The 144,179-nt window shown below is 46.6% G+C and overlaps 1 protein-coding gene, 1 long non-coding RNA gene, 1 other non-coding gene and 1 pseudogene across 3 annotated transcripts; all 4 read right to left on the bottom strand.

The window, feature by feature from the left end:
* Positions 1 to 8,026: 8,026 nt before the first annotated feature.
* On the bottom strand, positions 8,027 to 8,099 carry Trnas-gcu (transfer RNA serine (anticodon GCU)). Its single transcript has one exon. It is a non-coding gene; the product is annotated as a tRNA-Ser (tRNA).
* Positions 8,100 to 30,994: 22,895 nt separating this feature from the next.
* Positions 30,995 to 116,643, bottom strand: LOC119382833 (uncharacterized; annotated as a pseudogene).
* LOC125756861 (uncharacterized) lies at positions 75,919 to 114,316 on the bottom strand. Its single transcript, XR_007414815.1, has 2 exons — positions 114,033 to 114,316; positions 75,919 to 76,032 (listed from the first exon to the last, which is right to left on the bottom strand). It is a non-coding gene; the product is annotated as an uncharacterized LOC125756861 (long non-coding RNA).
* Positions 116,644 to 128,100: 11,457 nt separating the features above from the next.
* On the bottom strand, positions 128,101 to 130,795 carry LOC119378960 (natterin-4). Its single transcript, XM_037648074.2, has 3 exons — positions 130,480 to 130,795; positions 129,665 to 129,879; positions 128,101 to 129,132 (listed from the first exon to the last, which is right to left on the bottom strand). Exons 1-3 carry the CDS (start codon positions 130,493 to 130,495, stop codon positions 128,884 to 128,886), a joined length of 480 nt encoding a protein of 159 aa, XP_037504002.1. The 5' UTR covers positions 130,496 to 130,795; the 3' UTR covers positions 128,101 to 128,883.
* Positions 130,796 to 144,179: the final 13,384 nt, after the last annotated feature.

The following is a 144,179-nucleotide window of genomic DNA, read 5'->3' as shown; positions in this document are numbered from 1 at the left end:
TCGAGCTTATAGCAGCGCGACATCTTGACCAGTTACCACAGCGGGTACGGATTTGGACTGCATTGTACTCTGCTGTGGGAAAGCGATAAACCTGTCCCGAATGCAGGTAACCTTCATTTGTATTTAGAAAAATGGTTGACGAGTACGGAGTACTCTGTTAGTGGACAGCTGTGTGCAGCTGTCCCTGTTTAGACGATTTACAGAAACCATACAGTTTAGAAGAAATTTATTTACACTATGTACAGAGCATACATCCTGCGTGACATATCAGTGTTCAGGGACACATTCACATTTTCACAATTGTACATCACAAAAGCTAACACTTTCACATAGGGCGAACAGCAGAATATAACACCGAACACAAAGTGAATACTTAGAAAAGTTTCGTATATCCGAGGCCTGCTCTCATACTTGGGAATTCCACAAGCAATAGTTTTGATGGTGTGCAGGTCGCTATGCAACGGCGGCTAACGTTGGAGCGGTGGCCCCTCGCTGTCACGCGCCCGCACGTGACATTACTGGTGGATCGCGAGTCGCACACCATCAGGGACGTTGACAGAGAAAAACGGCTCGCGGAAGGAAGGAAGGAAAACTTTATTGGGCGAGTGAGTTTGGGCCCTTTACGGGCCCTGGACCACCGCACGGCCATCACATTGCGCCTATGTGTCCAGACCACGCAGGGCCAGGACACTGGCACCCCGGTTCACACAGCGCAGCTGTGCATCCAGATCCTACGACGCAAGGAGGGCCTCCCATTCCTCCCATGTACTGATGGCGGGCTGCTCCTGCGGGGGAGGATCGGCAGTTCGCGCTGGCTTGCGATTTATTGTGTTGGCTCGATATTACGAGCGTTACACATACGCGCTTAAGTGCTCCGTCTGACGCGAAATCCAGAACGTACTTGACGCGCCTACTTTATCCCACTCTACATTATGCACATTGTACCAACCTGGCGAGTGCCGCGGACAGATGTTTCCCACGTCTTGTGGAGGTGTCCCGAACCCCTGGCGGTAGACCCCATTCACAACCTTTCCCTTTCCGAGACCGCTCTTCGAGCCACCAGCTCGGATGATACGCTCTGGCTGGTTTACACGACCTACATAGAGATGTCGGCCAGGTGGTTCTTAGACGCTTAGGGACTGAACCATATTTAAATATATTAAATATAGTTTCAACCACCGCTGCACATACAAAAAAAATTTTTAGGCGACCTTAATGTTCAATATAAGTGGCTTTATTGACACTAGCCTCTGAGCGTTTGGCAGAACTTTGGTTCACTTGAGCAGAGTTTATAGGGAACCCAAGCTCAAGTTTGCGGCGCGACGACAGCGCCGCGCCAGCCGCGCTGCGGCTCTGTCGGAAAACACTGAACCGTCGCGCGGCCGACTCAGCCCCTTTCACGGCGGCGGTAGCGCACGTGCGCTCGCGTTCTTCTCTCGGTGCGGGTAACTGTGGGGCCGTCAGCTCGGCACGTTGAACCGAGAGGCTTGCTGTGCGAAGCTGCGCATTTCCACGATGGCAGAAGCGACCCCGCGGAAGCGCAAGCGTGGTCCGAAGTATTGCGGTTTAGTGGCCAGCCACAACAGTGCAGACAAGGCACACGATTCACGTGTTAAACTGTATCGGTTCCCGGGCGTGTCGCACGAGAAATAAAGGCGGCAAGCGTGGATAGCTGACAGCGCTGTCTCGCCTTCTATTTTGGCTGTCTGAGTTCATCGCTTTCGCTCGTTCCGACTACCTGAATCGGTAAGTAACGGGGCGCATGCACGCAGCGACTACAGTAATGATTACTCGCTGTCTTCTCGCATTGTTAAAGTCCAGTTACGGTTGTAGGTGAAGCAACCCTGTGTTTTGATTCCCCGTGCTCGTGAGACCTACCCGTCGTTGTTGAACGTTCACATTCGCGTTATACTGTTAGCGTTGCGCGGTTGGTTGAATTCAACTGAACTCCGCACATTGTCAGAAGTTCGGCGCCTGCATTTCACGCGTCGGGAAGGCTGCTTTATCACGCCGGAACGGACGTCTGTGCATTTTCAGCAAGCTTTGACATCGTTCTGCAGGTTTGCTTTGTTTTTGTCACTTTATTGGGGTGATATATATTTAAGCCGCTAAATATAACTGGCACTTAATACATGCTTTGCAATTGCAACCTTGAAGTAACCACCTTCTGACTTTGTGCGATTTTCTAGCCGCGTTCACGCAACAGGTTTTATACGCCTGTCAAGTCGATATCATAAAAGAGACTGCAAGCATGACGCGAGAGCCGAAAAAACGAGGCGAGCAGTTCATCTTGCTTCACAGTGGTTGATGCTCAGCTAGCTGCCTCGCGTCTTAATCGGCGGGTGATTCTCCAGCGGCACGGAGGACTTGACTCTAACCTTCTCAGGAAGCAGTGCCATGGCCGTATAATCTTTTTTTTCGCACGCCGCAAACGTTTGTTCACGAAAGTACACGGCTGCTACTGTAAGCATGCCATATCAAAACAACAATCATATGATTCGTAGTCCACGCCGCAGAACACCGATAGCGTGCACGGCTTCATTTCGGAGTGCATGTGGACCATTATTCATCTTTAACGTGACAGAATGAGACTTACCTCGAGGTATACGTCCTACACGGTGTAATCGCGACTTGGGAAATGCATTTCGCTTTGAGTCGGGCGTGGTTGTCGTCGATCGTCTGCTCTTCACCGTTTACGTGATTGACGAGCTTTCCTTATTTTATCAAGTTCGCTTTGCGGAAGTGCCAGTCAAGCTTGAAGATCCTTTTGAAGCCGCACTGCACGCGGTACATTGTGAGACGCCGGACGTGCACCGCGAGAGCTCTGCACGTGCACGGAAGTTAGCGGCAACGCGGTGGCGAGAAGGGAAAGCGCTCGCTGATCACGCCCCATTTTCTCTTTTTCTGCCAGAGATGGCGCTGCCTGTCAAGAGCAGCAGCGCCGCTAAGCGTTGCTTGGGAAGCCTATAGGCTAACTTTTGGTCATCAACTTGCATAGCTTCAGTGCACACACACAGTCCACTGGAACCGGGCTTGTTCGCCGTCGTTCACTTCAGTGAGTCAACTAATGAGTGAAAGAAGAATGTTCTGGAGCGGGTATGTTCCATCTTAGCGACCCACAACCACAAGAAAAAAAAAGTCACACAGTGCCCTAGGCGAAATGCATCGTCATCTTCTGCTTCATTCCTTACGTGCATAAGCGAGGGAAAGAGAGAAACGAAACACTGAAACGTAGTTTTCACTCAACAGCATTGGAAAAATTTTGTTCTTTGATCCTATCAAGAGATTGGTCACGTGTATGCGAAAAGGAAGACCCCAGTGTAGCATACGAATTGTTCTTTAACAAAATGATCATCTGTTACGACCAAGCCTTCCCGTTAAATCCACGCCATCAAATGAACAGCAAGATACGCAAACCTTGGATAAATGCGCAATTGCTACAAATGATAACAAGAAAGAACAAAATCTATCACCTGTTTATAAAATGCAGGAGTGCTGAACTGTTTATTTACTTCGAAAAATTTAGAAATGAGCTCAACGCTGAACTAAAGCAGGCAAATATTAAGTACTACGAACACTTATTTGATAAAATAAAGAACGACCCTAGGAAGGTTTGGAATGAAGTAAGAGCCCTCACAACTATGAAAAAACAGAGCGCTGACATGAACATAAAGACAACCACTGGCGTGTTGACAGGTACAGCAGCAGCAGCTGCCTTGAATGAATATTTTGTTTCCAGTGCCTAGTATCCTGATAAGGAGGAACACATTACCACACCTATTGCGAACGATTTCAGCTTCTCTAACTCAGTGATACTTACACCTGTTACCATGGGCGTAGGCAGGGGGGTGCAAAAGGGGCACTTGCCCCCCTCAAGCCACACTGGCACTTGCCCCCCACCCAAGCTATGCCAGCTCTCTCTCTCTCTCTCTCTCTCCCCCCCCCCTCCCCCAGCCGCGATGTAACACGGGCTTGCACCCCCCAAGGCAAAATCCTGCCGACGCCCATGCCTGTTACCCCTGCCAGCACCTCCTCTATTTTTTCAGTGCCTGGGCGAACGCTCTCCTCGGGCCGTCGAGCGCGCGCTCCGCCTCCGCTCGCCCTGCCGCGTGGTGGCTCTGTGCGAGTAGACTACGATAGGCTGGCACTGAACGACCGCGCGTATTGCGAAGCTCACGAATTCGTGTTTGCATCTGAATTTAATTGCATTCGTGCTTCTATGAGGCTTTCGCGGGTACAGGGGGATGGAAAGAAACACGAACATACTGGCGCGCTGTTTTCATCACGCTCTGACCGTGGTGGCAATAAAAGATGCTAGATGGTTTTGATTGTATCATGGATGGCTCCGTCTTTTCATCAATAATCCAGGCTACAACTACTTGAAAATAAATTCGAAACAGCAAGAAATGTAGATGCCACATGTTCGCGTTTCTTTCCATCCCCACTGTACGTATTCCGAAGATACACTTGTTATTGCCTTGGCGATTCTGACAATGAAATGTCAGGTTTTGATAATGACAGCCATGGCAGCTGTGAAATCGATTGGCCTAACGAATCTATTCTAGTGACAAAAGGCGATGCTTTTCTTGTCAGTTTTAGAAAAAAGAATTGACGTTCATTATATCGGTGGAGTCAAGAGGAGGAATAACCTGTCAGCGTCAGTGGGCACTTCCTGCGGAATAAGGAAAAGAGCTCAAAGTTTTACTGTCCTCCTAAGAAAGATATGGGGACTTTTCCAATTATGGACATCGTGATGAAGATTTGTCAGTGTCAAAAACTATAGGGGTGGCAATGTTTGTGCGACCCTGTTTAATGTTTGGTGTTGAACTATGAGCTTATAACGGTCGCTGAAGACGTTTGGACCACTTTGTTACATATGTCCCACTCCTCCCAAGTGACGTCCCAACCCACCAACACAAGAGGGTGGAATGGGACAGATTTTAGCTATTGCAAACTATTTTTTTACAGCCGAACCTGGACTGGTAGTAACTAGTGCGTCTCAGAAGTTTTACAGCTTGTTAGACATGTATTATAATACATCAAACATCGTTCTGCGTTCAAGCTCAACAAAGCTAAAAACATAATTGTGAAAAGTGTCCCAATCCTCCCGACTCTCCCTTACTCTACTGTGGTAGAGCGATGAACCTGTCCCGAATGCAGGTAATCTTTCTTTGTGTTTAGAAAAAATGGTTGACTATTTGGAGTACTCTGTTAGAGGACAGCTGTGTGCAGCTGTCCCTGTTTAGACGATCTACATCAACTGTACTGTTTAGAAAAAGTTTATTTACACTATGTACATATACTAGAACCCGACGACATTCTGTTAATCGGGGTTACATACACATCGGCGCAGTTTCGCGCCACGTCAAACGTCACTATCGTGTGATGAACGCATCATTACTGTAATATACTTGACAGACGTGACATGAAGTACAAAGGAAAAATAAATGCGTTCTACACCGAACACAAGATGAATACTTAGAAAAGTTTCGCGTATCCGAGGCCGGCTCTCACATTTTGGGGATTTCCTCAAGCAATAGTTTTGATGGTGTGCAGGTCGCTATGCCGCGGCGGCTAACGTTGGAGCGGTGGCCCCTGTCACGCGCCCGCACGTGACATTGCTGGTGGATCGCGAGTCGCACACCATCAGGGACGTTGGCAGAGAAAAAAGCCACTCGGAAGCTCGCGCTGGCTTGCGATTGATTCTGTTGGCTCGAGATTACCAGCGCTACACATACGCGCTTAAGTGCTCCGTCTGACGCCAAATCCATACCGTACTTGACGCGCCTTTTATCCCAGTGCCCCGGACAGATGTTTTCCACGTTTTGTGGGGATGTCCCGAACCCCTGGTGGCAGACCCCATTCACAACCTTTCCCTTTCCGCGTAGGAGACCGCTCTTCGAGCCACCAGCTCTGATGATCCGCTCTGGCTGGTTTACCCGACCTACATAGAGATGTCGGCCAGGTGGCTCTCGGACACTTAGGGACTCAACCATATTTAAATATATTTAATATAGCTTTAACCACCACTGCGCATACAAAAAAAAATAATCTTTAGGCGACCTTAATGTTCAATATAAATGGCTTTAATGACACTAGTCTCTGAGCGTTTGGCGGAACTTTGGTTCACTTGAGCAGAGTTTATAGGCCAACTTTTGGTCATCAACTTGCATAGCTTCGGTGCACACACACAGTACACTAGAACCGGGCTTGTTCGCCGTCGTTCACTTCAGTGAGTCAACTAATGAGTGAAGGAAGAATGTTCTGGAGCGGGTATGTTCCATCTTGATGACCCACACCCACAAGAAAAAAAAAAGAAGTCAGACAGTGCCCCAGGCGAAACGTATCGTCATCTTTATCGCCTTCTTCTTTTGCTTCTCAGTCAATATTTTTGGACCCCCCTCCATTCCCCCGAAAGCTTCGTGCACCTCACGGGAAGCGGCATGTACTTTCACGTGGTTTTTTTCCTATTTATTTATAGATAATGTACACCGACGGTTTCACTGTGGACAGGTCATTCAAGCATTTATATTCGGAATCCGCTGTTACGGTGTAGATTTTGTCAATCCCTGCTTTAGTTTATCGCTGTTTCTACGTTGTGTGTTTTTCTAAAAACAACTCTACCTGAGTTCATGAAGGTTTATAGTTTTGAACATGTCATTGCTCTATAGCGACAATGTTAACTCTAGATCGCAATCGCGAATCTATAATTTAGGATTTACTTTCAGCATTCATTGTTTGATTCGACTGGTAATGTTGTGAATATGTACTGTCATGTCCACAATGGATATTTTTCACATTAATAATAATAATAATAATAATAATAATAATAATAATAATAATAATAATAATAATAATAATAATAATAATAATAATAATCAATCATTTATTTAACGTGCCCAGGAACAACCGTGAGGTCTTTGTGCAGGCGCACGCAAAAACAAAAACAATAAAAATAAACAATACAATACAGACAGTATTCAGAAATAAAAAGAGCAAAAACACGTAGACAAAGAAAAATGAACACACAAGGGGAGGAGAAAAATAAGACAATATGAGAAATATTAAAGGGGAATAAAAAATTAGATTGCACATATACAACTATGCGGAAAGACGGAGAAGGGAAGACTTTGTACATTGTGCCATACTATGTCAAAACAGTGCAAAGCTCGGATAAAAACAATGATTGTGGACTATGAAAAACGTCAAGATCAGAAAATTAATATTATAAAGACTTTGTATTCTGTGAGCGGTAGAGTGTTGGAAGAAGCAGGCAATAATAATAATAATAATAATAATAATAATAATAATAATAATAATAATAATAATAATAATAATAATAATAATAATAATAATAATAATAATAATAGTAAAAGTCACCGTTTCACTGCAACAAACTGTAGTGTTACACGCAGTGAGCCTGGCAGCTAACTGTTTTGTATCCGATCTCGCGTAACTACAAAACGCTGGTGTAAGAGAATACGGCCGCTCCAGGGAGCGATGCTCGCCGCATAGCCACTTCGCGTTGAAGCGCAGCACGTAGAAGGGTATACGAGCCGCCCGCTGTGATTGCTTTCGAGAGAGCGCGCGCGCCAGCGATCGCGACCACGCCCCTAGATTCAAGGTTTAAAGTGGCTGCTTGCGCGACAACCCCCCCGTCCGCCCCCCACCTCGTGTCTTTTCATGGTCGTTAAAGACGAGCGGGGCGTTTCCTGTCTGCTTTGACGGCAGGCCTCCCGAGCGGGGTGATGTTATCGCATGCACCCTCCGAGCGACGGAAATGGGCCGGCTCGTTTGACCTCCGCTTCGGCCGCGTTCGTCGCCCCTGCTCGCGCGCTTTTACCCGCGGTAGAACATACAATAATAATAATAATCTTTGGGGTTTAACGTCCCAAAACCAAGATGTGATTATGAGAGACGCCGTAGTGGAGGGCTCCGGTAATTTCGACCACCTGGGGTTCTTTAACGTGCACCTAAATCTAAGTAAACGGGCCTCAAACATTTTCGCCTCCATCGAAAATGCAGCCGCCGCGGCCGGGATTCGATCCCGCGACCTTCCGGTCAGCAGCCGAGCGCCATTACCACTAGACCACCGTGGCGGGGCACGGTAGAACATACAATGCGCGGGGGATCTTATCAAATTGGACTTCATATCGGAAGGACATGACGGCGACGGCAAAAGCCCATCGAGACTGTCCATATAATTGCTATCGCAATAATAATAATAAATACCAGCCGACCCAGAAAAGGAGACGATCCAAGGTAACCGTGCGATGCCCCCAGTGTAGTTTATGGCTGTACAGGCAGAGTTCTGCCGCAAAAGATGTTAACTTTAAAAATATGCGCTCCCATGAAGTGAAGCGACGGTTTTCTGCTCAATTGTAGTGTCAATAACAGTGGCACTGTTCTGGGAGTGCTGAGAAGAGAAGTGTGGTTCGAGGTGTGCATCTTCAAGGCTGGGATCCCGTACTTCATAACTACACGTACAAAAAAAAAAGCAAATGATGTCCACCGTAGTATCACTACCTAATTCGACTAGAGGCTCGCTCGAGTCCCGGTGCTTGAAGAGATCTTTGAACAGGTAATGTCGCTGTGCCCGAGCGGCAATCCCTGTTCAAGAATTTTTTTTCCCTCTACTATGAGTGGCGGCACACAAAACTTAGCGTCCTTTGGTACTGTGCTGTCCCATATAAACGACATTCCCACTGTGAGACGCTCGTGACTACTGGGAATATGGCAGTGGTCCAATCGGCCACTTCATTCGGTCTTCTAAGATTCTTTAAAGCCATGTTCATGCAATCAAAATGCCCTTCGCGCGTACATAAATATACGCCGCGAACAAGGAGGTGTCACGTGAAGAAGTTGGATACATACAAGCATTCCCACATCAGAACGGAACATGAGGTTTAACGTCGCAAAGCGGCACAGGCTGTGAAAGACGCCGTATTGGAGGGCTTCGAATCATTTCAACCACCTGGGCTTATTAAACCCGCGCTAAAATCGCACAGTATACACGGGCCTCTAGCATTAGACTCCATCGAAATGTGACCGCTCGGCCGGGATCGAACCCGAGCCTTTTGGGTCAGTAGCCGAGCAGGCAAATAGTGATGACACCCGGGGCGAGATGTTTAGGTGATTGTGTGGCATTTTACCATCGAAATGACAAGAATAGCTATAAACATTTTCCCGGTATTGTCAATAAATATCTAATGTCTTGTGAAGCAACTGCAATTAAATAATAGCGTGCCCGCAGGCATTGTGGCTAGCTTAGAAGGACATGCACATGACGTAATCAGCGTAAGAACTGATATCAGGAACACGGCAAAAGTGACGGCCCGCTCCTTCTTTCTTTCTGTCTACCTTTCTATGCGTGCACCTGAATCTAAGCACACTTGCGTTTCGCCTCCATGGGAATGTGGCCGCCGTGGCTGGGAATGGAAACCGCGCCCTGGAGCTTACAGCAGCGCGACATCTTGACCAGTTACCACAGCGCGTACGGATTTAGACTGCAATGTACTCTACTGTTGGAGAGCAATAAACCTGTCCGCAATGCAGGCAATCTTCATTTGTGTTTAGAAAAATGGTTGGTTGACGTCTCTGTTAGAGGAGAGCTGTGGACAGCTGTGTGCAGCTGTCCCTGTGTAGACGATCTACCGTACAACACCGAACACAAGGTGAATACTTAGAAAAGTTCCGTATATCTGAGGTCGGCTCTCATATTTGGGGATTTCCACACGCGATAGTTTTGATGGTGTGCAGGTCGCTATGCCACGGCGGCTAACGTTGGAGCGGTGGCCCCTGTCACGCGCAGGCACGTGATATTGCTGGTGGATCGCGAGTCGCACACCGTCAGGGACATTGACAGAGAAAAAATCACAGCATATCCACGAAGTGAATGATGATGAAGGAGCTTGCTCCAGAGGTTAAATCCGGTAAACCGTGAATCCTCTGTACATCTGCTCAATCATCATCATATAAAAAAGTGACACGAGAGTTGTGGTGTGATTGTATATGCACATTATATACACAATGTTTGTAATTTACATATCGATGCACTATACACACAAATTTACATGTTGATGCAGTATATACATTTTGTTGAAGAGCTTATTTACGGATCACATAATCTCGGGGGAACGTTTTCCTTTCAGTATAATGGCTTGTTCTGCTTCGCGGGCTCTCAGCTCGGGGTCCGCTTGTGTTTGCGCCCGCTTCGCTTCGGCCTCGCGGGCCCTGGGTCCGCTTGTCGACGAGCCCATTTAGCTTCGGCATCGTGAGGCCGAAGAGAGACGCCAGCGCCGACAGCAAGCACAAGCCACTACCAGCACCGAGGCGGCGGCAGCAGCGAGGTCTTGCGATGCTAGTGTTCATGATGAGGAGCGGTAGTGAAGTGCACTGAGTGATGTCCGGCGAAATAGAAAGGAAGCGCGCCAAGAGCGAGCGCTATCTAAGGCGAGACCCTCTAGCGCTCTACTATCAAACTAGAGATTTTTTTGTTTGTGCTTTTTTTTTCTTTTTTTAAGTGCACGATTCAAGGGCGCGTGCTCCGCCGAGAGCGCAGCGCGCGCCCTCGAATCAGCGGAGGGCACAGCTGCGTCTCTAGCGGGAGCAATGAGATCTAGGGTACACGGCAGGAGGGACAAGAGACAACCCCCCAGCAATAGGAGCAAGCTCCTAAAAAGCCACTTGGAAGCTCGCGTTGGCTTGCGATTTGTTGTGTTGGCTTGAGATTACCTGCGCTACACATAATAGGGCTATTAATGAGAACTAACAGACAATAATGCCAAGGAAAATATAGGGAGTGTTATTTGTTGTATTTAGAATATAAATGTGAAGAAAGTAAAGTGGACGAAAAGATAACTTGCCGCCGGCAGGGACTGAACCTGCCACCTTCGAATAACGCGTCCGATGCTCTACCACTGAGCTACGGCGGCGGCCCTCCGTCCACTTTATAGGGTGGCGTCACGCAACAGGCAGAAAAAGAGTGTTCTATCACTCGCCGCCTTGGCTGCGATCGGCGCTGACTAACACTCCTAGGTTTAAATGCACATATATATCCCATAAAGTGGACGGGAGGATGACCGCCGCCGTAGCTCAGTGGCAGAGCATCGGACGCGTTAATCGAAGGTCGCAGGTTCGGTCCCTGCCGGCGGCAATTTATCTTCTCGTCCACTTTACTTTCTTCACATTTATATTCTAATTACAACAAATAACACCCCCTATACTTTCCTTGGTATTATAGTCTGTTAGTTCTCATTAATATTGTGTCTAACAAAGAAAAAACGAGCCCTTAAAAGTAATCTTTTCTTCATTCACAGCGCTACACATACGCGCTTAAGTGCTCCGTCTGACGCCAAATCCAGACCGTACTTGACGCGCCTACTTTATCCCACTCTACAATGACCACATTGTACCAACCTACCGAGCGCCCCGGGCAGATATTTTCCGCATCTTGGGGAGCTGTCCCAATTAAATCCCTGGCGGTAGACCTTAGATACACATCACCACTAGAGCTTTCCCTAATTTCATCTCGATTTTTTTTTCTTGGAAGCTCACATAAAGATTGCAAAAATTCATCTGAAATCCTGGTTACTTTCTGTCATACATTTCGCATTAATATGTGCTCAAGACTTGAAGGGTGCGTTTGCCAAAAGGTCATTTGATCATCATACGTTCCAGATTATTAACATCTCAAAATTTCTATACAGGACAGATGACCTGTGAGAAGGCATGTTTTTATAAAACAAAAAACAAGAGACAAAAAAAAGATGATTTAAGCGAAAAATTACACCATCTCCCGCTAAAGGGGACCATGAGGCGATGCGAAGCCGGAGCACTTGCACGATCGCGTTTCGTTGGCGTTCGTTGGGCATGCTACCGACCTCGCGTCGTGGAACGCGAAGAGGGACGCTACGCGCGTCATATCTTCCGTCTAGCCTGGCCATTAATTCTCACAGGGCAAGCGGGGAACGCGGTCGACAGGCGGGCGAAAGGAGGACAGCGTAGGAGTGGAGAGAGAAGGGGAGGGGACGCGCATGCGCTCGAGCTCATCGCGGCGTTGCGCAGGAGAGAATTTCGGCATGTCTAGCCCGCGTTTCAGAGGACGAGTGGAATGGGGAAGGGGAGAGGGGAAGTGGAGAGGGTATGCGCATGCGCAGTAAGGGTGGTCACGCCGCACATCACCACCACCGGATTGAGCTCCCCCTTAAGATACTTCGCATCTAAAAAAATAATTGCGTGTGTTTCACGTGCCAAAACCACGGTATGATATGAGGCACGCCGTAGTGGCGAGCGCCGCCGCTGTGGTCCCGTGCTCGGCTGCGGACCAAAAACCCGCGGGTTCGATCTCGGTCGCGCGGCGGTCGCATTTCGGTGGAGGCGAAATGCCAAAGGCCCGTGTACTGCGCGACTTAGTGCACATTAAACAACCCGAGGTGGTCGAAGTCTTCAGGAGCGCTCCACTGTGGCCTGTCTCGATCATAGCCCGAGTCGCTGTGGGACGTTATACCGCGGAAAGCAATCAACCAGCGGCTGGTAGCCATGAAGAAAAACGGCGCATGAAGACAAGGGACAGGTTGAGAAGAAAACAGTACGTTTGTACTGTTTTAAATGCGAAGCATTTCTTAGCGAACATTTGGCACTTTGAGCGTTTATATCTATCTATCTATCTATCTATCTATCTATCTATCTATCTATCTATCTATCTATCTATCTATCTATCTATCTATCTATCTATCTATCTATCTATCTATCTATCTATCTATCTATCTATCTATCTATCCGCCTACGTCTGAGTGCTCTCATGATCGCCTCCTTAACTTGGTGTAGATCAAAATTGGTATGTGATGGTAAGAGATTTTGACGAACATGACTGTCGCGTCAAGACATGAATAACGTGAAAATACTGCCGAGTACGTCGTCAAGCCCTTTCCTCAAGACACGTGTGGCACATACCCCTTTACCATGCGCCGCGGTGTACGGGTATGCGCCACAGGTGATTGACAGTTCATATCTACCGAGGAACGGCGAGAACAGACATTGGTAGTTTAAAGGCAAACTCCGGCGATTTTTTGGCCATGTCAAAGTAATGGTGCTTTTACGTTCCTGAGACGCTCCTGTTACGGGCCCGATAGCAGAAATACTCGGCAAATTGGAGAATAATAAATAACACCGAAACCGAAACCAAACCGAGTGTACTGTCTACGTATGACGTAGACGTTGTTACGAACGAACCGGAAGTCGTGCAAGGCATGCCGGTCACGCCGGCGCGGAGTATGAAAACTGTGACAGCCGGGACGACCAGCGAAGCGCCGGCCAAACCAACGCTGTCTGTCGCCGTGTGCACAGCAGACGCTCGCTGTAGCGGCCTAAGCGCCGAAGTTAGCGGTGCCCTCGGCTGCGTCACTTCCGCCGCCTTGCCAAAACTGACGTCACAGACGCAATGTTGCCAATAATTGTGGGAAGCCAGGAGGGCGTTTGCAGACAATCTTATAATTAATTTGCAAACAATCTGCGCATGTCTCAATCATGTAATTTGGCATAAATGACGGAAACGTGCAAAGGAACGTACCCAGCGAATTTCACTGATATCCATCGACCTCGAAAAATCGCCGGAGTTGGCCTTTAAATGCGAGAGCGTTAAGAAAAACCGGACATGGGCAGCGTTGACCCGACGAATGGAAAGAATAAAAATTAGGATCCCAGCAGGAATCGAACCCAAGCATTCCGCGTGGCAATTGGGTATTCTACCAGAGCCACGCCAGGTCTATAAAATGGTTTGGAAAAACAGCCTATGCAGGCGTAATGTCGGTGCAAGGTCAATTGTGGTTGTGGTGCTGGCTATCTAATTTTACAAGAAAGGAATAAACACTACATATGTACTCCTACGGTACAAGCGTCATATATATATATATAAAATTAATGTCTGTGGTTCCAGTGTTGGCTCCGCTTTTACAGAAGTCTAATAAACCTTGCATTTGTACTCCTATGATTCAGCAAGCTATTATATTGAAGCATTGCTCGGCCACGGAGCAATACGTTAACGAAAGCTACGTATGATAATCACATGATTGCATCACAATGTGGACTTAGTTTTGATAATACTGACGTATGTACTCTAATGTGAGGGCTGACATTACCTCGCACCATAAGTTACCATTTAAACGCCAATGTTGTCGACGCGCCTGGTAAGCCCATGATGTGCGCACAGCTACTACGCTTACAAAAACACGCCGGTCCACCTCATAACGATTGGCTCAATGCCATCAAATACAGCATAGAAGTACTCGCTGACTGCTTCGCATGAAACCGATACCCACAGGCGGTGGAATCTGCCGAATTTTCTTTTTTTTTTTACACCGGATTAATTTCGACCACATCGGGTTCTTAACGTGTGCGCCTGAATCTAAGCACAACGGTGTGCCCTCGAGCTCATCAGCGCGACACCGTTTTCAGCTGCCACAGCGCACACGGTTTTACTACGATGTACTTTGTCCTGAATGCCAGTAATCGTCATCTGTGTTAAGAAAAATGGTTGACGATTTAGAGTACTAAGTAATCTATTAGAGGAGAGCTGTGTGCAGCTGTCCCTATTAAGACGCTGTACAAAGACCTTTTGGTTACCATACAAGATGTGACAATACTTAGGAAGATTGACTGCCTCTGCGACATGCTCTCATACTTGGGGATTTTTTCAAGCAATACTTCTGATGGTCTGCAGGTCGCTATGCCACGGCGGCTAACGTTGGAGCGGTGACACCCGTCAAGAGCCGGCACGTGACATTGCTGGTGGATCGCGAGTCGCACACCATCAGGGACGTTGACAGAGAAAAAAAATCGCAGCATGTCCACGAAGTGAATGATGAAGAAGGAGCTTGCTCCAGAGGTTAAATCCGGTAAACCGTGAATCTTCTGAACATCTGCTCAATCATCATCATATAAAAAAGTGACACGAGAGTTGTTGTGGTGTGATTGTATATGCACAATGTTTATAGCACAATGTTATATAACGCAATGTTATATACACAATGTTATATACCCAATGTTTATAATTTACATATCGATGCACTATATACATAAATTTACATATTGATGCAATATATACACTTTGTTCAAAAGCTTATTTACGGATCAGATAAGCTCTGGGGAACGTTTTCCTTTTCGTATAGTGGTTTCTTCTGCTTCGCTGGCTCTCAGCTCGGGGTCCTCTTGTCTTTGCGCCCGCTTCGCTGCCGCCTCGCGGGCCCGTGCCGCCTCCAGGTCCGCTTGTCGACTATCTTCGGCATCGCGAGGCCTCGCTGCTGCCGCCGCCTCGGTGCTGGTAGTGGCTCGTGCCCTTGAATCGTGCACTTGATCGCGTGCTCCACTCTCGGCAATGAGAACTAGCGTACACGGCAGGAGGGACAAGAGACAACCCCCCAGCAAAAGGAGCAAGAACCTAAAACGGAACTCGGAAGTTCGCACTGGCTAGCGATTGATTGTGTTGGCTTGCGTTGGCTTGAGATTACCAGCGCTACACATACGCGCACGAGTGCCCTGTCTGGCGCCAAATGAGACCGTACTTGGCGCGCCTATTTTGTCCCACTCGGCATTATCCATTTTGTACCAACCTGGCGAGCGCCCCGGGCAGATATTTTCCACGTTTTGGGTAGCTGTCCCAAGCCCTTGGCGGTAGACCCTGTTTTCAACATTTCCCTTTCTGCGTGCAAGACGGCTATTCGGGCCACCGGCTCGGATGACCAGCTCTGGCTTTTGGACCGGACCTGCTTAGAGATATCGGCCAAGGGGGTCTCGGAAGTCTATTTGCTCAACTACATTTAAATACATGTATAACACATAACGTTTCAACCACCACCAGCCCCACCGCACATTAAAAAAAAGATCTTTAGGCGACCTTAATGTTCCAATTAAGTGGTTTGACTGGCGCTAGCCTCTAGCGTTTGGTCAACTTTTGGTTCACTTGGGTGGACTTCAAGTTAACTTTCGGTCGACAACCTGCTTAGCTTCAGTGTACATACACAATCTACTGGAACCGGCTTGTTCACTGTCGTCCACTTGATTGGTTAAACTGATGAGCGAATGAAGGCTTCTGTAGTGTGTATATGCCATCTTGATGGCAGATAAGCACAAGAAAAAAAAGTACGCTGTCCTTTTCGCATTAGGTGAAAGCCATCGTAATCGTCTTTTTCGCCTTGTTTTTTTCCTCAGTCGATTGGATTGATCCTCCCTCCCCACTCCACCTGGAAGCCTTCTGCACCTCACGTGGTTTTCCACTGCATCCAGGATCGGCCAATCTGTGACCGAGCGACGTTGTAGTGTGTTGAAATCTTTACGTGACGTCATGTGACACTGATGCCATGTTACTTTCAGTACGCCGTCGGCACACCTACGTTTACTTGTGTATCGCGTGAATTTTCGCCGACTTTTTTTTTTACTTTTCTTCGTTTTGCATCATTCGCGTGGACGCCGCCGCCGACAATGTCTCGCGACGTACCGTGTGGTCTCGTCAAATCTCAAAAATCTCTTCACTCATGAGACACACTAGAAGGCTTTCGCCTTAACAGCCTTCAATGAACCCATTCAGTTCAATGAAAGAAGGCTGTTCTGTTGTGGGTGTTCGTCTTGATGGCACATGCCTACAAGATAACAGTTTGCTCTCTCAATGAGCTCGTTCACTTAATTTTCATTAATTATCCCCACAGTTGATCGGCCTTTGTCTATACTAAACTTATGCTCCGGTATCATATGTATCCTATGCAACGCTTCTCTTTAACCACTACATCCTTCTTATGTGAGCTTTTATTTTTTATTGGGGTTTCATAACATTCGAGCCGACGCTCAACTTCCGGCTTCCTGGGGGCGAATTCCGGTGTGCTCCGTGAGAAACATAATGCCGCTAAGGGTTAGCGCCATTTATATATTGTGAGACAACGTTCAGGCCACAAGACTCTTCTTTATTGCCCTCGAGCCTGAGCCCCACTACTCAGACCCAAGCGGTGATGATGAGTATATACAGGTGAGAAGATGGCAAGTATGAAGAATGCTCACACTAATTTCCCCGTGCGCCGAAGCGGCCAGCCTGGCCGCGACTTAGACTGGGTAGAGACGTCGAACGAAGGGCTTCAGACGGGAAACGTGGACTGTCTCTGAACCACGGCAGCGACGGTCGGAAGAAGCCTCAACTGGGGTGACACGATAGTTTACAGGGGATGTTTGTTCATTAATTATGTAGGGTCCAATGAATCGCGAATGGAACTTTTCACACAATCCGGGAACACGTGTAGGCGTCCAAAGGAGCACTTCGTCGCCAGGACGGAAAGAGACGTCACGATGGGAGCTGTCGTACCGCTGTTTGCGATCGTGTTGACTGGCTTCTGTGCTGAGCCGAGCAAGTTGCCGACATTTTTGAAGCCTCGAAACGAACTGCTCGGTTAGGGTTGTAGAAATGTCGCTTGGAGTGCGTAAGAATGAAGCGTCAATGGTGAATGTCGCCGAACGGCCATAAACGAGGTAGAACGGTGAATACCCAGTAGTGCGTTGGACGGCGGTATTGTGAGCAAACGTCACAAATGGCAATATCGTGTCCCAGTTGTCGTGAGCTGGGCTGATATACATGGATATCATATCAATTAGCGTGCGGTGGAATCGCTCGGTGATGCCATTGGTTTGAGGGTGGTATGCTGATGTTGTCTTGTGAACTGTGCCACAAGTTTTAAGCATCTCTTGTATAACTGTGGATAGAAAACTCTTGCCGCGATCGCTTAATAGGACGCGGGGCGCACCATGACGCAAGACGATGGCTTCGAGAAAGAAGGTGGCCACGTCAGAGGCAGAACTAGAGCGCAGAGGAGCGGTCTCTGCGTACCGTGTGAGATGGTCAACCGCTGTCACGATCCAGCGATATCCTGCAGACGTTACAGGAAGAGGTCCGACTAGATCCATTCCAACAATGGCAAAAGGTTCCTCGGGACATGGGATTGGTTGTAGCAAGCCAGCAGGAGCGGAAGTCGGCCGCTTGCGCCGTTGACATAGGGTGCAAGAAGAGACGTACTTGGCAACAGAAGTGGAGAGGCCAGGCCAGAAGAAGCGGCTCCTAAGGCGGCTGTATGTTTTGCAGAATCCCAAGTGGCCAGCAGATGGGTCGTCGTGAAAGGCCTCAAGGACCTGCGCACGAAGCGAACGTGGAAGAACGGGAACCCAACGGTGTCCATCATCATTGTAAACGTATCGGTGCAGCACGTCGTTTTCAAGCTTGAATTGCCTGAGTTGTCGGCGCAACCTGGCATTAGGTGGTGGAGACTTTCCGCAGAGGCGTTGAACAATGCGAAGGCAGTATGGATCATGCTGTTGACAGGAGACCAACTGAGCGTAGCGATTGGAAGACAGAGTGCCAGCAGCCGCTAGTGCCGACAACGTAAGCGGATGCGTAGCCTCATCATCATGGGACGAGCAATGAAGAGGCATGCTCAGAGAAGATGGTAATGGGAGGGGGCAACGAGAGAGGGCGTCGGCATCTTGGTGTTTTTTCCCTGATTTATAAAGAACGTCAAATGTGTACTCTTGAAGCCGGAGCACCCAGCGGCCGAGGCGACCGGACAAATTCTTTAGCGATGACAACCAGCATAAAGCGTGGTGGTCTGTAATTACGCTAAAATGGCGTCCGTAAAGATATGGGCGGAATTTTTGTACGGCCCAAATTACAGCCAAGCATTCCTGTTCCGTGATCGAGTAGTTTTGTTCAGCAGTCGTGAGTGCACGGCTGGCGTAGGCGACAACTCGCTCTCGACCTGCTTCATCACGCTGTAGGAGGACGGCACCGATGCCATGGCCGCTAGCGTCGGTGTGGAGACAAGTAGGGGCATGCTCATCGAAGTGACAGAGGACGGGGTCAGATGTCAGCGCCTCCTTGAGCGTGTCGAAAGCGATGTCGCAATCGTTCGTCCAAGTGAAGGCTGTGCCCGACGTCAGTAGCTTGTGCAGTGGCGACGCGATGGACGCGAAGTCGCGGATAAAGCGGCGAAAATAAGACGCTAGGCCCAGAAAACTGCGTAATTGCTTGTGATTTTCGGGGCGAGGAAAACGTGTCACAGCAGTCACTTTGTCAGGATCCGGTCGAACGCCATCTTTACTAACAAGGTGGCCCAACACTATGATGTTCTTTCTGGCGAAATGACATTTTTTAGTATTAAGTTGAAGCCCAGCGTTAGAAATGCACGTCAAAACTTCGTCCAGCCGCTCAAGATGCTGACGGAAAGTGGAAGAAAAAATGACAATGTCATCCAGATAACATAAACAGGTTTTCCACTTAAGGCCACGAAGAACTGTGTCTATCATACGCTCAAACGTTGCCGGAGCGTTGCATAAACCGAAGGGCATTACATTAAACTCATAGAGGCCATCGGGCGTTGCAAAGGCCGTCTTGTCCTTGTCCGCTTCGTGCATAGGTATTTGCCAGTACCCTGACCGGAGATCAAGACTTGAGAAATATTCAGCGCCCTGGAGGGAGTCGAGGGCATCATCAATTCGCGGCATCGGATATACGTCTTTGCGCGTGATCTTATTAAGTGCCCGATAATCGACACAAAATCGTACCGAGCCGTCCTTCTTCCGGACCAGGACAACAGGCGACGACCAAGAACTGGACGATGGGTGAATGATGTCGCGTTTCAGCATGTCAGTGACGTTGTCCTCGATGATCTTGCGCTCTGCGGAAGACACGCGGTATGGTCGGCGGCGTACGATCGAATTGCCCTCGGTTTCGATGCGGTGCACTGCGACGGAAGTGCGCCCCAGAAACTTGGAGTGGACATCGAAAGAAGCACTGTGTTTTCGAAGCAGTGCGAAGAGATCTTCCTTCTGCGCCGCAGGGAGATCAGGATTGATGGTGGCAGTTAAGGCTGTGGTCGTCGCATGGTCATCATTAGCAGCAGGCGAGAGTGGTGGTTCTGCGTGAAGAGGCGTCAGGGCAAGAGGTTCAGTGTCAACAAAGCAGGCCACAACGGTACCTTGGGACAGAAGAAATGGCCGAGATGTAGTGTTGCGTGCTGTGACCAACGCTCGGCTGTCATGAAACCTGACCAAGCTAGGCGCAATTACAATGCCACCAGATATCCAGCGATCGCATGGAGCGAGAAACACGTCACCATTAAGGATGGTATCAGACGTCAATGTCACAACATTCTCATTGCCAGGTGAAATGGAGCAATCGGCCGCCGTGACCAAACGCAGTTTTCGAGCATTGTCATCAGATGAAAATTCCGTGTCCGTCATATGAACTACTCGCTGATGACAAGATATTACGGCCGACGCTGAAGAAAGAAAGTCCCATCCTAAGATAAGTTCGTGGGTACATGACGACAGCACGAGAAACTGAATGTGATGAAGTATGCCATCGATGAAAACTCGCGCTGTGCACACACCAACGGGCTGAACAAGAACTTCATTGGCACACCGAAGGGGAGGTCCAGTATACGGCGTCTTTACTTTTCGCAAGCGTGAACACAGTTCAATACTAATGACGGAAAGCGCTGCACCCGTGTCTACCAATGCCTGAGTCCATACACCTTCAACACATACCAACAGTACATTTGAGGGCCGCTGCGGAGGAGTTTCACATAGCCCGAATGATGCAGCTTTCCCTCCCGAAGCTGCACTATTTAGTTTTCCGGGCGATGGCCCGGGGACGAATTAGCTGGTCGAAGGGGAGAAGACGAGCGGCGCATCGGTGACGGAGAGCGGCGATGGGGGAAACGAGAAGCACCGGCACCGTCGAGGCTCTGCGGAGATGGTGAGCGACGTTCATACCCAGCACCTCCACCACTTGTGAGACAACGTTCAGGCCACAAGACTCTTCTTTATTGCCCTCGAGCCTGAGCCCCACTACTCAGACCCAAGCGGTGATGATGAGTATATACAGGTGAGAAGATGGCAAGTATGAAGAATGCTCACACTATATATATATATATATATATATATATATATATATATATATATATATATATATATATATATATATATATATATATATATATATATATATTGTGATGACGAAGAGCGGCAACGTGGGGCGCATGAGGAAGAGAAGGACGAAGGCCAGAGAATAGAACAGCCGGCCCACGTACAGTGTGGCCAATCCCCCTTGTGGGTATGAGCCAAGATCTAGGCGACAAGACAAGACAAGAACGGGCGTTGTCACCTGTTTCTCTCTTTACAATGGCGCAGTCGCGAAACACAGAGCCATCAGAAGACGTTAATCCGCCTGCCTCTATCACCCTTCGAAGCGGGCGACTGCTTTCGGACTCGCAGCCACTACATTCCGGGGAAGGCGTCCAGGCCTCCACGGCGGCTCAACCACAGGGTGGCGACTCCGAAATGACCCGTTTCTTGGACGTGTTGACGGAACGCCTCACCAACATGGCAAGCAGTTCCACTACCGCCATTGGATGCGCCGCACCTGGGCCGCTACCTGAGACTGCTATTCCAGAATTTCACGGGTTTCAGCACGATCCGACCACCTGGGTCTCGACCGTCGACTCTGTCGCCACGAAATACTCTTGGCCAGAGTCTACGAAGAAATCCGTCGTGGAAGGGCGCATTCGAGGAGCTGCACAAGCCTGGCATCGTCTTCAGGGAAGCAAGTATGCCTTATGGACTACTTGGTGTGCGGCCCTCACGTCCACATTTGCACCGCTTCCGGGCGCCTATGACACTCGCTTCATGGAGATGCGGTCGCGCCGGCAAGCCCGAACTGAAGACATTGCCGCATACATCTGCGACAAATTATGCCTCCTGCAAGCTTGCGATATTGCCTGGCCCTCTCCGGCAGCCAGACAGTATGTCATCGATGGCATATACGATTCGACGCATGCGGCCATACTGTAGCGTATTGAAGAGGGGAAACACAAACACTCGTTTATTGTTGCGAACTTGTGCCCAGATAACTAGGTGCAAAATCAAGGAGTCCGCTATAGCGTGCCACACATAAAAAGTGTCCGTTCGACGAACGCACTTCTTCTTCTCGCCCGCTGGTCAACTCACAGTCTCGTGACCGTGCGCGAGAGGCATGCGTTGCGCGGCCACATGAAGCACGAGCAGGCGCGAGACGTTGCGGACGCTAACCCAGCGGCCCGCTGGCTTCTTGGTAGGGAAAACTTATTGTCGGTAGTCTCTGCGGCATTAGCCCCCTCCGGAATACGCATCGTCCCGATGCGCGATGGGGGGAAGTAGACAAGAAGGGAGCGTTTTCACTGTCTCTCGTAATAGGGCTTCATGCGCACTACGTGTACGACCTCCGCAGTGTTTTGCAGTTTTGAGCGCTCGTGTCCATCGGGGATGACTTGGTAGTTTAGGTCACTAAGTCGTCGGAGAACCTTATATGGACCAAAGTACCGACGGAGGAGCTTTTCTGAGAGCCCGCGGCGTCTTATTGGTGTCCATATCCACACTTTATCGCCTGGATGGTACTGAACTTCTCGGCGGCGCAGGTTGTAGTGGCTTGCGTCCTTGCGTTGTTGTTGAATTATTCGGTGTCGTGCCAGCTGGCGCGCTTCTTCAGCTCTTTGTAGAAAGTCGTCAACTTCAGATGGCTCGTAATTGTCGTTGTCTACTGGTAACATCGCGTCGAGTGTCGTGGTGACAGTGCGGCCGTAGACCAGCTGAAATGGGGGGACGCGGGTAGTTTCCTGTAGGGCCGTATTGTAGGCGAAAGTTGCGTATGGCAGGATTTCGTCCCACGTCTTATGCTCAATGTCCACATACATCGATAGCATGTCAGCAATGGTTCGGTTTAGGCGTTCCGTCAACCCGTTCGTTTGTGGGTGGTATGCAGTGCTTTTTCTATGACTGGTATTAGTCATCGTCATCAAGGACTGCATCAACGCAGATGTGAAGGCTGCTCCTCGATCGGTAATGACGACCATTGGGGCACCATGTCGAAGAACTATGTTTTGAACGAAAAACTTGGCAACTTCAGTTGCCGTTCCTCGCTCAAGGCAGCCGGTTTCAGCGTACCGTGTCAAATAGTCCGTCGCGACGACGATCCACCTTTTCCCTGATGACGACATTGGAAACGGTCCGAGAAGGTCCATTCCCACTTGTTGAAATGGAGTCTTAGGAGGGTCTATGGGCTGGAGAAGGCCGGCCATCTTGAGGGGTGGTGCTTTGCGCCTTTGGCATTCGCGACATGTCTTCACGTAATGCCGCACAGACGCAAACAACTTGGGCCAGTAATATTTTTGGTGAATTCTGGCGAATGTTCGACTGACGCCCAAGTGGCCCGCCGACGGTTCATCGTGACAAGCTTCTAAGATTTCAGGCCTCATGGCTGACGGTACAACGAGTAGGAACTTCTCCTTGTTGTGCTCAAAGTTCCTCTTGTAGAGTGCATTAGCTCGGAGACAGAATGAGGATAATCCTCTCTTAAATGCGCGTGGAACTTGGACGTCAAACCCTTCGAGATGCTTTATCAATTGGAGCAGTTCTGTGTCAGCCCGTTGATGCTCGGCAATTTTTGAGGTTTCCATTACACAAAAGAATGGGAAGTCCTCTTCTTCTGAAGGAGTAGAGTCGAGTGGCGAGCGTGACAAGCAATCAGCATCGTTGTGTTTTCTGCCAGACCTATATACAACGGTAATGTCGTATTCTTGGAGCCTGAGGCTCCATCTCGCAAGTCGTCCCGACGGGTCTTTTAAGCTTGCCAGCCAACAAAGTGAGTGGTGGTCGCTGACGGCACGGAACGGCCTGCCGTACAGGTATGGCCTGAATTTGCTGATAGCCCATATGACTGCCAAGCATTCTTTTTCTGTCGCGGAGTAATTTCTTTCAGGTTTTGAAAGGGTGCGGCTCGCATACGCTATCACTTTCTCTGCTCCATTTTGCCGCTGAACGAGGACCGCGCCGAGGCCGAGATTGCTTGCATCTGTATGGACTTCCGTGTCAGCGGTCTCGTCGAAGTGGGCGAGGATAGGCGGGGCTTGCAAACGTTGCTTCAATTCACTAAAAGCCATCTCTTGCTCAGCATGCCAAACGAACGGTATCTCCTCCTTCGTGAGTCTTGTTAGAGGTTCGGCAATTTTTGAGAAATTTTCCACAAATCGCCTATAGTAAGCGCATAAACCCAAAAATCGACGCACCTCTTTCTTGTCTCTTGGCTTTGGGAATCGTGCGACGGCCGCAGTCTTGTCGGGGTCCGGGCCAACACCTTCAGCGCTGATCACATGACCCAGGAATCGAAGCTTCTCAAATCCAAACTGGCACTTTTCCGGTTTAATCGTCAAGCCAGCGGACTCAATAGCCTGAAGTACTAAACGTAGTCTCTCTATGTGCTGGTCAAACGTTGCCGAAAAAACCACTACGTCGTCCAGGTAGACTAAACAAGACTGCCATTTGAGGCCCGAGAGGACACTGTCCATCATGCGCTGGAATGTCGCTGGCGCACAACAGAGGCCGAATGGGAGTGTTTTAAATTCATACAGGCCGTCCGGAGTTACGAAAGCAGTCTTTTCACGGTCTCTTTCATCCACTTCAATTTGCCAATACCCGCTTTTTAAATCCAATGAAGAAAAATATCTTGCGTTCCGGAGCCGATCCAATGTATCATCGATTCGAGGCAAGGGGTATACATCCCGCTTGGTCACGCTGTTCAGTTTGCGGTAGTCGACACAGAATCTCAACGTATTGTCCTTCTTCCTCACAAGAACTACCGGCGATGCCCATGGGCTTTTGGACGGCTGAATGACATCGTCCTCCAACATTTCTTGCACTTGACCCTTTATGATCTCTCGTTCTTTCGGCGATACTCGATACGGATGTTGGTATACTGGCCTTGTTGTTTCGTCTGTTATTATTCTGTGTTTAACAATCTGGGTGCGCCGAACTTTTGACGAGGTGGAGAAACATCCTGCAAAATCTCTTATCAGGTCTTGTATGATTTTCTTCTCGGCTGGCGACAGATTTTGGCTGATTGCAACTGTCCCTCCGACATCATGCACATTTTCTGAGGCAGGTGGTCCTGACGCCAGGCTACTTAAATCTGTCACAGCTGCAAAGCTGTGTAGAAAGGCAATGGCAGTGTTTCTTGCAACATGCTGAATTTCATTTCCGAAATTCGTGAGCAATACATTGGCACACCCACCACGTAACTGAATAATGCCCCGAGCTATGCAAATGCCTTTCTTCAGCAGCAACTCGACGTTGGCATCCGCTATGCCTTCATAGTCGACGAATGCGTCATTCCTTACGCCAACCAGCACGCTGCATCGTGGTGGCACCGTTACGTCATCGTCGATAACACGCAATGCAGGACACTCCGGCTCCTTCGTGTCTATGGCCAGCTTAGTCGAGAAAGAAACGCTAGAATTCTGCAGGTTGATTATAGCCCCGTTCGCCAACAGAAAATCCATCCCAAGTATTACGTCCCTCGAGCATTCTGGAAGTACGACGAAATCAGCGACGTAAATAGAACCTTGAATTCCGATTCTTGCGGTACATCTTCCCAGAGGTGTAATGAGATGGCCCCCAGCAGTACGTATTTGTGGTCCACTCCAAGGCGTCAAAACTTTCTTTAAGTCCTTTGCGATAGCATAGCTTACGACTGAATAATCGGCACCTGTGTCGACTAAAACGTTCAATTCACACCCGTCTACGGTAACGCGCCTGGCCCTCTCCGGCAGCCAGACAGTATGTCATCGATGGCATATACGATTCGACGCATGCGGCCATACTGTCTGTGCAGACAGTCCAACAAAGCATCGATGCTTTTATCCGACAGGCAGCAGAGTTGCAGGAAACTGCAAGACGCCGCGCTCCAGCAGTCTCCCCACAGGAACCCGCTACAACGCGGCGCGGATGCTTTTCCTGCGGCCGCTTGGGGCATGGATACAAGGACTGCCCACAAACGCCACGCCAAGCCATCCAGTTCCAAGCGCGGCCACTTCCGACTGTTCGGGTCCGCGTCGATGGCATCGGTGAACTCATGGCACTCGTGGATACTGGTGCCCAGCGAACGGCGCTGCTTCGCCGACACGCCCCAGTCACCCTCCAGCCTTGGACCGAGCCGCCCCTACGGGGCCTCGGCGGCAGCGTACTCCCTGTAGGTGCGATGGACCTGCAGCTACACACCGAAGCCGGGAGCAAGTTACTTTGCGCCGTTCCCGTCTTCGATGACCTACCCGCTGACATGGTTCTGGGAGCGGTCTACATCATGTCAGGTCAAGTGCAGCTCACCATAGATGGCGACGGCGTCCACATCCGTGGATTGACCCCGAGTACTTCTCCGGATAATAGCTCCCAAGGTGAGCCAGCAACGCTGCACTCAATCTCAGCCGTGCTCGAAAGGCACACATCACTTTTTGCTGATAGTACTGCGCAGCTCCCTGCCACTAGCTTATTAGAACATCGTATACCGACTGACAATCATCCGCCGGTGTCTGTGCCGTTACGGCGATATGCAGAAAGAGAGCGGGCCGTCATTGCCGAACAAATAGAAGAAATGCTAGCCGCTAATGTAATCAGGCCGTCTTCTAGTCCATGGGCTGCGCCTGTCGTTTTAGTCCGCAAAAAGAACGGTAGCCTACGATTCTGCGTGGACTATAGGGAGCTAAATAAGCACACCATACCCGACTCATACCCGCTGCCGCGTATTGACGACGCTATTGACACCATACGAAATTCAAGATTCTTTTCATCTCTGGATTTGAAAGCGGGGTATTGGCAAATCAACGTCGCCGAAGAGGATAAGTGCAAGACGGCTTTCCGTACGCCTTCTGGCTTGCACGAGTTTAACCGTATGCCTTTCGGGTTGCGAACCGCCCCAAGCACGTTCCAGCGGGCTATGAATACAGTACTGGGTTCGCTGAAAGACCAAGCCTGCGTTGTGTACCTCGACGACATCCTCGTTATCGGTGTAACTGAAGAAGAGCATATACGAAATCTCGACGAAGTTCTGAAGAGGCTGCATGACGCTGGATTCCGCCTTAACCGGGAGAAATGTCAGTTTGGCATGACGACAATATCCTATCTCGGGTATACCATATCTCAGGACCGCGTGCAGCCCCTTCCTGAAAGAATTCAAGCTGTGACCGACTATCCCGTGCCAACCTGTATTAAACAGCTGCAGGTATTCCTGGGAATCGCGTCGTACTTGCGCAAGTTTGTCCCCAACTTTGCGTCAACAGCTGCACCGCTCACGGACCTGTTAAGGAAGGGAACACAATTTCAGTGGGGACCATCGCAGGACGACGCTTTCCGGACCCTTAAACATCACTTGACCCATAGCCCTGTTCTGTGCCACTTCAATGAAGAATGGACTACAGAGGTACACACCGATGCAAGTCAAACTGGTATAGGGGCCGTTCTTATACAGCGTGACCCGCACGGACGTGAGCACGTCGTCGCGTACGCCAACCGCAAATTGTCTGACGCGGAGCGCCATTACCACTCCAATGAACTAGAGTGCCTGGCTGTCGTCTGGAGCGTTGACGAGAAGTTCCGGCACTACCTGTTTGGCCGACAATTCACTATTGTAACGGATAACTCCGCTGTGGCGTGGATGTTCGCTAAACAGCACCTCAAACACAAGTTTGCGCGGTGGATAGTTCGGCTGCAAGATTACACTTACAACATCCGTCACCGCGCAGGAGCACAAAACCAGGTTGCGGATGCCTTATCGCGAAACCCAACCGAGGAACGCTCCCTGCAAGACCGCGAAGACTGGATAATGTTCTCCCAGGAAGAAGTTTCGAATGCCCAACGCATCGACAAAGATTTAGACACCATTATGAATTCCCTATCAGACACGGGCCGCAACGCCAAATTTGCTTTACGCGACGGCACGCTGTATCGTCGTCGTTGGGTCGAGAAGCAAGACAAACGCCACCTTTTGGTCATTCCTACCTCCTTACGTTCGGGTATTCTGCGTGCCATCCACGACACACCCGAAGGAGGCCACATAGGCTACCGAGCAATATTGCGCAAAGCACAAGAGCGCTTTTGGTGGCCGAGAATGGACAGGAGCGTGCGTTCGTACGTTGCAAGCTGTAAAGTGTGCCAACAACACAAACAGCGTCCGGGCTGTCAACCTGGATTACTAACACCGATTACGCCTCCGGAGACAATTTTTCACACTGTGGGAATAGACCACATCGGGCCTTTTCCAACGTCGGCAGCAGGCAACAGATATATTATAGTCGCGGTGGAGTACTTGTCAAGGATTATAGAGATCGCTGCCGTGCCTTGCCGCCAGTTGCGTCATAAACTTTCTGCGGGACCACTTCGAATGGAGACACGGCCTCCCTAAGAAACTCATCTCCGACAGGTCGACCATTTTCCGCAGTCGTGACCTCCGTACCTACCTCCGGCAAGCGGGGGTTGAGCATCACTTCGCGGCAGCCTACCATCCACAAGCGAACGGCCTGACAGAGAGGTCGAACCAGACGCTACAAGCTCGACTGGCACCGTATTGTACGAGCAACAAGCCCGGTGAGGCCGACTGGGACGAGCATCTCAAAGCAGCTGCATACGCAGTTAACACGGCGTTGCAAAGTTCAGCCGGAACCTCTCCCTACGAAATTGTCTACGGTCAACTACCAAAACTTGGCGCTACACTCTCCTTGGACACGCCTGTACAACCTGGACGTTCTGCTGCACGAGGGACACTTTGCCGCAAAATACGAACCGAGGCGCGCAAGAAGATAATGCATGCCCAACAGGAGCAAAAGCGACATTACGACCGTCGCCACCGTCGCGCACCGCCATACCGTATCGCCGATGAGGTGTGGGTGCAACGAGGTACACCGTCCCCTGCGAAGAAACTATGCGCGAAGTTTGAAGGGCCCTTTATTATTACGCAACAACTGGGCGAGAACACTTGGCGAGTGCGGTCCTCGGATTCTGACTCGCGCGCAGACAAAAGGAGGCGCAACAATTTTGCCGTGCATGTGTCGCGTATTAAGAATTGTGTCCGTAGAGACGTCTGAAGTGCCGAAATCTGCTTTTCTTTCAGAGGTGCACCTTTCGCAGCGTGGCCGAGTGTGATGACGAAGAGCGGCAACGTGCTGGGGCGCATGCTCGGGTTGCGCGAAGAGAGAAGGACGAAGGCCAGAGAATAGAACAGCCGGCCCACGGACGGGCGTTGTCACCTGTTTCTCTCTTTACAATATATATATATATATATATCTTGGCCACGGCTTCAAACGCTTCAGCCGTGATACGCAAGGGTTCATCAAGTGATACGACATGCATACGCACGACCGTGCTTCAATAAAACGCTTTCAGAAAGAATGTTACGTAATTTGCGGTAACCTTAGAATGGCGTCAATCGAAGCAGAGTGCCAAGACTAACTGCCCTAGTTTTATCACAGTCATTGTTTTTATGTATAAAAAAAATAAAACGAGTGAGGACTTTCGTTTTTCCATACGCTCCCATTGTAGGAATATTTAATAGCTGTGGAAACAAAACTGGAGCTTTCCACAACATGACTGCTGCCGTCGTCTCGTGCGCTTTGTTTCCTAGAAGCTCCCTGTGGTCTGCGTTTTTAAACATTCCTCCTGTACGCTTAATTATTCGCGTAAATCAGGTTCGTTCCATTAAAAACGAGCTAGCTTCGCGCCGTGGCCGCATGAGGCTGTAATTGCGTGTGTTCTGGAAAGCTGAATATGTTAAGCACGTTCAATCTCAACATTAATTAATTAATACCCGTAGAAACATTTTGCTGTAGAAACATTTGGCTGTTCCAAATCCGGGGAACAATAGCCTCAATTCATCGCCATGCTGACTCGGAGGGTCCTGACTTCTACTGGCGCCCCACAATAAGACATGGCGACAGGACAAGTGTAGCAACGAAACATATGAATGTAGATTAATCGTATAGACATAAATTAAGGCCGACACTCCGTGTAGCGCAGGTGCGAAGTAAGTTAGAACTGAACCAGGGGCACAAAGGCACCTTTGTGCCTTTCAAAGTGAACGAAAAAGCACCCTTTCCATCACTGGGATCTGAAACACAACTTCGAATTACGCGTTAGATGATCTACCAAGGGAGCTACAACGCAGGTCGGCTTCTCGGAAACGATCGCTCTAAACGGAATCTCATGCTTGTGCGTCTTTGCGGCGAAAAACACCTGCATCAGCGCCCCCTTGCTCTTCCGCACTTCACTTGCTGGCTTTGAAGCGAGAACATGTGCAGTAGGCCAATGGCACGGGCTCTCACCTTCGCTGGCTTCTGAATATGTTAAGCACGTTAAATCTCAACATTAATTAATTAATACCCGTAGAAACATGTACCGTGGACAGATATTACCAACGACTTGCGACATCTTGAGCTGCTCAGTATATTAAAGCGAATCTCTTTTACCCTCCTTCCAGAAATTTTCTTAATTTTCTTAAATTGAACCATTTAGGTTGCATAGATACTGACATTTTGAAACCCACTAGATCGCCTCAACGGGTCGTGGTGCGTGTTATTTGTATGACAAAAACTAATAAAACAAGGTAATGTAATAAAAACGTGAACGTTGTTTTATTGACATCCATGCTGAAAACGAACACGAGAGTTTTTATATATTACGCTAATGACTGAACAAGTTCGATGAATCTGCAATGCGCAACGTACACAACTGTTAAATATAACAAACATTGATTGCCAGCTTAATTGCTGATGTTGATTTTTATTGCTTTTGTCTCTTCAGTACACATTTTTCTTGTCAAAGTATTTTCTTCATGTTACATGCTGTTCGCTTCCCATACTGTCATGTACGACTTCATATATATCGCTACCCACTCTGCAACAACTTCCGCTGAAGTCAGCAGTATTATCAAACGACAAACAAAGCTTTCCAATCAGGGCACACTTATAAAACAAGCTATATATTTACTTCTAAATATATTAGCTGTCGCAGTAATTCTGCCTGTCTAAAAAATAAATACAACACTGACTATTCGTTCGCGGTTTTCTTATACAATAGTATAATTGTATGCAGGACTTTGATATCGCATCGTACGCTTTTCAGAAGTTGATTGTCTTGCAAACCAACACTTCGTAGTCGGTGTAGCGGTGTTCGTCACCACCATACGGTATATACAGGCAATTGTGTGATGGGTGCACTTTGCCAATGGTCAGCGTTCCGTTGTGGAAGGTGCGGCCGATGTACGTACAACGGCTCTCCTGTGCTGGACGTGCCGCCCTGTATGGCTCCATTTGGCACCGAGCCGTGGGAAGCTGGCACCCACGCCATCGGAGGACCATCAGAGATGAGCACCTGACAGGATAGACAGGAATAAAACGTGATAGCGTGTGTGATCGCTTTCCAATGACCTTGTGAACGGGGATCTTGCGAATGTTCATCTCGGTATATATCACTGGCCTAGCCATTCGTCATTGTCTAGTTCTGCGTATTGCTGGCGTTCGTCTTATACGAACCATCGGCATGTGTAAAATGTGGTAGGACTCGCTTTTAAGTTGGTTCGTGCATAGACGTCATCTCGGGAAGATCTAAATCAGGATCACAAGCACCCAGTTCCAGTTTAAGTGTAAGAGAATGTCTTACTGTGCGGCAATGCCAATGCGTGCATGTTAACTTTGAAATTGAGTGTGTTATTCTCCGGTGAAGTCACAGGCCAGAGCAACTTATAGCTAGCTTCAGCCGGCTTCTTTGCCTTCTACAAATAAACTTTTCTCTCTCTTTCTTGAGTGTGATTATCGCCAAGTGTACTCCGATAATTTAGGTGCCTTTGTGTCCCTGGTTCAGTTTTAACGGAGTTCTCACCCGCGCAACACGGAGTGTCGGCCTTAATTTATGTCTACACTATTAATCTACATTCATATGTTTCGTTGCTATACTTGTCCTGCCGCCATGTCTTATTGTGGGGCGCCAGTAGAAGTCATGGCCCTCCGAGCCAACATGGCGATGAATTGTGGCTATTGTTCCCCGGATTTGGAACAGCCAAATGTTTATAAGTGTGCCGTATACGTTTCTGAACGGAAGGTCCGCCATATGGGCAGTGACTTCGAAATTACGGACAAAGGCTGTACAGCTGCCAGGACGCATGACCCGAAGCTGGGCTCTCAGAAATGTTTTTATCATCTCCTGATACGACTGTCTTACTCTGAATTCGCGAAGGAGAGAAGATGACTTTTAAGGGCTAGTTTTTCTTTGTTAGACACAATATTAACGAGAACTAACAGACAATAATGCCAAGGAAGGTATAGGGGATGTTTTTTGTAGCAATTAGCATATAAATGTGAAGAAAGTAAATTGGACGAAAAGATAACTTGGCATTATTGTCTGTTAGTTCTCATTAATATTCTGAATTTGCGAAGCATCTGCATGGGTTGGCCGTCAAGACGTGTGCGTGGTGCTTTGCAGTTTTAGTTGCCAGACCCCTTTTGCAAACTACATCACCCATTCAACCAATCAGAAAGCCGTGCAGCTGCAACGGTATAACCTGTCAACAGAGCAACGCTCGCTGAAACGCAATTTGTCTCAACCCTACTCTCTCCTTCGTCAGTCACAGGGGATCAGAGGAAAAGAAATGCGCCAGGAAATAAATCGGTACAAAACTCAGCTCCCGCTCTCGGTAAAAGTAACCTACTTGATGGTGAATAATTGTGTAACCTGCCAGCTTATGTAGTCCGATTTCATATTTTTTCGTTCACTTTTTCTTCAGTAACGGTATCCTCAGGGCCGGTATTCACAAAATTTCTTTCGCGTAAGTGCCGTCCGCGATCAGCCATCGACAGAGTGGTCGTCACACCAATCGCTATCGTGTGTTCATGGAGCCGGAGTGCTGGCCAGTGCTCTTACGCAAAGAAGCTTTGTGAGGGGCCCATGCACAAGATGAAGCTTTACGCACTTGATAGTCCCTGTGGCTGTGCTCGGCGCCAGCGTAGGAGACGTAGCAGCAGCTGTGCGAAGGCAACACTTTGCCCGGGATGACGTCACCGTCGTGCACCGCGCGTCCGATGAAGGTGGTCTCCCCGCCGTCTTCACCGCCGGGCACCGCGTTAACCGGTATGTGACTGCCGTGGCACATTACCCACTGGCAGACAGGCTTGTGGCAGTATGCTGCGAGACAATGCGAGCAACGTGTACATTAACCTGGTCGCGATTTGCCCCAATTTATAGAAACTCTCAGCTTTTGCGCTACTGGAAACACCGGGCGTGATTCATGAGGTTGCAGACACTAGGTTTGGAGGAATCAGTGAGAGGGAGAGAGAAGGCTATTTAATAAAACGTAAGCCAATCTAATGAACGACAAGATAATAATTGTTGGGGTTTTACGTCCCAAACCCACGATATGATAATGAAGGACGCCGTAGTGGAGGGCGCTGGAAGTTTCGACCACCTGGGGTTCTCTAACGTGCACCTAAATCTAAGTTCACGGGTAGGAAGAACAAGCCAGACTTTAACTAGGAGGCCTACTCTATTCATAGCTTCGCTGTTGTACGCGCGTTGGATAACACGACATGCACATAATGCGTTCCTCCTCATCAGTTAATGCCTTCGCGGGAGATGTGCGTACGGCGAGTGTCTGTCGGTGCGAACTAGACCTCGAACGCGTTACCTTAAAGGGCCCCTCACCAGGTTTGACAATTTTGAGCTAACGAGCGCAATGCATACACTGGGCGTTCACGATCACGTCTGCCAAAATTTGCAACGCTACGCGCCGCGGAAATGGGTCAAATTTCAAGGTGAACGCTGCTTGCCCTTCCTCTCGCGGGCGCGCGCTTTAGAGAATGAGGGGATGACGTACATGGGAAAATGGCCCTACATAGATGGTAGAGCTGTGACGTCGCTCCTCTACGTAGACGGCTGTGCTCTGACGTCGCCAACAGTAGCACGTGACACTGCGATAATTATTTGACACGACATGTGTAGTTTGTGTAATTTGTTGCTTGAATAGATTAATAAAACTTGAGAGAAATAATGAGACACACAAAGGGAATGTGCGCGTCTTTTTCTTTTTTTTTTGTGAATTGAAGCGAGATGCGGGGCTAATGCGCCACCGTTTCCCATGCGTTCGTGTCCCCGCGGTTAGAGCATCGAGCAGACGCCAGCCCTGGAAACAAAAGTAATGTTCTGGCGCGTTCGAGCACTCATTATGCTCATTTATTCTACCGCGTCCAAGTAAACGTTAAGGCGGCACTGGCTCATGATACCGCCACTCGTGCCCGTACAAATGTCGCAAATGTTATGCCCGTCCCGCAGAAACAGGCAGTACACCACAGAGAACGCCGACACAACGCCCACGGCCGCTACATAAAAAAAATTGGCCGCGTATCTGCGTGCTTCCCTGCAAATGTCGTCTAAAGACGATAGAAGAGGCGCTGCGTGAGATATGGACGCCATCTGGCAATACGTCGGGAAACATGAGTGCTGTGTTGCGGGCTGATAGTCCTGGTGCAGCGGCAGGCGAAGACCGGCGGTGACCAACGCGACCGGTGGGGACGCCGGCCAGCCCGAACACGCTGTTTGGCGCGATGCGCCGAAGGAGAAGAAACGTCCGCACTCAACGAGTACTCTCCACAAACTCTCTTACTTACACGTCGCCTGGGTAAAACAGGAATGCCAGAGCGGCGCCCCCTGTCATTCGTACAATGCAATACTGAACCGAAACCGAAACACAACATGAGCTTGTGCAGAGGGCACGGAGGAAGACAAGTTTCAGCGCTGTCGCATTTTCAGCGCACCTTAAGAAACTAGGGTTGTAACATTGTAGGGCGTGTAGGGCCAGAAGGATCGTCACGACGAAAACCTGCCTCCTCAGTCGTATTCGCCTGGAACGTTGGTGTGGCTTCGCGTTCCCTCCTCCGCTCCTGGCCTTTCCAATAAGCTACTGCCTAAGTACGAAGGCCCCTACCGCGTCCTACGTCAAGCATCCCCAGTTAACTATATGACTGAGCCTGTTCAATCATCTACGGACCGCCGTCGTCGCGGCCGCGAGACTGTTCACGTCGATCGACCGAAGCCGCATTATGACCCACCAGTTGTACCTGTTCCTTAGGTCGCCAGGATGGCTCGTTTTCCGTGGGGGAGTGATTTGTAACATGGTAGGGCGCAGACAAGAACGCCCGCGAAAGAAGAAGACGAAGACGGTTGTTGTTGGCGCTCGCGCTTGCTCGGCTTGGACCGCTGATCGCTTCAGCTGTGGCAATCTTTTAATAAACGCGTTACTGTCTCAATGTTAAACGCATACCATCAAGGTCTTTAAAATTGCGTATCTATGTAATTTCTATTAGAGGAACACACCACCTAATACTTACCTAATGATGTTACGCCTCAGATATGCGTAATATTTACTTTTTGATCGACAACGTTCACAAGTATGAACAGCCGTACCAGTTCAAGATGGGTGGGCGGTAAGCAAGTGGTTCAACTTTGGCCGGTTGGCCGAATCGGGTGACGTGCCGACAAACAGAAAGACAGAAAGACAGACCAAAATTTCTGCGTTTAAGTTCCCCAAGAAAGACTATCGTCTTTAAAAAAAGGTAGCGGCCGTAAACGTTAATGCCTTCGCCACTGCAAAACGCCACTCGCGTGCTCGGGCTGGCTCGGCACGTCATGCGCACGTGACCACGCATGCGCATGACGTGTCCATGCGTATGTGTCAAGTGAAGAGGGCAGGGAAGAGATTTGGCTTGCGAAGGCTACACGGGGCGAGTGGCAAGGGTTTGAAACTCGCCTCCTCGCATCATGGTTTCGCGCCGCTACAAATTATTGTTTTTCTCAGCTCGTAATGAACCGATTTGAAAAATTCTTGCGGCATACTGCTCTTCATTCGGCACACAACAACTTCCAGCGTCTAACTAAAATTTGCTATGTGGCCTGGTGAGGGGCCCTTTAATTCCGTATGTTGTGTGCTTCGCTTATGTCGCACATGCATGTGGTGCGCGCTGCGCGCATCATTTCATTGTAATTCTTTTGAGGTGCCAGTAGCACGCTGCTTCATAAAACATATGTCCAGTAATCATCCGTCAGTATTTAGGATCAAAGTAAAATTGTTTTCTAATACGATTACGTTTCGAACATAAATGTATACCATAAGTGCGATAGCTAGGGGGTTAATTGAGAAATTATTGCTACTTCTATTTTTTATTACACTAACTGTTCGCAAAATTTGTGTCCAAAGTGCGCGAAGCGTCTGTGCAAGCGCATTTGTATTAAAATCACTGTTAGACTCTGGATATAGTCCGAGAATACCTAAGAATGCAGCGCCAACTACACCGCTAGCCGTCAGTTTGTATGGACGTGCCTGCCCATCACGTTCACTCAATACCATTACATCTATGTAATGACGAAGTTTTCCGATAATGTCTGTTTTGGGGACGATATTCGCGCACGCGGAGCCGCAGGAGGCAGGTTCAGTGCAGTATTGGGGGCGTTGCTTGTTCGAAGTACTTAGGTTGCCCCCCCCCCCCCTCCTTTCTTTTCCCTTCAAAAAGCGCAGAAGGCGATACATTATCGAAAATGACAAACTACATTTTGGGCCGGCATAACTGAAAAATTTCTTGAGCTCAATCTGTTTCTTTCGCACCACCTACCGCTCACGAATCCCTGGCAGGCCCTAGTGGTAGGCAAAGGCGATGCCCCGTTCGGACCAGCGACGAAACGCGAGAAAAACACACTGACTAGAAACGTCACATGATACCGGCCCTGATGACGTAGAGCGCACACGCAGCTACTCTTCACATGTTAAGCATGCTGTGCAAACAGCGAGGATGTTGACCGCGGCCTTGTAATTGCAGCTTGACAGGAAGCAGAGCCGACGAGCGTATCCGCTGGCCGGGGGTCGATGGGTGTAAAACTAGAGATGCTCTAGCGAGCATTGTTTCTTTCTTTCTTTCTTTCTTTCTTTCTTTCTTTCTTTCTTTCTAGCCTCCACGGTGGTCTATAGTGGTTATGGCGCTTGACTGCTGACCCGAAGGTCGCGGGATCGAATCCCGGCCGCGACGGCCGCATTTCGATGGAGGTGAAATGCTAGAGGCCTATACGTACTTAGATTTACTGCACGTTTTTTAAAAAAACCCCAGGGGATCGAAATTTCCGAAACTCTCCACTACGGTGTCCCTCATGATCATATTGTGGTTTCGGGACGTAAAACCCCAACAATTTTTATTTATTCTTTCTTTTTTTCTTTCTTCAGGGTGTTGGGTACATTTTTCACGCACCGTTATGTTCTGCGGCTCAAGTTGCATCTTCGTGTTCGTTCCCCTTTCTGAGGCAATATGCGTATATTGTATAATATTTCATTGCTTATGCATTAACAATAAACATGTAACGGGCTATCGAAGAAAGAAGTATGTGAGTAGCAGTGGTTAATGGCAACCCTGTATTGGTCGCCAGCCTGTCAGTATGTGGTCCGGAAGCTAGCACATCACAACCCGCCGGCAGGAAGCGCCTTGCAACACGCAGGCTTTTACGCTTTGTCGTCAATATAACTTAATTACTGCGTGCTGACCACTTTACAGGCTCTGCACTAGTAAATGTGAGTATGAAACTAGTAACTGATTAGCTAATTGTTTTTGTCTTTTCTCGACATACTTCTGCTGTCCAACCGTGCACGAGTACGATGAAAATTGGAGCAAATGGTCATTTCTTTCGTTCATTGAAATTTCGTTTCATGCTTTACAATGCGAATATTGAATTTGAACTTGTGTGCAAGCAAACTTTATTTCGAACACGCGACTTTTCAAGCGATGTGAAAGGGGATGCAACATTATTTGATGTCTTGCTTTTGTGAGCGACAAAAAAAAACGAAAAAAAAAAAGAAAACGAAAATGTTCGCACGTGCGTGTTCTTCCGAAAGTACGCAAGAAACTCGCTGTGCTCGCGCTTGCATTGTACACCTGCTCCATCGCCTTATGCACTGCAGTTCGTGGCTACCGCAGTTGAAAACGCAGTGATTCCACTCCTGCGCCAACTGCGATAAAGTGCGCCAAATTGTATTTACTGCGCCATCCTGATAATATCGACGAAAATTGCGCCAAACTGCGCCAAAGTCTTAGGTTTGGGGGCGTCTATAACCGGCAATCGCACGGACGGCGCGTCAGAACATATGCAGCTTGATCTTGGGGCTGCCAAAGTCGCAACCATGGACCAAGAATGATTCCGCTGAATAAATAGCGCTCGCGCGTGCGTCCCGCATAAGCCACGATGCCAAGCACGGTGCCGACGCAGCTTCTGTTCTGCAAGTCGGCTCGACAGCAAAACGCGCTCTCCGCAGAGACTCGTGACGTCTAGGCCTCTCGGTAGCGAGAAAGTGCGACGGCGATTCATTGGCGGACGTCGTCTGTTCCAGAAACGCTGCTGATAGCTCGTTTCAAGCGTCGCACGGCACGTAAGGAAAGCAATGTTCAGTAATAACTACATGTGTGCTGCTAAAATGTCTGTCACTTCTGTTTCCGGACATCGCGGAATGAAATCTGGGATCGCTAGCAGTATATATATGGAACAATATCGAATTTTCCTTGCTTCGCGTTTATGGAAGAGCACGCGAACGGTGGAAACACGTTCACACTTTTCCTAGGATATACTTTATCCATGGATCTTCATTAGGAAGAGCTTTTTCGTAATTGCTCATACGAGCACGTCCGAGTTTAATCACGCTGTGGTGAATACCCCCTAAAAGGCCCTGCCCTTTCGAGCTCACGTGCTAGGGTTCCAATTCGAATTTGTTGCTTGCTTTTTAAAAATGTCATCTCATTAATAAAAGCATATATCCTGGTCGGAGCAGCCGCAAATACGCAGCTGTCAGTAGCGGGCCCGTCACTGACGGCCCGCAGTGAAGCGGCTACCCCATGTTAGACGTCCGCCCCTCGCTTTCGGGGGTCAATAGCTGGCGGGTAAAAAACTCAGTTTCGCTTAAGGGCGAAACAATGAATGCGATACCAACAAATTGTATTGTTAAACGAAGTAAGGCTAGCAGCTAACTCTCTTGGATTCGATCTCGCGTAACTCAACAAAACACTAGTTTAAGGGAATATGGCCGCTCCAGGAACCGAAGCGTTTTCTTGCTCTGAGTTCTCTAAACACGAAGTAAGCGTTGAGAGCACAGCAAGTTTACGAGCCGTCTCTTGATGCCTCGAGATGGCGCGCGCGCAAGCGACTGCGCCCTTTGAACGATGCGGTCCCCCCCCCCCCCCGCGCTCCTCTGGCGTCCTTTCATGCTCCTTACGAAAGACGGGCGGGGCGTTTCCTCTCTGTTTGATGAGCAATCGACGGCAGGCCCGCACGCGGGAAGATGTTATCTCATGCGCTGTCCGTGCGACGGAGACAGACGGCCGGCTAGCTTAATCTCCGCTTCAGCCGCGTTCGTCGCCAGCGCTCGCGAGCTGTTACCCGCGGCTAGAATGCGCGCGGTGATGTTATTAATTTGGTCTTTGTACAGAAAATTACGGCAATGGCGACGACAAAAATCCGCGGAGAGCGTCCATATAATTGTTATCACAATAAACATTTTAAAAAAGTTGAGCCATTTCACTCAGTGAAGTGGATGATAAGCGAAGCTGTTTCGCGCATGACAAGGAGGTGACATGGTGGAGGGCAGTTTGGTATGTAAGTCCAGGTTGTTAACGTTCAATACGCAATATTAATGCGAAAGCATCAGATGCTTTATCAAACACGAAAGTTGACCGTCGGCGGCGTCAATCGATCGATGCAAAATAATCATATGATGACGCCATCACGACGTCATAGATCGTCGAAACTTGTGACGTCATCATGGCGTCATATATCGTGATGTCACGTGATGACGCCATCACGACATCGTCGCTTTACACTGCTTCCGTAATCGGTGCGCCGATCATGGAGCTAGCGCAAAACCAGGTGAGGTGCAGAAAGCTTGCAGAGAAGGAGGGGGAGGATCAACCCGTCGATCGAGAAGAAAAAGTACCTGGCTTTCGCCTTGGAGTTTTTTTAGGGGAATGCATTAGGGACAGTGTGGCTCTTTGGCATTGAGGCACTGCTGTACGTCACGGCGTTTGCCTACAATGTCTGCTGATAACCACATAGATGTATTTAGAGTGTTATTTCTTGAAGTGCAATTTTATTGATCTGGTATTCTGCTTATTTGCTAGTGTCGAAAATAATCGCCGAAGAGGTTAATTCAGAACACTCAACTGCATGAGCCCTTATTTTTTCATTAGCGAGTGAAGTATGGTGTTCTCCTGAGATGATTTTTTCCATGAGATTTGCAATGAATCGAAATATTTCTAGCCTTCATAAGAGCCCCATAGTAATATTCCGGTGCTTGAATTTATTGCAATATGCTTCTGTAGTGCACTCCAGGATGTAAAATTTGCTGCTCCAGAGTGCTCCCAGATGCAAACTTATCTGCTCCAAAGTGCTCCAAGATGAAAATTTTGCTGCTCCAAAGTGCTCCAAAACGGAAATTTTGCTGCTCCAAAAATTGCTCCATATCAGAAGTCCTCGGTAGCATCACTGAAAACGCGAATGAATAGAACATTAATTAAACTACGCCTGCGCAGCCCCTATTGCACCAACCCAGCTCGGCAGGCAAGCATGTTGAACGCTGTCTCTCTATGCGACTGCTCCGACGCAGTGGAGACGAGAGCATGCATGTCAGCATTTCTCAAAGTTTCGTCTGAGCCCTGGAACCTGGACCACGAGCTAAAGCGTTGCACTCCAGCTCTGCCGTGCCAACATTTCGTAATGTCACCTTAAAATGACGGCCATTAGTGCCACGACATTTTGTGACGTGACAAATACAACTTTCGTCCGCTTCGTCGAGATTCAGGTAGTTTTGCAACGTGATAAGCAATCGCTTTTATCGTTAAACGACATGCGATGCTTGGAGTTGTGGGTCTTTATTTCTCCGCCGCAATTGTCAGTAATGCTATCAGGAATTCGGCTCAGCGGATGATATTATATAGCTATCTAATGGCTGCTAGAGGCGGTCATGGTACTCAGCTTAAATGTATCGCGGCAGTTCCGAAAGGTAAAGCCTTACATTTGTCATTTTTAAACTGATATAAATATAGTGAAATGGAGATTAAATTTCAGCTTTTTACGACTGGAGCAGAGGAAGGTACGGTGTTTACCGCGTCCGACCTTGTCTGTTGACAATGGCCACACTCATTAGACCAAAAACGTCAAAATCATGTACGGTTACGTAGAATGAACATTAACTTGTAATACACAACTGTGAATTATGCTCCTTTGTGTCATGGCATACAGCCCAGCGACACTTGCTAAGGCACGAACTTAGCTGTCTTTACGTTGATGAAGCATCGCTCATACCATTTGTCTCACTATTATGACACGCACGACTTCATTCACCGGCTTGGTGGATTACCACCTTGTTCCGCATTTGGTATACTGCGGTTTCATAATTTGTTGAGTTAACTTGTAAAGCAGTCTTTCGTATTAACGTCTACAGACTTTTACTACGACTTACTAGCAGATTGTTCTTGGGCAAAATATAACAGAAATGATCAGGAGCGCGTAAGGTCGTACTCACCTCCGTAGCAGTCCATGATTACGGCCTCTTCGCTGTGGGCGCAGGGATGCTGAGTACTGGAGTGAGGCTCGCAGATATATATTAGCTGCTGAGCTGTCGAGACGTGGCGAGAGTGTGAACAGATAGAGAGTAAACTCGGCTCATGCAAAAGCGGAAGCGGAGTCAGCGCGCACTCGAACCACCCACCCCCGATGTTTACATTGACTGTCGGTGTCATATTGCCTTTTTACGCGTATAGCTCAGTGACGGGATGAAGCTTGCACTGTGTTTCAAGCAATGCCGCAATTTTTGCTCTCCGTTTATCGCGCTACTGGTTTCATCGACTTCAGTGGATATTTATTTGTGTTTTTTATTAGTCTATCAGTGACCGTCGGTAAAGATGTCAGCCAAAAAGTGCATGTCCTGAAATATTTATTTATTTAGTTTCATTACTGCAAATACCCCACTGAAGGAGTTATCACATCGGGGGTTAGCAGTAACCTATAGCATACGTACGACGGTTACTGCAAAAAATGTGGACTTCTTGCTAGCAGCGTACACGTGTGAGTCTTGAAAGTAACGAATGCTGTACATTATGTCCGTATAGCCAAGTTCGGGTGGATGTCCTTAATTTGTGGACCTGTTTATTGGGTGTACGTGTGATTTTTATGTATGTATGTATGTATGTATGTATGTATGTATGTATGTATGTATGTATGTATGTATGTATGTATGTATGTATGTATGTATGTATGTATGTATGTATGTACTGTTGCCGCGCTCAAGAACGCGGGTGCGATTGCCTACTTTGACCGTAACTACTCCATGGATAGCGCGGATTCGACACAGCACAAAGGAAGAACACAGTGCGTGGTGTGCCTGCGCGTGCTCACGCCTAGGGCAACTTTTCTGAATAAGTCCGTTGCGACTAGCGCTTGTCCTGTGCATCTGTGTTCTTTGTTTGTCCTGTGTGGAATTCACACTATCCGGTATTTAAGATTATGAACCAACTAAGCCAGCAACGAATGTATGTAATACTCGATATATTGTTCCGGAGCTCTCAAAACCCAGAGATCGGAGTTGGTGTATGCAGTGGTGAAAACTGGATATATCCCCTTGCAATGCATGACACGGTGAGTATACGATATTGACACATTGACACACACGTTTATTCCGTGTAGGAATGCGCGCGTTCCTTTTACATGATCGCATCTTCGCGAGTAATTTTCGTTGGCTCTGTTAAAGCGAACTACTCCTCGGGTTCACGCTTGATTATTCGTTCAGGAGGAAGTCAGGCTTCTTTTCGTTTCGCGCAATTCAACAGATAAGGCCCAACTGTATCTGCTCTTTCAAGGGATAGTGAAATGTCTGCTGCAGCGCGTGATACGCCGGCAACTTAGATAGCGCGAGCCTTTCGGTCTCGCGCTATCCGCGCCGTGGGCTCTGAGCCATAACTTTTACCGTGTACCATCGGCCTATGTATGCTGTATCCAATGGCGCCTACATGCAGGAAGACAGCGGCAGATTTATTGCCTCCACGTTTTTCTCTCCATAGGCTTTGTAATATGGCATACATCGGCTCACTTGTGTGACGTTTCGCCGGCAGGCGCTCAAGCCTTAGGTCCATTCATTTCGCGACACGTTCTGAACCATGGTATAGGAATCATGGAACAACAAACCGCCAAAAACAAGGACAGACGGAAAAGAGTGGACACTCTGTCCCTGTTTTTGGCGCTTTGAAGTTGTTCCTTGATGTCTTACAAAATCGCCCAATTCTTCCGGGCTTATAAGCTTAAAGTATAGGAATCGCTGCACCTCAGTGGTTCGTTTTGATAGTGCGGCATGGTGGCGTCTTTACGTGGCCATTCGAGACGCACGGTGCAATTTCAACGTTTGATGTGTCGCTTCAGAAGAAATTACGCACTTTCTGCTAGAAATACAGGCTTCGCTCTTTGCACAAGCACGAAATAGCTCTGAAATGGCGCTGAACCGGGTGTGGATGAGTTCACAAACATCTGGGTAAATCAAACGGTTCACCAGTGCAGCTACGAGGTGTTGCGTGTGTGCCAGAATGCACAGTGTGCCATATGCAACAAAATGTAGCGTTTTTTTCTTTTTTTGCAAGAAAGGGTTAATTCAATCAATTGCAAAAGAACTTCTGATTTTATCTTCAACCACGCAAACGAAATTATTTACACCCAGTTTTTTCTTAGAAGCCTTTCGAAGGACTGAATTGCAGGAATGTGCAGATGCGAATTCTTAGCGGTCTTCGCTGAAAACAGCTCTTGTTCTTACTCGATGTGTATCTTTCTGTAAAGGAAATTTTGGCGCTGTTATTGTCATCTTCATTCGAAAAGGGATATGACTTGCGTTGTTGCTGTTTCTTGTAGTCGTCGTCGTTGTTGTTATTGTCGTTGTTGCTAATGTTGTCGAGCCGCTGGTCACACTCGATGACAGAATGGGTATTATGACCGCCAGTGAGACTTACTTAATAGTAGCATATAGGATGGCGGATGGGAAAAGAGAAGGAAAAAAAATACATCAATCTTCCTGTCCCACTACTCTCGTACAGCCCCATGATTTTGCCAGAATACGCTTCCGTGCGTATGCAGCGCACCTACGTCACGGAAAATCTCCTGGCTACACAGTTGTCCAGAACCAACAATATGGAGCTTAGGGGGACCTCATTGTGCAACAAAGGCAGCATAATTACCTCGCACCAATGTGTGAGCACACGGGCCCTTCGTATTTCACTCTCCCGCAGAGGCATGTACAGCTCCCACATCTCTAAAGCGGAAGCTTCGAAACAGAAAAAACATTCGTACCGCGGGTTAACCGTCGTGGGCGAAAACGATGGAGGTAACGCCGCGTGTAGCGAATGCTTCCACCTTCCGAAAATACGAGAGACTCTATGTATAAATAATTTAATTTGCATGCAGCTCATTACGCAATGGCCCGCCTAGAATTCTAAATTGCGGCGAATATTGCACCGGAACCGAGCAGGAAAATTAGGTCTTACATCGATTGCGCTTATGCATTTATCATTTCATGATTTATCGTCACACGGATATTGCACTGATAAGGAACAATAGCGGTCACCGTGGAATATTCGAGTTCCGAATTCGCGTTGCCAAGGCGCCCATACTGCCGGTGAAGCAGCACAGAGCTTGAAGGTGACGAGGCCGGCCAACCAGCGATTCTTCACCAGCATTCATAAAAAATGGAGTGTTTCACTATGAGCCCCTGGAAAAGACGCTCGATGGCAGGCGCCATTTCCCAATGAAAAGCGAACGAATGCATGTCAGTCGTTGTCGAAGTGTTGCCTGCCACAGCAAGGCAAGGCAAGGCTCTTCTGCGGTCGCTGCAACGTGCTGTCCTGAGCGCTTCCAGTCCTTCCACAGCGCATAAGCGGAATCTGCAAGACCGATCGTCAGCATTTCAATTTCAATTGTAATTGCTTCTTTCACTGTTCTAGTATGAATGCTGAATAATTTTCAGAGTAAGATATAATTTATGTGTACTGAAACCAAGGGCTAATGTCGGCTTACAGCATGTTGTCCTCATATGGGGACACATCGAAAATGTGATACAGAGGTTCTTGATTACTTGAAATAATATTTTTTTCATGCTCTTCGCGTCCCCTAGTAGCACAATTAGGCCAAAAATATTTTTTATCCTCTGGATTTATTTCATGCATAAGAGGGTTAACAGTTCCAGCGAAATTAACATAAACATATAGGCGTCTTTTGCGACTCTTGCAGTTCTCACTGATGGCACTATTTCTAGGGTTTTATGCTGCCATACGAGATGCTCGCAAAAAGTTCTCTTCGCATATTCCGATTATTTCTTTCTTGCTTCCACGGCGGTTTCCTCTGGTGTGTGTGAATTACCTCCTCAAGGGTGGGCAAGCCCGATACGCAAACCTTGGATAAATGCGCAATTGCTACAAATGATAACAAGAAAGAACAAAATCTATCACCTGTTTATAAAATGCAGGAGTGCTGAACTGTTTATTTACTTCGAAAAATTTAGAAATAAGCTCAACGGTGAACTAAAGCAGGCAAATATTAAGTACTACGAACACTTATTTGATAAAAATAAAGAACGACCCTAGGAAGGTTTGGAATGAAGTAAGAGCCCTCACTACTATGAAAAGACAGAGCGCTGACATGAACATAAAGACAACCACTGGCGTGTTGACAGGTACAGCAGCAGCAGCAGCTGCCTTGAAGGAATATGTTGTTTCCAGTGCCTAGTATCCTGATAAGGAGGAACACATTACCACACCTATTGCGAACGATTTCAGCTTCTCTAACTTAGTGATACTTACACCTGTTACCATGGGCGTAGGCAGGGGGGTGCAAAAGGGGCACTTGCCCCCCTCAAGCCACACTGGCACTTGCCCCCCACCCAAGCTATGCCAGCTCTCTCTCTCTCCCCCCCCCTCCCCCAGCCGCGATGTAACACGGGCTTGCACCCCCCCAAGGCAAAATCCTGCCGACGCCCATGCCTGTTACCCCTGCCAGCGCCTCCTCTATTTTTTCAGTGCCTGGGCGAACGCTCTCCTCGGGCCGTCGAGCGCGCGCTCCGCCTCCGCTCGCCCCTGCCGCGTGGTGGCTCTGTGCGAGTAGACTACGATAGGCTGGCACTGAACGACCGCGCGTATTACGAAGCTCACGAATTCGTGTTTGCATCCGAATTTAATTGCATTCGTGCTTCTCTGAGGCTTTCGCGGGTACAGGGGGATGGAAAGAAACACGAACATACTGGCGCGCTGTTTTCATCACGCTTTGACCGTGGTGGCAATAAAAAGATGCTAGATGGTTTTGATTGTATCATGGATGGCTCCGTCTTTTCATCAATAATCCAGGCTACAACTACTTGAAAATAAATTCGAAACAGGAAGAAATGTAGATGCCACATGTTCGCGTTTCTTTACATCCCCACTGTACGTATTCCGAAGATACACTTGTTATTGCCTTGGCGATTCTGACAATGAAATGTCAGGTTTTGATAATGACAGCCATGGCAGCTGTGAAATCAATTGGCCTAACGAATCTTTTCTAGTGACAAAAGGCGATGTTTTTCTTGTCAGTTTTAGAAAAAAGAATTGACGTTCATTATATCGGTGGAGTCAAGAGGAGGAATAACCTGTCAGCGTCAGTGGGCACTTCCTGCGGAATAAGGAAAAGAGCTTAAAGTTTTACTGTCCTCCTAAGAAAGATATGGGGACTTTTCCAATTATGGACATCGTGATGAAGATTTGTCAGTGTCAAAAACTATCGGGGTGGCAATGTTTGTGCGACCCTGTTAATGTTTGGTGTTGAACTATGAGCTTATAACGGTCGCTGAAGACGTTTGGACCACTATGTTACATATGTCCCAATCCTCCCAAGTGACGTCCCAACCCACCAAAACAAGAGGGTGGAATGGGACAGATTTTAGCTATTGCAAACTATTTTTTTACAGCCGAACCTGGACTGGTAGTAACTAGTGCGTCTCAGAAGTTTTACAGCTTGTTTAGACATGTATTATAATACATCAAACATCGTTCTGCGTTCAAGCTCAACAAAGCTAAAAATATAATTGTGAAAAGTGTCACAATCCTCCCGACTCTCCCCTACTCTACTGTGGTAGAGCGATCAACCTGTCCCGAATGCAGGTAATGTTTCTTTGTGTTTAGAAAAATGGTTGACTATTTGGAGTACTCTGTTAGAGGACAGCTGTGTCCAGCCAGGGTGTCGGAACGAAATGTTTTTCGTTTCGGTTTTGGTTTCGTTCAACCGCAAAAAGTTTCGTTCCGTTTATGTTCCGAAACGAAAAAAGTAAACGTTCCGTAACGGTTCGTAACGTTTTTTTTTTTTAATGCAAAAATTTGAATTTAAAGTACTCATAAAAGCATGGGATTTGTTATATAGTTACTTGCCCTCCGCTTAATTAAGAAAGTGGGAGAGAGGTAAAACACGTTCTTTCCACGTTCTTCAGAGGAGTGGAAGAAACTCTACCACGAATTCCTACCAACTAGCACAAACTAGTACTATACCCTTCAAAGTCATAATATTTATTTTCTCAAAAGTCAATTACGGCTTTTTTTAGCGGGCTCAATGCTTTGTGTCAAGGGAGCGAGCACGATCTCAAAAGCAGCATGTCATTGAGTGCACTCTCTGTGCGAGACCGCTGATTTGAATAAAAAAATTCGCCAAGACTGCGCGGAACACGCAGCACAGTCACAGCGTAAGCTGGAACAACAGCCTTTCTAGAGCCCGTTCTATACTTTCTTGGGGAAACTAATACAAGTAGACATGCAAAGTACCCACTACGCCATAAATCATAATTTTTCTGTAGTAGCGAAGCACCCACTATGCCATTTTTCTTCATTCTTCGGAGAATCGTAGTACCTGCTACACATCTGTGAGGCACTATGTGCACTCTGTGCTGTGGCTAATGACGATGAAGAATTATGGCTGAGCCCTTTGTAACGGGTTAAAAGCATTCAACGACTGACTCCTTGAGCAATTCGCATTGTGTGACGTCAGGTTGCTATTTTACTCTTCTGCCACGCTATATAACATATGTTAGCACGATTCCTTGGCCGTCATGATTCCTGTGTAGAGTATTTTTGCGGAGAAGTTACAAGCAGCAGCGTGACAATGTGGTGGGATACTCGACTGCCACGCACAGGGCGCGGGTTAAAATCCATTCGGATTCTAGAAATTTGTTTCTCATTTCATTTTTTTTTCTTATTTCACGCGATAGCGGTTACGAACACCAGCGGATGGTGCCAAGATCGGCTGTTCTGATGTCATAACAGCTTTCGCTGTAACAAACTTCGGTGCCGACTATGCCCTCTCCACGCTGGCCTGCGTGACAGGCGCGCAAAAGTCCACTTGCGTTAATATAAACATATCTGGTTGCCACTGTTTTCGTTTTTCGCACAATTTCAACATATCTTTCCTTTGGAATTCTGCCTGAGGTACGCGCTAATACTGTACTCTGAGATGTGCATAATCGCTCACGTTGCATGACCTCAGTTCGGGATTGCCAAGTTTTCTCGTGAACCGAAAAACGATTGAAAAAATTTCGGTTTCACTCCGGAACGAAATAATAGATAAAGTTTCGGTTACGTTTCCGTTCCGGTCAAAAATATCGTTTTTTTCGTTTTTCGTTTTTGGTTTTCGTTCCGTTCCGACACCCTGTGTGCAGCTGTCCCTGTTTAGACGATCTACATCAACTGTACTGTTTAGAAAAAGTTTATTTACACTATGTACATATACTAGAACCCGACGACATTCTCTTAATCAGGGTTACATACACATCGGCACAGTTTCGCGCCACGTCAAACATCACTATCGTGTGATGAACGCATCATTACTGTAATATACTTGACAGACGTGACATGAAGTACAAAGGAAAATAAATGCGTTCTGTTTAGAAAAAATTTATTTACACTATGTACAGAGTATACATCCTGCGTGACATATCAGTGTTGAAGGGACACATTCACATTTTCACAATTGTACATCACAAAAACTAACACTTTCACATAGGGCGAACAGCAGAAGTCTGATCAACATAACAACAAACGAACATAGCTCACAATTGACACAATAGGGAATAGGGTTCTACACCGAACACAAGATGAATACTTAGAAAAGTTTCGCGTATCCGAGGCCGGCTCTCACATTTGGGGATTTCCTCAAGCAATAGTTTTGATGGTGTGCAGGTCGCTATGCCGCGGCGGCTAACGTTGGAGCGGTGGCCCCTGTCACGCGCCCGCACGTGACATTGCTGGTGGATCGCGAGTCGCACACCATCAGGGACGTTGACAGAGAGAAAAGCCACTCGGAAGCTCGCGCTGGCTTGCGATTGATTCTGTTGGCTCGAGATTACCAGCGCTACACATACGCGCTTAAGTGCTCCGTCTGACGCCAAATCCATACCGTACTTGACGCGCCTTTTATCCCAGTGCCCCGGACAGATGTTTTCCACGTTTTGTGGGGATGTCCCGAACCCCTGGTGGCAGACCCCATTCACAACCTTTCCCTTTCCGCGTAGGAGACCGCTCTTCGAGCCACCAGCTCTGATGATCCGCTCTGGCTGGTTTACCCGACCTACATAGAGATGTCGGCCAGGTGGCTCTCGGACACTTAGGGACTCAACCATGTTTAAATATATTTAATATAGCTTTAACCACCACTGCGCATACAAAAAAAATAATCTTTAGGCGACCTTAATGTTCAATATAAATGGCTTTAATGACACTAGTCTCTGAGCGTTTGGCGGAACTTTGGTTCACTTGAGCAGAGTTTATAGGCCAACTTTTGGTCATCAACTTGCATAGCTTCGGTGCACACACACAGTACACTAGAACCGGGCTTGTTCGCCGTCGTTCACTTCAGTGAGTCAACTAATGAGTGAAAGAAGAATGTTCTGGAGCGGGTATGTTCCATCTTGATGACCCACACCCACAAGAAAAAAAAAAAGAAGTCAGACAGTGCCCCAGGCGAAACGTATCGTCATCTTTATCGCCTTCTTCTTTTGCTTCTCAGTCAATATTTTTGGACCCCCCTCCATTCCCCCGAAAGCTTCGTGCACCTCACGGGAAGCGGCATGTACTTTCACGTGGTTTTTTTCCTATTTATTTATAGATAATGTACACCGACGCTTTCACTGTGGACAGGTCATTCAAGCATTTATATTCGGAATCCGCTGTTACGGTGTAGATTTTGTCAATCCCTGCTTTAGTTTATCGCTGTTTCTACGTTGTGTGTTTTTCTAAAAACAACTCTACCTGAGTTCATGAAGGTTTATAGTTTTGAACATGTCATTGCTCTATAGCGACAATGTTAACTCCAGATCGCAATCGCGAATCTATAATTTAGGATTTACTTTCAGCATTCATTGTTTGATTCGACTGGTAATGTTGTGACTATGTACTGTCATGTCCACAATGGATATACTGTGAGAACTTTTCGTCTGGTGTTCTCTTTCTTGTTTACCACGGATATTTTTCACAACAACAACAATAATAATAATAATAATAATAATAATAATAATAATAATAATAATAATAATAATAATAATAATAATAATACTAATCAATCAATCATTTATTTAACGTGCCCAGGAACAACCGTGAGGTCTTTGTGCAGGCGCACGCAGAAAAAACAATAAAAATAAACAATACAATACAGACAGTATTCAGAAATAAAAAGAGCAAAAACACGTAGACAAAGAAAAATGAACACAAAAGGGGAGGAGAAAATAAAGACAATATGAGAAATATTAAAGGGGAGATTGCACATATACAACTATGCGGAAAGATGGAGAAGGGAAGACTTTGTACATTGTGCCATACTATGTCAAAACAGTGCAAAGCTCGGATAAAAACAATGATTGTGGACTATGAAAAACGTCAAGATCAAGAAAATTAATATTATAAAGACTTTGTATTCTGTGAACGGTAGAGTGTTGGAAGAAGGAGGCAATAATAATAATAATAATAATAATAATAATAATAATAATAATAATAATAATAATAATAATAATAATAATCAATCAATCAATCAATCAATGATTTATTTAACGTGCCCAGGAACAACCGTAAGGTCCTTGTGCTGGCGCACGCAAAAAAGAAACAATAAAAATAAACAATACAATACAGACAGTATTCAGAAATAAAAAGAGCAAAAACACGTAGACAAAGAGAAATGAACACAAAAGGGGAGGAGTAAAATAAGACAACACGAGAAATATTGACGGGGCATAAAAAATTAGATTGCATATATACAACTATGTGGAAAGACTGAGAAGGGAAGACTTTGTACATTGTGCCACACTATGTCGAAACAGTGCAAAGCTCGGATAAAAACAATGATTGTGGGCGATGAAAAACGTCAAGATCAAGAAAATTAACATTATAGAGACTTTGTATTCTGTGAACGGTAGAGTGTTGGAAGAAGCAGGCGGGTACATGAAACGGTCTGTTCTCTCTGGTTAACTTACGCGGAATTCGAAAATTTACACAATTGAGAAGTACAGGGCAGGATATGATACCGTGGACTAGCTTGTAAAGAAATAAGAGATCAGAGCGATTTCGTCGGCAGTGAAGTGATGGCAGTGATAATAATTCAGCAGCACTTGAACGAGATCCATAGTCATTTTTAGCAAAGCGATGGTTATATATGCTGAGGAATTTTTTCTGGACTCGTTCAATGGTGTTACCGCTGGATTGAGCAATGCCATTCCATATCACGGACGCATACTCAAGTTGCGGAAGACATATTGCCGTGTACAATTTGTGTAGGGCCATGGGCGACCTGAATTCTCGAGATATTCTACAAACACATCCGAGAGAACGAAGGCCCCGCATAGCAGCACGCTTAACGTGAGAAGAAAAGTTTAACGCGCTGTCAACAACAACACCAAGATCACTGATTTCATAAACCTTGCATAACGGCACAGAATTGACAGAGTATTGAAATGACACGCTAGATGTTTTGCGAGTGATAGACATGAATTTTGCCTTCGAGGTATTCAGAGAAAGGGTATTACCGTCGCACCATTCGGAAAAAGAGCGCAAGTCTGACTGCAGCAAGCGACAGTCGTTAACTGAATGAATTTCCTTAAAAATCTTGATGTCATCGGCGTACAAGAGGAAAGAAGAATTACGAATGGCAAAAGAAACATCATTAACGTAAATTAAAAATAGGAGTGGGCCTAATACCGACCCTTGAGGGACCCCACTAGTCACTTTATACAAAGAAGACGTTTGGCCATTTGCGGCAACATAACAATATCTATTGAGCAGATAGCTCTGCAGGAGATTCACAACTGACAAGTCAACATCAAAGTGCGCAAGTTTAACCATAATCAGCGTGTGGCTGACTACGTCAAAAGCCTTGCTCAGGTCACAGTAAATTACGTCAACCTGTCCTCTATGAGAAATAGGTGTGAAGATCTGCGTCATGAAACTAGCAAGATTTGTGGTACACTGTAAACCACTTTACACCCATATGGGTGTAACTTGGTGTCTATAACTCACACCCCTACACCCCAAAAAATAGGTGTACCAGCAGGATTACACCTATACAATGGGTGTAATTTCAAACTTTCACCCAATGGGTGTGCTTGGGTGTAAAAGCATATTACACCCAAATGAAAAAAAGGGTGTAGGGTGTAAAAGCACGTTACACCCAAACGAGAAAAATGGCGTTAGGGTGTTTATGCACAATTACACCCAAACATCCAGGCAAAAATTTCCATAATTCGAGTGGTTCCCCCCTCCAAGTTGGCTTCCATTGAAACGGTAGAAAGCTTACCCTTTAGCCAGTCCTTTCAAGGGCGCATGACCTATTATAGTGGCTCCTGCCACAGAAGGAAAATGCTGGCAGCAGCACTGATTTTATGGTGCATATGAAGCACGGCATATATGGCCCTTACATATACAGTGCAATCGTTACTGAATACAAAGTCATTACCTAAAATGTGTTGACACACATTGCAAGATGTTCACACAATTATCCAATAGCACAAAATAAAGCCAAGCTTTTATAAACACAAAGCTCGTACATCCGAGACAAATTCTACGGTATTCAATGACCTTTATCGAGTGTGTGGAGCGGCATCGCGTATGTCGCCAAACAAGGAGCACAAATGACATGGAGCACAAATGACCAAGGCGTTTGTGTCAAAATATGACGCAAGGGCGTTATTTCCACTTCATAATGAGGAATTCAATTTAACATGCTTCATTGTAACACAGCCGTATAGTGCAGTATGGGTCTTAGAACAAGCTACACCCGTGCGAGTGGGGTGTAATAGATGAAACCGCCCTCGAAAAGGTAGCAGTTACAGGGAGAAGCACAAATGAACCTTCTTCCCTGTCAGCCCCCTTGGGGCACTACAGACACCTGATCCCTTCGGGCGCACCCCAGCATGAATTTTCCCGCTGTAGTTGCCCTTCCTAAGAAGGGTAATATTGGTGCCACTTATACCTGCACTTATGCAGTTGATAAAATAAGGTGCCATCGTCTTAAATGGGCTGCATAACATCAGTGTATGTGTTTGAAATCAACAGGAACACACAAGGTACGGTCTGGTCGTTCTTCTGTTAAAGAGATAGTTCAGAAATGTGCAATTCCTTGATGAGAAAGTGGATTGATAAAGTTTCAAAATTCCAGCAGTGCCCACACCATTGTGCCTGTTGTCGACTTTCTTAGTAGGGTAAACACTGTCATCACACAGCTGTAGCTGATACACGAGCAGGGTATCAATGCTCCGTGACAACTCACGCAACATTTTAAGGACTCAGAATGTCGTTTTCCACAGCAGGCCTCCATATTATCTCTTTTCTGGGAAAGTACATGAGTGAAGTAGAAAACTGTGCACATTGCTTGAATTATGAAATATTTGCCACTTTCTCAAAAGCAATGGATTGTGGCTCCAACACAAAAAAGTGAGCAATCGGGCCATGACGCGCACGTCGCAGCGCATGCTGAATGCGGTAATATGCAGGAAATGCATGGGAATAGAGACGTTATGACCACGACAGCCCTGCAGAAGCATTACCTACATAACAACAGTTCAATCAAATTTTACACGGGCATGTTCAGAGAAATTTAAAGATTATCCCTTTCCAAGCAAAGACAACAGAATCATTGGTAATTGAATAAAACGAGTATTTATTTCCTTTAAAAATATTGACAAAACTTAAAGCTTGTCATATAGCTCAAAAATAAATTTTAAAACAATATTCGATGCAATGATTTCACTGACCAAGTACTGGCAGTTTTGTTAAGCAAAAGTTTCAATAGCAAAAGAACTCAATTATTAAAACTACTGCAAAAAAGTCACAAACTCCTTTGAATATAAAACCTAAGCCAATAACCACAAAGTGGAATGACCTGTGAGAACATGTTGAAATCGGCAGAGACAATATGGCTTGTATTAAAATGTCACAAGAAAATGAGCAAGAAATTGAAATGAAATACTAGTACCCGCCATAGTATTCGTTTCTGTATAATGTAAAACAAATAACTACTCGTTACCATATGAAAATATAACTTTATGGCTTAAGCTCGAGTTAATCACAGGTGGCGACATACTTTAAGCAGAAGCTAAGGCCTATTTTCTAGGCTTTCTTGAAAATGTTCAGGAGCTTTACTACTTGTGTCCTCGGAGTCATTACCCACTGGCCAAGAAGGAGCCATTCAAGAGCGACGAGAACGTTGAACGCCTTGTGATGGCAGTCGATATTTAACAGCCAATGTGCTGCCATGAGTGCAGCTACTCATTCTTCGGCATTGGAGCCACTGAAGAGCAGTTCTTTGTCCACATGGAGGAAAAGCTTGCTTGCATAGGGAAGATCGGGGCCATCGTACACAATGCAAGGTGTTATTGGAACGCTCGCTCCCTGCATGATAAAAAATAAAAAGATCGTTGTCTGGAAAGCGCTACGCAGACTTCAATTATTTGTTTCAGTAAATAAGTTTCTGTACCGTGTACTATCGTGAGTAATATGAGCTCGAACATGAGAGCACGTGGAAAATAGCCTTAAAACTGAGATAGGGTGATACGTGGATGGCGCTGCCGAAACTGGAGGGGAGAGGGGGGGCGCTGTTCTGCTGACTGTTGGTACTCCCGCCTCGCTAGCGTTGCTGCGAGATGTCGGCTGATTGCGTGCCAATGACCGCTAGCAATGATAACAAAATAAATAAATGAGGCTCAGCAAAATCCTCAGCCGACACCATCGAGATACCGATGCGCAAGCATGGCCTGCGCATCGTGGCAGTCTACGTCACAGCCGATATCTCAGCAGCTACCTAGTCTGATGTGGCTGTTCGCGTTGATGGGAATTCATATCACCGCTAGCGGCCACTGACACACTCTAAGATGCCGTTTCGCATCAACAATATCGAAGCGGGAGGGTCAACAGCTAGTGGAAGCGCGGCGCCCTTTCCGCTTTGTTTCCGACAGCCGCCGCTGCTAGAGTTACTGTATATGCTACCTGTAGGTAGCAGAGTTGCGCATCTGTCTTCCAAACGCCGCTAGCAACCACGCATTGCGGAGAAGCTGGCGCTCGGGCCAATTTTTGTATTTCTCGACGCCGCCGCTGCAGCGAAATGAATTAACACTATCCATCGACAGCCAATGTTTATCGCCGATCTTCGACACGCGAGACATGTTAATCGCCGACATGGTAGGCATGTCGCCTGCACAAACGGAGTGCGACTTCACCGCATAGCGTTGGTTGCTAGCCGGACCTATGCGCAACTCTGCTACCTAAAGGTAGCATATACAGTGACTCTAGCCGTTGCGAATCAGCCGACGTAAGGTTGAAGGCTGTTCGGCACGCGCTTGCGTGTTCGAGCTCATATTGTTCACGATAGTACCATCCAAAAATGAAGCTCATAACATGGCCCATATGGAACTGGAGAGAATTAACAGCTTTTCTACGTGCAATTAGCTTGTTTGGGAAAGAGAAAGTACTATTTGACAAATATCATCCGCATTTTTAAAGAAAAAGGAGCATTCTTTAGTGGCATGAAGGATTCCTGCACAGCGATAAAAAGCATATAAAACAAAACTCTGCACAAGGACTTCTCTTCAAGGCTGCAAGTTGCAGCCTTGAATGTCTTATAAATCTTATAATCAAATGTCTTATAAATCATTAGGCTTGTCTTTTACCAAATAATATCATTGGAGGTGGTCGTACAAACTGCGTTTTTTAATGTTTGTACATGTAAAAGTATTTAGCGAAGTTACAACGCCAAAGCGAGGCGAGGCGCATATAACTCTTAATAACCACAACAAAATAATGAAAGCTATACATAATGGAAACAAATAGAATAAAATAAATTGTGCTCGAACGCGGGCACTCAGGCGTACGCAAGAAGGGGGGGGGGGGCGCACCCCCCTAGTCAATTCAGACAGAGGGGGGGGGGGGCGAAGTCTGCCCCCTACTTTGACTTTGTAGTAAAGCGGGGGGAGGGGGGCAGCGATTAACCTTCCTACTTCCCTCCCCCCTGATGGGGAACCCTGCGCACGTCTACGTGCACACTGATGCTCGAACTAGCGCTTGCACAGTTCAGGTAGTTAAGGCGATTCGGCCACTGTTGCGACCGGCCTTTGGAGGCACCAGAGACTCCGGAGGAAGAGGCAGGAGGAAGGCAAACTTAACAGAGGGTTTTATTTACATGGGCGAGCAGTTTGTTTCTACATGACGATTTCGTCCTACAGGACGAGGATTTCGTGTCTACATGACGACGATTGCGCGTCGAATGAGCCCGCGGGGCTCGTTTTAAAGGGTCTCTTTCCCCAGATCCCTAGATGGGGGAATTTCTGCAAGTTGGGACGATCCAATCGCGTCCCACACAACACTAATGAGGGTGCCACCCACACTCGCCCAGGTCAGCGTCGTCAACTGGGGCGTGGCCACCGCACTCTGCTGCTGTTGCACCAAAGGGTGCAACCTGTGGTCCCCGCCATGTGAAGGCCGTAGGGCCATGGGTCCCACGCTCGGACACAAAAGGTCTGCAGCTCCGACGCACCTTGTCGATCAAATAGGGGCTGGTTGTCATCCGCGCGGTCGCCGCTGTCTCGTCAAGGTAGATTTGGCGACAGGAAACCATTACGGTCGTCTCGCCGTACCAGGATGGGCCAGACCGCACGGCGCCTCACGTCCCATCTCGGGAGGAGAATTCACGCGCTTGAGCCATGTCCAGGCAAGCAGCGCTTCGGCGCCCGGTTCGAAGAACAGGGGACGCCGCTTTCTTTTCGGTGCAGGGGCCGATCGTAACACCACACACAGACATGAAAAATTCATTCGAACACAAGTCAAGTTTAACGAACGGCTCCCCGTGCACGGGTGCCGGCATTATCAGGAAACCTATGTTACGGATGAATTAAAACGTCGGTACGAATTTAACGAAACGGAATGTATTTGCACTTAGGCGAGCTTCGCGCGGCGTACCTAAAACGAAGCAACATGCTGCGTTAAAATGACCCACACGCATCAACCCGAGCATCACGGTAGTTTTAGCGCACAAAACGAACACGGACGGAAAAGAACGACGCGGACACCACGTCGTTGTTTTCTGTCCTGTTTTTTTTTTTTTTTTCTTGTGCGAAAAAAATGCACTTCAATTACCAACAGGCCGAAGCATACGCGCCTTAGACACGCTTGACGCTTAGAGGTAACAGGCGCCGTCACAACCCAACTATTCTTAAATCAAAATAGTGGTTCATCGAGAGCGGGGCCCCCTTCCAACACCACCGCCGACAGGAGGGCACCGCCACAACTGCGTTCAAATCTCCCACCGAATCACAGCCGCGCATGCGCACACTGCTTTCAACACCAAACAAAGCAAAGCTTGCCCGCGCCTAATGTCACACAACTTTGCCTTCATCCCGATGAAACAGTACACTCACATATGCTCGCTACGTTAACAAATGCTCACCGATCGTCAACCAGTTAAGAAAAGCTTAGTTAACGGCGTTAGATCGCGCTCTCGGAGTTAACAAAGCGCTGGCCGTAGCAACGTGATAGTGGTACATACCGTTTCAGTTCGAGTGCTCCACGATATGAAGCTGCAGGTCTCCCTTTGAGTATAGTGCATCTTCGTAATAAGCAGCACTGGCAGAAGGTAAAGGACGAGCACACAGCGCACGCACACTTCAAACAACCGAAACACACCGATTGCAAAACTCGACCGATCGGGAGGCGATGCACAACACACGCAGAAAACGATGGAGTCCGGCGGCGTGTCTGAGCGCGTTGCTTAGGTCACGTGGTGATAGAGCTGTTCCGCGCGCTGCGCACGCGCGGCGGCTGCGCCGGCAGAGGAGGTGGCGCCCCGGCCGTTGTTGGGTCGCGTGGGCGCAGCTTTCTTTCTGCGGCAGTGTTATGTTTTGTTATGCTTTACACAGTGTATTCCAGGGGGGTAGCGAGAAATTTTTTTCGGGGGGGGTTCAACCATACTTTATGTATGTTCGTGCGTGTGTTTGTATGTGCACGTGTATATATACGCAAGCAAAACTCAAAAATTTCGGGGGGGGGGGGGGGGGGGGGGTTTGAACCCCCCCCAATCGCAGTAAGCATTGCGACGACACGGTAAGGGCTGCTTGACTACAAGCAGGGCTTAAAGTCTCCCTTCACTGGAGGGGAGGCCCTCACAAAGCGGCAATATATACGTAATATATAATCTCAAAGAAAAGATCGCCCAGCAGCGATCTTTTCGCCGCTAAACTGGTACTGCTGTGGTCTCAGCGGCTCTGCTACGCGCAGATCGTGGCTTGTTGGAACGCGGTGCGAGCTGTCATAGCGAAGAATAAACGCATGATTTCTCGATATATCTTTCAAGATCCACTTTCGCGGTCGTATTATCCAGTTTTGGCAAAAATGTGATGGTATTAAACTCATGAAAATGCATTATTTTCAAGGGATGTTGGCAGGAAATAAAAACGAAAACGTATTAGGCTAAAAAACGTATTATGCAGAATCGTGTCAACGAGATTTCACTGTATATGTATGCTATAGATTAAGCGTTAGGAGAGGTGTTTGCGATGATCACAGAGCAGTGAAGCCAACTGTCTCTAAACTGAACAAATGCTTATGAATGCTAAACAAATACATATATTATTCCGAATGTATTTCGGGCATTCATTCAACGTGTCAATCGAATCAAGCAATAAATGAAATTATTTTGGAAATGATTTCTCAAAAATAAATCTGGATGTAAAGGCTTAAATATATGTGAGCTCAAAATAAGTAACATCAGTTGACTCACTGCATTCAGAACCTCAGGCACGACAATGCTATATTTTATTTTCACAACCACTTGCCTAATAAAGTAGGCAAAATACGTGCGTCTTTGCAATTACAGCAGACTTGTGATGCACAACTAAAAGAATGAAAATTGAGTGGCAAGCTTAGCAGACCAAGGTGAACCATTACTGATTCACGAGCAGGTAGCTTCACACTCAGGTGCCTCGTGAAACAGTATCCTGTGCCAAGACGCTCTGTCGAACAGGGTGGTGACCCGTGGTTTCAGGAGGCGTTGCCCGTGGTGTTCAATGTCTCAGTTAATTGCATTCAGCAGTACAACGATACCTGTTTACACCTACGGGTTAATTCACTGCGTGAATTGACCCATAGGTGTAAAATACAAAGAACACCCATGGGTGTTTAACAGAACATACACCCATTGTACACCCAAAAATGAAAAAAGGGTGTGCGAAGGGTGTGCAAAGAAGACATTACACCCTTTCGGATAATATTGACAGAAAAAAAGGGTGTACGATAGGTGTATTATCGCAAATACACCTATAAGGGTGTGAAACGGTTTGCAGTGTAGTTGAGCGGCCAGCGAGAAAACTATGTTGATTAGGAATCATTGAGTTTTTCACACTAAAAGACAATATGTCGTGAAGAGCCAGCTCGAAGATCTTTGATGTGGCACATAGTAGAGAAATCGGGCGATAATTAGAAGCATCTGTTTTAGAGCCCGACTTAAATACTGGAAAAACACGAGCAGTTTTCCACATGCTTGGAAATGTGGAAGTGTCCAGGCAGTTATTAAATATCGTAGTTAGTACTGGGACAAATATACTACCATAAGCTTTTAGTATGGTGGAGGGGATGCCATCTGGCCCACATGATAAGGATGGTTTTAAGCGCTTAATGCATTCGCAGATAAGATTTTCATCCAGCGACAAAGCACTGGATGAGCTAACCGCCTTGGGCTGTTGTTTGATATCAGTGCTAGAGTCTGAGGCCTTATAAACGGATGGGAAATGCGTGGCAAAACAGTCAGCGACGGCATGCACTTCTACCCCATTTGAGTCCAGTAGTCTGAAGGACTCTCCGCTTTTGCTGGACCGTTTACGTACTACATACTTCCAAAACTCAGCCGGCCTGTCAGAGGCGCTTTTTTCTAAGAATTCAATATACGAACTATGATCCCGTTTATATAGGCGTTTAGAGAGAGTTCGAAGGAAGCTGAACTCTTCCTTCTACTCGCTGGATGGAGAACATTTAGATTTTCTGTGTGCGTGATCTTTATGCTTCAGTGCACTGATAAGTTCAGATGAGAACCAGTGGGGATATTTACGTTGTTTAGGTGTATATTGGGGAATAAAATTACGCATGCTGCTCAGTACAAGCTCCGTAAACCGATCAACCTGCTCATCAACATTTGGTTTGTCAGTAACCTGTGACCACTCAACGGTAGACAAGTGATGATAGAGGCCCGTGTAATCACCTCGCTTGAAGGAAAATCTCGGAGATTTGTTTACGTAACTGCTGAAGCTCGTTGTTTCGGCTGATGCGGATAATCTTACGTTAAGTGGTGGGTGGAATTTGTCCGGACGTACAAGAGAGATGTCGGAGCGGGAAACTTCTAGGGGTTGATCGTTTGACACACACAGGTCTAAGACGTTGCCACTGGAATTGACGACTGAGTTATGTTGCAGTAGGGAATTAAACGCCAGAAAGTCCAAGAGCAGGCTGCACTTTTTCTCTATGAAATGATTGTAATGAGAAAAAGTAAGCGTGCTCCAGTCAATTCCAGGTGCATTGAAATCCCCAAGAACAATAATTCTGTGCCCACTATGAGAAGATACCACAAGTTCAATGGAAGACATGACATCATGAAACGAGGCAGGGGACATGCTGGGCGGTAAATAGAAACATCCAATCAACAATTTTTCACTGCGCTCAAGGTTGGTTTCTAGCCAAATGGATTCTTCGATAGTTTCTAGGTCTTTCCGTCTAACGGATTTCAGTGAATTGTCAATGGCAATCAGCACGCCACCGCCTTTCTGCTTGGTTTCACTGAAATCTCGGTCACTGCGGAAGGTGGTGTAGGTCGGGGGAAAAAAGTCAGATGAGGGAATTTCAGCGCCTAGCCAGGTTTCAGAAATAGCAATAATAGGAAAAGAAGACGAAAGAACATTAGAGAAAAACTCTCGTGTCTTGGTACGTAGACCACGAGCATTTTGGTAGAATATGTCTACGTTACACGGCACTTTCGATTCCTGTCACTTGCTCAGAGGGATGAAGCATGTCATCGCGCAGCTCCCCACGAAATGGCTTGAAGAGGCATCCGAGGGGCCACATCGAAGGGTCATTCAGGCGTTGTAGTGTTTCCTTGTCGACTTCGATGTAGAACGAAGAATAGGACTGAAATTTGGTTTGAAGTCGCCGGCAGGAGATGGGAGACAGATCGAATGAAGCAATATGTTTTTTGATGTCAGCAACAGTGGTGTCCGGGCTCAGCTTCGTAACAAAAATGGCCTTTGGCCGTTGTGGCCGTTGTGGCCGTTGAGCTACAGATATATTCGATGTTGTCATAGCTCCAAAAGAGGCGGGTTTAATAATAATAATAATAATGATGGTAAAAGTCACCGTTTCACTGCAACAAACTGTAGTGTTACACGCAGTGAGCCTGGCAGCTAACTGTTTTGTATCCGATCTCGCGTAACTACAAAACGCTGGTGTAAGAGAATACGGCCGCTCCAGGGAGCGATGCTCGCCGCATAGCCACTTCGCGTTGAAGCGCAGCACGTAGAAGGGTATACGAGCCGCCCGCTGTGATTGCTTTCGAGATAGCGTGCGCGCCAGCGATCGCGACCACGCCCCTAGATTCAAAGTTTAAAGTGGCTGCTTGCGCGACAACCCCCCGTCCGCCCCCCACCTCGTGTCTTTTCATGGTCGTTAAAGACGAGCGGGGCGTTTCCTGTCTGCTTTGACGGCAGGCCTCCCGAGCGGGGTGATGTTATCGCATGCACCCTCCGAGCGACGGAAATGGGCCGGCTCGTTTGACCTCCGCTTCGGCCGCGTTCGTCGCCCCTGCTCGCGCGCTTTTACCCGCGGTAGAACATACAATAATAATAATAATAATAATAATAATAATAATAATAATAATAATAATAATAATAATCTTTGGGGTTTAACGTGCCAAAACGAAGATGTGATTATGAGAGACGCCGTAGTGGAGGGCTCCGGTAATTTCGACCACCTGGGGTTCTTTAACGTGCACCTAAATCTAAGTACACGGGCCTCAAACATTTTCGCCTCCATGGAAAATGCAGCCGCCGCGGCCGGGATTCGATCCCGCGACCTTCGGGTCAGCAGCCGAGCGCCATAACCACTAGACCACCGTGGCGGGGCACAGTAGAACATACAATGCGCGGGGGATCTTATCAAATTGGACTTCATATCGGAAGGACATGACGGCGACGGCAAAAGCCCATCGAGACTGTCCATATAATTGCTATCGCAATAATAATAATAAATACCAGCCGACCCAGAAAAGGAGACGATCCAAGGTAACCGTGCGATGCCCCCAGTGTAGTTTATGGCTGTACAGGCAGAGTTCTGCCGCAAAAGATGTTAACTTTAAAAATATGCGCTCCCATGAAGTGAAGCGACGGTTTTCTGCTCAATTGTAGTGTCAATAACAGGGGCACTGTTCTGGGAGTGCTGAGAAGAGAAGGGTGGTTCGAGGTGTACATCTTCAAGGCTGGGATCCCGTACTTCATAACTACACGTACAAAAAAAAAACAAATGAAGTCCACCGTAGTATCACTACCTAATTCGACTAGAGGCTCGCTCGAGTCCCGGTGCTTGAAGAGATCATTGAACAGGTAATGTCGCTGTGCCCCAGCGGCAATCCCTGTTCAAGAATTTTTTTTTCCCTCTATTATGAGTGGCGGCCCACAAAACTTAGCGTCCTTTGGTACTGTGCTGTCCCATATAAACGACATTCCCACTGTGACACGCTCGTGGCTACTGGGAATATGGCAGTGGTCCAATCGGCCACTTTATTCGGTCTTCTAAGATTCTTTAAAGCCATGTTCATGCAATCAAAATGCCCTTCGCGCGTACATAAATATACGCCGCGAACAAGGAGGTGTCACGTGAAGAAGTTGGATACATACAAGCATTCCCAAATCAGAACGGAACATGAGGTTTAACGTCGCAAAGCGACACAGGCTGTGAAAGACGCCGTATTGGAGGGCTTCGAATCATTTCAACCACCTGGGCTTATTTAACCCGCGCTAAAATCGCACAGTATACACGGGCCTCTAGCATTAGACTCCATCGAAATGTGACCGCTCGGCCGGGATCGAACCCGAGCCTTTTGGGTCAGTAGCCGAGCAGGCAAATAGTGATGACACTCGGGGCGAGATGTTTAGGTGATTGTGTGGCATTTTACCATCGAAATGACAAGAATAGCTATAAACATTTTCCCGGCATTGTCAATAAATATCTAATGTCTTGTGAAGCAACTGCAATTAAATAATAGCGTGCCCGCAGGCATTGTGGCTAGCTTAGAAGGACATGCACATGACGTAATCAGCGTAAGAACTGATATCAGGAACACGGCAAAAGTGACGGCCCGCTCCTTCTTTCTTTCTGTCTACCTTTCTATGCGTGCACCTGAATCTAAGCACACTTGCGTTTCGCCTCCATGGGAATGTGGCCGCCGTGGCTGGGAATGGAAACCGAGCCCTGGAGCTTACAGCAGCGCGACATCTTGACCAGTTAACACAGCGGGTACGGATTTAGACTGCAATGTACTCTACTGTTGGAGAGCAATAAACGTGTCCGCAATGCAGGCAATCTTCATTTGTGTTTAGAAAAATGGTTGACGATTTGGTCGACGACTCTGTTAGAGGAGAGCTGTGGACAGCTGTCCCTGTGTAGACGATCTACCGTACAACACCGAACACAAGGTGAATACTTAGAAAAGTTCCGTATATCTGAGACCGGCTCTCATATTTGGGGATTTCCACACGCGATAGTTTTGATGGTGTGCAGGTCGCTATGCCACGGCGGCTAACGTTGGAGCGGTGGCCCCTGTCACGCGCAGGCACGTGACATTGCTGGTGGATCGCGAGTCGCACACCGTCAGGGACATTGACAGAGAAAACATCACAGCATATCCACGAAGTGAATGATGATGAAGGAGCTTGCTCCAGAGGTCAAATCCGGTAAACCGTGAATCCTCTGTACATCTGCTCAATCATCATCATATAAAAAAGTGACACGAGAGTTGTGGTGTGATTGTATATACACATTATATACACAATGTTTGTAATTTACATATCGATGCACTATACACACAAATTTACATGTTGATGCAGTATATACATTTTGTTGAAGAGCTTATTTACGGATCACATAAGCTCGGGGGAACGTTTTCCTTTCAGTATAATGGCTTCTTCTGCTTCGCGGGCTCTCAGCTCGGGGTCCGCTTGTGTTTGCGCCCGCTTCGCTTCGGCATCGCGAGGCCGAAGAGAGACGCCAGCGCCGACAGCAAGCACAAGCCACTACCAGCACCGAGGCGGCGGCAGCAGCGAGGTCTTGCGATGCTAGTGTTCATGATGAGGAGCGGTAGTGAAGTGCACTGAGTGATGTCCGGCGAAATAGAAAGGAAGCGCGCCAAGAGCGAGCGCTATCTAAGGCGAGACCCTCTAGCGGTCTACTATCAAACTAGAGATTTTTTTTTGTTTGTGGTTTTCTTTTCTTTTTTTTTAAGTGCACGATTCAAGGGCGCGTGCTCCGCCGAGAGCGCAGCACGCGCCCTCGAATCAGCGGAGGGCACAGCTGCGTCTCTAGCGGGAGCAATGAGATCTAGGGTACACGGCAGGAGGGACAAGAGACAACCCCCCAGCAATAGGAGCAAGCCCCTAAAAAGCCACTTTGGTAGAGCATCGGGGCGTTAATCGAAGGTCGCAGGTTCGGTCCCTGCCGGCGGCAAGTTATCTTCTCGTCCACTTTACTTTCTTCACATTTATATTCTAATTACAACAAATAACACCCCCTATACTTTCCTTGGTATTATAGTCTGGTAGTTCTCATTAATATTGTGTCTAACAAAGAAAAAACGAGCCCTTAAAAGTAATCTTTTCTTCATTCACAGCGCTACACATACGCGCTTAAGTGCTCCGTCTGACGCCAAATCCAGACCGTACTTGACGCGCCTACTTTATCCCACTCTACAATGACCACATTGTACCAACCTGCCGAGCGCCCCGGGCAGATATTTTCCGCATCTTGGGGAGCTGTCCCAATTAAATCCCTGGCGGTAGACCTTAGATACACATAACCACTAGAGCTTTCCCTAATTTCATCTCGATTTTTTTTTCTTGGAAGCTCACATAAGATTGCAAAAATTCATCTGAAATCCTGGTTACTTTCTGTCATACATTTCGCGTTATTATGTGCTCAAGACTTGAAGGGTGCGTTTGCCAAAAGATCATTTGATCTCATACGTTCCAGATTATTAAAATCTCAATATTTCTATACAAGACAGATGACCTGTGAGAAGGCATGTTTTTATAAAACAAAAAGCAAGAGAAAAAAAAGATGATTTAAGCCAAAAATTACACCATCTCCCGCTAAAGGGGACCATGAGGCGATGCGAAGCCGGAGCACTTGCACGATCGCGTTTCGTTGGCGTTCGTTGGGCATGCTACCGACCTCGCGTCGTGGAACGCGAAGAGGGACGCTACGCGCGTCATATCTTCCATCTAGCCTGGCCATTAATTCTCACAGGGCAAGCGGGGAACGCGGTCGACAGACGGGCGAGAGAGCGGGACAGCGTAGGAGTGGAGAGAGAAGGGGAGGGGACGCGCATGCGCTCGAGCTCATCGCGGCGTTGCGCAGGAGAGAATTTCGGCATGTCTAGCCCGCGTTTCAGAGGACGAGTGGAAAGGGGGAGAGGGGAAGTGGAGAGGGGTATGGGAGAGGGGGAGAGGGAAAGTGGAGAGGGGAAGTGGAGAGGAGGTGTGTGGAGAGGGTATGCGCATGCGCAGTAAGGGTGGTCACGCCGCACACCACCACCACCGGATTGAGCTCCGCCTTAAGATACTTCGCATCTAAAAAAATAATTGCGTGTGTTTCACGTGCCAAAACCACGGTATGATATGAGGCACGCCGTAGTGGCGAGCGCCGCCGCTGTGGTCCCGTGCTCGGCTGCGGACCAAAAACCCGCGGGTTCGATCTCGGCCGCGCGGCGGTCGCATTTCGGTGGAGGCGAAATGCCAAAGGCCCGTGTACTGCGCGACTTCAGTACACATTAAACAACCCGAGGTGGTCGAAGTCTTCAGGAGCCCTCCACTGTGGCCTGTCTCGATCATAGCCCGAGTCGCTGTGGGACGTTATACCGCGGAAAGCAATCAACCAGCGGCTGGTAGCCATGAAGAAAAACGGCGCATGAAGACAAGGGACAGGTTGAGAAGAAAACAGTACGTTTGTACTGTTTTAAATGCGAAGCATTTCTTAGCGAACATTTGGCACTTTGAGCGTTTATATCTATCTATCTATCTATCTATCTATCTATCTATCTATCTATCTATCTATCTATCTATCTATCTATCTATCTATCTATCTATCTATCTATCTATCTATCTATCTATCTATCTATCTATCTATCTATCTGTCCGCCTACGTCTGAGTGCTCTCATGATCGCCTCCTTAACTTGGTGTAGATCAATATTGGTATGTGATGGTAAGAGAATTTGACGAACATGACTGTTTCGTCAAGACATGCATAACGTGAAAATACTGTCGAGTACGTCGTCAAACCCTTTCCTCAAGACACGTGTGGCACATACCCCTTTACCATGCGCCGCGGTGTACGGGTATGCGCCACAGGTGATTGACAGTTTATATCTACCGAGGAACGGCGAGAACAGACATCGGTAGTTTAAATGCGAGAGCGTTAAGAAAAACCGGACATGGGCAGCGTTGATCCGACGAATGGAAAGAATAAAAATTAGGATCCCAGCAGGAATCGAACCCAAGCATTCCGCGTGGCAATTGGGTATTCTACCAGAGCCACGCCAGGTCTATAAAATGGTTTGGAAAAACAGCCTATGCAGGCGTAATGTCGGTGCAAGATCAATTGTGGTTGTGGTGCTGGCTATCTAATTTTACAAGAAAGGAATAAACACTACATATGTACTCCTACGGTACAAGCGTCATATAAGATTAATGTCTGTGGTTCCAGTGTTGCCTCCGCTTTTACAGAAGTCTAATAAACCTTGCATTTGTACTCCTATGATTCAGCAAGCTATATTGAAGCATTGCTCGGCCACGGAGCAATACGTTAACGAAAGCTACGTATGATAATCACATGATTGCACCACAATGTGGACTTAGTTTCGATAACACTGACGTATGTACTCTAACGTGAGGGCTGACATTACCTCGCACCATAAGTTACCATTTAAACGCCAATGTTGTCGACGCGCCTGGTAAGCCCATCATGTGCGCACAGCTATACTACGCTTACAAAAACACGCCGGTCCACCTCACAACGATTGGCTCAATGCCATCAAATACAGCATAGAAGTACTCGCTGACTGCTTCGCATGAAACCGATACCCACAGGCGGTGGAATCTGCCGAATTTTCTTTTTTTTACACCGGATTAATTTCGACCACCTCGGGTTCTTAACGTGTGCGCCTGAATCTAAGCACAACGGTGTGCCCTCGAGCTCATCAGCGCGACACCGTTTTCAGCTGCCACAGCGCGCACGGTTTTACTACGATGTACTTTGTCCTGAATGCCAGTAATCGTCATCTGTGTTAAGAAAAATGGTTGACGATTTAGAGTACTAAGTAATCTATTAGAGGAGAGGTGTGTGCAGCTGTTTCTATTAAGACGCTGTACAAAGACCTTTTGTTTACCATACAAGATGTGACAATACTTAGGAAGATTGACTGCCTCTGCGACATGCTCTCATACTTGGGGATTTTTTCAAGCAATACTTCTGATGGTGTGCAGGTCGCTATGCCACGGCGGCTAACGTTGGAGCGGTGACACCCGTCAAGAGCCGGCCCGTGACATTGCTGGTGGATCGCGAGTCGCACACCATCAGGGACGTTGACAGAGAAAAAAAATCGCAGCATGTCCACGAAGTGAATGATGAAGAAGGAGCTTGCTCCAGAGGTTAAATCCGGTAAACCGTGAATCTTCTGAACATCTGCTCAGTCATCATCATATAAAGAAGTGACACGAGAGTTCTTGTGGTGTTGATTGTATATGCACAATGTTTATAGCACAAGGTTATATAACGCAATGTTATACAGGGTGTTTCAAGAAATGTGTCCAACCTTCTCAAAAAATCAGGAAAATTCGATACTTGGTTGCTGCCTTCAGAATTTGTTTGTCTGTAGTGGCAAGAATTTTAAGATGGTTAAAGAAATTATTTGGGACTGTAATTAAAAAATTCAAATAATTAACTTTTTAATTAGTGGAGTCAGGTGGTTTTGTCAAATAGGAGAATTGAAGCTCTTCATGCCAGAAACCCAACCCAACTTTGAGATTTCGAAAAAGTGTCCTCTAGTAATAATTACGAAGTTATGAAATTCAACCAAATTCAATGGCGAAACCTAAACAGAAACAAGGAAGAACGCAACTGCCATATTCTTCTGAGACGTCCAAGATGAGTGAATGACTTTTTCTGTAGCGCTAGGCATCCTAAGATGGTTAGAGACATGACTTGAGACAGTAATTAAGAAAGTTAAATTAATTAACTTTTTAATTACTGGAATTAGGTGACTGTGTCAAATTGGGGAATTGAAGTTCTTCGTGCCAGAAACACATCCCAACATTGAGATTTCGAAAAAGCGGCCTCTAGTAATAATTAAGAAGTAATGAAATTCAACCAAATTCGATGGCTTTCCCTATTGACAGCCATTGCATTTCACTGAATTTCATTACGCCACAACAATTACTAGAGGACGCTTTTTCAAAATCTCAAAGCTCAGATGGGTTCCTCGCATGAAGAACTTCAATTTTCCCATTTGACACAATCACCTAACTCCACTAATTAAAAAGTTAATTAATGTAACTTTCTTAATTACTCTCCTAAATGATGTCCTTAACTACCTTGAGATTCCTGCCGCTACACAAAAAGCAATTCTGAAAGCCCCGAGCAAATATCGCATTTTCCTGATTTTCTGAGAAGGTTGGACACATTTCTTGAAATATATACACAATGTTATATACCCAATGTTTATAATTTACATATCGATGCACTATATACATAAATTTACATATTGATGCAATATATACACTTTGTTCAAGAGCTTATTTACGGATCAGATAAGCTCGGGGGAACGTTTTCCTTTTAGTATAGTGGTTTCTTCTGCTTCGCTGGCTCTCAGCTCGGGGTCCGCTTGTCTTTGCGCCCGCTTCGCTGCCGCCTCGCGGGCCCGTGCCGCCTCCAGGTCCGCTTGTCGACTATCTTCGGCATCGCGAGGCCTCGCTGCTGCCGCCGCCTCGGTGCTGGTAGTGGCTTGTGCCCTTGAATCGTGCACTTGATCGCGTGCTCCGCTCTCGGCAATGAGAACTAGCGTACACGGCAGGAGGGACAAGAGACAACCCCCCAGCAAAAGGAGCAAGAACCTAAAACGGAACTCGGAAGTTCGCGCTGGCTAGCGATTGATTGTGTTGGCTTGCGTTGGCTTGAGATTACCAGCGCTACACATACGCGCACGAGTGCCCTGTCTGGCGCCAAATCAGACCGTACTTGACGCGCCTATTTTGTCCCACTCGGCATTATCCATTTTGTACCAACCTGGCGAGCGCCCCGGGCAGATATTTTCCACGTTTTGGGTAGCTGTCCCAAGCCCTTGGCGGTAGACCCTGTTTTCAACCTTTCCCTTTCTGCGTGCAAGACGGCTATTCGGGCCACCGGCTCGGATGACCAGCTCTGGCTTTAGGACCGGACCTGCTTAGAGATATCGGCCAAGGGAGTCTCGGAAGTCTATTTGCTCAACTACATTTAAATACATGTATATCACATAACGTTTCAACCACCACCAGCACCACCGCACATTAAAAAAAAAGATCTTTAGGCGACCTTAATGTTCCAATTAAGTGGTTTGACTGGCGCTAGCCTCTAGCGTTTGGTCAACTTTTGGTTCACTTGGGTAGACTTCAAGTTAACTTTCGGTCGACAACCTGCTTAGCTTCAGTGTACATACACAATCTACTGGAACCGGCTTGTTCATTGTCGTCCACTTCATTGGTTAAACTGATGAGCGAATGAAGGCTTCTGTAGTGTGTATATATGCCATCTTGATGGCAGATAAGCACAAGAAAGAAATGTACGCTGTCCTTTTCGCATTAGGTGAAAGCCATCGTAATCGTCTTTTTCGCCTTGTTTTTCTCCTCAGTCGATTGGATTGATCCTCCCTCCCCACTCCACCTGGAAGCCTTCTGCACCTCACGTGGTTTTCCACTGCATCCAGGATCGGCCAATCTGTGACCGAGCGACGTTGTAGTGTGTTGAAATCTTTACGTGACGTCATGTGACACTGATGCCATGTGACTTTCAGTACGCCGTCGGCACACCTACGTTTACTTGAGTATCGCGTGAATTTTCGCCGACTTTTTTTTTTTTACTTTTCTCCGTTTTGCATCATTCGCGTGGACGCCGCCGCCGACAATGTCTCGCGACGTACCGTGTGGTCTCGTCAAATCTCAAAAATCTCTTCACTCATGAGACACACTAGAAGGCTTTCGCCTTAACAGCCTTCAATGAACCCATTCAGTTCAATGAAAGAAGGCTGTTCTGTTGTGGGTGTTCGTCTTGATGACACATGCCTACAAGATAACAGTTTGCTCTCTCAATGAGCTCGTTCACTTAATTTTCATTAATTATCCCCACAGTTGATCGGCCTTTGTCTATACTAAACTTATGCTCCGGTATCATATGTATCCTATGCAACGCTTCTCTGTAACCACTACATCCTTCTTATGTGAGCTTTTATTTTTTATTGGGGTTTCATAACATTCGAGCCGACGCTCAACTTCCGGCTTCCTGGGGGCGAATTCTGGTGTGCTCCGTGAGAAACATAATGCCGCTAAGGGTTAGCGCCATATATATATATATATATATATATATATATATATATATATATATATATATATATATATATATATATATATATATATATATATATTATATATATATATATATATATATATATATATATATATATAAACATTTGGCTGTTCCAAATCCGGGGAACAATAGCCTCAATTCATCGCCATGCTGGCTCGGAGGGTCCTGACTTCTACTGGCGCCCCACAATAAGACATGGCGACAGGACAAGTGTAGCAGCGAAACATATCAATGTAGATTAATCGTATAGACATAAATTAAGGCCGACACTCCGTGTAGCGCAGGTGAGAAGTAAGTTAGAACTGAACCAGGGGCACAAAGGCACCTTTGTGCCTTTTAAAGTGAACGAAAAAGCACCCTTTCCATCACTGGGATCTGAAACACAACTTCGAATTACGCGTTAGATGATCTACCAAGGGAGCTACAACGCAGGTCGGCTTCTCGGAAACGATCGCTCTAAACGGAATCTCATGCTTGTGCGTCTTTGCGGCGAAAAACACATGCATCAGCGCCCCCTTGCTCTTCCGAACTTCACTTGCTGGCTTTGAAGCGAGAACATGTGCAGTAGGCCAATGGCACGGGCTCTCACCTTCGCTGGCTTCTGAATATGTTAAGCACGTTAAATCTCAACATTAATTAATTAATACCCGTAGAAACATGTACCGTGGACAGATATTACCAACGACTTGCGACATCTTGAGCTGCTCAGTATATTAAAGCGAATCTCTTTTACCCTCCTTCCAGAAATTTTCTTAATTTTCTTAAATTGAACCATTTAGGTTGCATAGATACTCACATTTTGAAACCCACTAGATCGCCTCAACGGGGCGTGGTGCGTGTTATTTGTATGACCAAAACTAAAAAAAAAGGTAATGTAATAAAAACGTGAACGTTGTTTTATTGACATCCATGCTGAAAACGAACACGAGAGTTTTTATATATTACGCTAATGACTGAACAAGTTCGATGAATCTGCAATGCGCAACGTACACAACTGTTAAATATAACAAACGTTGATTCCCAGCTTAATTGCTGATGTTGATTTTTATTGCTTTTGTCTCTTCAATACACATTTTTCTTGTCAAAGTATTTTCTTCATGTTACATGCTGTTCGCTTCCCATACTGTCATGTACGACTTCATATATATCGCTACCCACTCTGCAACAACTTCCGCTGGAGTCAGCAGTATTATCAAACGACAAACAAAGCTTTCCAATCAGGGCACACTTATAAAACAAGCTATATATTTACTTCTAAATATATTAGCTGTCGCAGCAATTCTGCCTGTCTAAAAAATAAATACAACACTGACTATTCGTTCGCGGTTTTCTGATACAATAGTATAATTGTGTGCAGGACTTTGATCTCGCATCGTACGCTTTTCAGAAGTTGATTGTCTTGCGAACCAACACTTCGTAGTCGGTGTAGCGGTGTTCGTCACCACCATACGGTATATACAGACACTTGTGTGATGGGTGCACTTTGCCAATGGTCAGCGTTCCGTTGTGGAAGGTGCGGCCGATGTACAGCGGTTCTCCTTTACTGGTCCTGCCGCCCTGTATGGCTGCATTTGGCACCGAGCCCTGGGAAGTTGGCACCCACGCCATCGGAGGACCACCAGAGATGAGCACCTGACAGGATAGACAGGAATAAAACGTGATAGCGTGTGTGATCGCTTTCCAATGACCTTGTGAACGGGGATCTTGCGAATGTTTATCTCGGTATATATCACTGGCCTAGCCATTCGTCATTGTCTAGTTCTGCGTATTGCCGGCGTTCGTCTTATACGTACCATAGGCATGTGTAAAATGTGGTAGGACTCGCTTTTGAGTTGGTTCGTGCATAGACGTCATCTCGGGAAGATCTAAATCAGGATCACATGTGATCTAAATCAGGATCACAAGCACCCAGTTCCAGTTTAACAGTAAAAGAATGTCTTACTGTGCGGCAATGCCAATGCGTGCATGTTAACTTTGAAATTGAGTGTGTTATTCTCCGGTGAAGTCACAGGCCAGAGCAACTTATAGCTAGCTTCAGCCGGCTTCTCTGCCTTCTACAAATAAACTTTTCTCTCTCTTTCTTGAGTGTGATTATCGCCAAGCGTACTCCGATAATTTAGGTGCCTTTGTGTCCCTGGTTCAGTTTTAACGGAGTTCTCACCTGCGCTGCACGGAGTGTCGGCCTTAATTTATGTCTATACTATTAATCTACATTCATATGTTTCGTTGCTATGCTTGTCCTGCCGCCATGTCTTATTGTGGGGTGCCAGTAGAAGTCATGGCCCTCCGAGCCAACATGGCGATGAATTGTGGCTATTGTTCCCCAGATTTGGAACAGCCAAATGTTTATAAGTGTGCCGTATAGGTTTCTGAACGGAAGGTCCGCCATATGGGCAGTGACTTCGAAATTACGGACAAAGGCTGTACAGCTGCCAGGACGCATGGCCCGAAGCTGGGCTCTCAGAAATGTTTTTATCATCTCCTGATACGACTATCTTACTCTGAGTTCGCGAAGGAGAGAAGATGACTTTTAAGGGCTAGTTTTTCTTTGTTAGACACAATATTAACGAGAACTAACAGACAATAATGCCAAGGAAGGTATAGGGGATGTTATTTGTAGTAATTAGCATATAAATGTCAAGAAAGTAAAGTGGACGAAAAGATAACTTGGCATTATTGTCTATTAGTTCTCATTAATATTCTGAATTTGCGAAGCATCTGCATGGGTTGGCCGTCAAGACGTGTGCGTGGTGCTTTGCATTTTTAGTTGCCAGACCCCTTTTGCAAACTACATCACCCATTCAACCAATCAGAAAGCCGTGCAGATGCAACGGTATAACCTGTCAACAGAGCAACGCTCGCTGAAACGCAATTTGTCTCAACCCTACTCTCTCCTTCGTCAGTCACAGGGGATCAAAGGAAAAAAAATGCACCAGGAAATAAATCGGTACAAAACTCAGCTCCCCCTCTCGGTAAAAGTAACCTACTTGATGGTGAATAATTGTGTAACCTGCCAGCTTATGTAGTCCGATTTCATATTTTTTCGTTCACTTTTTCTTCAGTAAAGGTATCCTCAGGGCCGGTATTCACAAAATTTCTTTCGCGTAAGTGCCGTCTACGATCAGCCATCGACAGAGTGGTCGTCACACCAATCGCTATCGTGTCTTCATGGAGCCGGAGTGCTGGCCAGTGCTCTTACGCTAAGAAGCTTTGTGAGGGGCCCATGCACAAGATGAAGCTTTACGCACTTGATAGTCCCTGTGGCTGTGCTCGGCGCCAGCGTAGGAGACGTAGCAGCAGCTGTGCGAAGGCAACACTTTGCCCGGGATGACGTCACCGTCGTGCACCGCACGTCCGATGAAGATGGTCTCCCCGCCGTCTTCACCGCCGGGCACCGCGTTAACCGGTATGTGACTGCCGTGGCACAATACCCACTGGCAGACAGGCTTGTGGCAGTATGCTGCGAGACAATGCGAGCAACGTGTACATTAACCTGGTCGAGATTTGCCCCAATTTATAGAAACTCTCAGCTTTTGCGCTACTGGAAACACCGGGCGTGATTCATGAGGTTGCAGACACTAGGTTTGGAGGAATCAGTGAGAGGGAGAGAGAAGGCTATTTAATAAAACGTAAGCCAATCTAATGAACGACAAGATAATAATTGTTGGGGTTTTACGACCCAAAACCACGATATGATACTGAAGGACGCCGTAGTGGAGGGCGCTTGAAGGTTCGACCACCTGGGGTTTTCTAACGTGCACCTAAATCTAAGTTCACGGTTAGGAAGAACAAGCCAGACTTTAACTAGGAGGCCTACTCTATTCATAGCTTCGCTGTTGTACGCTCGTTGGATAACACGACATGTACATAATGCGTTCCTCCTCATCAGTTAATGCCTTCGTGGGAGATGTGCGTACGGCGAGTGTCTGTCGGTGCGAACTAGACCTCGAACGCGTTACCTTAATTCCGTATGTTGTGTGCTTCGCTTATGTCGCACATGCATGTGGTGCGCGCTGTGCGCATCATTTCATTGTAATTCTTTTGAGGTGCCAGTAGCACGCTGCTTTATAAAACATATGTCCAGTAATCATCCGTCAGTATTTAGGATCAAAGTAAAATTGTTTTCTAATACGATTACGTTTCGAACATAAATGTATACCATAAGTGCGATAGCTAGGGGGTTAATTGAGAAATTATTGCTACTTCTATTTTTTATTACACTAACTGTTCGCAAAATTTGTGTCCAAAGTGCGCGAAGCGCCTGTGCAAGCGCATTTGTATTAAAATCACTGTTAGACTCTGGATATAGTCCGAGAATACCTAAGAATGCAGCGCCAACTACACCGCTAGCCGTCAGTTTGTATGGACGTGCCTGCCCATCACGTTCACTCAATGCCATTACATCTATGTAATGACGAAGTTTTCCGATAATGTCTGTTTTGGGGACGATATTCGCGCACGCGGAGCTGCAGGAGGCAGGTTCAGTGCTGTATTGGGGGCGTTACTTGTTCGAAGTACTTAGGTTGCCCCCCGCCTCCTTTCTTTTCCCTTGAAAAAGCGCAGAAGGCGATACATTATCGAAAGGGACAAATTACATTTTGGGCCGGCATAACTGAAAAATTTCTTGAGCTCAATCTGTTTCTTTCGCACCACCTACCGCTCACGAATCCCTGGCAGGCCCTGGTTGTAGGCAAAGCGATGCCCCGTTCGGACCAGCGACGAAACGCGAGGAAAACACACTGACTAGAAAAGTCACATGATACCGGCCCTGATGACGTAGAGCGCACACGCAGCTACTCTTCACATGTTAAGCATGCTGTGCAAACAGCGAGGATGTTGACCGCGGCCTTGTAATTGCAGCTTGACAGGAAGCAGAGCCGACGAGCGTATCCGCTGGCCGGGGGTCGATGGGTGTAAAACTAGAGATGCTCTAGCGAGCACTGTTTCCATTTCTCTTTCTTTCTTTCTTTCTTTCTTTCTTTCTTTCTTTCTTTCTTTCTTTCTTTCTTTCTTTCTTTCTTTCTTTCTTTCTTTCTTTCTTTCTTTCTTTCTTTCTTTCTTTCTTTCTAGCCTCCACGGTGGTCTATAGTGGTTATGGTGCTTGACTGCTGACCCGAAGGTCGCGGAATCGAATCCCGGCCGCGACGGCCGCATTTCGATGGAGGTGAAATGCTAGAGGCCTATACGTACTTAGATTTACTGCACGTTTTTTAAAAAAACCCCAGGAGATCGAAATTTCCGAAACTCTCCACTACGGTGTCCCTCATGATCATATCGTGGTTTCGGGACGTAAAACCCCAACAATTTTTATTTATTCTTTCTTTTTTTCTTTCTTCAGGGTAATTGGTACATTTTTCACGCACCGTTATGTTCTGCGGCTCAAATTGCATCTTCGTGTTCGTTCCCCTTTCTGAGGCAATATGCGTATATTGTATAATATTTCATTGCTTATGCACTGACAATAAACATGTAACGGGCTATCGAAGAAAGAAGTATGTGAGCAGCAGTGGTTAATGGCAACCCTGTATTGGTCGCCAGCCTGTCAGTATGTGGTCCGGAAGCTAGCACATCACAACCCGCCGGCAGGAAGCGCCTTGCAACACGCAGGCTTTTACGCTTTGTCGTCAATATAACTTAATTACTGCGTGCTGACCACTTTACAGGCTCTGCACTAGTAAATGTGAGTATGAAACTAGTAACTGATTAGCTAATTGTTTTTTTGGTCTTTTCTCGACATACTTCTGCTGTCCAACCGTGCACGAGTACGATGAAAATTGGAGCAAATGGTCATTTCTTTCGTTGATTGAAATTTCGTTTCATGCTTTACAATGCGAATATTGAATTTGAACTTGTGTGCAAGCAAACTTTATTTCGAACACGCGACTTTTCAAGCGATGTGAAAGGGGATGCAACATTATTTGATGTCTTGCTTTTGTGAGCGACAAAAAAAAACGAAAAAGAAGAAAACGAAAATGTTCGCACGTGCGTGTTCTTCCGAAAGTACGCAAGAAACTCGCTGTGCTCGCGCTTGCATTGTACACCTGCTCCATCGCCTTATTCACTGCAGTTCGTGGCTACCGCAGTTGAAAACGCGAATGAATAGAACATTAATTAAACGACGCCTGCGCAGTCCCTATTGCACCAACCCAGCTAGGCAGGCAAGCATGTTGAACGCTGTCTCTCTATGCGACTGCTCCGACGCAGTGGAGACGAGAGCATGCATGTCAGCATTTCTCAAAGTTTCGTCTGAGCCCTGGAACCTGGACCACGAGCTAAAGCGTTGCACTCCAGCTCTGCCGTGCCAACATTTCGTAATGTCACCTTAAAATGACGGCCATTAGTGCCACGACATTTTGTGACGTGACAAATACAACTTTCGTCCGCTTCGTCGAGATTCAGGTAGTTTTGCAACGTGATAAGCAATCGCTTTTATCGTTAAACGACATGCGATGCTTGGAGTTGTGGGTCTTTATTTCTCCGTCGCAATGGTCAGTAGTGCTATCAGGAATTCGACTCAGCGGATGATATTATATAGCTATCTAATGGCTGCTAGAGGCGGTCATGGTACTCAGCTTAAATGTATCGCAGCAGTTTCGAAAGGTAAAGCCTTACATTTGTCATTTTTAAACTGATATAAATATAGTGAAATGGAGATTAAATTTCAGCTTTTTACGACTAGAGCAGAGGAAGGTACGGTGTTTACCGCGTCCGACCTTGTCTGTTGACAATGGCCACACTCATTAGACCAATAACGTCAAAATCATGTACGGTTACGTAGAATGAACATTAACTTGTAATACGCAACTGTGAATTATGCTCCTTTGTGTCATGGCATACAGCCCAGCGACACTTGCTAAGGCACGAACTTAGCTGTCTTTACGTTGATGAAGCATCGCTCATACCATTTGGCTCACTATTATGACACGCACGACTTCTGTCACCGGCTTCGTGGATTACCACCTTGTTCCGCATTTGGTATACTGCGGTTTCATAATTTGTTGAGTTAACTTGTAAAGCAGTGTTTCGTATTAACGTCTACAGACTTTTACTACGACTTACTAGCATATTTTTTTTGGGCAAAATATAACAGGAATGATCATGAGCGCGTAAGGTGGTACTCACCTCCGTAGCAGTCCATGATTGCGGCCTCTTCGCTGTGGGCGCAGGGATGCTGAGTACTGGAGTGAGGCTCGCAGATATATATTAGCTGCTGAGCTGTCGAGACGTGGCGAGAGTATGAACAGATAACTCGACTCATGCAAAAGCGGAAGCGGCGGCAGCGCGCACTCGAACCACCCACCCCCGATGTTTACATTGACTGTCGGTGTCATATTGCCTTTTTACGCGTATAGCTCAGTGACGGGATGAAGCTTGCACTGTGTTTCAAGCAATGCCGCAATTTTTGCTCTCCGTTTATCGCGCTACTGGTTTCATCGACTTAAGTGGATATTTTTTGTGTTTTTTATTAGTCTATAAGTGACCGTCGGTAAAGATGTCAGCCAAAAAGTGCATGTCCTGAAATGTTTATTTATTTATTTATTTATTTATTTATTTATTTATTTATTTATTTATTATTTATTTACTTTCATTACTGCAAATACCCCACTGAAGGAGTTATCACATCGGGGGTTAGCAGTAACCTATAACATACGTACGAAGGTTACTGCAAAAAATGTGGACTTCTTGCTAGCAGCGTACACGTGTGAGTCTTGAAAGTAACGAATGCTGTACATTATGTCCGTATAGCCAAGTTCGGGTGGATGTCCTTAATTTGTGGACATGTTTATTAGGTGTAGCTGTGATTTTTATGTATGTATGTATGTATGTATGTATGTATGTATGTATGTATGTATGTATGTATGTATGTATGTATGTATGTATGTATGTATGTATGTATGTATGTATGTATGTATGTATGTATGTATGTATGTATGTATGTATGTATGTATGTATGTATGTACTGTTGCCGCGCTCGAGGACGCGGGTGCGATTGCCTACTTTGACCGTAACTACTCCATGGATAGCGCGGATTCGACACAGCACAAAGGAAGAACACAGTGCGCGGTGTGCCTGCGCGTGCTCACGCCTAGGGCAACTTTTCTGAATAAGTCCGTTGCGACTAGCGCTTGTCCTGTGCATCTGTGTTCTTTCTTTGTCCTGTGTAGAATTCACACTATCCAGTATTTAAGATTATGAACCAACTAAGCCAGCAACGAATGTATGTAATACTCGATATATTGTTCCGGAGCTCTCGAAACCCAGAGATCGGAGTTGGTGTATGCAGTGGTGAAAACTGGATATATCCCCTTGCAATGCATGACACGGTGACTATACGATATTGACACATTGACACACACGTTTATTCCTTGTAGTAATGCGCGCGTTCCTTTTACATGATCGCATCTTCGCGAGTAATTTTCGTTGGCTCTGTTAAAGCGAACTACTCCTCGGGTTCACGCTTGATTATTCGTTCAGGAGGAAGTCAGGCTTCTTTTCGTTTCGCGCAATTCAACAGATAAGGCCCAACTGTATCTGCTCTTTCAAGGGATAGTGAAATGTCTGCTGCAGCGCGTGATACGCCGGCAACTTAGATAGCGCGAGGCTTTTGGTCTCGCGCTATCCGCGCCGTGGGCTCTGAGCCATAACTTTTACCGTGGACCATCGGCTGTATCCAATGGCGCCTACACTCTAAAAAATACCATGGTTAATGTCACGCTAAACTGTAAATTTAAGCGTGATGCACCTGTAAATGAGCCGTGGATGACGTTTCAAGCCCCACGTGACCAAAAGTAAGCGTGCGGTTCCTTCAGGTCAGCGTGAGGGCAAGGCTGCGTGCCGTGATTCTCTCATGTGCAGGCGTGGGCCAGCCGTGTACGCGTGTGCAACGGATATCACACGCTTACAATCCCGCGGCGGACACGCGTAAACATTTGCCGTCACGCATATAGAAATCCTAATATGGGAGCCGCGATAAGCGGCGCCGTCTGCCCGAAGGGCGAGCGTTCTCAACGATGAACATGACGAGGCGCATTCGCCTCGCCTTCTTCCCGCGCCTGTTGCGTCGAATACGGGACTTTACTTCGGAAGGCTCTCGAAGGGCGCGCTTCTGAAATGCTGCGTTTGTTGCGGGTACTTTGGGTTGTAACACCGTTCAGGCACTTCAAGGCAGAGATTTCTGCCATGTTTACTTCCGTAGACATTCTTGGCGTGCAACGCGGGCGTTGCAAGCACACGGATTGTGATTGTGCCGAGTTCATGCGAGAAAACCCGCCACGGTCTAATGGTTCTGGGGCAGCCATTCCCCACGGATGGTGTGTATACTGCGGCCACTCAGTGGCGATTCACGGACGGTTGGAGTATATAGGTAAGAACGTTAGTTATCTTTCTGTCGTACTCAATGACAGCAAACATTAAGGATTTGCAACGGTTTCTTGTGTCAGCTTATCACATGGGTTGTGCGAAATGTACATTTTTTGTTTAATGCCTATCTGCCAAAATGTGCCTATTTTGTTTAGCGGGGGGCGAGAACTTTCTATGGGAGCAATAACTGTGTTAGAAACAAAAATTATAATCGTCATCATGCTTTTGTAAACAGTTTCAAGGCGGAACCAGTGAATTCCTCAGAGGTGTGTTTGTTGTGGTCAAGTACCGAACGGAAAAGTAAGAAAACAGCGCGTTAAGGCACTTTATTTCCGAAAACGTGTGCTTTTTTTTCTTTGTGTCAGTATTGTGTTGCGCACATGTCACTTGCCTCCTCGCTCATTGATATCTGCGATTTTAATAACAAGTTGTCTTTTGGAAGGCAGCACTTAAGGTATATTTTTCTTTTGTAGTTCGTGCCTTGTCTTATTAGGTTTCACTGTGGTATAGCATGCAACAGGCTCAACGTTCCGTCCTCTTCAAGAACCCAATAACTGTCACGATTACAACGCGAGGTTATTTGAGAAATTTTTTTGCGCAGCACATTATCCGGTTTGCATTTACAGAGGCTATGCTATGTGTCTATGCAGTTCACAAAAATTGATCACCGACGCATCAGACGCTGTCCGGCGATGGAAGTACAACGATCTCGGTAGGTGCATTGCTGAAAAATATCCAGACATGGCGTGGGACGTTTCAAGCCCTGGAACACGTCTTCGGTTCAGTGGAAGGAATAAATGGGTAAGCAATATAGCACACGTATAGAACTGCTCGCAACTTTCGTCTTTTTATCTGCTTTTTAGGGCATGTTTATCTCTCGCCTGTCAGAGGCGAGGCGAGGACTGACGTACAGGCAACGACAGGCTGCGGAGAAACTGAAGCAGCTAAGCACCAAAGCTAGAGCAGAAACGAGAGCTGAAGAGTATTCTTCGGAATCTGCAGTTCTGATTTTGCAGGCAAGTGAAATGGTATAAGTGAGGCTGAGTTGCTATAAACTATATTTGTAATACTTCTAAGACTAATTATGCCTTATTATAATATTTTATATTTTCTTTGTAAAAAGCATTTCAAGAGCTTTTACAAGTGCTTGCATGTATCACTTGCAAGGCAGCGTATGTTTGAGGGGTGTGAAGGCATCCAGTCTCACTCTGGATGACATTTGTTCTATAGAACAAATGGCTACTACTGTACACAAGTATACTTGTGTACAGTAGTAGCTCGTTGTGAGTTACTGGAGTCTGTTATTTTTAGCTCTTTTACCCGTGGAGCAAGTAGTTATTTCAAAGATCAAACACATGTGTTCTCGGCAAACAACACTATTTCAGAGTAAAACTTCAAAAGCTAAGTAATTTTAATACGTTTTGGGCAACTTCGTATAATTTTCTTAATTCACAGAAAAAAAAGCAGATTGCAATTTTCCCCTGTTCATTGCAAAAAAGAAATTCCATCGTTTGATATCCTCTATAGCTGAACGTACAAGGCGTTGAAAATGTGAGCTTCACTGTACAACTTTATTGCAGAGGTTCGTTTTGTATTTCCCTTCACTTCTGTTTATTTTTTTCTTTAACAGACCTTAGAAAGAGAAGCTGCTTCTGATACAGATATATCCATTGAGCGTATAAAAATGCTGATGAAGGCATCCTTTACCGTCCGACGTCAGGAAGCACTGAGAGTGATGCCCACATATATGCTACACGAAGAATTGGTATGGAAAACATTTATATCGTTTGGGACACCTTATGTAGCCGATGTGTGATAGTGTTCACAGCTTGTGACGGGCAACACGGTACACAGAAAACTCATGTCATGTTCAGAATTCATACAAACATTCTGCTTCAGCATGCCACCTAAACATTTTTCAGGCTTACTGCGGTTTTCGCACATAGCCTATTACAAAATGTAAACGAAATTACTTTTTATTCGTAGCTGATTGTGCCCAGATAAGTGCATGCAGGATAACATTGCGGTCAAATTATAAGTTTCCTTCTTCATTGCGTTAAGAACTGAGCATATGTATTTTAGCGCCTTCCCGCTTGAAGTGAAAACGTTTTGTTCAATACGTGGTCGGTTATGTTTGTACCTTTAACCTTCGTTTTTAAGGCACACATGAACTGAAATCACAAGCTGCTTTTTGTCTCGCCTATATGCATTTCGTGCACTGTTCTTTCCTTTTTCAGGTTGCATTTGAAAGCGAATTGATGTTTGGACGCAGGATTGAAGAAAATGAGCAAAAATTGAAAAGGTTCCTTGAGGTCGCATCAAAAGTACTAAAATTTACTGAGCCATCATACGTCTCTTTAGACACGTACCTGCGACCCAGGTTTGGAAAGCATGCTCTCATGGCTACGGTGAGTCGAGCTCATTCTCTGTACTGGTTACTTTTAAAAGCTTCCGAACTGAAACATTGTCAAAGCAGTTACCAGCAGAAATTCGAGAAACGGATTCAACGTTAATGCGGTCAAAAAAGTTGGCACAGCTTGCACCAAGTCCCGTAAGATTGTGTCATAGCAGAGCTCTTTATTATCTTTATTTTTTGTCTGTGTCTTTCTATGTATTTCTCTGTTGTGCCTGAATGCAAACCTCGACAATAACAGCCTTGTGTAAAACTGCTATACCGCGTATGTGCCAGATATTGCGGGAATACCTTCCCTCACCGCACTGGTACACTAGAATTTATCCAGGGAACATACGGGCGGCGCAAAGCGATTAGAGGGTGGCTTTGCAGCTTCTCTTATTACCAACTACACAAATTGCTTGGGTGGGGGTTGAGCGCATGCCGGTTCATGATAATTATCAATTTCTGTACGACAGACGGCAAACCTCGACCATAACAGCTCTACCGTAAAACCTAGCGATCAGTAGTTTCATTTACTGCGTAATTGAGATTTGTTTGCCACCTATGAAGCATTATTCTTTGTTTAATGGGATATTTTCTTACAGACATCTCCAAGTGATTATATTGGACCGTGCATAGTCTGGGGGGAAAGGAGACTCCTTATTTGTGGCAGAGAGAAGGAAACCATTGAAATGAGTAAAGACAAGTCTCTAGAGAAGGCACTTGTGATGTGCCTTTGCCTTTACTATAAAAGACCTCACATATCCAGCTGTGTATGGCCAGCTGCTTGGAATCGTCCAATCGATCATTAAGCCGGGCTGCAGCAAGGAAATGTCATGGGCCAACACAAGATTGAGAAGTTTGTTCACTTCGTTGAAGATATAAGAGAGAGAATAAACGTTTATTAACTGTTCTTAAATTTAACTAAATTGGGTGGTGCCCTTCGTCCAGGGCTCCACTGGCTATAGCGGCTCGCCGGGCCTAGTCCAGGGTTGCCAGTTGGCTTCCCAAGGCCTAATTCGAGAGTCGCGCCTCCCACGACCAGTGTGGTAATGTGTGTGTTTTTATGAGTGCAGAGTTTGCCGCAGCAGGACGCGAGGGACAGCTGTATGTAATATGCCTGAGTGTTGGTATCCCTCCGCACCAGGGGCACTCGTCGCGATATTCAGAGAGGTGTATCTTCGAAAGTGTGTGTAGGTTGGGGTATGTGCTAGTCTGCAGGCGGCGCCAGTATCTAGACTGCTCTCTGTTCAGTTTTGGGTGAGGTGGTGCCATGGTGCGTCGCTCAGCCGATGCAGATATAAAGAGACGATGTATGCCAACTTCAGCATCCTCAACATTATGAAAATGTTTCAGCGCTCACCTCTAACTATACTCGAGCCATCGTTTATTTTAGCCATCGTTTTGTTACATCACATTTTTGGAGCAAATAAAAGCAAAAAAAAAAGAATATATATATATATATATATATATATATATATATATATCTATATATATATATATATATTATATATATAATAACCTTCGCGTTTCTTTGACGAAAACGTCAGGGAAAAATAATTTCGAAAGGTATTTTTAGTCAAGAACGCGAGAAACAATGTTTAATGGGAAAAATGCTGTAATGTCGTCCGAGACATACTGCGCATGGTTCGCTATCTTTGAACGCGCAGCGTGTCACAGCGCGCACATGTTTGAGAGGGCATTCGATCGCCCCTTCGGACAAAAAAAAAAGGTTGGGGCTTGTTCACACCTTATATTGTTTTGCATCCTTCAAATGGACCACGGCTTACCAAAAGCGCGTGTTAGTAAGTTTGAGCATCCTTCGCGGTATTATCTCGCGCAATTTCTCTGCAGGACATTCAGCACTTGTCAAGTTCACAAGGTGGAGAGGAAAGAACAGCTTTCTGAGCAAAGCTTGCTTCGAAGAAGTGGCCCTCGCCGGCATCGACCGGTGCTTGAAGCAGACCGCAAGGGAGAGACGGGAAAGGGAGTGGCGTCACTCCAGCACTCCGTCTCTTTCCTCCTTTGGCGAGGATAATCGGCGCCGTTTTTAAGCGTGCACAGCCGTCACGCCATGATAAGCGCGGGAAAAGTGGTTCGTATGTCACGCCTGCTATGCGTGAAGAGTATGGCGCTCATCACTCTTAGTAGGCGTGATCGGTAAGCGTGGAGAAATATCACGCATACTTTAGGCGTGTAAAAAAACCTTAAAACACACGCTTAGGTAAGCATGGGATTTTTTAGAGTGTACATGCAGGAAGAGAGCGGCAGATTTATTGCCTCCACGTTTTTCTCTCCATAGGCTTTGTAATATGGCATACATCGGCTCACTTGTGTGACGTTGCGCCGGCTTAGGCCCATTCATTTCGCGACACGTTCTGAACCATAGTATAAGAATCATGGAACAACTTCAAACCGCCAAAAACAAGGACAGACGAAAAAGAGTGGACACTCTGTCCCTGTTTTTGGCGCTTTGAAGTTGTTCCTTGATGTCTTACAAAATCGCCCAATTCTTCCGGGCTTATAAGCTTAAAGTATAGGAACCGCTGCACCTCAGTGGTTCGTTTTGATAGTGCGGCATGGTGGCGTCTTTACGTGGCCATTCGAGACGCACGGTGCAATTTCAGCGTTTGATATGTCGCTTCAGAAGAAATTACGCGCTTTCTGCTAGAAATACCTGCTTCGCTCTTTGCACAAGCACGAAATAGCTCTGAAATGGCGCTGAACCGGGCGTGGATGAGTTCACAAACATCTGGGTAGATCAAACGGTTCACCAGTGCAGCTACGAGGTGTTGCGTGTGTGCCAGAATGTCCACTGTGCCATATGCAACAAAATGTAGCTTTTTTTTCTTTTTTTTTGCAAGAAAGGGTTAATTCAATCAATTACAAAAGAACTGCTGATTTTATCTTCAACCACGCAAACGAAATTATGTACACCCAGTTTTTTCTTAGAAGCCTTTCGAAGGACTGAATTGCAGGAATGTGCAGGCGCGAATTCTTAGCGGTCTTCGCTGAAAACAGCTCTTGTTCTTACTCGATGTATATCTTTCTGTAAAGGAAATTTTGGCGCTGTTATTGTCATCTTCATTCGAAAAGGGATATGACTTGCGTTGTTGCTGTTTTTTGTAGTCGTCGTCGTTGTTGTTATTGTCGTTGTTGCTAATGTTGTCGAGCCGCTGGTCACACTCGATGACAGAATGGGTATTATGACCGCCAGTGAGACTTACTTAATAGTAGCATATAGGATGGCGGATGGGAAAAGAGAAGGGAAAAAAATAAATCAATCTTCCTGCCCCACTACTCTCGTACAGCCCCATGACTTTGCCAGAATACGCTTCCGTGCGTATGCAGCGCACCTTCGTCACGGAAAATCTCCTTTCTACACAGTTGTCCAGAACCAACAATATGGAGCTTAGGGGGACCTCATTGTGCAACAAAGGCAGCATAATTACCTCGCACCAATGTGTGAGCACACGGGCCCTTCGTATTTCACTCTCCCGCAGAGGCATGTACAGCTCCCACATCTCTAAAGCGGAAGCTTCGAAACAGAAAAAACATTCGAACCGCGGGTTAACCGTCGTGGGCGAAAACGATGGAGGTAAAGCCGCGTGTAGCGAATGCTTCCACCTTCCGAAAATACGAGAGGCTCTATGTATAAATAATTTAATTTGCATGCAGCTCATTACGCAATGGCCCGCCTAGAATTCTTAATTGCGGCGAATATTGCACCGGAACGGAGCAGGAAAATTAGGTCTTACATCGATTGCGCTTATGCATTTATCATTTCATGATTTATCGTCACACGGATATTGCACTGATAAGGAACAATAGCGGTCACCGTGGAATATTCGAGTTCCGAATTCGCGTTGCCAAGGCGCCCATATTGCCGGTGAAGCAGCACAGAGCTTGAAGGTGACGAGGCCGGCCAACCAGCGATTCTTCACCAGCATTCATAAAAGATGGAGTGTTTCACTGTATGAGCTCCTGGAAAAGACGCTCGATGGCAGGCGCCATTTCCCAAAGAAAAGCGAACGAATGCATGTCAGCCGTTGTCGAAGTGTTGCCTGCCACAGCAAGGCAAGGCAAGGCTCTTCTGCGGTCGCTGCAACGTGCTGTCCTGAGCGCTTCCAGTCCTTCCACTGCGCATAAGCGGAATCTGCAAGACCGATCGTCAGCATTTCAATTTCAATTGTAATTGTTTCTTTCACTGTTCTAGTATGAATGCTGAATAATTTTCAGAGTAATATATATTTTATGTGTACTGAAACCAAGGGCTAATGTCGGCTTACAGCATGTTGTCCTCATATGGGGACACATCGAAAATGTGATACAGAGGTTCTTGATTACTTGAAATAATATTTTTTTCATGCTCCTTGCGTCCCCTAGTAACACTTTTAGGCCAAAAATATTTTTTATCCTCTGGATTTATTTCATGCATAAGACGGTTAACAGTTCCAGCGAAATTAACATAAACATATGGGCGTCTTTTGCGACTCTTGCAGTTCTCACTGATGTCACTATTTCTAGGGTTTTATGCTGCCATACGAGATGCTCGCAAAAAGTTCTCTTCGCATATTCCGATTATTTCTTTCTAGCTTCCACGGCGGTTTCCTCTGGTGTGTGTGAATTACCTCCTCAAGGGTGGGCAAGCCCGATACGCAAACCTTGGATAAATGCGCAATTGCTACAAATGATAACAAGAAAGAACAAAATCTATCACCTGTTTATAAAATGCAGGAGTGCTGAACTGTTTATTTACTTCGAAAAATTTAGAAATAAGCTCAACGCTGAGCTAAAGCAGGCAAATAATAAGTACTACGAACACTTATTTGATAAAATAAAGAACGACCCTAGGAAGGTTTGGAATGAAGTAAGAGCCCTCACTACTATGAAAAGACAGAGCGCTGACATGAACATAAAGACAACCACTGGCGTGTTGACAGGTACAGTAGCAGCAGCTGCCTTGAATGAATATGTTGTTTCCAGTGCCTAGTATCTTGATAAGGAGGAACACATTACCACAAATATTGCGAACGATTTCAGCTTCTCTAACTCAGTGATACTTACACCTGTTACCATGGGCGTAGGCAGGGGGGTGCAAAAGGGGCACTTGCCCCCCTCAAGCCACACTGGCACTTGCCCCCCACCCAAGCTATGCCAGCTCTCTCTCTCTCTCTCCCCCCCCCCCCTCCCCCAGCCGCGATGTAACACGGGCTTGCACCCCCCAAGGAAAAATCCTGCCGACGCCCATGCCTGTTACCCCTGCCAGCACCTCCTCTATTTTTTCAGTGCCTGGGCGAACGCTCTCCTCGGGCCGTCGAGCGCGCGCTCCGCCTCCGCTCGCCCCTGCCGCGTGGTGGCTCTGTGCGAGTAGACTGCGATAGGCTGGCACTGAACGACCGCGCGTATTGCGAAGCTCACGAATTCGTGTTTGCATCTGAATTTAATTGCATTCGTGCTTCTATGAGGCTTTCGCGGGTACAGGGGGATGGAAAGAAACACGAACATACTGGCGCGCTGTTTTCATCACGCTCTGACCGTGGTGGCAATAAAAAGATGCTAGATGGTTTTGATTGTATCATGGATGGCTCCGTCTTTTCATCAATAATCCAGGCTACAACTACTTGAAAATAAATTCGAAACAGCAAGAAATGTAGATGCCACATGTTCGCGTTTCTTTCCATCCCCACTGTACGTATTCCGAAGATACACTTGTTATTGCCTTGGCGATTCTGACAATGAAATGTCAGGTTTTGATAATGACAGCCATGGCAGCTGTGAAATCGATTGGCCTAACGAATCTATTCTAGTGACAAAAGGCGATGTTTTTCTTGTCAGTTTTAGAAAAAAGAATTGACGTTCATTATATCGGTGGAGTCAAGAGGAGGAATAACCTGTCAGCGTCAGTGGGCACTTCCTGCGGAATAAGGAAAAGAGCTCAAAGTTTTACTGTCCTCCTAAGAAAGATATGGGGACTTTTCCAATTATGGACATCGTGATGAAGATTTGTCAGTGTCAAAATCTATAGGGGTGGCAATGTTTGTGGGACCCTGTTTAATGTTTGGTGTTGAACTATGAGCTTATAACGGTCGCTGAAGACGTTTGGACCACTTTGTTACATATGTCCCACTCCTCCCAAGTGACGTCCCAACCCACCAACACAAGAGGGTGGAATGGGACAGATTTTAGCTATTGCAAACTATTTTTTTACAGCCCAACCTGGACTGGTAGTAACTAGTGCGTCTCAGAAGTTTTACAGCTTGTTTAGACATGTATTATAATACATCAAACATCGTTCTGCGTTCAAGCTCAACAAAGCTAAAAACATAATTGTGAAAAGTGTCCCAATCCTCCCGACTCTCCCCTACTCTACTGTGGTAGAGCGATGAACCTGTCCCGAATGCAGGTAATCTTTCTTTGTGTTTAGAAAAATGGTTGACTATTTGGAGTACTCTGTTAGAGGACAGCTGTGTGCAGCTGTCCCTGTTTAGACGATCTACATCAACTGTACTGTTTAGAAAAAGTTTATTTACACTATGTACATATACTAGAACCCGACGACATTCTGTTAATCGGGGTTACATACACATCGGCGCAGTTTCGCGCCACGTCAAACGTCACTATCGTGTGATGAACGCATCATTACTGTAATATACTTGACAGACGTGACATGAAGTACAAAGGAAAATAAATACACCGAACACAAGATGAATACTTAGAAAAGTTTCGCGTATCCGAGGCCGGCTCTCACATTTGGGGATTTCCTCAAGCAATAGTTTTGATGGTGTGCAGGTCGCTATGCCGCGGCGGCTAACGTTGGAGCGGTGGCCCCTGTCACGCGCCCGCACGTGACATTGCTGGTGGATCGCGAGTCGCACACCATCAGGGACGTTGACAGAGAGAAAAGCCACTCGGAAGCTCGCGCTGGCTTGCGATTGATTCTGTTGGCTCGAGATTACCAGCGCTACACATACGCGCTTAAGTGCTCCGTCTGACGCCAAATCCATACCGTACTTGACGCGCCTTTTATCCCAGTGCCCCGGACAGATGTTTTCCACGTTTTGTGGGGATGTCCCGAACCCCTGGTGGCAGACCCCATTCACAACCTTTCCCTTTCCGCGTAGGAGACCGCTCTTCGAGCCACCAGCTCTGATGATCCGCTCTGGCTGGTTTACCCGACCTACATAGAGATGTCGGCCAGGTGGCTCTCGGACACTTAGGGACTCAACCATGTTTAAATATATTTAATATAGCTTTAACCACCACTGCGCATACAAAAAAAAATAATCTTTAGGCGACCTTAATGTTCAATATAAATGGCTTTAATGACACTAGTCTCTGAGCGTTTGGCGGAACTTTGGTTCACTTGAGCAGAGTTTATAGGCCAACTTTTGGTCATCAACTTGCATAGCTTCGGTGTACACACACAGTACACTGGAACCGGGCTTGTTCGCCGTCGTTCACTTCAGTGAGTCAACTAATGAGTGAAAGAAGAATGTTCTGGAGCGGGTATGTTCCATCTTGATGACCCACACCCACAAGAAAAAAAAAAGAAGTCAGACAGTGCCCCAGGCGAAACGTATCGTCATCTTTATCGCCTTCTTCTTTTGCTTCTCAGTCAATATTTTTGGACCCCCCTCCATTCCCCCGAAAGCTTCGTGCACCTCACGGGAAGCGGCATGTACTTTCACGTGGTTTTTTTCCTATTTATTTATAGATAATGTACACCGACGGTTTCACTGTGGACAGGTCATTCAAGCATTTATATTCGGAATCCGCTGTTACGGTGTAGATTTTGTCAATCCCTGCTTTAGTTTATCGCTGTTTCTACGTTGTGTGTTTTTCTAAAAACTACTCTACCTGAGTTCATGAAGGTTTATAGTTTTGAACATGTCATTGCTCTATAGCGACAATGTTAACTCTAGATCGCAATCGCGAATCTATAATTTAGGATTTACTTCCAGCATTCATTGTTTGATTCGACTGGTAATGTTGTGAATATGTACTGTCATGTCCACAATGGATATACTGTGAGAACTTTTCGTCTGGTGTTCTCTTTCTTGTTTACCACGGATATTTTTCACATTAATAATAATAATAATAATAATAATAATAATAATAATAATAATAATAATAATAATAATAATAATAATAATAATAATAATAATAATAATAATCAATCAAACAATTATTTAATGTGCCCAGGAACAACCGTAAGGCCTTTGTACTGGTGCACAAAAAAAAAAACAAAAAAAACAAAGGAAACATTCATAATAATAATCAATCAATCATTTATTTAACGTGCCCAGGAACAACCGTGAGGTCTTTGTGCAGGCGCACGCAAAAAAAAAACAATAAAAATAAAGAATACAATAGAGACAGTATTCAGAAATAAAAAGAGCAAAAACACGTAGACAAAGAAAAATAAACACAAAAGGGGAGGAGTAAAATAAGACAATATGAGAAATATTAAAGGGGAATAAAAAATTAGATTGCACATATACAACTATGCGGGAAGACGGAGAAGGGAAGACTTTGTACATTGTGCCATACTATGTCAAAACAGTGCAAAGCTCGGATAAAAACAATCATTGTGGACTATGAAAAACGTCAAGATCAAGAAAATTAATAGTATAAAGACTTTGTATTCTGTGAACGGTAGAGTGTTGGAAGAAGCAGGCAATAATAGTAATCAATCAATCAATCAATCAATCAATCAATCAATCAATCAATCAATCAATCAATCAATCAATCAATCAATCAATGATTTATTTAACGTGCCCAGGAACAACCGTAAGGTCTTTGTGCTGGCGCACGCAAAAAAAACAATAAAAATAAACAATACAATACAGACAGTTTTCAGAAATAAAAAGAGCAAAAACACGTAGACAAAGAGAAATGAACACAAAAGGGGAGGAGTAAAATAATACAACACGAGAAATATTGAAGGGGCATAAAAAATTAGATTGCATATATACAACTATGTGGAAAGACTGAGAAGGGAAGACTTTGTACATTGTGCCACACTATGTCAAAACAGTGCAAAGCTCGGATAAAAACAATGATTGTGGGCTATGAAAAACGTCAAGATCAAGAAAATTAACATTATAGAGACTTTGTATTCTGTGAACGGTAGAGTGTTGGAAGAAGCAGGCGGGTACATGAAACGGTCTGTTCTCTCTGGTTAACTTACGCGGAATTCGAAAATTTACACAATTGAGAAGTACAGGGCAGGATATGATACCGTGGACTAGCTTGTAAAGAAATAAGAGATCAGAGCGATTTCGTCGGCAGTGAAGTGATGGCAGTGATAATAATTCAGCAGTACTTGAACGAGATCCAGAGTCATTTTTAGCAAAGCGATGGTTATATATGCTGAGGAATTTTTTCTGGACTCGTTCTATGGTGTTACCGCTGGATTGAGCAATGCCATTCCATATCACGGACGCATACTCAAGTTGCGGAAGACATATTGCCGTGTACAATTTGTGTAGGGCCATGGGAGACCTGAATTCTCGAGATATTCTACAAACACATCCGAGAGAACGAAGGCCCCGCATAGCAGCACGCTTAACGTGAGAAGAAAAGTTTAACGCGCTGTCAACAACAACACCAAGATCACTGATTTCATAAACCTTGCATAACGGCACAGAATTGACAGAGTATTGAAATGACACGCTAGATGTTTTGCGAGTGATAGACATGAATTTTGTCTTCGAGGTATTTAGAGAAAGGTTATTACCGTCGCACCATTCGGAAAAGGAGCGCAAGTCTGACTGCAGCAAGCCACAGTCGTTAACTGAATGAATTTCCTTAAAAATCTTGATGTCATCGGCATACAAGAGGAAAGAAGAATTACGAATGGCAAAAGAAACATCATTAACGTAAATTAAAAATAGGAGTGGGCCTAATACCGACCCTTGAGGGACCCCACTAGTCACTTTATACAAAGAAGACGTTTGGCCATTTACGGCAACATAACAATATCTATTGAGCAGATAGCTCTGCAGGAGATTCACAACTGACAAGTCAACATCAAAGTGCGCAAGTTTAACCATAATCAGCGTGTGGCTGACTACGTCAAAAGCCTTGCTCAGGTCACAGTAAATTACGTCAACCTGTCCTCTCTGAGAAATAGGTGTGGAGATCTGCGTCATGAAACTAGCAAGATTTGAGGTAGTTGAGCGGCCAGCGAGAAAACCATGTTGATTAGGAATCAATGAGTATTTCACACTAAAAGACAATACGTCGTGAAGAGCCAGCTCGAAGATCTTTGATGTGGCACATAGTAGAGAAATCGGGCGATAATTAGAAGCATCTGTTTTAGAGCCCGACTTAAATACTGGAAAAACACGAGCAGTTTTCCACATGCTTGGAAATGTGGAAGTGTCCAGGCAGTTATTAAATATCGTAGTTAGTACTGGGACAAATATACTACCATAAGCTTTTAGTATGGCGGAGGGGATGCCATCTGGCCCACATGATAAGGATGGTAATAATAATAATAATAATAATAATAATAATAATAATAATAATAATAATAATAATAATAATAATAATAATAATAATAATAATAATAATAATAGTAAAAGTCACCGTTTCACTGCAACAAACTGTAGTGTTACACGCAGTGAGCCTGGCAGCTAACTGTTTTGTATCTGATCTCGCGTAACTATAAAACGCTGGTGTAAGAGGATACGGCCGCTCCAGGGAGCGATGCTCGCCGCATAGCCACTTCGCGTTGAAGCGCAGCACGTAGAAGGGTATACGAGCCGCCCGCTGTGATTGCTTTCGAGATAGCGCGCGCGCCAGCGATCGCGACCACGCCCCTAGGTTCAAAGTTTAAAGTGGCTGCTTGCGCGATAACCCCCCCCCCCCTCCGCCCCCACCTCGTGTCTTTTCATGGTCGTTAAAGACGAGCGGGGCGTTTCCTGTCTGCTTTGACGGCAGGCCTCCCGAGCGGGGTCATGTTATCGCATGCACCCTCCGAGCGACGGAAATGGGCCGGCTCGTTTGACCTCCGCTTCGGCCGCGTTCGTCGCCCCTGCTCGCGCACTTTTACCCGCGGTAGAACATACAATGCGCGGGGGATCTTATCAAATTGGACTTCATATCGGAAGGACATGACGGCGACGGCAAAAGCTCATCGAGACTGTCCATATAATTGCTATCGCAATAATAATAATAAATACCAGCCGACCCAGAAAATGAGACGCTCCAAGGTAACCGTGCGATGCCCCCAGTGTAGTTATATGGCTGTACAGGCAGAGTTCTGCCGCAAAAGATGTTAACTTTAAAAATATGTGCTCCAACGAAGTGAAGCGACGGTTTTCTGCTCAATTGTAGTGTCAATAACAGTGGCACTGTTCTGGGAGTGCTGAGAAGAGAAGGGTGGTTCGAGGTGTGCGTCTTCAAGGCTGGGATCCCGTACTTCATAACTACACGTACAAAAAAAAGCAAATGAAGTCCACCGTAGTATCACTACCTAATTCGACTAGAGGCTCGCTCGAGTCCCGGTGCTTGAAGAGATCTTTGAACAGGCAATGTCGCTGTGCCCCAGCGGCAATCCCTGTTCAAGAATTTTTTTCCCCTCTATTATGAGTGGCGGCACACAAAACTTAGCGTCCTTTGGTACTGTGCTGTCCCATATAAACGACATTCCCACTGTGACACGCTCGTGACTACTGGGAATATGGCAGTGGTCCAATCGGCCACTTTATTCGGTCTTCTAAGATTCTTTAAAGCCATGTTCATGTAATCAAAACGCCCTTCGCGCGTACATAAATATACGCCGCGAACAAGGAGGTGTCACGTGAAGAAGTTGGATACATACAGGCATTCCCAAATCAGAACGGAACATGAGGTTGAACGTCGCAAAGCGGCACAGGCTGTGAAAGACGCCATATTGGAGGGCTTCGAATCATTTCAACCACCTGGGCTTATTAAACCCGCGCTAAAATCGCACAGTATACACGGGCCTCTAGCATTAGACTCCATCGAAATGTGACCGCTCGGCCGGGTCGAACCCGAGCCTTTTGGGTCAGTAGCCGAGCAGGCAAATAGTGATGACACCCGGGGCGAGATGTTTAGGTGATTGTGTGGCATTTTACCATCGAAATGACAAGAATAGCTATAAACATTTTCCCGGCATTGTCAATAAATATCTAATGTCTTGTGAAGCAACTGCAATTAAATAATAGCGTGCCCGCAGGCATTGTGGCTAGCTTAGAAGGACATGCACATGACGTAATCAGCGTAAGAACATCAGGAACACGGCAAAACTGACGGCCCGCTCCTTCTTTCTTTCTGTCTACCTTTCTATGCGTGCACCTGAATCTAAGCACACTTGCGTTTCGCCTCCATGGGAATGTGGCCGCCGTGGCTGGGAATGGAAACCGAGCCCTGGAGCTTACAGCAGCGCGACATCTTGACCAGTTACCACAGCGGGTACGGATTTAGACTGCAATGTACTCTACTGTTGGAGAGCAATAAACCTGTCCGCAATGCAGGCAATCTTCATTTGTGTTTAGAAAAATGGTTGACGATTTGGTTGACGACTCTGTTAGAGGAGAGCTGTGGACAGCTGTGTGCAGCTGTCCCTGTGTAGACGATCTACCGTACAACACCGAACACAAGGTGAATACTTAGAAAAGTTCCGTATATCTGAGGCCGGCTCTCATATTTGGGGATTTCCACACGCGATAGTTTTGATGGTGTGCAGGTCGCTATGCCACGGCGGCTAACGTTGGAGCGGTGGCCCCTGTCACGCGCAGGCACGTGACATTGCTGGTGGATCGCGAGTCGCACACCGTCAGGGACATTGACAGAGAAAAAATCACAGCATATCCACGAAGTGAATGATGATGAAGGAGCTTGCTCCAGAGGTCAAATCCGGTAAACCGTGAATCATCTGTACATCTGCTCAATCATCATCATATAAAAAAGTGACACGAGAGTTGTGGTTTGATTGTATATACACATTATATACACAATGTTTGTAATTTACATATCGATGCACTATACACACAAATTTACATGTTGATGCAGTATATACATTTTGTTGAAGAGCTTATTTACGGATCACATAAGCTCGGGGGAACGTTTTCCTTTCAGTATAATGGCTTCTTCTGCTTCGCGGGCTCTCAGCTCGGTGTCCGCTTGTGTGAGGCCGAAGAGAGACGCCAGCGCCGACAGCAAGCACAAGCAACTACCAGCACCGAGGCGGCGGCAGCAGCGAGGTCTTGCGATGCTAGTGTTCATGATGAGGAGCGGTAGTGAAGTGCACTGAGTGATGTCCGGCGAAATAGAAAGGAAGCGCGCCAAGAGCGAGCGCTATCTAAGGCGAGACCCTCTAGCGGTCTACTATCAAACTAGAGAGAGCGAAAAGACATTTATTTGGTCCGGAGGGAAGAGCATGAGATGTTTACACTGTAAAGGTGTTTATTGACGGCGCGATTGACGGTGACGATGCACAGCGACGACAGTCACGACGGAGCGCAACCTCGCAGACTCTCACGAGCTCGAGCACGAGGGGCGTGCTCCCCGAGCAGAGGCGAAGAGGGCGACCCACTAGAAGGTGCTCGAGAGGACGGCCCATTACAGTGTTCCAATGCTTCTCTACAATTACCCCGGGTACGAAAAGGGAGTCCTCTGGCGACCTAACAGCTGGTCACTATGAGCGGGTCATGGTAGGGCTTGAGGCGCTCCACGTTGACAATGTCGCGCCCTCGACGGCGCATGTCCGAAGATGGTTCAATGGGTTCAATCAGGTAGTTGACCGGGGATGTGCGTTCGACGACACGGTAGGGGCCTTCGTATTTGGGCTGTAGTTTGGAAGAGAGGCCAGTTGCAATGGTAGGGACCTAGAGCCATACGAGCGCTCCAGGTAGGAACGTGGGTGCAGAAGTGTTGGTCTCACCGCGGATGCTCTTCTGCCGCTCTTGGTCATGCGTAGTAAAGGTTCTGGCAAGCTCGCGACACTCCTCAGCAAGTCTGGCTGTGGCAGAAATAGGCGCACACTCAGATCGATCCGGCTTGTATGGAAGGATTGTGTCGATGGTGTGCGACGGGTGCCTGCCATACAATAAGAAAAATGGTGAGAAACCAGTGGTGCTTTGAGGTGCGGTATTGTAGGCGTAGGTGACGAAAGGCAGAATGGAATCCCAATTTGTGTGATCGGCGGCGACGTACATCGAGAGCATGTCGCCGAGCGTGCGGTTAAAGCGTTCCGTGAGCCCATTCGTCTGCGGGTGGTAAGCAGTAGTTTTGCGGTGAACAACGTTGCACTCTTTGAGGATGGCTTCGACGACTTCCGACAGGAAGACACGGCCTCGATCGCTCAGCAGCTCCTGGGGTGGACCGTGGCGCAGCATGAACCGGCGGAGCAGGAAGGAGGCTACATCGCGCGCTGTAGCCGCTGGGAGGGCGGCAGTTTTGGCGTATCGCGTAAGGTGGTCTACAGCGACGATAGCCCAGCGGTTACCAGCCGACGTCAGAGGAAGTGGCCCATACAAATCGATGCCAACGCGCCCAAACGGTCGGTCAGGGCAAGGTAGAGGTTGCAGACCCACCGGCGACAGGTGCGTTGAAGTTTTGCGGCGCTGACAATCGATGCAGGAGCGAACGAACTTCTGCACGTAGCGGTACATGCCTCGCCAAAAGTACCGTTGGCGAATGCGGTGGTATGTTTTCGATACACCAGAGTGCGCACACTGCGGATCAGCGTGGAACGATTCGCATATGTCAGAACGCAGACTGCGGGGTATTAGTAGCCACTGGCGGCCGTCGGCGTTGTAATTGCGTCGGTGAAGGAGGTCGTCGCGAATGGCGAAATGGTGGGCTTGACGACGCAACGCTCGAGTGGATGGTGTTGCCGATGGATCAGTGAGCAAGTCTATCAGTGAAGCGATCCATTCATCCTTCCGCTGTTCGGTAGCAATAGTGTGAACGTCGATGGAACAAACGGCATTGTGAGACATTGAGCTGTGGGTATTGTCGTCAGGCAAGGGGGAGCGCGAGAGTGCGTCGGCGTCAGCATGCTGGCGTCCGTTGCGGTACAGCACGCGGATATCGTAGTCCTGTAGGCGAAGTGCCCAGCGGGCGAGGCGGCCTGATGGATCCTTCAATGATGACAACCAGCAGAGTGCATGGTGGTCGGTGATGACATCAAATGGGCGACCATACAAATAAGGTCGGAACTTCGTAAGGGCCCAGATGATCGCCAGGCATTCCTTTTCGGTGACGGTGTAATTGGTCTCGGCTTTGGTGAGCGTACGACTTGCATATGCCACGACATATTCAGGGAACCCTGGTTTGCGCTGCGCAAGGACAGCGCCAAGGCCAACACCGCTGGCGTCTGTGTGTACCTCTGTAGGGGCCGTAGGGTCGTAGTGGCGTAGTATGGGAGGCGACGTCAACAAACGACGGAGCTTCGCGAAAGCGTCGTCGCACTCTGACGACCACGAATTGAGGGGCCCGTTACTTCCGAGGAGCTTCGTCAGCGGTGATATGATAGTCGCAAAATTTCGAATGAAGCGCCGAAAGTAGGAACACAGTCCTACGAAACTGCGCAGTTCTTTGACGGACGTAGGTTTGGGGAACTCGGTCACGGCCCGAAGCTTGGCTGGATCAGGGAGAATGCCGTCCTTGGACACGACGTAACCGAGTATGGTCAGCTGCCGTGCTGCAAATCGGCACTTTTTTAGATTCAGTTGTAGACCGGCGTCGCTCAAACGCGTCAAAACATGCCGCAGGCGTTGAAGATGCGTGGAGAAGTCCGGAGCGAAAACAACGACGTCGTCGAGGTAGCACAAACATGTGTGCCATTTCAGGTTGCGCAGAACGGTATCCATCATGCGCTCAAAGGTCGCGGGCGCATTACACAGCCCAAATGGCATGACGTTGAATTCGTACAAGCCGTCGGGCGTGACAAAGGCGGTCTTCGGTCGAGCGTCATCAGCCATAGGTACTTGCCAGTACCCTGAGCGCAAATCGAGAGATGAAAAGAATTCGGCTCCTTGCAGGCTGTCAATTGCGTCGTCTATTCGCGGTAGTGGATACACGTCCTTACGAGTGATCTTGTTGAGTCGTCGGTAGTCCACACAGAACCGCACGGAACCGTCCTTCTTCGCAACAAGAACGACAGGAGACGCCCAAGGGCTGTTAGAAGGTCGAATAACGTCGCGTCGAAGCATGTCGTCAACTTGCTCGTTGATTACACGGCGTTCTGTGGGAGATACGCGATATGGACGTTGCCGCAGTGGCGGCTGGGCGCCAGTGTCGATGCGATGCGTAACGGCGGACGTGCGGCCGAGAGAACTTTGAGCGACATCGAAAGAAGAGCGAAATTCTTCTAACAGGCCCAGAAGCTGGGAACGCTGGACCGGCGTAAGGTCGTCAGCAATGGAGGAACCAAATACATCAGCGGGTGATGAACCAGACGTCGAAACAGCGCCGAGCGTACTGGAACTGTGGCAGTGCATTTCTTCTGGTTCGTCCATGACTTGTGCGTCTTCGAGGGGTTCCAGGCTGCCGAGACATTCCCCTCGCAGCAACATAACACTGTACTGAGATGGGTTGATAACAAAAATTGACGTACTGCCCTGAGTGACCTGCACGGTCGCGAAAGGCACCAGCAAGCCTTTTCTCGTGCAAACACGGTCAGATGGTGAGAGAAGTGCAACGGCGTCGGAGAGACTGGCGCAGTACACTGACACCGCCGTTGACGAGTCTGCAGGCACCTTGGTGTCGTCTTTGACAAGGACCTTGCGCGCAGCCGACGGACCGTCTGCCGGCGTCAAATCAGCGAATGGTGAGAGCTCTATTTCGGCTGGTGCGCAATGAATGACGGCGTCGTGGCGGGAGAGAAAATCCCATCCTAGGATGACGTCGTGAGAGCAGGCAGGAATTATGATCAATTCGACTGCGTACAGAGCATCTTGAATAATGACGCGGGCTGTGCACACCGCTGTAGGGTTAATACTTTGGGCGTTGGCTGTACGGAGGGAGAGCCCAGAAAGCGGCGTCGTCACTTTTCGCAGTAATCGGCTAAATCGGGTTTTTGGCCAGCAGCATCGTGAAGGCATCGTCGTCGATACCCTTCATAATATTCCTGATTCGGTCAGACTCCGACATGCTCGCGTCGGCTTTCTTGCACAGGTCAAGGATGTCTTCAATATAGCTCGTGAACGACTCACCTGCCTGCTGAGCTCGTTCACATAAACGGTGTTCGGCTTGGAGCTTCCGAACGGCAGGGCGGCCAAACACGTCGACGATGGCGGTCTTGAAATCGGACCACGTCGGGAAATCGGATGCATGGTTGTTGTACCACATGCCTGCCACACCCGCGAGGTAGAAAACCAAGTTGCTGAGCTTGCCTGCTTCGTCCCATTTATTCGGAACACTCACCCGTTCGTAAATCGCGAGCCAGTCCTCCACGTCGGTGCCATCCGCGCCGGTGAAGATAGGAGGGTCGCGGATGCGAGGGACACCGGGACAAGCGGTCGGGGCAGGAGGCGACGTTTGCTGAGCGGCGTCTTGCGGCATGGTAGATGGTACGGTACGGGATCGTAGCTCCAGGGGCATCGAATGGAGACCGAAGTTGTGGTGACGGTACAGCACTCTCCACCACTTTGTAAAGGTGTTTATTGACGGCGCGATTGACGGTGACGATGCACAGCGACGACAGTCACGACGGAGCGCAACCTCGCAGACTCTCACGAGCTCGAGCACGAGGGGCGTGCTCCCCGAGCAGAGGCGAAGAGGGCGACCCACTAGAAGGTGCTCGAGAGGACGGCCCATTACAGTGTTCCAATGCTTCTCTACAACACATCCAACTCATGGCTAGTCCCATGTCGGGACGGGGAGGCCGAGCCTCTCCGCCCTCTCACGGGCCTTCCCGACAGCCATGAGCTGGACGTCGTAGCTGGGGTCGTTGATAGCAGCGATCCACCAGGATTCTTGACTGTAGTCCTGCAACGCAGGGCATCGCCAGAGCATGTGTTTCAACGAGCTAACGTCACCGCAGTCTGGGCATGTTGAATCTATATCCGCATGTATCCTACTCATGAAGCTCCTTGAAGGATACGAATCCGTTTGGAGCATTCTCAGCGTGATAGATTGTGCTCTACCGAGTTTGTGGTGAGGGGATGAAAACACCCGTCTAATCCCCCTGTAGTGCGAGGTAATCTCGTGAAAGGTGACTAGGGAATCGCCGAACTCGAGCTGTTGCGAACCATTAGAGGGCCCCACATCGCCGCGGCATACGAATCCTCGCGCACGATTATGAGCGATCTCGTTGGGGTTCGGTTGGCCCGGTATTACGTCCGGACTCATGTGAGCCGGAAACCAGACGATGTGGTGAATTACGTCCTGCAAGGGCCTGCCGTTAAGGACTCTCGCGGCCTCTCTTGAGATTAGACCCGACTGAAAAGCCCTGACGGCAGCTCGTGAGTCAGTGTAAACGGTGGTGCGTTTTGGATCCAGTAGTGCCGTAGCCACAGCTACTTGTCCAGCTACTTCTGCCATTGATGTGCGAAGTGAGGCTGACGAGAGAAGGTCTCCTTCGTGGTCGACTATAGCGACCGAAAATCTGCAAGCGTTTTCGTGACGGGCTGCGTCTACGAAGGCTTCTGTACCTACTGGGTTCTTGAGGAGTGCTTTGGCCCTCGCAAGCCTTCGACCCTTATTGAATTGTGGATGGACGTTTCTTGGGAATGGGTCCACAATGAAGGATTCCCTGACTTGACTGTCTAGTTGAATAGCCTCGCCTTTGTTAATGCCGGGTTGCAGGCCTGCGGCAAGTAGCAGGTCCCTTCCTGTTTTAGTTCCAGATAATCTGATAATTTGTGCCATCCTTTGTGCTTCTGCTAGCTCCTCCATGGTATTATGGACCCCTAACTTCAGAAGAGCTTCCGTACTGGTTGTAATTGGTATACCGAGCACTTTCTTGATACTTTTGCGCATGAGTGTATCTATCTTACTCTTTTCTGATTTTGTCCAATTAAGGGCCGATACTATGTAGTTGACGTGGCTCATAATGAACGCATGATGAACCCTAACCAGCATGTCCTCCCCTATTCCACCTTTCCTACCGGAAACTCTCATGATTAGCCTAATGACGTTTTCCGTCTTAGTGATTAGATGAGCTATGGCCCTGGCATTACATCCTTTTGCATCTATCACGAGACCCAAGATCTTAATAGAATCAACTCGTGGGATGTCGTATCCGTCTTTGTTGTGGATGGTGATGGGTATTTGATCAAGGGGGGTTAAACCCCTAGCTCCCCGTCGTGCTTGTCTATACAGCAGGAGCTCTGATTTCTCCGGAGAGAGTGCAAGTCCTGTGTCAGCCAGGAAAGACTCAGTCGCATCCAGAGCTTCTTGGAGGGCTTGCTCCACAGTAGCCTCTGAACCCCCTGGACACCATATTGTTATATCGTCCGCGTATAATGCGTGGCCGATGTGGGGTACTGCTGCAAGCTTGCTCGATAGTTTGCTCATGACGATGTTAAAGAGAAGAGGGGAAATGACCGCCCCTTGTGGAGTACCTCTGCTCCCGAGCGCATATACTCCTGAAGTCAAATGTCCTATCCTGATGGTCGCCGTTCTGCTTTCCAGGAAAGATTGTACAAAAGAAAAAAAATCTGTTTCCCAAGTTCCAAGCAGATATTTCTTTAAGGATGCATTCATGCGTGATCTTATCGAAGGCTTTAGTTAAGTCTAGGGCGAGGATTCCCTTGATATCTTTGTTCTGCGAGTCAAAGATTTGCGTCTTGAGCAGCAGCATAACATCCTGGCTGGAAAGAGCCGGTCGGAAACCTACTACGTTGTATGGGAAGAGCCCCTTGCGCTCGATGTATCTAGATATTCTGTTATGTACTGCATGTTCCATTACTTTACCGATGCATGAGGTTAGGGATATGGGCCTGAGATTCTCTAGGCCGGGAGACCTGCCTGGTTTCGGGATTAGGATTACCGTGGCCATCTTCTATTCTGAGGGGACCAATCCGTTCTTCCAGACATTGTTAATCTCCTTAACCATGGTCTGAATGGCTTTATCATCCAGGTTCCTGAGGAGTCTGTTACTGACCCGATCAGGTCCTGGAGCAGACCTACTGTTCAGATTGTGAAGTACCTCTCGAATTTCTGCCTCCAAAAAAGGGGCATCCAGTTCTGGGGCGGGTATGCCGCCATAGCGGAGCGAGGAGCGGGAATTCGAATTTTGATCCAGCTGAAGATACTTATTGGCTAAGGTCGGGAGGAGGACTGATTCAGAAGTACCCTCTGTTCTGGCTTTGTTAATTAGGCGGTTGACCACAAGTCTTTGATTGCCCTTGTCTTGCCCGTCATCTAGTAAATGCCTAAGGAGTGTCCATTTACCTCCCCTACGCATCGTATCATCGGCTGCCAGACATGCATCTCTCCATTGTTGTTTATTTAACTCATTACAATGTTCTTCAGTAAGTTTGTTGATTTCCGAAACTTTCTTCCTTAGCCTACGGTTTAACCTCTGCGCTTTCCACCTCTCAAGTAAAGAGCGTTTGGCCTCCAATAGGTGTGCAAGCCGGGCATCCATGCTAGGGACTTCTCGATCCGTTGTGATTATTTTAGTGGCTTTCTCGATATCCTTCCGTATCCGAACGAACAGGTCACTAAGACTGTCGTATACGGTTTCATCCTTACCTCTAATTTCTCTAAAGAGGTCCCAGTCTATAAAATTGTAATGTTTAGGAGGTGGACGCTGTATTTTTAGCGTGATTTCTATTATATAATGGTCACTTCCCAGGTTTTCTTGCAGATTAGACCACCTGGCTGAGGCGTTTTTTGTGAAGCAGAGATCCGGCATAGTGTCCCTGGACACCGAGTTTCCCAGTCTAGTAGTGTCCCTGGACACCGAGTTCCCAGTCCAGTCTAGTCTAGTCTAGTTGGGAAACGCGGGTCTGAGATAAGTGTCAGATCTAAATCTGAGCTTGCTGCAACCAGATTGGCTCCTTTCTTTGACCTAATCGTATATCCCCAGGCTGAGTGGGGTGCATTGAAATCACCGGCTACCACCCAGGGGTTAGCCCTAACCAGGGATGAAGTTTTATTCAGAATCACCCGGAGGTTGTGTTTTTGAGCTGAAGGCGGGCTGTACAAGTTTAGGACGAAGATATTTTGGCGAATTTTCCCATTGGGAATAATCTCCACCATTTGCGCTTCAAGGCCAGTCTTCCGTTCTGCCTCACAAATTTTAACTTCATGCTCCGTGAAGGAGATGTCCTTTCTTATTAGGGTGGCTATGCCTCGGCCCTTATCTATTCTTTGACAAATTGATCGGTACCCTGGAAGGTGTATATGCTCACTGAGAGTTTCCTGAAAGAGCAGAATGTGCGGCCTAATCTCTTGTGCCTTGATCATCTGCAGCAGTGCAGCCTTACGTTTTGGGAAGCTTGCGCAGTTCCACTGCCAGATAATAATGTTACCAGTTTGACCCGCCATTTTGGAAACTACTGAGTTAGCATGGCCAGCGGCGAATCCGCGGGCTCGTTGCAATCTTCACTATCAGGCTCCTGCTGTATCTTTCTTCCCTTGATAGTTTTGCTCAAGTCTACCATTTTCATTTTAGTTTCCAATATCCCTACTCTGCGTGTTAAGTGTGTGAGGTTTCCATCCATGTGCTCAATCGCGTTGGATTGTATGGCTAGTGCTTCCCTAATTTGGTTGAGAGTTCATTAATCATGGAGAGTGATGTTTGCGGGTTGGGATCCGATTTTGAAGGCTGATTAGGAGGATTTTCCGACCTCGCAGTCTCCCGTTCTGAAGGCGCCGGTGGGGATACAGCCTTACGCTTATTTGGTCCACCCACTAGGACCGGAATGGGAGACTGAGCCACACGTGGTTCTCGCGAGTTACGGAAGAGCTCGAATTCCGACCTCAGCGCCTGTAAAGCCTGTTTATGCTCTGCGTTTTCCTTTCTTAAGGCCAAAATTTCAGACTGCTCTTTTCCATACTCTGGCGAGTTACCCTGCGTTACCTGTGCACCACGTTGAGCACCCATCTTGGCTTTTTCCGCCCACGTTCTTGATTCATGAAACCGGACTGTGGAGTCCGAGCGCTCTCTTGGGCGAGAGCGTCTGGCATTGTCGTCGCACCCCCCGGAGCCGGACCGGGGTTTGTTAACTGGGCGTCCTCTGGACCGGGAATGGGAGCGGGAACAGGAACGGGAACGGGAGCGTTCCGTCGGCGTCCTTGATGTCGATCTGGTCCCGCGTTGGGAGGAGAAGGGTTTGTTCCCCTCCGGGCCTCCAGCTGCTTCGGAGTCGGTTGATCCTTCTGCCAGTTGCGCTTGACGGGCACGCCTGCGCCGCCGGCGCCTTTGACGCACGATGAAGGGCCCCTGGAACCTCTTCTTGCATTGGCGGTCCCCTGTTAGGTGTGGCCCTTCACAGATGGCGCACTTGGGGTCGCAGTGATGATCTTCAGGTGGCGTTAAGATACCGCAGCCTCGGCACCTTCTCTGATCTTCACCTTTCGGGCAAACGTCTGCCCTGTGGCCCAAATCTCCGCACGCGTAGCAGATGTCCACTTGTCTACGGTACAGAGAGCAGGGGTAGCGAACACCATCGCACAGTACATATTGCGGGACCTTTAGTCCGTCGAACAACACAATCACTGTCGGTGTTTTCTTAATTCTCCGGACCCCTAAGGCTCCCGGGTTCCTTCTGTTGACAATCATGTCTGTCAGTTCTGCTTCACTGATGTCCGGGTTGATGCCGCGGATCACCCCCTTGCAGGTGTCGTCAGACGCAGCCACATAAGCCGCTATCTCGGTGATGGCATTTCCCATACAAATCTGCTGAACCTTGGCGTAGGCCCGCGCATTATTTTCCAGCGGCGTGGCCACGATCAAGATGTTTTGGAAAGGATTTGCGCACAATGTATCTTCACAGGTTTGCTCTGTCGTCAAGGAAGCCGCCCTGGCGAGTGCTCGCTTGAAGGCGATGAGGTCCGCCTTCCTGACATCCAGTCCACCTCGTGGCCGGAGGATGGTCTTGAAATGATCCCTGGGTAAATTTGGGATCCTAGAGGCTTTCACGACGCGTCTCATAACGCCTCGTGATGGGGCGGCAGTGCGGAGGCCACCATAGCCGCTTCCTTTCTCCGGCGCAGGGTCATGAAGATTTGCCTTTTCGGATAGTTTTTTCTTCCTGCTCAAAACCTCTATCCAGCCTGAGCATCCCGCTTCTTCTGGATTGATATCCATGCCTTCTACCATCGAGACGTTGTGGTTGGTAGCCATCTTCAAGCTTCACGACGCGTAAGGCTAGGCCTGCCGCCCGCCTAGGCGCGCCAACGGGTTGGGTCGGCAATGAGACGCGGTAGACAAAGTCTCATAAAAGTTCAAAAAATCCACCCACCGGGGAAAGCTTGCTATCCGTTTGTTCCTGGTAACAAACAGCGTCGCTTGGTGCACACAAATAACAAGCTGACGCAAAAAATCCGCTCGGAAAAGTTCCAAGAACAGGGAGCCGATGTGAACGCACATCCGCACTAAGCGAGCGCCCTCCGCGTTCCCTCATCAAACTAGAGATTTTTTTTTATTTGTGGTTTTCTTTTCTTTTTTTTTTAAGTGTACGATTCAAGGGCGCGTGCTCCGCCGAGAGCGCAGCACGCGCCCTCGAATCAGCGGAGGGCACAGCTGCGTCTCTAGCGGGAGCAATGAGATCTAGGGTACACGGCAGGAGGGACAAGAGACAACCCCCCAGCAATAGGAGCAAGCTCCTAAAAAGCCACTTCGAAGCTCGCGTTGGCTTGCGATTTGTTGTGTTGGCTTGAGATTACCAGCGCTACACATAATAGGGCTATTAATGAGAACTAACAGACAATAATGCCAAGGAAAGTATAGGGAGTGTTATTTGTTGTATTTAGAATATAAATGTGAAGAAAGTAAAGTGGACGAAAAGATAACTTGCCGCCGGCAGGGACCGAACCTGCGACCTTCGAATAACGCGTCCGATGCTCTACCACTCAGCTACGGCGACGGCCCCCCGTCCACTTTATAGGGTGGCGCCAGGCAACAGGCAGAAAAAGGGTGTTCTATCACTCGCCGCCTTGGCTGCGATCGGCGCTGACTAACACTCCTAGGTTTAAATGCACATATACACCCCATAAAGGGGACGGGAGGATGACCGCCGCCGTAGCTCAGTGGTAGAGCATCGGACGCGTTAATCGAAGGTCGCACGTTCGGTCCCTGCCGGCGGCAATTTATCTTCTCGTCCACTTTACTTTCTTCACATTTATATTCTAATTACAACAAATAACACCCCCTATACTTTCCTTGGTATTATAGTCTGTTAGTTCTCATTAATATTGTGTCTAACAAAGAAAAAACGAGCCCTTAAAAGTAATCTTTTCTTCATTCACAGCGCTACACATACGCGCTTAAGTGCTCCGTCTGACGCCAAATCCAGACCGTACTTGACGCGCCTACTTGACCCCGCTCTACAATGACCACATTGTACCAACCTGCCGAGCGCCCCGGGCAGATATTTTCCACGTTTTGGGTAGCTGTCCCAAGCCCTTGGCGGTAGACCCTGTTTTCAACCTTTCCCTTTCTGCGTGCAAGACGGCTATTCGGGCCACCGGCTCGGATGACCAGCTCTGGCTTTTGGACCGGACCTGCTTAGAGATATCGGCCAAGGGGGTCTCGGAAGTCTATTTGCTCAACTACATTTAAATACATGTATATCACATAACGTTTCAACCACCACCAGCACCACCGCACATAAAAAAATATCTTTAGGCGACCTTAATGTTCCAATTAAGTGGTTTGACTGGCGCTAGCCTCTAGCGTTTGGTAAACTTTTGGTTCACTTGGGTAGACTTCAAGTTAACTTTCGGTCGACAACCTGCTTAGCTTCAGTGTACATACACAATCTACTGGAACCGGCTTGTTCATTGTCGTCCACTTCATTGGTTAAACTGATGAGCGAATGAAGGCTTCTGTAGTGTGTATATATGCCATCTTGATGGCACATAAGCACAAGAAAGAAATGTACATACGCTGTCCTTTTCGCATTAGGTGAAAGCCATCGTAATCGTCTTTTTCGCCTTGTTTTTCTCCTCAGTCGATTGGATTGATCCTCCCTCCCCACTCCACCTGGAAGCCTTCTGCACCTCACGTGGTTTTCCACTGCATCCAGGATCGGCCAATCTGTGACCGAGCGACGTTGTAGTGTGTTGAAATCTTTACGTGACGTCATGTGACACTGATGCCATGTGACTTTCAGTACGCCGTCGGCACACCTACGTTTACTTGAGTATCGCGTGAATTTTCGCCGTCTTTTTTTTTTTTACTTTTCTCCGTTTTGCATCATTCGCGTGGACGCCGCCGCCGACAATGTCTCGCGACGTACCGTGTGGTCTCGTCAAATCTCAAAAATCTCTTCACTCATGAGACACACTAGAAGGCTTTCGCCTTAACAGCCTTCAATGAACCCATTCAGTTCAATGAAAGAAGGCTGTTCTGTTGTGGGTGTTCGTCTTGATGGCACATGCCTACAAGATAACAGTTTGCTCTCTCAATGAGCTCGTTCACTTAATTTTCATTAATTATCCCCACAGTTGATCGGCCTTTGTCTATACTAAACTTATGCTCCGGTATCATTTGTATCCTATGCAACGCTTCTCTTTAACCACTACATCCTTCTTATGTGAGCTTTTATTTTTTATTGGGGTTTCATAACATTCGAGCCAACGATCAACTTCCGGCTTCCTGGGGGCGAATTCCGGTGTGCTCCGTGAGAAACATAATGCCGCTAAGGGTTAGCGCCATTTATATATATATATATATATACCACTTGGCCACGGCTTCAAACGCTTCAGCCGTGGTACGCAAGGATTCATCAAGTGATACGACATGCATACGCACGACCGTGCTTCAATAAAACGCTTTCAGAAACAATGCTACGTAATTTGCGGTAACCTTAGAATGGCGTCAATCGAAGCAGAGTGCCAAGACTAACTGCCCTAGTTTTATCACAGTCATTGTTTTTATGTATAAAAAAAAATAAAACGAGTGAGAACTTTCGTTGTTTCCATACGCTCCAATACGCTCCAAAACTGGAGCTTTCCACAACATGACTGCTGCCGTTGTCTCGTGCGCTTTGTTTCCTAGAAGCTCCCTGTGGTCTGCGTTTTTAAACATTCGTCCTGTACGCTTAATTATCCGCGTAAATCAGGTTCGTTCCATTAAAAACGAGCTCGCTTCGCGCCGTGGCCGCATGAGGCTGTAATTGCGTGTGTTCTGGAAAGCTGAATATGTTAAGCACGTTCAATCTCAACATTAATTAATTAATACCCGTAGAAACATTTGGCTGTAGAAACATTTGGCTGTTCCATATCCGGGGAACAATAGCCTCAATTCATCGCCATGCTGGCTCGGAGGGTCCTGACTTCTACTGGCGCCCCACAATAAGACATGGCGACAGGACAAGTGTAGCAACGAAAGATATGAATGTAGATTAATCGTATAGACATAAATTAAGGCCGACACTCCGTGTAGCGCAGGTGAGAAGTAAGTTAGAACTGAACCAGGGGCACAAAGGCACCTTTGTGCCTTTCAAAGTGAACGAAAAAGCACCCTTTCCATCACTGGGATCTGAAACACAACTTCGAATTACGCGTTAGATGATCTACCAAGGGAGCTACAACGCAGGTCGGCTTCTCGGAAACGATCGCTCTAAACGGAATCTCATGATTGTGCGTCTTTGCGGCGAAATACACATGCATCAGCACCCCCTTGCTCTTCCGAACTTCACTTGCTGGCTTTGAAGCGAGAACATGTGCAGTATCAATGGCACGGGCTCTCACCTTCGCTGGCTTCTGAATATGTTAAGCACGTTAAATCTCAACATTAATTAATTAGTACCCGTAGAAACATGTACCGTGGACAGATATTACCAACTACATGCGGCATCTTGAGCTGCTCAGTATATTAAAGCGAATCTCTTTTACCCTCCTTCCAGAAATTTTCTTAATTTTCTTAAATTGAACCATTTAGGTTGCATAGATACTGACATTTTGAAACCCACTAGATCGCCTCAACGGGGCGTGGTGCGTGTCATTTGTATGACCAAAACTAAAAAAAAAGGTAATGTAATAAAAACGTGAACGTTGTTTTATTGACATCCATGCTGCAAACGAACACGAGAGCTTTTATATATTACGCTAATGACTGAACAAGTTCGATGAATCTGCAATGCGCAACGTACACAACTGTTAAATATAACAAACATTGATTGCCAGCTTAATTGCTGATGTTGATTTTTATTGCTTTTGTCTCTTCAATACACATTTTTCTTGTTACAGTATTTTCTTCATGTTACATGCTGTTCGCTTCCCATACTGTCATGTACGACTTCATATATATCGCTACCCACTCTGCAACAACTTCCGCTGGAGTCAGCAGTATTATCAAACGACAAACAAAGCTTTCCAATCAGGGCACACTTATAAAACAAGCTATATATTTACTTCTAAATATATTAGCTGTCGCAGTAATTCTGCCTGTCTAAAAAATAAATACAACACTGACTATTCGTTCGCGGTTTTCTTATACAATAGTATAATTGTATGCAGGACTTTGATCTCGCATCGTACGCTTTTCAGAAGTTGATTGTCTTGCAAACCAACACTTCGTAGTCGGTGTAGCGGTGTTCGTCACCACCATACGGTATATACAGGCAATTGTGTGATGGGTGCACTTTGCCAATGGTCAGCGTTCCGTTGTGGAAGGTGCGGCCGATGTACAGCGGCTCTCCTGTGCTGGATGTGCCGCCCTGTATGGCTCCATTTGGCACCGAGCCGTGGGAAGCTGGCACCCACGCCATCGGAGGACCATCAGAGATGAGCACCTGACAGGATAGACAGGAATAAAACGTGATAGCGTGTGTGATCGCTTTCCAATGACCTTGTGAACGGGGATCTTGCGAATGTTTATCTCGGTATATATCACTGGCCTAGCCATTCGTCATTGTCTAGTTCTGCGTATTGCCGGCGTTCGTCTTATACGAACCATCGGCATGTGTAAAATGTGGTAGGACTCGCTTTTGAGTTGGTTCGTGCATAGACGTCATCTCGGGAAGATCTAAATCAGGATCACATGTGATCTAAATCAGGATCACAAGCACCCAGTTCCAGTTTAAGTGTAAAAGAATGTCTTACTGTGCGGCAATGCCAATGCGTGCATGTTAACTTTGAAATTGAGTGTGTTATTCTCCGGTGAAGTCACAGGCCAGAGCAACTTATAGCTAGCTTCAGCCGGCTTCTCTGCCTTCTACAAATAGACTTTTCTCTCTCTTTCTTGAGTGTGATTATCGCCAAGCGTACTCCGATAATTTAGGTGCCTTTGTGTCCCTGGTTCAGTTTTAACGGAGTTCTCACCTGCGCTGCACGGAGTGTCGGCCTTAATTTATGTCTATACTATTAATCTACATTCATATGTTTCGTTGCTATACTTGTCCTGCCGCCATGTCTTATTGTGGGGCGCCAGTAGAGGTCATGGCCCTCCGAGCCAACATGGCGATGAATTGCGGCTATTGTTCCCCGGATTTCGAACAGCCAAATGTTTATAAGTGTGCCGTATAGGTTTCTGAACGGAAGGTGCCGCCATATGGGCAGTGACTTCGAAATTACGGACAAAGGCTGTACAGCTGCCAGGACGCATGGCCCGAAGCTGGGCTCTCAGAAATGCTTTTATCATCTCCTGATACGACTGTCTTACTCTGAATTCGCGAAGGAGAGAAGATGACTTTTAAGGGCTAGTTTTTCTTTGTTAGACACAATATTAACGAGAACTAACAGACAATAATGCCAAGGAAGGTATAGCGGATGTTATTTGTAGTAATTAGCATATAAATGTCAAGAAAGTAAAGTGGACGAAAAGATAACTTGGCATTATTGTCTGTTAGTTCTCATTAGTATTCTGAATTTGCGAAGCATCTGCATGGGTTGGCCGTCAAGACGTGTGCGTAGTGCTTTGCATTTTTAGTTGCCAGACCCCTTTTGCAAACTACATCACCCATTCAACCAATCAGAAAGCCGCGCAGCTGCAACGGTATAACCTGTCAACAGAGCAACGCTCGCTGAAACGCAATTTGTCTCAACCCTACTCTCTCCTTCGTCAGTCACAGGGGATCAGAGGAAAGAAAAATGCACCAGGAAATAAATCGGTACAAAACTCAGCTCCCGCTCTCGGTAAAAGTAACCTACTTGATGGTGAATAATTGTGTAAACCTGCCAGGTTATGTAGTCCGATTTCATATTTTTTCGTTCACTTTTTCTTCAGTAACGGTATCCTCAGGGCCGGTATTCACAAAATTTCTTTCGCGTAAGTGCCGTCCACGATCAGCCATCGACAGAGTGGTCGTCACACCAATCGCTATCGTGTCTTCATGGAGCCGGAGTGCTGGCCAGTGCTCTTACGCAAAGAAGCTTTGTGAGGGGCCCATGCACAAGATGAAGCTTTACGCACTTGATAGTCCCTGTGGCTGTGCTCGGCGCCAGCGTAGGAGACGTAGCAGCAGCTGTGCGAAGGCAACACTTTGCCCGGGATGACGTCACCGTCGTGCACCGCACGTCCGATGAAGATGGTCTCCCCGCCGTCTTCACCGCCGGGCACCGCGTTAACCGGTATGTGACTGCCGTGGCACATTACCCACTGGCAGACAGGCTTGTGGCAGTATGCTGCGAGACAATGCGAGCAACGTGTACATTAACCTGGTCGCGATTTGCCCCAATTTATAGAAACTCTCAGCTTTTGCGCTACTGGAAACACCGGGCGTGATTCATGAGGTTGCAGACACTACGTTTGGAGGAATCAGTGAGAGGGAGAGAGAGGGCTATTTAATAAAACGTAAGCCAATCTAATGAACGACAAGATAATAATTGTTGGGGTTTTACGTCCCAAAACCACGATATGATAATGAAGGACGCCGTAGTGGATGGCGCTGGAAGGTTCGACCACCTGGGGTTCTCTAACGTGCACCTAAATCTAAGTTCACGGGTAGGAAGAACAAGCCAGACTTTAACTAGGAGGCCTACTCTATTCATAGCTTCGCTGTCGTACGCTCGTTGGATAACACGACATGTACATAATGCGTTCCTCCTCATCAGTTAATGCCTTCGTGGGAGATGTGCGTACGGCGAGTGTCTGTCGGTGCGAACTAGACCTCGAACGCGTTACCTTAATTCCGTATGTTGTGTGCTTCGCTTATGTCGCACATGCATGTGGTGCGCGCTGCGCGCATCATTTCATTGTAATTCTTTTGAGGTGCCAGTAGCACGCTGCTTTATAAAACATATGTCCAGTAATCATCCGTCAGTATTTAGGATCAAAGTAAAATTGTTTTCTAATACGATTACGTTTCGAACATAAATGTATACCATAAGTGCGATAGCTAGGGGGTTAATTGAGAAATTATTGCTACTTCTATTTTTTATTACACTAACTGTTCGCAAAATTTGTGTCCAAAGTGCGCGAAGCGTCTGTGCAAGCGCATTTGTATTAAAATCACTGTTAGACTCTGGATATAGTCCGAGAATACCTAAGAATGCAGCGCCAACTACACCGCCAGCCGTCAGTTTGTATGGACGTGCCGGCCCATCACGTTCACTCACTGCCATTACATCTATGTAATGACGAAGTTTTCCGATAATGTATGTTTTGGGGACGATATTCGCGCACGCGGAGCCGCAGGAGGCAGGTTCAGTGCAGTATTGGGGGCGTTGCACCCCCCCTTCTTTCATTTCCCTTGAAAAAGCGCAGAAGGCGATACATTATCGAAAAGGACAAATTACATTTTGGGCCGGCATAAATGAAAAATTTCTTGAGCTCAATCTGTTTCTTTCGCACCACCTACCGCTCACGAATCCCTGGCAGGCCCTGGTGGTGGGCAAAGGCGATGCCCCGTTCGGACCAGCGACGAAACGCGAGGAAAACACACTGACTAGAAACGTCACATGATACCGGCCCTGATGACGTAGAGCGCACACGCAGCTACTCTTCACATGTTAAGCATGCTGTGCAAACAGCGAGGATGTTGACCGCGGCCTTGTAATTGCAGCTTGACAGGAAGCAGAGCCGACGAGCGTATCCGCTGGCCGGGGGTCGATGGGTGTAAAACTAGAGATGCTCTAGCGAGCATTGTTTCTTTCTTTCTTTCTTTCTTTCTTTCTTTCTTTCTTTCTTTCTTTCTTTCTTTCTTTCTTTCTTTCTTTCTTTCTTTCTTTCTTTCTTTCTTTCTAGCCTCCACGGTGGTCTATAGTGGTTATGGTGCTTGACTGCTGACCCGAAGGTCGCGGAATCGAATCCCGGCCGCGACGGCCGCATTTCGATGGAGGTGAAATGCTAGAGGCCTATACGTACTTAGATTTACTGCACGTTTTTTTAAAAAAAACCCAGGGGATCGAAATTTCCGAAACTCTCCACTACGGTGTCCCTCATGATCATATCGTGGTTTCGGGACGTAAAACCCCAACAATTTTTATTTATTCTTTCTTTTTTTTCTTTCTTCAGGGTGTTGAGTACATTTTTCACGCACCGTTATGTTCTGCGGCTCAAGTTGCATCTTCGTGTTCGTTCTCCTTTCTGAGGCAATATGCGTATATTGTATAATATTTCATTGCTTATGCACTGACAATAAACATGTAACGGGCTATCGAAGAAAGAAGTATGTGAGCAGCAGTGGTTAATGGCAACCCTGTATTGGTCGCCAGCCTGTCAGTATGTGGTCCGGAAGCTAGCACATCACAACCCGCCGGCAGGAAGCGCCTTGCAACACGCAGGCTTTTAGGCTTTGTCGTCAATATAACTTAATTACTGCATGCTGACCACTTTACAGGCTCTGCACTAGTAAATGTGAGTATGAAACTAGTGACTGATTAGCTAATTGTTTTTGTCTTTTCTCGACATACTTCTGCTGTCCAACCGTGCACGAGTACGATGAAAATTGGAGCAAATGGTCATTTCTTTCGTTGATTGAAATTTCGTTTCATGCTTTACAATGCGAATATTGAATTTGAACTTGTGTGCAAGCAAACTTTATTTCGAACACGCGACTTTTCAAGCGATGTGAAAGGGGATGCAACATTATTTGATGTCTTGCTTTTGTGAGCGACAAAAAAAAACGAAAAAAAAAGAAAACGAAAATGTTCGCACGTGCGTGTTCTTCCGAAAGTACGCAAGAAACTCGCTGTGCTCGCGCTTGCATTGTACACCTGCTCCATCGCCTTATTCACTGCAGTTCGTGGCTACCGCAGTTGAAAACGCGAATGAATAGAACATTAATTAAACTACGCCTGCGCAGTCCCTATTGCACCAACCCAGCTAGGCAGGCAAGCATGTTGAACGCTGTCTCTCTATGCGACTGCTCCGACGCAGTGGAGACGAGAGCATGCATGTCAGCATTTCTCAAAGTTTCGTCTGAGCCCTGGAACCTGGACCACGAGCTAAAGCGTTGCACTCCAGCTCTGCCGTGCCAACATTTCGTAATGTCACCTTAAAATGACGGCCATTAGTGCCACGACATTTGGTGACGTGACAAATACAACTTTCGTCCGCTTCGTCGAGATTCAGGTAGTTTTGCAGCGTGATAAGCAATCGCTTTTATCGTTAAACGACATGCGATGCTTGGAGTTGTGGGTCTTTATTTCTCCGTCGCAATTGTCAGTAGTGCTATCAGGAATTCGACTTAGCGGATGATATTATATAGCTATCTAATGGCTGCTAGAGGCGGTCATGGTACTCAGCTTAAATGTATCGCGGCAGTTCCGAAAGGTGAAGCCTTACATTTGTCATTTTTAAACTGATATAAATATAGTGAAATGGAGATTAAATTTCAGCTTTTTACGACTGGAGCAGAGGAAGGTACGCTGTTTACCGCGTCCGACCTTGTCTGTTGACAATGGCCACACTCATTAGACCAATAACGTCAAAATCATGTACGGTTACGTAGAATGAACATTAACTTGTAATACACAACTGTGAATTATGCTCCTTTGTGTCATGGCATACAGCCCAGCGACACTTGCTAAGGCACGAACTTTGCTGTCTTTACGTTGATGAAGCATCGCTCATACCATTTGTCTCACTATTATGACACGCACGACTTCAGTCACCGGCTTCGTGGATTACCACCTTGTTCCGCATTTGGTATACTGCGGTTTCATAATTTGTTGAGTTAACTTGTAAAGCAGTCTTTCGTATTAACGTCTACAGACTTTTACTACGACTTACTAGCAGATTGTTGTTGGGCAAAATATAACAGAAATGATCATGAGCGCGTAAGGTCGTACTCACCTCCGTAGCAGTCCATGATTGCGGCCTCTTCGCTGTGGGCGCAGGGATGCTGAGTACTGGAGTGAGGCTCGCAGATATATATTAGCTGCTGAGCTGTCGAGACGTGGCGAGAGTGTGAACAGATAGAGAGTAAACTCGGCACATGCAAAAGCGGAAACGGCGTCAGCGCGCACTCGAACCACCCACCCCCGATGTTTACATTGACTGTCGGTGTCATATTGCCTTTTTACGCGTATAGCTCAGTGACGGGATGAAGCTTGCACTGTGTTTCAAGCAATGCCGCAATTTTTGCTCTCCGTTTATCGCAGCTACTGGTTTCATCGACTTAAGTGGATATTTTTTGTGTTTTTTATTAGTCTATAAGTGACCGTCGGTAAAGATGTCAGCCAAAAAGTGCATGTCCTGAAATATTTATTTATTTATTTACTTTCATTACTGCAAATACCCCACTGAAGGAGTTATCACATCGGGGGTTAGCAGTAACCTATAGCATACGTACGACGGTTACTGCAAAAAATGTGGACTTCTTGCTAGCAGCGTACACGTGTGAGTCTTGAAAGTAACGAATGCTGTACATTATGTCCGTATAGCCAAGTTCGGGTGGATGTCCTTAATTTGTGGACCTGTTTATTAGGTGTACCTGTGATTTGTATGTATGTATGTATGTATGTATGTATGTATGTATGTATGTATGTATGTATGTATGTATGTATGTATGTATGTATGCATGTATGTATGTATGTATGTATGTATGCATGCATGCATGTATGTATGTATGTATGCATGCATGTATGTATGTATGTATGTATGTATGTATGTATGTATGTATGTATGTATGTATGTATGTATGTATGTACTGTTGCCGCGCTCGAGGACGCGGGTGCGATTGCCTACTTTGACCGTAACTACTCCATGGATAGCGCGGATTCGACACAGCACAAAGGAAGAACACAGTGCGCGGTGTGCCTGCGCGTGCTCACGCCTAGGGCAACTTTTCTGAATAAGTCCGTTGCGACTAGCGCTTGTCCTGTGCATCTGTGTTCTTTCTTTGTCCTGTGTAGAATTCACACTATCCGGTATTTAAAATTATGAACCAACTAAGCCAGCAACGAATTTATGTAATACTCGATATATTGTTCCGGAGCTCTCAAAACCCAGAGATCGGAGTTGGTGTATGCAGTGGTGAAAACTGGATATATCCCCTTGCAATGCATGACACGGTGAGTATACGATATTGACACATTGACACACACGTTTATTCCTTGTAGGAATGCGCGCGTTCCTTTTACATGATCGCATCTTCGTGAGTAATTTTCGTTGGCTCTGTTAAAGCGAACTACTCCTCGGGTTCACGCTTGATTATTCGTTCAGGAGGAAGTCAGGCTTCTTTTCGTTTCGCGCAATTCAACAGATAAGGCCCAACTGTATCTGCTCTTTCAAGGGATAGTGAAATGTCTGCTGCAGCGCGTGATACGCCGGCAACTTAGATAGCGCGAGGCTTTTGGTCTCGCGCTATCCGCGCCGTGGGCTCTGAGCCATAACTTTTACCGTGGACCATCGGCTGTATCCAATGGCGCCTACATGCAGGAAGAGAGCGGCAGATTTATTGCATCCACGTTTTCTTCTCCATAGGCTTTGTAATATGGCATACATCGGCTCACTTGTGTGACGTTGCGCCGGCAGGCGCTCAAGCCTTAGGCCCATTCATTTCGCGACACGTTCTGAACCATAGTATAAGAATCATGGAACAACTTCAAACCGCCAAAAACAAGGACAGACGAAAAAGAGTGGACACTCTGTCCCTGTTTTTGGCGCTTTGAAGTTGTTCCTTGATGTCTTACAAAATCGCCCAATTCTTCCGGGCTTATAAGCTTAAAGTATAGGAACCGCTGCACCTCAGTGGTTCGTTTTGATAGTGCGGCATGGTGGCGTCTTTACGTGGCCATTCGAGACGCACGGTGCAATTTCAGCGTTTGATATGTCGCTTCAGAAGAAATTACGCACTTTCTGCTAGAAATACAGGCTTCGCTCTTTGCACAAGCACGAAATAGCTCTGAAATGGCGCTGAACCGGGCGTGGATGAGTTCACAAACATCTGGGTAAATCAAACGGTTCACCAGTGCAGCTACGAGGTGTTGCGTGTGTGCCAGAATGTCCAGTGTGCCATATGCAACAAAATGTAGCTTTTTTTCTTTTTTTTTTTTGCAAGAAAGGGTTAATTCAATCAATTGCAAAAGAACTGCTGATTTTATCTTCAACCACGCGAACGAAATTATTTACACCCAGTTTTTTCTTAGAAGCCTTTCGAAGGACTGAATTGCAGGAATGTGCAGGCGCGAATGCTTAGCGGTCTTCGCTGAAAACAGCTCTTGTTCTTGCTCGATGTATGTCTTTCTGTAAAGAAAATTTTGGCGGTGTTATTGTCATCTTCATTCGAAAAGGGATATGACTTGTGTTGTTGCTGTTTTTTGTAGTCGTCGTCGTTGTTGTTGTTGTCGTTGTTGCTAATGTTGTCGAGCCGCTGGTCACACTCGATGACAGAATGGGTATTATGACCGCCAGTGAGACTTACTTAATAGTAGCATATAGGATGGCGGATGGGAAAAGCGAAGGAAAAAAAATACATCAATCTTCCTGCCCCACTACTCTCGTACAGCCCCATGACTTTGTCAGAATACGCTTCCGTGCGTATGCAGCGCACCTTCGTCACGGAAAATCTCCTGGCTACACAGTTGTCCAGAACCGACAATATGGAGCTTAGGGGGACCTCATTGTGCAACAAAGGCAGCATAATTACCTCGCACCAATGTGTGAGCACACGGGCCCTTCGTATTTCACTCTCCCGCAGAGGCATGTACAGCTTCCACATCTCTAAAGCGGAAGCTTCGAAAAAAAAAAAAAAAAAAACATTCGTACAGTGGTTTAACCGTCGTGGACGAAAAACGACGGAGGTGACGCCGCGTGTCGCGAATGCTTCCACCTTCCGAAAATACGAGGGACTCTATGCATAAATAATTTAATTTGCATGCAGGTCATTACGCAATGGCCCGCCTAGGATTCTAAATTGCGGCGAATATTGCACCGGAACCGAGCAGGAAAATTAGGTCTTACATCGATTGCGCTTATGCATTTATCATTTCATGATTTACCGTCACACGGATATTGCACTGATAAGGAACAATAGCGGTAACCGTGGCATATATGCCGCCCCATGTACAGTGATACGCCAATTACGCCAAACTGCGCCAAGAGGTGAAACTTGCAGTGCTACATCCTGCTGCATTTCGGTGAAAATCTCATAATTTTTGTGCTGAGCGTACGCCAGGACGTCATTTTTGCGGCCTTTCGGAGAAAAACAATATGGCAGGCACTTGATATAACTAATTCATCGATCAAAATTTTAATTATGTGCGCAAGGTTTTTTTTCCAGTAACAACTTAAAGAGACACTAAAGTCAAACAATAAATAAGTCTAGACTGATAAATTATACTCTGAAAACCCCAGTGTCGTTTATTTGACGGCCATAGATTTAGTAATAGCTGACAAAGTCAATATCGAAAATTTCACTTTTAAATTTCTTGCCAAAATTTCATACGGTGACGTCAAAGATTTCAGTGTTTTGGCCACATTGGCTCAACGATATTTCCTGAAACTTGGTATAGTAAGTCTCTGGCTCGCTCAGAAGACAATGTACGTCATTATTGCTGATTAGGAACTACGTAGGCCCTAGAAGACGCCGTCAAAATTTATGACGTCACAGCGACTGGTTCGGAAACTTCAAGATGGCGTCGCAACCCGCAATTTCTTTTTCGCCCTTTTTCTTGTTTTCCCAGCGTCATCTCGCAGCAGGCGTTGTGTCTTTGGTATCGTGAAAGAGTAATTTACTAATATGGGTAAGTGACCGGAGCGCGGCCACCGATTGCCTCCGCGACTAAAGAATTCTCCTTTTGTCCGGCTCATGACGTCAATGTAGAGCGCGTGCTCATTGGTGCAAGCTTGTGTGCATCCGGTTTTGACGTGGCCGCTTCTTTCTAAAGTTGTTAGATGTTAATCGCTTCTTTCTATACTTGTTAAATGTGAATCCATGAGGTGTCCAATTCATGGATTCCTTGATTGCAAGGTACAGAAATGGCGTCCAGAATAAGAGGCGCTACTTGATAATTTTCTTCCACCTTCTAAATTCAGCAGTTTTGAACGCCTGGATCTTGTGGAAGTGGAACAAAGGGGCGTAGCATTATATGGACCAATTCGAGTTCCGAATTCGCGTTGCCAAGGCGCCCATATTGCCGGTGAAGCAGCACAGAGCTTGAAGCTGACGAGGCCGGCCAACCAGCGATTCTTCACCAGCATTCATAAAAAATGGAGTGTTTCACTATGAGCCCCTGGAAAAGACGTTCGATGGCAGGCGCCATTTCCCAAAGAAAAGCGAACGAATGCATGTCAGCCGTTGTCGAAGTGTTGCCTGCCACAGCAAGGCAAGGCAAGGCTCTTCTGCGGTAGCTGCAACGTGCCTCTCTGTCCTGAGCGCTTCCAGTCCTTCCACAGCGCATAAGCGGAATCTGCAAGACCGATCGTCAGCATTTCAATTTCAATTGTAATTGTTTCTTTCACTGTTCTAGTATGAATGCTGAATAATTTTCAGAGTAATATATATTTTATGTGTACTGAAACCAAGGGCTAATGTCGGCTTACAGCATGTTGTGCTCATATGGGGACACATCGAAAATGTGATACAGAGGTTCTTGATTACTTGAAATAATATTTTTTTCATGCTCTTTGCGTCCCCTAGTAACACTTTTAGGCCAAAAATATTTTTTATCCTCTGGATTTATTTCATGCATAAGAGGGTTAACAGTTCCAGCGAAATTAACATAAACATATAGGCGTCTTTTGCGACTCTTGCAGTTCTCACTGATGTCACTATTTCTAGGGTTTTATGCTGCCATACGAGATGCTCGCAAAAAGTTCTCTTCGCATATTCCGATTACTTCTTTCTTTCTTCCACGGTGGTTTCCTCTGGTGTGTGTGAATTACCTCCTCAAGGGTGGGCAAGCCCGCCTTTTTAGCCTGTTGTGTCCTTATGTTTCAGCTAGGAGCTGCCCGCCTCGGTTGTTTAGGATAGAAGGGCCGCTTGTACGTGGCTCAAGAAATGCGCCCGCAACGCTTCTCGAAACTCAAATTCGACGAAGCTTACCTTGTGGTCGTTGTAGAGGTCCTTGTGCATACCGCTATACATATGCCAGGCGTCTGTCTTCCTCAATTTTCTCGAGATGCTCTACAAAAACATAAGGTGAATTGTTCGAGGGCTCGTTTCTTTGTTAGAGATAACCAACGAAACCAACATACAATTAATCCAAGTGAAGCATAGAGGACATTATTTGTTGATCTTAACTGTAGTGTAATGATTATGACCCAAATTGAAAGGAATTAAAGTAAACGAAAAAGCACCCTTTCCATCACTGGGATCCAGGGGCGTAGCCAGAAATTTTTTTCGGGGGGGGGGGGGGGGTTCAACCATACTTTATGTTTGTTCGTGCGTGCGTTTGTATGTGTGCGTGTACATATACGCAAGCAAAATTGAAAAATTTCGGGGGGGGTTTGAACCCCCCCAACCCCCCCTTGGCTACGCCCCTGCTGGGATCTGAACCCACAACCTTCGAATTAACAATTGAGCTACAACGGAGGTCGGCTTCTCGGAAACGATCGCTCTAAATGGAACCTCATGCTTGTGCGTCTTTGCGGCGAAAAACCAGTGTTGCCGGTAACGCGTTACACGTATCTGCGTTACCGGTAACGCGTTACTTTTTTCGGCAACTTAGTAACGCACTCGTTACTATTTAGGAACTGTAACGGATAACGTACTTACGTTAAAGGGACACTAAAGGGAAATAACAATTTTTGTCAGAGTGAAAGCTCAATGTATGACAATGTCTAAAACGGCAATATTATCAACAGCAGTGCCCTACTTACCGAGAAATTAAGCTAAATGTATCACACGATGAGCGCCACGAGCGGCACATTTTGCAAATGATCCCGATGACGTGGGAGAGACTGAATACAATTAATCACTCGTAATCAAACTAGCTGCAATAAAAAAAGAACCTTCCGTGCATCAAGAGACGTAATAAAATGCTGCTTGTTCGTTTCTGTTTGATCTCATGGAAAAAAGAACCTCTTTGGCGTTGCCCTGGGGAACGGCGCGCATGGTTCAAAGGTTCCGTTTTCGCCGAACTGCGCTTCGCCCGGTGCCCTGTTTCGCTCACACGGTCGCGTCTCAGTGGTAGTTTCGGGATCGCGTACTGCCGGCTGTGTTTTGCGCGCTCGTGAAAGTCGCTCTGACAGAAAGTTCGACAAAATGCCGCATGCATGTGATGTTGCCGGATGCCCAAATGGCGCACGCTGCCAGTGCACGCCGCCGCGCAGTAAAGGCGGGCAACGTTGGGCGCGGCAGCAGTGACGTGAGAAACACCGCTTTCAGGCGGATGATTTGAAGTGCGCTAACGCGATGCGAACCACTAAAACGTGATTTTATTTCAAAATAAGCACTTCCTTGGCACAAAAGTAGCACTACGAGGTTTCTGGACCGCTATTTCAACAATCAACGTCGACTTAATATTTGCCTTTAGTGTTTTTTAACATTTTTCGGTAACGTGAGGTCTCACGTTACTTGTTACTTTTTTTTTCAATTATCCCGGAAGTTTTACACAAAATTTCCTCGTCTCATAGGCGCCACTATTGCAGAGCTCGCCCCGACGTTCCATTGTCGCAGCGGCGTACTCATGCCGGCCCGCCAGGCGTTAAGAATAGACTGCTGGGCGAGTTGGTAATTCATGATGGATGAAAATAGCGCGAAAAAACGTAGGATGAGACGAAGAAGGCTACATCACATGCGCTTGTGCTGTAGCCTTCTTCGTCTCATCCTACGTTTTTTCGTGCCATTTTCATTCATCAGGCGTTAAGAGTACCATCCAATGCGTCCTGCGAGTGCCTATTTAGTGTAGGTGCGGACATATTCATTAAGAAGAGAGACAATCTGTCCGATAAACAGCATTGGAATGCAGCTGTTGCTTTATTTCTACAAGAAGCTGTAGTCATTAGAAAATTCTCCTTGCAATAATCTAGCAATGGTTATGAACTTTGTTTTCAAAATGAAATTTGCTTCTTTCTATCGGCAACCACGGGTACACGTTTCTATAGTTACCCAATTTTTCAGCGAACGAGGCTGACCTTGAACACCTTCACATAAACTCTCGCTATATTTCAGGCAAGTGTACAGATTTTTAAAGGGATAAAATGCATATGTGTGCAAATCTTTATTTCCCCAAAACTAAGCCCTTTAAGCATGTCTTTATGACCCTTTGATCATCTGTCTTATCAGTAGAAGCGCACCATCAGAATTACTGTAAATTTGTTGAGAGTTATGGTGTTGATGATAAGAGAGCGTTGATGATAAAATCTGATTTTGTGTTTAACGTCACACTGTGAAAATGGATTTACCATGTGCCACAAAGTTAGCAGCCATCACATGTAACTGTACAGGCGACTTTAGGCCACTCCACTATTGCCAAGCACTGGCGTTGCCCTGAGGGTGGGGGGAGGTTGGGGGGGGGGGGGTTCAACCCTCTTCCCCCCTCCCCCCGTAATCCTTCAATATTCCAATATTCCATTTGTATATGTACAGGCACACATACAAACGCACGCACAACCACACAAAGTATGGCTTAACGTCCCCCCGCCCCACCCCCGAAAAAAAATTCTGGCTACGTTGCCATGGTACGACACATTTGTGCAACCTATTCTCGTTATATCGGTACTTCGCGCAAAAATTGTCGTTTGTGATAGATGGTGTGTGAATTATAAATATCAGCTTTGTAAAACTGTTATTTGGGGTTCCTACAGTGGAGATGCGGTAAATAAAATTTCTGACCATAGAGTAACGGCGAAGTAACGTCCGTTACTTTTTTACGGTAACTGTAACGGTAACGCGTTACCTTTTTTAAGAGGTAACGTAGGGCGGTAACGCGTTCCTTTTTTGTTAGCGTAATGAGTAACGTATTTACTTTCTACTTACTCATTACGTATTTAGTTACGTAACGAGTAACGTATTTAGTTGCTAATGGCACGGGCTCTAACTTTCGTTGGCTTCTCAGGCACCTGTTGGAAGTTCTTGCGCACGGCTGCCGCTCCCTCCTCGGACAACATTACCTCTGTCATAACGACGAAGACAGCTTATTTGCCAGACACATCTGCGATAAGGCCATACGTTGCAAGAACGTTGGCGATGGATCCGGTGCTCTGCTTGCAGGACGACGGTCGACCGAGCTTTGACAAGACGATGACGCATGCCCCCATGCACACCGGCCTGGAATCTGCCGGCACTCGAGCCGCTACAGTCCTTGACAGCGTGAGCGATTCCGCCGGCGGTGGCTTGGGCGCGAGACAGAACTTCGGACCAAAACGAAGCAAATTTTCTTCTGGAGGAATGTGCTTGTTCCTTCAATTAACCACCATGCCCGACACCGTGCCCGATTACTTCGTTTTTGAATGCAAAGAAGGCCATATCTGGCGCCAGAGCCATTCCGTAACCTGGTTGCACACCTTAATCCACAGATGGAAGTTTCTTGTCGCGCTTCTAATGTATTCGTCAAGGTTGCACTTAACGCGCAGGCAATCCTCGAAGAAGGACCGCTCGTCTTGACTATATATATACAGTTCTCCTTTCTTGTGTGTCTTGTGTGTTTTGCGCTTCCAAGTGCCATCATGGATCCTTACAAACTCGCCCAAATATTGTCGAAGACTTCGATGTCGATGGCTTGTCCCGTGGCTGCGGCCATTTCTCTCGATTTCCTGTTTGTGTGGCTCCATGGCGAGTTGCGGCTGCGACGCTGCTAGCAGGGGCAGCGGCAGCAGGTAGGTGGCGGTGCTGCTTTCTTGACGTTCGTGCACTGTGTCTAATCTCTCTTTCCGGGTGCCGCGCAGATAGAGGCTGCCCTTTTTGATCAGGAACCTTGCAGCTGCTGTAAAGCAAAATTGAAGACGCGAAGTTCGCTGTCGCAGAATGGCTTAGTGGGGAGAGGGCTAAACCCCCGTTCATGGTATAGAATTATTACAGAGACAACCTCGAGCATGGAGCTACCAGCGAGCACTTCCTCGAGCAGTGATTACATCAAGGAACATGTCGCCAGTGCTGGCGTGGCGTCTGTACACCCTGTTTACTCTTATGCGTGAGGTGGCGAACAGTTCGATGTCACCTTTCATGTTTCACAACATGGTGCCCGCCTCGTAGAAATCAAAGTCGCCTCTCCTCATCGAGCTCTCCTTCGCAAGCAGAAGCTCGCTTTCCCTTGTTTCTGCATGCTGTTCCACAACCTACTTCGCCACGCTGCATCGTGCAGCTTATGCAGACGCACTCTTGCAGCAGCCTTCACCGTCGTAGACGCTGCATGCAGTAAGAGGTGTTATTTTCTTGGAACTTGTTTTTCGCCAAATCAGCCGTGGCTCTCACCCACAATGGGCAATGACTACGGATCGGGAGGATATGAAAATTTCAGTATGGTGCAATTTTTCAGATTCCTGGTAGATCTGATGGAGCCACGTCGTAACTTCACGACGGGTATGGCCACGTGCTCAGATCGCACGCTATACTTTCGTCGCATTCGTTAGGCAGAAAATCGTCACGGACAATGAGACTGTTAGATAGAGAACGTATTTTTATCGGCATGAGAATTCTACGAGTTAAATAGGAGAACAGTCTGGTCCGGACTCCCTCCGTTTTATTCATAACCTGTTCCTGGGCAAAGTTTAACCGTCTCTGTGCAGAAACGTAGTTCTGTTTGTTTGGCTGCAACACTTCAGGAAAAGTTATAGTATATAAAACAATATTAGGATAGTATTAAATATAGTATTACCACGGATTCGCGATACTTCATTTTGTTGGCAAACAGCCTCAGCGTCGCTATTGCAATAATAAAATGACTCTGGGATCATAGTTTTTCGTATTTATTTTCTTGTATAGAGTACAATAACACTAAGTAACAAGCTGGCGCTGAACAACGGAAATTCAACAAAAAACGATAAATTCAAACAGTGAAGAGGCGTAAGTGCATGAGAAACAGTTTACAACGTATATCGAGTTAAGAAAGTTGGAACCTTAAGTAACCTTGCATAAACCAAATGAAAACCCACAAAACCCACTCTAACAACACACTGCAAAGTCAGCTCTCGTGGACGCGTATAACAGAGAAAACATCTACACAGTTCATGAGGACTTACATACATTTGGGATAAAAAAAGAATAATTACTGGACGTTTCAGAAATCTGTAGAGGGCCTTTAGTGATGTATGTCCATTTCTATCGAATCTGTACTTCGGTCAAAGGCTCTTCAGATATCAGAAATGTGTACTACTTCGCATACTGCTCCCCGTATATATATATATATATATATATATATATATATATATATATATATATATATATATATATATATATATATATATACAAAAAAAATGTTCGATATCCCATCACCTCTGTGGGTTTTTTAGAGGTAGGGAAATGTGACAGCTCGCCTTGCCCAAAAACACACAGGCATTATATAGACAAACAAAATTTAGCTTTGTAAGCTTGGGCTATAGTGCGGTTACTTTCAGTGGGAACACTCCATGCGAAGCTAGTGTGATTTTTATTAAGCTGAAAAATTCCACAACAAGCATTTGAAAGTCTTATAGTAACATTAAGTGTTTGTGTTTAGACGCTTCACCCTTGTCTTTCAATTCCAAACTCACACTACGAAGTTGATCGTACCTTAGCCATGGGACAAATAAAGCGCTTATTGAAAGGGTTGCAGCGCAAGCCCGGTAGTGCTGAAGGAAAGGCGTAAAAGCGAGGAACGGCTTTCCGTTCCTCGCTTTTACGCGTTTCCTTCAGCACTACCGTGCTTGCGCTGCAAACCCTTTCAATATGCACTTTAACCAACTAGCCCAACTAGCCGTTCTTCTTAAATAAAGCGCTGCTTTCTTTGCCTTTCTTTTCGTTATGCTTTTTTTTTTGCAACCGGACTGATGCTAGGAATTCTGCTTGGTACATTTTAAACAGTAAGAAGTCCTTAATTACTTTAATTTCAAGGTTCTTATAGAGATGGCACGAATCTTATAATAATAATTGTCGGTGCCTAACGTCCCAAGACCACGGTATGATTATGAGGGACGCTGTAGGGGAGGGCTGGGGAAATTTTGACCACCCGGGGTTCTTTAAGGCGCACCTGAATCTAAGTACACGGGCCTCAAGCATTTTAGCCGCCATCGAAAATGCGGCCGCCGCGGCCGGTATTGGATGCCGCGAGTCCTTGTTCTCAATACAGTGATAAAGGCTGAACTGAACAAAGTTAAAAAATTATAGTAGCTATGCACTAGTGGCGCGAAGACTGAGGAAACAGCGGAGCTGGTGTCCTTTCCCTCCTCCTCACACTCACTTTCTATTCCCACCCCGTTGCTATACTGTACTATACATGGCTATGCTATGCTTTACCCTCTCCCCTCTTCCTTTCCCTCCTCCTCACCCGCACATAATTTCTCATCTTCCCTTTCCCACCTTCTGCTATACTACACAAGGTTATGCTATGCTATGTCCTTTTCTACTTCTTTCATCCTCCTAACCCTCACATCACCCCTCCTCACTCAATTCCCTTTCTCACGCCTTGGTATGCTATGATATGCATGGTTATGCTATTGTAGGAAGTGCTTGGGACATACTTCTCTTTCCCATCCCTTACTATGCTATACTGTAGATGTTTATGCTATGGTTTAACCTATCGCTTGCTCCTTTTCCTACTCCGCTCCTCCGCACCTCCTCACCCTCACTACCCCTTACCATCCCCTTGCTAAACTATACTATACAAGGCTATGCAGTTCCTGGCCCTCTCACCTCCTCCTTTCCTTCCACCTCACCCTCACATCACTCCTTCTCTCCCTCACTCCCCTTTCCCTCCTCTTTGCTATACGATGCTGTGCATGGTGGCTATGCTGTGCTAGGAGCTGTTTGGCACACACCCGCTTTCTGTGGCGAATACGCGCCCAGTTTTGCGCGCGCGATCCCGGAGTTTTGCCAACCCAGCTCCGCTGTTAAAAGACTGCTCGGCATCAATTATCGCCATGACATAGCTACACTCGTCAGTGTCGGCATTATCCGCCCTTATCTTTTTGTGTCCTTAGACGTATAACCCAAATTTACCGCTGGAGCTACCATTTTAAGAAGGAATAAAATGACGTCTGAAGACACATATATTCGAAATGCATCTGTCTAATGCACACCTTTTTTTACAGCAGTACGCATTGTTCTCTGCTTTTTAGCATGCGGACGGTCATTTGCGATGCGCGTTAGACGGCAACGTTCGAGATTCTTGCTGGCATCTTCTCAGAAGTTGATTGTCTTCCATACCAGGACCTCATACTCTGTGTATCTATGCTCGAAAGTGCTTAACGGAATGTATATACACTTGTGGGACGGGTGGACCTTGCCGACGATCAGCATGCCATTGTGATGGGTGCGGCCAATATAGAGCGGTTCACCCTCAGAATTAGTGCCACCTTGAACGGCGCCAGTCGGCAATGAGCCATCGGATGCCGGTAGCCACCCCAGTGAAGCTCCATCGGAGACAAGCACCTGTAAGGAAGAGGTGGTGTAGTAGTAGTAGTAGTAGTAGTAGTAGTAGTAGTAGTAGTAGTAGTAGTAGTACTGGTGGTGGTACTAGTAGTAATAGTAATTGACGGTAGTGGTGTTGTCCTCGGTGATGTTGGTGTGAAGTACATCCTGGCTAAATCGGAGGAGCAAGACTTCAAATTAAGGCAACAAGCTCTAGCGGTGAGCAGAGAGCACAAAAACACAGCTACGAAAGTAAGAACTCAGCAATGTAGCGTACCGATGTCACTGCATCAAGAAGACCTCATGCCTACTTCTCTGATTTCCGCGAGTTCAAATGTCAGACTTAGGTGAATATATGAAGTTCTACGAGTCAAATCATAATTAGGCTACCATACTGAAACGTGGGCGCCACCTATCGCCCCTACATCTTTTAACTCAGGTGTATTACTAGCTTAGAGCAGAGAGCACGAAAGCATTGCTATGAAAGCAAACACAATGACCCTTGTGTCCAGACCCCCAAATGTCCTTGTGATATAAAAATATATGTATATACCTGATAGTCTTCGTAGCCGTGTTCGCATGATCCGTAAGCGACGTAACAAATGCCGCGGGAAGGCACAACCTTTCCCGGTATGACGTCGCCATCGTGCACAGCACGCCCCACGAACGTCTCCTCTCCTTGCAGGTCCGTGCCTCCGGATACAGCGTTGTGCGGTAAGTGCACACCGCGGCACCGAACCCAGTGACATAGGGGCTTGTACATGGTCACTGCGAAGCATTTAGGGCAGCCTTCTTGTCAACCGTTCTTAGGCCTTCACTATATACACGCAATATATAGAATAATAACGGGTCTGGCAGCAGTTATTCTGCCCAAGGTAATTAGATTCTGCCTGTTCGGTGCACTTACCAAAATGCTCACACTTGGCGGATAATTATATACTCTGAATAATGCTCGTAAGATCGCGTAGCATGATACTGGCGCAGTTTTCGTGCGCTGATAAGAGCCAAGTTTACAACACAAAAACTACAGAAAAAAGGCCACGACATGGGTACGACCCTTGTTTCGCATACTATAGTATGCGAAACAAGGGTTGCACCCATACCCACCGCGCTTGGTATGTCAGGTGCAGGGAGCTGAAACCACGTGCTCGTGGCTGCTACACGATTGAATTTCGCGTCAATTTCTCAACACACTGTAGCAAAGGCGACATTAGTACAGTTTTGTAATTATCATCAAAATATATTTAATTGTACGCTGATAACAGGCGTGTGCATTTGCAATACGCGGCTTCGTCTCACATTAAATGCTCTTTTCAATCACGTTTCATTCGGCTTGAATGCCCCGCAGAAAGAAGAAAAAAAGCTCACCTTCGTATCCAGACATGACTGCTGCTCTTGGGACGCAATTTGAACTTTCAAGGGTTTGCTGCAGAATGCACTGACTTCTCTAAGCAGCGCAGCTGAGCTACTGAAATCGGGCGATAACATTCAATAGAAGGTCTCACAAGGAGCTACACATTCGCGTAGGTCTCAGTTCAATGCCCGCACCAGCGTCTCGTAAGTTCACTGCACTTCGCTTGGGAGGAGTAAAAATCACGCGGTATTCGGGTTCACGCTGCGCAAGCGAAACTGATGATCTACGTCACAACATTTTATAAACCATTCCCGTTATACGTGCGCGCGCGACACGTCGTCACCAAAACCTGCCGGGTCCGCCATATGCGTATACAAATATCCAGGTGGACAGGCAGCCGCTCGACTGCGCGTGCGTGGTCTCCAGAGCAAGCAAGCCTCGCTCCCGAGTTTCAGACGTTACAGAAGTTACAGATGCTCGAAAGCTGCGGAATGCGCGGGGGCGGTCGCGACGCTCTTCGAGAGCAGCTGTGCGCTGTCGCCACCGGGCGATTTGTTAACAGATTTCTCTCCGCGCATACGGCGCCCGTAAAACTGTCAATCTGTTGCACTTGTCACGAACTGTGTGCCGCAACCGCCAGCATTAAAGCGTTGTTGGGAGCAACGGGCAAGATAAAGGAGAAGGCGCGGCAGTGTGACGATTCTGTTTCGCTTTTCGCACACCGCCAGTGGTCTGAATGGCGCTCCGTCTTCACCATTGGTAGCGGCCGATTGTGAGTTACGAATGATGGCAGATGAATTGAAACGGGCGAAAGGAGGTGACAATTTATATATATTTTTACAGCGGTGCTGTTAAACTTGTCGTTATGCCATGCAGAGCCGACAGGACACTCGGCGGATATGAGCCACAGAAAGCGGGCATGTGCCAAGCAGCTCCTGTCAAAACATCACCATGCATAGCGAAGTATAGCAAGAGGGTGGAAAAAGGAAGTGATGGTGTGGATGACTGATGTAAAAAATTGGCCGCGTATCTGCGTGCTTCGCTGCAAATGTCGTCTAAAGATAGCCTTCTGCCGGCCGTACTATATGAGTCCTGGTCTCATCCGCGGCCACCCGTGATGCTGTTCCCAGGGCCACTGCCAGGTGGCAGCACCATATCGTCGGCAGAGGGCTTTTTTGTGCATGGCGTCCCATTATCAGCACAGCCTAAGAAACACTAGGGGTCTTCAGAACTGCGTATCTATGTATTTTCTAGTAAAGGAACACACCACCTAATGATTACGTATTGATGTTACGCCTCAGATATGCGTAATATTTGCTTTTTGATCGACAATGTTCACAAGTACGAACGCAGCTACCAGTTCATGATGGCTGGGCGTTCAGCAAGTGCTTAAACTTTGACCGGGTGGCTGAATCGGGTGACATACAGACAGACAGACGTACAGAGAGACAGAAAGACACCAGGATTTCTGCGTTCAAGTATCCCAAGAAAGACTATCGCCTTTAAAACGACGTAAAGCTACTCATGTGGCACGTTCTCGCCAAAACCACGTAAAGGTAGTCACTTGACATGTTTCCGTCAAAACGAAGTAATCCTAGTCACGTGACATGTTCACGCCAAAACTTCTTTGGGACTTTGCATTGCTGATCACGTGCGTACGGAGTCGCCCATACCTTTGTGTGCACGTGGAATATGACGCAGGTGTGGCACATATGGTTACGTGAGTAATTATTGCAGATAAGAGGGCGGCTTATACCAATCTCGTAATCCTTACGGCTGCACTGGGCGCGGACGTATAGGGCACTTATAGCAGCAGCCGTGCGTGGGTCACTGCCGTGCATCGCGCGTACTAAAAAAAATGGCCTAGCCGTGGTCTTCACCGCCAGGCACCGCAGTGGGTAACATGCCTCCGTGGCATGCAACCCACCGGTACTCCAGCCTGTGATGGTACGCTGCGTCTTAATTTGAGAGAAATTTTACTGTTATTGCGGTTTAATGTTTGAAAATGTAATGCATCCCAGCTTGCGACTGAATTGAAAGTTCACGAGACTTGCAATGTGGGTAACGCATTGGTAACGCCTCTTGAATAGCTTCTCCGTACCGCGATACATTACCGGACAAAAGAAGACACTCAAGGATACACGCTGCTAACTTGCAACAATCCTATCATTGTTTGCAGTTAGCGTGTGTCTTTGTGTGTCTTCTTTTGTCCTGTCGTTTACTTGCACTACGGAAAAGCTATTGAATCGACAGTCCGCGCTTTTGCAGCAGGGCCGAGTATGTATTACATACATACATACATACATACATACATACATACATACATACATACATACATACATACATACATACATACATACATACATACATACATACATACATACATACATACATACATACATACATACATACATACATACATACATACCAGCGACTTTTCCTTGATTATTTGTTGAACTATTCCTGCATTGCCTGATTCATATTAATTAACGCACCCAGCAGCGCACATATTTTACTCCAGTGTATTCGTCCACAGCCTACGCATGTATTCTTCCTGGGGATCAGACAACAGTCCGTATAGATAAAAAAATTGATATTCGCTTGTCTGTGACCTGCAGGACCGTGCCTACGAAACAGGCATGCTCTGCGTGTTCAATGACTATTATTTCAACCCCTTTCAAGGCTACGCGCGTGGACCGCCGCCGCCTGGATGCGCTATCGTCAACACGACGCCAAGACCATTGTTCGATGTGCCTTCAATCCTCGACTGGAACCTGACCACAAACAGCGTCTGGGCTGAATGCTAGCTCCCTACACTGCAGCACGTTCCCATTGAAGCTGCGCGAGCCACGTGATTGGTGATAGCGGCGCCTGAAGGTGCCCTTGCGACTAGGCCGTCTGCTCGGACTAATTCTCGTAGTCTGTCCTTCAAAACCGTCGTCATCAATTCATTTTACCCTCACTGCCGAACAAAAGCCTCTGCTCGCGCCAGCCGACACCCCGTTCTCTGCCGTCCTCTACTGTGCCTTCCATATATTGACTCTTATTCTGCAGCTTTCATAGACAATCGGTTATCTGCACTAGGCATCACATGACCTTCCTATCTCCATTTCATGATTTTACCTTAACTACAGAATATCGCATCCGCACCGAGTTTGCTCTCCGATACACTACAGTTTCCTGCCTCCTCATGTTACGCCTTTCATTATACCTTCCCTCGCTGTTGCGGTGTCCCTAGCTTCTTCGTAAGCTTCTTTGTTAGCCTCCCAAGTTTCTGGGCCCGTACGCGCAGAAAGAAAATAATTGTGGCGTTTTTTTTTTTCAAAAACAGCCAAATGCAGAAACCGGAAGGGTGGTAAATTTTGCGGGAGCGTAAAGCGCGTCCAAGTATATTTAACTTCTAAAAGAGTTGGAATGAAAATGGGGCAATTCCTGATTGCAACGTGAACTCAAAAAGGCTGTTTTAAATAAAAAATTAGCCAAATGCTGCATCTGTTTCAATCAAACTGAGCCACATTCATTAAACCAGCGCTGCGTCAACAATCGTGACCAAAACAACCAACATGGTCTCATCCAATCTGTTTCATTTGTGCGCTCGTTGCTTTGCTATCGTGTTTACGTTCCACAATTAGTTTTTCTAGGGCGAGTTGGCACTTAGTGAAGGGCATGATGTTGTAGGGCAAAACTCGAATATGAAGATTAAGAGGCCGAATTTACTACTTCTTTTTGCCTCTTAGTGTTTCTTTTCGAGCTTAGCACTACAGTATCATGTCGTTCTTTCGCTCCAAGACGGTATATTTGAAATAAAAAGATATATGAAATGAAGACATTGGGCACCGATCTATTCCTTGAAGAAGAAGTGATTCGAAACGGCACGGCATAAAACGAGCTGAACAGAAGAAGAAAAAGAGCTGAAGCACTTTTCAAGGCTTCAATAGATGCCGAGAACAAGAAAACGATGCCGACAGTCCAGAACTAGTGCGCCTTTTGCCATGAAGGACCATTCGCTCTTCAAGTCTAGTCATCGCCATTACGCGCATGCGGCGAAGGACGGCACCGACGGAAGCACAAGGATGATGTTAGTTTTATCGCAAAATATTGCTTTACCGTACATTCGAATCGTTTTAGACTTCTATTACGAGCTAATTTAAGCCCAAATGAGATGTTCCAATCTATAAGAGCCAAATACAAAGTTTACTCCTGAATGCCGACGATAGTGGGCTATATAGATTTTAGCCGCAATATAGATTTGAGGTATTTAGGGGATGGGAACACACTGGCAAAAAATTGTTGGAGCAGGCCCGACCATATTGGCAGAAGCAAAAAAGTGCGTTTTTCTCAGTTTCAGTTAAAGTGCATTTGGCTCTTAAAAAAAAAAAAAAAACGCCACAAATACAGCTTACGCTAGAATTGTTTGTAAGCGAAAATTCCAGCTAGTCGTGTAGCTGGACACATCATTGTAATTTGCTAAAGTAAGCGGCCAATGGCAAGGAACCCTTTCGAATGAAAAGCTCTATGAATTATTCGGCCCCTGCTTTATGAGTTAGTATCTGTAGCGTGCAATGACTGTGCACTTTTCGATGACAGCGGTAAGCGTTTGGTCTTGACTTGGTGATCCCTGCCGTGCGAGCTCGAACCCATTTCCGTCATTCTGTTGGTTCCCTGATATACATGAGGAACCTATACTGTATAGAGATTATGATCGGTGAAACTGGAACGACATTTCAATTCGCACTCGACCTGTCGATGTTCTCTCTATTGTGTGACTCACCACGAGTAGAGCATGTATGCAGCGCGAAAAATGCTCATCACTATCTATCCTTCGGAATCCGAGTTAAGGGCTCATCATTCGGTCGGTCACCCGGGCTTCGACGCGCGACAATAGGACGTTCATATTTCGCTGGAACGACGCACGCTAATATACATTCGTATCGATGGATATCTAGCTACAAGGAATGCGGACGTCGCAGACGGGCGCGAAAGTATAGACGCATTTTGACGGCCGCGAAGCGCGTGCGTCTCCCAGCTGCAAGCTGTGCAGTCGCAGAGGGCGTTGACAACGGCATTAGCTTGCAGCGCAGCGGCTATCGTCGTCGACGGGCATATCGCTAGGCCCAAGTATGCGACAGGTATACGTCTCAAAGACGCTTTCCCGTGCAGGCATTTTCCTCAAGCATTCCGAGGTTTCTCTCCCCACTGAATTAGGCAGCCAAGGTCTTCTCGTTATTGAGATCTCACCACTTAAACAAGAGCGTCATTATTTATTGTTGTCAAAAATACAGTAAGCATAAAGTAAATTGCGAAAATACTGAAAGTTTAAAATTAAGAAATTGAGCATGCCGCATGTCACCCTTACAAGTCACCTTCCAGTGAAGCTCGGGAAATGAACTCGGGAAGATTTTCGTTCGTAAATGCGCTTTGACACAGTTGTTGGCCTGACCGCCTTCGCTAATATGTCCAACTTCAAGATTCGTCGGAATACAGAGTTAGAGTAAGAAAAAGTTTACTCAATTATTATTATTATTACAAATCTTGCTAGTTTCATGACGCAGATCTCCACACCTATTTCTCAGAGAGGACAGGTTGACGTAATCTACTGTGACCTGAGCAATGCATTTGGCGTAGTCAGCCACACACTGATTATGGTTAAACTTGCGAACTTTGACGTTGACTTGTCGATTGTGAATCTCTTGCACAGCTATCTGCTCAATAGATTTTGTTATGTTGCCGTAAATGGCCAAACCTCTTCTTTGTATAAAGTGACTAGTGGGGTCCCTCAAGGGTCGGTATTAGGCCCACTCCTATTTTTAATTTACGTTAATGATGTTTCTTTTGCCATCCGTAATTCTTCTTTCCTCTTGTATGCCGATGACATCAAGATATTTAAGGAAATTCATTCAGTTAACGACTGTCGCTTGTTGCAGTCAGATTTGTGTTCTTTTTCCGAATGGTGCAACGGCAATAACCTTTCTCTAAATACCTCAAAGACAAAATTCATGTCTATCACTCGCAAAACATCTAGCGTGTCATTTCAATACTTTGTCAATTCTGTGCCGTTATGCAAGGTTTATGAAATCAGTGATCTTGGTGTTGTTGTTGACAGCGCGTTAAACTTTTCTTCTCACGTTAAGCGTGCTGCTATGCGGGGCCTTCGTTCTCTCGGATGTGTTTGTAGAATATCTCGAGAATTCAGGTCTCCCATGGCCCTACACAAATTGTACACGGCAATATGTCTTCCGCAACTTGAGTATGCGTCCGTGATATGGAATGGCATTGCTCAATCCAGCGGTAACACCATTGAACGAGTCCAGAAAAAATTCCTCAGCATATATAACCATCGCTTTGCTAAAAATGACTCTGGATCTCGTTCAAATACTGCTGAGTCATTATCACTGCCATCACTTCACTGCCGACGAAATCGTTCTGATCTCTTATTTCTCTACAAGCTAGTCCACGGTTTCATATCCTGCCCTGTACTTCTCAATTGTGTTAATTTTCGAATTCCGCGTAAGTTAACCAGAGAGAACAGACCATTTCATGTACCCGCCTGCTTCTTCCAACACTCTACCGTTCACAGAATACAAAGTCTTTATAATATTCATTTTCTTGATCTTGACGTTTTTCATAGTCCACAATCACTGTTTTTATCCGAGCTTTGCACTGTTTTGACATAGTATGGCACAGTGTACAAAGTCTTCCCTTCTCCGTCTTTCCGCATAGTTGTATATGTGCAATCTAATTTTTTATTCCCCTTCAATATTTCTCATATTGTCTTATTTTACTCCTCCCCTTTAGTGTTCATTTCTCTTTGTCTACGTGTTTTTGCTCTTTTTATTTCTGAAGACTGTCTGTATTGTATTGTTTATTTTTATTGATTTTTTTTTGCGTGCGCCTGCACAAAGACCTCACGGTTGTTCCTGGGCACGTTAAATAAATAAATGATTGATTATTATTATTATTATTATTATTATTATTATTATTATTATTATTATTATTATTATTATTATTATTATTATTATTATTATTATTATTATTATTATTACTATTGTCATCGCGCTGATCTGTTATTTCTTTACAAGCTTGTGCATGGTATCATATCCTGCCCTGTACTGCTCAACTGTCTTAATTTCCGAATTCCACGTAAGCTGACCAGAGAGAATAGACCTTTTCATGTAACCACCTGCCTCTGTGAACATTCGACCATTGGCAGGATACAACGTCTTTAGAATGCTTACTTTTTGGAGCTCGATGTTTTTCACAGCTCCCAGTCGTTGTTCTGCTCCGAGCTTTGCACTGTACTTACATAGCCTTGTACACTGTTCATATTTTTTTTTCTGCCTACGCATAGTTGTGTATGTGCAATTTTATAACGTTTTTTATCCCTGATATTTTATTATGAATGTTTCCTTTGTTTTTTTTTGTTTTTTTTTTGTTTTTTGCGTGCGCCTGCACAAAGACCTTACGGTTGTTCCTGGGCACGTTAAATAAATGATTGATTGATTGATTGATTATTATTATTATTATTATTATTATTATTATTATTATTATTATTATTATTATTATTATTATTATTATTATTATTATTATTATTATTATTATTAGTCCCGCAGCATGGCGCCCAGCCGGGATGCGTGTGTACTCTGCTCGTGTCCTTTTTTCGGTAAGCAGCAGTTTTTCCGCTGCGAAATCTGCGAAAAACGTGTGCACGCGAAGTGTGTGACTTGGCCGGATGACCAACTACAGCTCTTGAAGTCCGGATCGCGTACATTTTCGTGCAATTTGTGCGATTCCGCCCAGCATGGTGACAGGCATAGAGTTAATATACTGACTCTAGAGGAAAAGCTGGGCCATGGCTGGGCCGCGAGACCTATAACCACTATAACCACAAGAACGCTGACATCTTGGAACGTTGTCATTCTTGCCATCACATATCAATCCTAAAGAAGCATCTGCACAATTAAAAACTTGCGGATATTGTTTTGTGTTTATTTTGAATACTTCTACGAAAGAATACGACGGCTATTTATGCAATTTACTGCGCGCGGAAAGGAGCGTTTCCAGGCTGGTTAACTAGATGGCACCACCATATCAACACTCGCGAGTACGCGAGTGTGTGCTTGCGGCCGATTGCGCCGGTTTGCGCGTCGTGTTAAAGCCCCTGAAACTTCGTTCGCGTCGTGTATCTCGTAGTTGTCATAATGTCCCGTTGTGTGCGTTTTCTGTCGCCGCATACCACTCGACTTCATGTGACAGCCCTTTTTTCTTTCGAGCTGGAAACTTCAGTGCATCAGTGCAAACCAGGACGGACGGCAAAGAAGAGATGAGACAAGCCCTGAAAGTTATGTACGAACTACTCGCAACCGATTTTTTTAATACTTTTTAACGGCGATAAAGCTTCGTGGGCCGTGTAACTTTAGTTTCGATTGAAGCTTTCGGGAGATGTCTCACTCACATTCGCCGCTGCATGCTGCAATAGACATTTTTCTGCTTTACGGCTCTCTGCGCTGAAGTACGGCAGCAATGAGCTGAAAAAGAACGTGGATTCAGGTGTCTCGCCATTGCAAGTCGAATCGGCGCGCGACCACAGCCTACGGACTTTACTTCGAGCTGCGAATATGTCGAGTGACCTTTGTGCCAGCGAACGGATAAACTTTGGTAAGGAGTGCCTAGTAAAAACCATGCACGAACAGGTGGAAATTTTAACTGTTATCAACCGGACCAGCTGCACAGACAACAGTACACTAACACACGGCTTCGCGCATCAAAACACAGCTGATGTTCTCTGAACAGCGCGTAGCTGGCTTAGGTTGGTAGATTAAAACTGATTACTACCGTCAAATATAGCGAGCGTCTCAGGGTCTGGCAACGCTGGCAATGATCGTTTTGTTCCATCAGGCGGAACACATGCGGTTATAGGTTTCAATGCATGGGCCCTATGGGGAGCTTTTCCTCTAGAATCAGTATATTAACTCTATGGTGACAGGCCTAACGACGAGACGGAGGTATGCGCGACGGCGGCGTGTTCCCTGCCGCCACGTGGTTCCCCAACCGGTCCACCTCTCGCCCCTTCGGGTGACCTTGGCGAGGAGCTAGCCGGCCTTCGCCGCCTGCTCCTCGACACGCTGGAAGGGATTTCGTTCACAGCTGCGGGAGGAGAATGAGCGCCTGCGAAAGGAACATTCCCGAGTGGCTGAGCAGCAGGTCCGTATCGTCGCCTCCCTTCGTGGTGAGGTTCGTTTTCTGCGCGATGAGCTGACACGCTGCGTCACCCCCAAGCTAGGGGAACATCCTGCAAAGTCTCCAGCGGCTGCAAGTTCTCCAACGTCTCCAACGTCTCCAACGGCAAAGTCTTCCGTGAACTCCGACACCCCTGCGACCTCGGATACGACTCATAACACCGAAACGCTCCCACCTTTTACCCCACCACCAGGTTTTCAGCGTGATTTGAAGCTCCGCGTTGTGGATCGTACGGAAACCTCTTCGTCCAATGTCACAGTGAGTGCAAGAAAGGAAACGAAAAGAAAAACACATGTAACTACTGGAGCCATGGACTCGTCCACTTTGTTAGTGGCTCAAATCCCCCAACGACCCCAGCGGCAGTGGGCTATATTTGTGTCCAAGTTGAGCCCTGACACTACATCTGCTGACCTCAAGAAACACATTGAGTCTGTTGACCTTTCTGCCATTTCCTGCCGGCGGCTCAAAACAAAATATCCCTCTTACTCCTCGTTCTGCTTTACAGTTGACGAAGATACATCGAAACGTCTGAATGACCCGTCAATGTGGCCGTGCGGTTGCATTTTCAAACCATTCCGTGGGATTCTCCACGAAGACATGCTCCATCCCTCAGAGTGCGCACCCGTAAGCAACGGTGCCGTGTAATTTGGATATATTTTATCAGAACGCTCGTGGTCTTCGCACTAAGACGCGCGAATTCTTTGCTAATGTTGTTTCGTCTTCTTTTGACCTTATTGCGATTTCTGAAACGTGGCTGTGCAGTGAAATTCCTTCCTGTGACTATCTTCCGTCGAAATACACCACCTTCCGCAGTGATCGGGACTTCTGTGCAACTAAACAAAAAGGTGGTGGTGTATTGATGGCTATAGACAGTTCTCTAAGATCTGTTAGACGCAAGGACATAGAAACAATTCTGAATCAATTTGGATCGAAATTAGTCTTGAGCACTGTGAAAAATTGTTGATTGGATGTTTCTATGTATCGCCTAGCGTTTCACCAATTGCTTTTAATGAGATCGTCTCTTCTATTGAAAATGTGGTAATTTCACATAAGAAGCACAAAATTCTTGTACTTGGCAATTTTAACACACCTGGAATTGACTGGACCACACTTAATTTTTCTCATTATCATCATTTCTTAAAGAACAAATGCAGCGTATTGTTAGATTTTCTCGCTTTTAATTCCCTACAGCAGCACAATAGTATTGCCAATTCCTGTGGTAACGTCTTAGATCTGTGTATTTCTAATAATCAACCTATCGAAGTATCACTCTCTCACATCTCTCTTGTTCTTCCTGACAAATTTCACCTACCACTCAAACTAACACTCTGTATTTCACCAGAAAAACCAAGCTTTCCCAGAAAAATCGACAAAACGCCCAGATTTGCCTACAAGCGAGGTGACTACGTTGGCTTGTACCATGACTTGTCCACCACAGATTGGTCACTGGTAACTGACAAACAAAATGTTGATGATCAAGTCGATCAGTGTACGGAGCTTATCTTGACCAGCATGCGCGAGTTCATTCCCCAGTATACACCTCATCATTGTAAATATCCCTCCTAGTTCTCATCAGAACTTATAAGTGCACTGAAACGTAAAGATCGTGCACACAGGAAGTATAAACGTTCTGCATCAACTCATTTGAAGGAAGAATTCTGTCGTTTTCGTACTATTTGTAAACGCTTTTATAAACGGGATCACAGTCTATATATTTCATTTTTAGAAAAAAGCGCGTCTGACAGGCCGGCTGAGTTTTGGAAGTATGTGCGGAAACGGTCGAGCAAAAGTGGCGAGTCCTTCAGGATACTGGACCCAAATGGAGTAGAAGTTCAAGCCGTTGCTCACTGTTTTGCCATGCATTTTTCATCTGTCTATAAGTCTCCAGCCTCTGTAGCTAGTAACGGTCGACAGGTTGAGGCAGTTGGCACAGCTGATGCTGTGTCGCTAGATGAAGATTTCATTTCAGAATGCATTAAGCGCTTGAAACCATCCTTTTCAGCTGGCCCAGATGGCATCCCCTCTGCCATACTAAAAGCCTATGGCAATATACTTGTACCAGTATTGACTACCATATTTAATAAGTGTCTGCATGCTTCAACGTTTCCTAGCATGTGGAAAACTGCTCGTGTTTTCCCAGTGTTTAAGTCTGGCTGTAAAAGTGACGTCTCGAACTACCGCCCTATTTCCCTTCTTTGTGCCGCATCCAAAATCTTTGAGCTTGCTCTTCACAAAATATTGTCTTTTGATGTAAAAAATTCATTGATTGTGAATCAGCATGGGTTTCTCGCTGGCCGCTCAACTGTCACTAATCTTGCCAGTTTCATGATGCAAGTCTCCACGCCTATTTCGCAGAGAGGACAGGTTGACGCTATTTACTGTGACCTTAGCAAAGCTTTTGATGTTGTCAGATATTCGCTGCTTGTGGATAAACTTGCACACTTTGATGTTGATTCTTAAATTGTGAATCTCCTCCATAGCTATCTTTTTGATAGATTATGTTACGTTGCCGTTAATGGCCAAACGTCCTCTTTGTATAAAGCTACTAGTGGTGTTCCTCAAGGGTCGGTACTGGGCCCACTGCTCTTTTTAATTTATGTTAATGATGTTTCTTGTGTCATTCGGAATTCTTCTTTCCTTTTGTATGCCGATGGATGGATGGTGGAACTTTATTAAATGACATAAAGATATTTAAGGAAATTCATTCAGTTATCGATTGTCGCTTGCTGCAATCTGATTTGTGTTCTTTTTCTGAATGGTGCAGGAGCAATAACCTCTCCCTAAATATTTCGAAAACCAAGGTAATGAGTTTCACTCGAAAAACATCTAGTGCGCCATTTTTATATTCTGTCAATTCTGTGTTGTTGTGTAAGGTATGTGAGATCAATGATCTAGGTGTTCTTTTTGATAGCATCTTACACTTTTCTGCTCACGCTAAGCGTGTTGCTTTGCGGGGTCTTCGCACCCTAGGCTATGTTTGCAGAATGTCTAGAGAATTCCGTTCTCCTGTGCCCTTCCGAAAATTGTACACCGCGCTATGTCTTCCTCAACTAGAGTATGCATCTGTGATCTGGAATGCAGGGGCGGCGCCAGGATTTTTTTACTGGGGGGGCACCCACGACAAGTGGGTTCCTTCAGGGGGGGGGGGGGCAGAGAGGCTGGGAACATATGCATTGTACTTGAATGAGTTGAGCGCATACGAGGACACGGACAGAAGGAAGAGACGTACACACACTGGCGCTACTAACAACAATGGTTTATTTCATTCTCCTGCCGATTCATATACCAGTTTTGCGCACGACAGTCACATGAACACTCTTTCATAAAAAACAACAATTTGATAACAACCAGGGAATTCACCTCACGAGAAGATAAACAGGGTGCACAGGCAATGACAAGCAAATTTAATGATTCATGCGCAGAAAGTGTAATTCTTTAGCACTCAGGGACATTGAGGGATTGCTAACACAAGCGTCTCCAAGATAATCGATTTGTTCGGCTTCAATGATCAGCCTAGTAATTTCGGACCGGTTCCTGCTGACGACAACGGTTCCCTGAAAGTTCGGTTTGCACGCACAACCATGGCAGTGTTGCGCCAGGAAGCCGTCAGGTGGGAAGTTGCCCACTTTATTACAGTGCTCACCAAGCCGGACATTTAGGCAGCGGCCAGTCTGCCCAATGTAAGCACGGCCACAAGACAGAGGAATGCGGTATACAACGTTAGTCACACACTGCACAAAAGGTTTTCTGTGCTTAATGGAGCATTCAGACTGAGATGTCTTATCTGGATTAGTTTTCTTGCACAACTTACTGAGTTTAAACGGGGCGGAAAAGACAACACGGGTGTTAACTCTGGCGGCTATTTTTTTGAGATTGTGCGATACTTGATGGATATACGGAACGACTGCCACGTTTCTATTTTCAGGCGAGGGGCGATCATTGGTGCTGGCATTACAGTGCATACCTTTACATTCTTTAAGCAAACACTCGGCTACTGCAACTATGAGGTAGGTCGGGTACCCTGCTGTTTGTAAACGTGAAGCTTGCTTCCTAAGCTCTCGTCAAGCATGTGCACACAGGACTTACTGAGGGCATTTTTGAGACACATTTTACGATGCCCTTTTAACGAGCTTAGAGTGACTCGAGTTAAACGCCAATAACGACTTATTTGCCCTGGGCTCGTAACACCAGCAAATTAGATCATCTGCAAGTGTGAGCGATACGTCAAGAAATCTGATGACACCATCTGCAGGCTGCTCAACAGTCACAACCAAGGGACAAAGACAGTTACGTATCAATGATACAAGGTCATTACACTGATCATTGAAATGATTAGTCGTACATTTAAAAAACACAATAAAATCGTCAACGAACCTAAAAACTGTTACACTGCTACCCCTTGCGTCAAGCTGCGTGGACATCTGTCGGTCAATTCTAGCTAAAAACAGATCGCTTAAAATAGGTGCTAGGCAGGAGC

Source organism: Rhipicephalus sanguineus, chromosome 1 (genome assembly GCF_013339695.2).
Source record: "Rhipicephalus sanguineus isolate Rsan-2018 chromosome 1, BIME_Rsan_1.4, whole genome shotgun sequence".
NCBI classification, from domain to species: Eukaryota; Metazoa; Arthropoda; class Arachnida; order Ixodida; family Ixodidae; genus Rhipicephalus; species Rhipicephalus sanguineus.
Note: the sequence above shows the minus strand (reverse complement) of the source record. Positions and strands in the feature narration are given on the sequence as shown.

Bases quoted from the DNA above. Each gene is read 5' to 3' on its own strand.
- LOC119378960 (XM_037648074.2), bottom strand. The intron at 129,133-129,664 runs GTATATACATAT...TCTTCCTTACAG, and splicing joins ACGGCTACGAAGACTATCAG to GTGCTTGTCTCCGATGGAGC.